A 143,510-nucleotide genomic window follows, 5' to 3' on the forward strand; every position below is an offset into this window, starting at 1 on the left:
TTGGTTTCATAGCAAGGCAGAGCACTATGATTTGTTGTGCCTTTTGTTTGCAGGGTATGAATAAATAAGCAGGCAATATTAGCAATAATAAAAACAAAATTAAAAATAACATTTCTTTTTGGAATTGATACATATGAAGTACAGTTTAAGGCAAGGGGTAGTGATGGATAAAGTTTTCTTTAAAAAACAGTCTTTCATTCTCACATTCCACCTTTAAACTATGAAATGAACTATGAACTAGTTCAGAATGTAAATGGTGAACTATGAACGTGAACTATTCATGTTTACTTGTATGAACTGAACTTTGAACTAGTTCATGAGGTGTGAACTTGCACAACACTGTGAGCAACACAGCAGCAGGTTTTCTGCACAGACTGGTTCACACCAGCATCAAATCCTCCTCATTAATCAGGTGAGAGGTGGAGCAGCAGAGAGAGACAGGAAGTGACGTCTTAACTCCGCTGCTCAAGCTGATGCTAGCTAACGTTAGCAGAGCTGATGCTAGCTAACGTTAGCAGAGCTGATGCTAGCTAACGTTAGCAGACCTGATGCTAGCTAACGTTAGCAGACCTGATGCTAGCTAGCGTTAGCATGTTAGCGGTTCCTCTAGGGACTGACCTGCTCTGTGCAGCCGGACTTCGGGCTGCATCACGGCATCGAGCAGCCTCCTCTGGCGGCAGATCTCCCGCTCGGACCGCTCCACTCGCTCCTCGGACTCTAACAAGGTTTCCTCAAGCCCAGCGAGGATCTGCTCCACCGCCGCCATTAGCCGCTCGGTGAGCATCGCTCTCAGCTCCGGGACTCGAGCCTTTCCTCCTCCTTCCTCCACCTGCAGCAGGAAGTCTTCAGCGGCAGCGAGGATCCGCTCATGTACCGACTCCCGCAGCAGCTGCACGGCGGACATGTTGCTCCTCTCTGAGTCTCTGAGGGGACAAAGACACACAGCGACAGGACCCACCATGCATGCTACACAGTCACAAATGCAGAGCTCTGGCTCCCCCCGGTGGTTGAGATCAGGCTACTGCAGCTGTGGGAGCACATCAGGGGAACACTGAAACAAAATTGGATTCCACTGAGAGGGTTTGGGCAAAGATGATATAAAAATATATAATTCGTAATAAATAATATAAATGTTTCTTCAAGTTTCTAAGTTTGATCGATATGTGTTATACAAATGCAATATATCACAATATGGTTCCACGTTTTGTATTAACCCATATTTAAGGTAATTGTTATTATATTGTGCGTTTTGGGATTTGTGGACGTGTATGACACAGAGACAGATTTTCAACTAAAATGGAATAAAATGGAAAACCAGAAAAACATAAAAATCTCAACGGGCATTATGAAAGACACAAAAGGAAGCTTGCTATTTTGCATTTAGTGGCAATTTCGGCCATATTCCACATTTTAACTTTGAGGCACTTGTACCAGGGCTTACATCAGATCAACTTCAAATTGAGATGAAACAAAAATAATTAAACATGTTATTTACAATTCCTACAATTTCTAGGACTGCAGAACAGAACTGAACGGACCCGAGCACATGTATTTTGAAGGGTTGCATAAGTTTTGCGCACTGCAGCAAGGATACACGCTTCACTTCCTGCGTCCGTAACGTGATGTTGATCCTTGCCTGTTAATTGCTCCTTAAGAATAAAAATGTTTGTTGTGAATCACTGCCCTATGATCTGTTGTTTTATATAGATGTGATCTACTGAGTTTGGTATCACACAGATTGACCGACGGAACCAAACCATCCCAGTACAAACACAAGCATATAAAAATAATCTTTAATTTAAAAGATTGGGGACATCACAGCTGTCTCTGAATTTAACAATACTGTTATTTGTCATTTACCATCATTCATGTCAACGAGGGCTCCTCCGTCATCGCTGCTTCAATGGGTGGGAAGGGTCAAGGGTTAACTGTGGTTCATAGAAGCCGTTCTGGCTCAGTTTAAGCACATTGTTGTTATCATCATACATCGTGTAGGACATCCTACTGCTATTTTCTACCTCTAAGAATTTTTGTATACACTGTATGTGTGAATTATTGCTGTATGTGAACGAAAAAACTAGATGTGTAAAAAAAAACAAAAAAAACACTAGCTGTTTCTTATGTATTTTCATAATAATAGTAGTGAGTGTGAAGATATGTACAGCTTCATAAACACTGAAACAACCCTCTAATAACAAAGCATCCTGGCAGGGTTGCATACAGACCACTGCTAGCAGCCTGAAGCTGTGTGCTTTTGATTCATACGTGAAATAATGCAGAGCTTTTCAATTTCAATTGGATGAATGGCAAATGTCATTGATTCATCTGCATTAGCAAAGATATTCTGATGATATTATAGGATTGTCAGTTAAGTAACTGCAAACCATAGCATTGGTGTATTTAAGATCTCAACAATGTTATTACCATGATTACCCAGGCAAATCTTTTTGTCGGATTAGTTTACATCAACGACTACTAATGAAGTCGATGTTTTTGAAATGCAGTCTCAATTTGAAGGGGAAGATTTTAACCATTAACCCTTGTAACTACGTTTCAAGGAGTAACTACGTTTCAAGGAGCAAGATAACCCTCAAAAACAAGGGGGAGGGTGTCGAGCCCGGTCCCTTCGTGACCAGACGGCGTGTTCGTTGATTCGAGGTTCAAGTGGGAAAGGAAAATAATTTAGACAAGATCAGTTGTCAGAAGTTTCACAGTAATACGTTTATTGTATAAGAACAATACTTACAGAGAGTCTCTGGAGTTCTGCTGGACACGTCACCAGGTCACTGGATCATGTCGAGAAGAAGCCCTCACTTTCCCCAGTCCACAGTATTTGTCAAAGACACACAGTCCAACACAGAGGCGGTTCTTTTCTTCAGGACACTCAGCAATTGGCCAGATGTCTACTGTCTCTCAAAGTGCAGTTGTTTGCAAACACATCATTGTGAGAGAAGGTCCAATCCACCAGGTGTCTCTCAATATTATGCCTTTATCAAGAAGGGAGTTTTTTACAGTGGAGAGACCCAGTAGATTGGAACTTAGGAGGATTTCATATGTTTTTCCCATAATAATTCATGAAGTAGGTCTTTGTTTTAGTCCGGGCACATCCTCTCTCCTTCCTGAGAATCCCCAAGTTGCACTTTGCAGTCAGATTAACACTCAAATGGTTGCACTCTGTGTTTGACCCTGTATTTGAGTCCAGATATTATATATCACTCCAGGATAAAAGAAACAGTTGTAATATTGTTAATTCTATAGTCTAAACAGTTAATATTGATTCACAGGATATAATGTAGGTAAAATATAGTAAAATATATTCATAAGATAGAGAACAAAACATAGATATCTCAACAAGGGGCAGGGAGATGCTCCAAGTTTCATATTCCCAGACGACTGTAGTTTGGGTGCAGTGACATCTGTGAGACGATGAGCTTTGTCCCCTTTGATCCTAGAACACATTCACTCTGCAGTGAACAAACAGTCTACTGGTTCTCTGCAGAATCAGAATCAGAATCAGATTTATCTCTTTTGCTGAGGAGAGAAATATGTGGAATTAAAATGGAAATCTCATGTACATGTGAACAGACTTCACAGAGAGAAGTCAGCTCAATCTTAGGCCACTTTCAGACATGCACTAAACTCCAGATAATCTCCTGATAGTCTCCAGAGGTGCTGTATGTGAGGATGCAAAAGTCAGAGTGAGAGCATCAGGAATTTCTCCGGAGTTTCTCTCTAAAACTCTAACTAAGAGTAAGAGCGAGCGATTGGGTATGTTGATGAAGCTTCAAACATGTTATAGTCTAAAAAATTTAAAAATTAAAAAAAGACAACAAATCTCTCTGCATAAAAAAGCGGTGCCTTACACGAAGAAGACACTGAAGACGACGCCAAGAGAGCTTTTGGTGATGAAAGCTGACGCCGGTGTCGATGTGATGTAAACAAAATAATTCGATCTCCGCAGCAGAATTGATATAGCACCCCCCACCTGAACGCTCCAGAGAGAGATTTTTGGTGATCTGAACGAGTCCTAGCAGAGAATCTCTTGCTGCGTAAAAGACAAACACCAGCTATAGTCTGGACCCAGTAAATCCATGCACAGACCCATATGTGGACGTCTGTATGCAGACCAAATGGTGTGTCTGCGTTGACTGTACACATTGACTGTGCAGGCTCCAGGTCCAATATATCTGCCAACTGGAGTGAAATGTGGGATCAGGTACGTATGCACTGAACGCCAGAACAACGCAGAGCCTCATTTAATAAATGGAACTGTGTGACCAGAACGAGTTCTCAACTCTCAGCCAACAAGGAATGCAGAAAGTTTGGTCGGCCGCTCCCTATTGAGGTCAAGACATGTCTTATGCTGATCCCAATGGTGCTTTTATACCGAACGTCGAGATTACATTTGAAGTCAATACAAAGACGCGTTGGGATGCAAAATTCACATCACTCGCCCTGGGTGTAGCATTTAACACCATGCCAAAAACTTTAGTTGAAATATTGGAAATCTGTTTGACAATTCATTAACTGGATAGCTATTTCGATAATTCGATTCAAAAAGGGAAACTCATATATTATATAGATTAATTACACAAATAATTAAATGTTTAAAGCGTTTATGTCTTTACATGTTGATGAATATGGCTTACAGCTGATGAAAACCCCAAATTCAGTATCTCAGAAAATTTGAATATTACATAAGACCAATAAAACATATGACAGGCAGTTTCTTTTTTTTTTGCAAACAAACGCAATATAACAATATAAAGTCCCAAGTCCACAAAATGTGAGGGGGGGGGGGGGGGGGGGTCCATGGCAGCCGGCTCGCAAGGCTTTGATCGTCACCACCTACGTCATCAACACAAGCCTCGACACACGCTGCGAAGCTTCCACACGAAAGGACGCATCACTAGCTGCAGTGAGTTCATCCCACCTGCAGGTGGGATATTAATCCCACCTGCAGGTATATTGTATAAATACAATATTTAATCAAGGTGTCGCTGTGTGCAGTGGAACCGGAAGTTCTCGGTGTCTCCGGGGTCAAAGGTGACGGCTCCCCGTTGTTGTGAAAATTGACACGCACTATGGCGACAGTAAAACTAAGTAAATCTATGTGATGCAAATTCCTCTTGTGATTTGAAATAAGGAAATTCTCAGACTGGAGTTGCCTTTGACACATTTTAATAGTAAGCTCTGCAGAAGTTACACAACAAGCACAGGTGCTCAAAGTGGAACTGGCCCCAAGTTCACAAAAGCCAGAACTTGTAGAAAGAGGCGTTTCACAAAACATAACATGAGAAAAAGAGATGAAATCATCATCTGTGTCTATCTGCTGTGTCCGTCCGCTGAATCAGTTGGAAGAAAACATCACCGAATAAGGGCAGGAAGAGGAAGGAGGGCTCCTCCAGGAAACACATACATGATCATTTTAATATTAATGATTCATTAAATGGACTTAAAAGCCTGCCCGTTGCAAATATGATGATCAATACTGCTGTGGAAAATTGATTTGTCCACTATAGACCTAATGTCACAGTTCACCAGGAAGGAAAAGGCCCATTAAAAGTTATAATTAGCTGGTCATGTTTGGAGATATGAGGAATTTGGTAACACATAGCGACCTCTGCTGGTCACTATTTCAATACATATATTTAATCAAGCTACTTATGTGTGCTGCTCAAGATATTTTATGTCAAAAAGAACATAAGTCATTCATTTATGTTGCAAATACATAGATTTATTGATGCATTAATTAATTTACAAGTTTTTGTATATCTACTTTATCTTAACAAACTATTTTCTATAAAAGAAGGATTGCATGAAACCAAAAGCAGTCAATTTTTTGTAATTTTGCATTTTATTCTGACCACAAAAACCGAAAGACGGTTATTTTTCTAACGATAATATAATATCACTCCCAGCATCATTACATTAGGAAACATCCAGCTGAATCAGTTGTGAAGACAAATACTCACACACACAAGTTGTGTGGTGAGAGCTAAGAGCTGAAATCTCATTCACAAGGAGAATGAGTGAAGGAGTCAAAACCAGACAGAGTCTAAATGATCCAAAGTGTCAGTTTGTGTTGAAGAACCATCACAGAGCAGATTAATGAAGTAATAACATACAAGTACATCACAAGACATTTCTAGTTTCTTTCACTGTAAAGAAACAATAGACAGAATCATCCAAATATTCATGAATGCATTAATTTATAAGAATCACTATTGACACAATTACTGTTTTTCTAATGCCAGGATGTGTTCTCTCTCTTTCACTCCAGGTAGAGGAAGGAGGACTCTTCCAGGAAACACACACACACACATTAATGATCACATTTCCACACACTTAATATAGGTTAAAAAAAAATCATTCCAGTAAGGGCGCATGCATTACATTTCTTTATGCTGGATATATGGTGCTGTCTGGTAAAAGTGTACAGTTGCAACCAGGAATCTGTTTTGTAAAAGCTTGACCTGTGCTGTGGGTCTTTGTGATTCCCTTAGTATAAGACATACTCAGCTGTAATGTTATAAACCTGCCTAGCAACAATTACATTTTCCTTCCGATGGAGACTCTCCCTGTGTCTGGTGTTAGTTAGACATTCTTGCCGGGCTGCAAACAGTTCCTGATGCTCTTTATACACAGACGCACAGTTTAAGCATATAATCAAACAAAGGCTAGTTTTTCTACATCATTCATAGTTATGGTTTAACTGCGTACAGTGATAGAGGTGTGTACACGTGCAGAAATGAAACTTTAGCGCATGCAATAAAAGTGAAAGTCAAATTTTTAAAGCTCAGTTTTTGTTTTCTTGTGGGAACCTTTCTCCTCCTTGTGGAAAACGTTCCCATCAGCCTGTTTTTTCCACCTCAAGGTGACGCCACTCAGTCCGTTCTCCTTCAATCTGTCCTGGAGCTGAAAAACAGAAATGGCAGCTATTTTAAATACTTTTAACAGATTCCTTTGCTCTCTAATACAAAGATTTATGTGTTTTTAGTCAATTCAATTCTATTTATATAGCGTGTAAATCATAATAGACATCATCTCCAGGAACTTTACATAGAAAGTCAAGACTTTAAAATGTATAGAGAAACCCAACCGTTCCCACAATGAGCAGCACTTTGGAGACTGTGGAGAAAAAACTCATAAACTGGAAGAAACCTCTAGAGCCAGACTCAAGGTGGGCAAGAAGGAGAGGGGGGGTGTAAAAGAGGAAGAGAAGAGAGAGAGATAGTGGGAGGAGAGGAGGCTGGAAAAGAGGGGATGGAAGAGGAAGACAGGGGGCGAGAGAATAGAGAGCGACAAACAAGAGAGATCATTATTAATGGAATGATGTTATTAATAACAGCACTAATAATTCATCATATAAAAATAATAATAATGATAATAATAATTAAAAGGAGAAGATTTAGTATAATAATTGTTGTTTGTCTGAATCCTGCAGCTCCGGACAGCATCAGGTCCCAAAGTAACATTTTCTTTTGAGGTATTTTTGGTCTTTATCAGAAAGATAATATTTACATGGACACTGCTCTTTCGTGGCAGGAGCTGTAACTGCTCAGCTACCAAGATATTTGTCTGCTGGAATGTTTGTATTTTGTGATCGTCACATAGCAATCATGCCAAAATCAGGATTCATCTTTCCTGGTCTCAAATACAAAACTGCAGATCTACATGAGCATTTCCTGGAAGAATAATCTGTCAACAGGATTATAACTCTTCTTTCTTCTGGCTGCTTTGCATTGTAGAACATCTGTGACTGGAGTTTTATTGACATTCACTCCTTCATGGTTATTTGATGATGTCAAACTCTGTAATACATTTGTCCAGGGTCTATGAAGGAGTTATTGTTTCAGGGTGGATTTTGGAGACTTGCCTGTTTCAGAATCTGTTCTTTCTGGTCATTCAGATCCACAGAGGAGCCTTGTATCTTCACCCTCACCAACGTCTTCACTGCTGCTTAGACAAAGAAGGAGAAGAGAAACAGAACACGTTTAATGTGGTCTGTGGTTTTGTGAAACCTACAGTTATTCCTGTGGAGATAGAACTACTCAGATCTTTGATTTAAAACACAGAGTGAGGAACCTCTGCTCTCTGCAGGGTTCCTACAGGTTTTAACAAGATAAATGTCAGACTTTTTAAGACCTTTTTAAGACCACTTTGAATAGAATTTAAGACCTATTTCACGACCATACTGGCAAAAAGTATGAAGGAAAATTACTATGAAAGAAGAAATGTCACAGAATTACTTGCAAAGTAAATTTATACCCGTTCAACATAAGAACAATAACAATACACAAGTCAAACAAGCTTTAAACATGCATTAAACATGCTGAAATAAATTGAAATAAAAGGATGTTCCATAAAACATGTCCAGAGAAGGAAATTAAACATCCCATCGAACACTACAAAACCTTTTACTTCTCAGCTCTGCTGCCTTGGCCACAATCTCCTTATCAATTGTCTCGAGCTCAGCAAGCTTGTCCTTGCAGCCCATCCTCAGGATATTTGACTTGGCGATGAGCTCGGCCATCTTGCTCCCAGCCTTGCCCTCAGCTTCTTCTGAAAACCTGTCTGCATCTCTGGCCAGACCGTTAGACACCTCTAGGGTGGTTTTCCTTCTCTCTTTCAGTTCCTCCAGGTAGTTCAACATAAGAACAATAACAATACACAAGTCAAACAAGCTTTAGACATGCATTAAACATCCCATCGAACACTACAAAACGTTAGCCAATCGGCTGTTTGTAATGTCAATAGATCACAATTATTATTTATGACCTCATCTGAGTCACGTCAGGTTTTCATCTGCATGAACAGCCTTCAGAAGCTAGAGTAGATGTGTATGCAAAAAAGGAGTATCGTGGCTCCGGACCACTCCGTGGAGAAGGAGGAGGAGACGTTTCTTTCCGTCTTAACGGCGACACTTTATTTTCTCGCTGTACAGCAGCAGCATCACTCCCATCACGCTGTCAGTGGTCATTCACTTTATGTTGTTCACACATTTTAACTCCTTTTCCCAAGAGTCTCACTGTGTGTCTCTCTGAGCGAATGAGTGGGGGCGGAGCCCCGGGGCCTGTGTGTGTGTGTGTGTGTGTGTGTGTGTGTGTGTGTGTGTGCTGTCTGGGGGAACACGCACACACACACGCATTCGCCCGCACAACACTGAACAGGTAGCCGCTGCAGAGCCGCGGGTTGCGACCACAGACAGTATTGCGACCCCTGGCTACGGCGAAAGAACGATTTGTTTACGGTTCCACCGTTAAAGAGATGCCAACATCAAAACATAAGTTCCGCTTCACATTTCCACCTCCCAGACACAGTTTGAGAATCCATACATTTTTAAGACCTGGCCGAATCAAATTTAAGACCTTTTAAGACTTTTTAAGACCCCGCGGGAACCCTGTCTCTGGGCTGCACGTTGCCTACAAGACAGTCTGATCAGGCCTGTCAAAAAACTCACAAATAAGCAAATAAGCAGCAATAAAAATACAAAAAAGATTCTCACTTGTGACGCTGTAGCAGACAAATGCTCTTCTTGCTTCACAGGAAATTAATCTCCATTTTCCTCCATTACTCAAATCTGCAACACCACATACGACTTCCATCGAGCCAAGTAGGTTGACACCCTGGGACCAGGAGCTGAAAGAGAAGTGACTCCCGTCGGACCAGTAAATCTGAGGATCTCTGTACAAACCGATCCATGCCCCACGGCCAGGGGGTATCAAGCTCTGTATCTGGTCGTTGTCAGCGTCGTTCGTCACAGTGGCCAGATCTGTGAAGTGTTCTCTGCAGTGCTTCTGAGCCTCAGACCAATTCTTTCCTGTATTCACTGGCACAGTGAAGTAATATCCTCCTGCAGCTGAGTCTGAGAACAAAAGAGGGATTGTTGAGATTACACAATGGATTTCTAAATCATATCTTAAACATGATGTTGTATCGTAAAGATCAATATAAAGCACAACATTACCATTGTAGCAGACAAATGGACAAGGGTTATCGCAGAAATAATCATGCCATTTTCCCGCTGGATTCATTAGCCCACAGAGCGTATTGGCATCATAATAGTTTGGTTGGTCATGATCCCAGTTCCTATATTCAGCTCCACTCTGGTTGAACCCATCTGACCACTTCCAGTCCATATGACTGTACAGGCCGATCCAAACCTGAGACCTGTGACCAGCAGCAGAACCTGTGTCTTTCAGTTTCTTCATTTCTTCAGGGTTTCCCACAGTGGCCAGGTCGGTGTACTTCTCTCTGCAGTAGCTCTGAGCTTCAGTCCAAGTCTTTGCTTCAGACACAAAGTGGTACTGGTGGAGGAGGCAGGTGGAGAAAGTGAGGCACCCTGAGGAGGAAACCAGTTATTGTTGTTATGTATGAGGACTAATCTCTATATTCATATTTCCTGTTAGACATCATACAAACAGTTAAATTCACTGACCTGAGAGACACAAGACACCAAAGAGGATCCGGTCCATCCTGATGCTGCTCGGTGGACTGTCTGTCCCAGTGTCCTCCACCAACACCTAACTGATCCAGTTCTAGTGCAGCTTTAGGGAAATGTAACTCCAGCTCCTCCTCTGCTACAGACAATAGTCAGTGTTCTTTATGCAAAAAGGCAAAGATGCAAACAATTCATGGCGTGTAATCAAACATTGACGCCACGCCACGGTCACACTGTGTGACGAAAAAAAAATCCGTCAGTCAGTTTTTATCTCCATCTTGTTGTGATGACACTCGTCTCAATCTGAAGTTGATCCGATGAAAGCCCTGGTACAAGTACATCAAAGAAAAAATGTGGAATATTGCCAAAATAGCCACTAAATGCAAAACAGCAGGCTTCCTGTTGTGTTTTTCCAATTGCACCTAATACTTTTTTGTTTGTCTGGTCATTATACACATGTGTATCGATTTTTGTGAAGACTGGTCAATGTGAACACGTTCCAGGGGTCTCGGGGGGGGCACCGTTGAGCCATTCTGCGACGCCCATTGAAAATTCCTTCAGAATACGTAAATTATCACCACTTTCTAACTTTCTGCAAATTTTGGTATGAATTTGAGCATGTTAACGCCTCAAAAAGCCAATTCATTTGCCTGAATAATAATAATAATCCTTACAATTTCAATAGGGCCTCACCTGACACCTTTGATGTCAGTGCTCGGGCCCTAAACAACATATTATTGTTTTAATAGAAGTTAGATGTATTAAAAAAAGATTGATCTGTTTTTATAATTTCAAACATTTAGATTAATTTAATAAATGTAATGATTCAAAGAAATTTAAAACAATAATACTGACATGTAACATTTATATGTGAATGATTCATTTGATCTTTGCTGAGGCAGAAAGACACAAAATAAACAAGTTTAAAATCTTTAATGAAACTGTTTTGATTTCTTCACAGATGTTGGCGTGGGTGTTGGTGGATCAGCTGATCCAGATGTGGATCTGGATCAGCAGATCCTAGTGGACCTGGATCAGGATCAGGATCAGCTGATCCTCTGGGGCCGGTTTTTCAAAAGTTTTAATCTGGATCAAACTGATCCAGATTTGGAAATCTCTTTTTCTGCTATCCAGGATCACGTAATCCATTTTATTTTTATGCTGGTTTTTCAAAGCAATGTGGGATTGGATTACTCTGATCCGGATTCAAACTTTTCAGGATTACCAAATCTGGATTACCTGTGGTCTAAATGGGACTATCACAATGTAGCTATGTAAAGAACAACAGGTAGAATAGTGTGGGGTCACTCCAATATGCTTCATTTGAACAGAAAAAAGGACTGAACGGAACAGCAAACAAACAATATAAACATCCCCCTCCATTGTCCATTTCTTGGAAACAGGCAGTCCACTCATCTGAGACCTACAACAAATGAATCGAACAGGTTTCAAACAAAGATTTATTGAATTGAACTGGATAAAAAAAAGGCTTAAATGTCCAATACTTAACAAAATAAATTACTTCTTAGTTCTTGTTATGAGTAGTTCTTCTTATGAGTTCTCCTTCTTCTTCATCATCATCATCATCTGCTTCGTCTGCTGTGGAGAGACCAGCGTGTCCAAGCTTGGCCTTTAGGAGGCGGATCTCAAGTCTGGCCTTGATTTATTATTTGAGTTCAATATTGACAGCTGTTTGGGGGATTATTTTATGGGGCCGAAATATTTATAATTTATAATTTGCTGTACTGAAAGGTTGCTAGCCTATATAGCCTACCTACTTTATGTACTTCCTGTTGAACAATTCAAGTGAAATTGATGAATAAATATAAATACTGTAAAATGCATGATATAAATGTTGTATTATTTAACTAACCAATTTTAGTTACCTAGCTTTATTACTGATATCCACCATGAATCCACCCTCCTGCTGGGATCAGTTTAATCCAGATTTTTAGGATCACAATGATCCCAATCCTACCACAAAGTTTTGAAAAACCCAAACTCAAGGTTCGATCCGGATCAACAACAAGATTAGATTACGTGATCCAATCCAATTTCTGAATCCTTTTTTTCTTTTGAAATACCCATTTTCAAGATTTGATCCAATCCGATAGCCGTAATCCGATCAGATTACTTTTGAAAACCGGCCCCAGGGTATATGCAGCAATCCTGAGATTAAATTCAATACTTTTCAAGACCTTTTTCAAGACCCTTCTAATATTTTTCAAGACCCCAGCGCCACTAGGAGCTTTAACCGGTTATTATCAGCGACACAATTGAGTTTGAGATTGCAAAATGAAATGAAGTTTGCAAGAACTTCTATGTAGCACTGTATCAACACAACAGAATTCAGATAGGCCGGGAGGGAATAAAGCTCAAAAGAACAAATTGAGGTACTAAGCCAAAAAGGCACAATTATTTATAGAACTCAGAAACGTATGTGTGTAAACATTGAACACGGACGAAACTAACTAATCCTTACAAATAGGATTCATGGCATGTGCCTCAATTCAGTTGCTTTGTTTTCCAACAACTTTTCAGTTTTAACCAGCTCAGTGCGTTTTTCCTTGTGCCTTCTCCTGAGGGTGTTTGACTTTGTTATCAGCTGAGCCAGTAGCGATCCAGACTTTCCCTCTGCCTGCTCTGCCAGCTGATCCGCATCTTTTTGCAGGAATTCGCAAACCTCTGTTAGGACTTTCTTTTTATTTTTCAGCTCTTCCAGCTCATCCACGACTGCTTTCCACTTGAGTCAGTCTCTCTTTTCTTCCGTTCTTGTTCCAGGTGATTCCTATATTTGGACCTTGTGGAGGCTGCAAAAGGAGTTCCTTTGTGATGGGTACCTGCAGAACCCACCCACAGACACTGACCTTGTCACAGATCAAGCGCAGAGCTTCCATCAACTCTTCTTGGATGTTGCAGGTTTCAACATGCTTGTTTATCGAGAATCCTCTCTCTACCATGGCTTGTCCATGGGACAGAAGTAGCAGGCTCTGAGAGAAAATGAAAAGCTCAGGGTAGGACTTAAGTACTGAGTGCAAGGACACATCAACTCGCTGCTTCAGTGGCTGAAAGGAGAGGAATCTCTCATCTCTACCCTCAACAGAAAGAAAGCTCTCGAACTGTTGGACGATCACATCACCTACAGAATTGACAGGGAAAAGAGAGAAGTAAAAGAAGTTATTATTCATAGGTCATTAAATTTCATTCTAGTAAACTGCTTCATCATTTATTTGACAAATATATTTCTCACAGCATCTGTGCACATAAAAAGGTAAATAGTGGATTGTAGATATCTTCAGAAAGTTATTTCAGTTTCACAATGTTTACGCAAGAATACACGCAAATTAAAAGGTCATGCACATTGAGACTATTGAAATACAGCCTTGGTAAATTGGAATATCATATTTACTTAAATAATGGCTGGGGACGTGGTCGACAGAAACAAATAAAGGCTGGCCCTAAGTACAGGCCAAGTGGGGGCAAAAAACAACAGTGAAACTGATAACTCTTGATGCCTGTTAGCCTTGTGTGGTACTAAAATATTAGCAAATCTACTTATCAAACACAGGGAATTATAAATAAAGGCATGTCTCTTTGACACTGCTTTGAATAAAGGACTGGTACCCTCAGTCGTTTAGGTAAATAAAAGCCTGGGACAATATTACAGGAAATACAGTTACGTATCAACTTCTACTGTCCCTAGACCATATTTTTCGTACCAGCTGAAATGCCTCCAGCCAACTGCTTGTCCTGCAGGAATGTTTGGACTATATTCTTCATCTTTCTGATGCACCACTCTGGATCTGTGTTCATCTTTGTGGGATCCAAGCAGGCGATGTTCCTGACCACTGGGAATTTCAGAGGGCTTTTCTCCTGCACTTTCTTAACCATGTTAGCCAGGCCCTGCATACATTCTCTCCTGAAGGTGAGCACAGAAAGCTCACTGACCTTGCTTCCTGGCTTGCTCTGAAGTGCCTGATTTATTTAAGGAACAGAGTGTAAATGATGCAGACGGTTATCTTTTTATACTGTATATACACTCATTGAACTTAAAGACTTTAAGTAGATATTTATTTGAAACTACCCTGGGGGGGAGAGAGTGGCATACATGCAACCCTGAAAATGAATATATCAAAATTACCTTGATGGCGCATTCTGCACCCAGGCCTATGTCAGCATTCTAAGTGGAGACCCAGTTTGCCTTATCAGCTGCATCGACTTTGGTCAGCTTCAGGGGCGAGAAATCCTGTAGGAGTTCCCCCTTCACAAACCGCCTCAGTAGACTCTAAAAAGAAATTGCATGTAATCAATGTATCATTACAAAATCAGTAGTATATCCAAAATCTGTGAAGGGTTTTGCAGTCATTCATTACGTATGCCAGTTATTGAGAGTTGATTTTAGGTTGTTGACCAGTGATCTAATTTGTGCATGTACGACATCACTGTTACAAAACATAATTCAAATAAACTCTCAATGACTGTGAAACTAAAAGATTGTCTGCAAAACAGTTTACACTATTTGGATATAGAAATGTTTTTAATATAGATTAATCCAATTCAGTTAAATTACTGTATTAGTACCTTCAACAGCTCAGCCAAGTCTTTGGCCAAGAAGGGCAGCACTGGCTCATCGGTTTGGTATTTTGTCAGGAAGGGGTTGAAGGTCCTGGAAATCGCCAGGAAGAAATGTAGCTTGGGAATGATGAATAGATCCCCTTGTGCTGCCTCAATGGTGTCATACAAGGCAGTGGCAGGGTTTGGGACCTTCTTCTTCTTGACAGCATCCACATACATCTGTAGCATTGGCCAAACCTCAACTGCTGTCTCTGCCACAGGGACATTTTCAACCCATCTGTGGCCACAGAATGGTAGTGGGAAGCTGGAGGACAGAGTCAGGCTAGTGAAGTCCTCTCTCCTTGCAGGAACATTGTGGAAGAGGAAGTGCATTGCTCTCAGGAGCTTTTCCAGATGCCACATGGTGAAGCCTGCCTTTACTGCGTTGTGGAGGGTGTGAAGACCACAGCTTCCAACCAGGACCAGCTGAGCACCTCCATAGAGCTCTGCATGTTCTTTCTGGAGACATTCCACCAACTTAAAGTTGACATTGGGGCCATCCATGCTGATGGACATAAGGTGCATCATATTCAGTTTTGCAACACATTCCTGTGGATGACAAGGCAGTAAGTTTATTAATGACAATAATCCTTGAATGTTTATTCTTGAAATACACTGGCATTCAGACAGTAAGGTACAACTATTGCCCAGATTTCTAACTTATTATTACATTCAAATTAGTTATTTTAAATAAAATTGTTGTAGCAACCATTATTTTGTGTTGCTCTAATTGCCTGAAAAGAAAATACAATATAAACCTAGATTTTGCTGAAACAAATAACAAGGGTACTGAACAATTATTGTGAAATGTGTGCAATTATCTTGTTTGTTTGTACACTAGACCTATTGACCAAATGTGATGTGAATATTTTACATCCAGGTCATGTTACTCTGGCTACTTCCAAGCCATTCAAGTCAATGTTAATTGCATAATTAGACAACTGCACTCCCAAAGAGTGGAAAAAATTGCTGACATGCTAAATTGTAACTTGAAAGCAATTCTAAATCGAAGAAAATTGGTCAAATCTGTACCCCAGCAACCAACCACACCCACACAACATTTAATTATCGATACAAAAAATGCTCGGAGATACACTTACTTTGATGTGATGCAACAAGTTATGGGCTCTGCCATGTCCCAAAAATTGAGATCCAAGGTACCTAGATTGGACTCTGTCATCCTCCCAGTATCGAACGTGGACATCGAGCTGTTCATTTTTTGTGGAATGATTGAGGCTCTCATCAAACATCAGCACAAACTGCCCAGCTTTATTGACACCATCAACAAGCTGTTGCTTGAAGTATGGTGCTAGTCCGAATTTTGTTATGTAACCAGATTTGTCCTTGCCGCAGGTGAACGTCTTGGCGATGTCTGAATCGGGAAACATTTCTTTGAACATTTCTGAAATGTCGTCATTGGATGTGAGAGAGTGGTGTTTTACTGTGGTCTGGAGACACCACAACACTTCCGCGCGCAGCGTAGGTGTGGCTCCCAGCGTCACTCTGAGGTCTGTACAACTTGAAGCGGCGACAACTGATGGAACGTTTGCAACGCTAGAAGCGTTACTAGCTTAAGTTGTCTTACTCGTTGTGGATGGTGTAACAACATTAGCCGAGGAAGGTGTTGCCCAATGCTCGATGGATACCTGCTGTCTGCGTTCCGCAGCGGATTTGTGGCTAGCTCATTGCATGTGCGACCGGAGCGCATTAATCCCCATTGAAGCGATGCTCATCTTCTTCTTGCAGACAGAACAGTACGCCTCCCGGTCATTCCCAGCAACGGGCTTCAGCCAGAGTTTAAACTGCTCGTGTTGCAGCCACGACCCCGCAAATTTACACTTCCCCATTGCAGGAATATAAACAATTTAAAGCACACTATTCGCAGGTGGCCGTCCTCTACATGGCAGATTAAACGACTCGCGCTCTGAGCCCGCTCGAGCCCCGTGTCATTTATCAGCTGAGTTCTGACAATTTAAGAGGAAAAAAAAATTCAGCTAAACAGAGTCATGAATTTGAAAAAGATTCAAGACTTTTTAATACTTTTCAAGGGTCTTGATTTTCCCTAAATTTATATATCAACTTTTAATTCTTTTCAAGACCCCACGGATACCATGTTCACTGTCTGTGTGTGTGAGTGTAATGCTGCGTTCCAGACGACTCGTATGTCAGATATTCTGACCTGAAATTGCTCAGATCCAACTTCACGTCAAACGTAAACAAACTGTGAGAAGCTGATTCATTTGTGTCGTGATGAGACAATTCAACTGTAGCCAGTGCAGCCTCCATTCGTACAGAAACAAAGAGGAGGAGGGCGACGACGCCATTATCTTTTTATTAGACTTTCATTCTTGGAAACACATTCAATACATAAAGGAGAACACACACTGTCATTGAATCTCACGAATCAAGAAACCATTGTTTTAAACAAACATATTTAATCATATGAACTAGTTAGAAACAAACAATCATACTGTGCAAGGAACACACTTTAACCTTAAAATGACATGAGATAATGAAAGATAGAGAAATTATGTAGAAATCAGTAGAAACAAGATAAATAAACACAAATCATTTGTGTTATTCAATGAGTTATATTTTCTAGTGATAAAAAACTGTTATGCCTATTTAAAACAGTGAACTATGAATAATTTATAATATGAATATCTGCTCAAAAATCCTAAGAAATCCTATGTTGCAAAGGTTGCAACTGAATCACTTCTCTCCTTTACGAATTCTCACATGTCTCGTACAATAGGACAGAATCTTTAATCTTTTACCACACTCAGATCAACTAAACGTTTTCTCTCCTGCAACTGTAGACAATAAGACAATAAGAAAAGGAGGGATGGGGTCAGAGGAAGAGGAAGAGGAGGAGGAGGAGGAGAGTCAATCAATCAATCAATCAAGTTTTATTTGTATAGCCCACATTCACAAATAACAATTCGTCTCATAGGGCTTTAACATTGTGTGACATCCTCTGTCCTTAACCCTCAACAAGAGTAAGGAAAAACTACTAAAAACCCTTTTCACAGGTAAAAATATGTAGAAACCTCAGAGAGAGCCACATGTGAGGGATCCCTCTCCCAGGACGGACAGAAGTGCAATAGATGTCAAGTGTAAGAAAACATCATCAGGATTTTTAACAGCATCGATGAGGGTAAACATTTTTCAATAATATGTGTCAGGCAGTCCCGCTGCAATCACAGTCTCTGGCCAGCAGCCAGCAAGAACACGATCCAGCATCAGGATGGGATCCACTACAGTCCACAGTCATTGTCCACCGCCGCCAGTTAGAATCCATTATCAGCTGCCGCCTCGGTCGTGGTCCCTCATCATCCGATGCCAACGCGACAAAGGATCCTCCACTACAACGACGATCAGCTGGCACGATACAGAATCCACCGAACTGGATCCACGATTGCGACCTCTGACGCGCGATCCACAATCATATCCATGGTGCGGCCACAGCTGTGGCCCTGCATCCGCTGGCGCTAAGGCACCGAAACTCCGGGAAAGGGGTCAGGTTAGTAACATGTACTGATCAGATAAGAATTACCTTGATGTGATAAATATGGAGAATAGGAAGGAGAAGCAGGAAAGAGAAGCTCCGTGTGTCTTGTGTCATAAATTCCCTGTGCGTCTTAGCATCATCAGGGGTTTTTGCCATTTAATCAATTTTGGAACATCGCACTAATTAGCTCTAACTATAAGCTTTATCAAAAAGGAAGGTTTTGAGTCTACTTTTAAACGAACAGAGCGTGTCTGCTTCCCTAACTGAAAGTGAGAGATTATTCCACAGGAGTGGGGCTTGATGGCTAAAAGCTCTGGCTCCTACTCTACTTTTAGAGACTTTAGGGACAACAAGTAAACCTGAGTTCTGGGATCGGAGTGCTCTAGTAGGTTGATATGGAACTAACATCTCTTTAAGGTAAAGAGGTGCCATATCATTAAGGGCCTTGAAGGTGAGGAGGAGAATTTTAAATTCTATTCTAGATTTAACAGGAAGCCAGTGTAGTGATGCTAATACTGGAGAAATGTGCTCTCTTTTCTTAGTTCTCGTCAGGACACGTGCTGCGGCATTTTGGACCAGCTGCAGAGTCTTTAACGACTTGCTGCTGGAGCCTGATAATAGTGAATTACAGTAGTCCAGTCTCGATGTAACAAAGGCGTGGACTAGTTTTTCTGCATCTTTTTGCGAAAGGACATGTCTGATTTTTGAGATATTACGCAAGTGGAAAAACGCGGTCCTAGAAATTACTTTTAAGTGACTATTAAAGGACAAATCAGGATCGAAGATCACTCCCAAGGTCCTGACTGTGACATTGGAAGCAAGGGCAATGTCATCTAGCGCAGCTATATCATTAGATAATGTATCTCTAAGGTGTTTAGGGCAGAGTATTATAACCTCTGTTTTATCTGAGTTTAATAAGAGAAAATTGCGGGTCATCCAGGTTTTTATGTCCTTGTGACATGCTCGAAGTTTAGTTAATTGATTACTTTGATCAGGTTTTATTGACAAATATAACTGGGTGTCATCCGCATAGCAGTGAAAATTTACCGAGTGTGTCCTGATAATGTTTCCTAGTGGAAGCATATATAATGAGAATAAAATTGGGCCGAGCACAGACCCCTGTGGGACACCATGGTTAACTTTGGTGCATACAGATGACTCATCATTAATTTGTACGAATTGGGAGCGATCAGAAAAATATGATTTAAACCAGTTTAGGGCCGTTCCTTTAATGTTAATTAACTGTTTTAGTCTCTCTAATAAAATTTGATGGTCAATTGTGTCGAATGCTGCACTGAGATCTAACAGAACAAGGACAGACACAAGTCCCTGATCTGAAGCTATTAGAAGGTCATTAGTGACTTTTGCCAGGGCTGTCTCTGTGCTGTGATTGGTTCTAAACCCAGACTGAAAGTCTTCATATATATTATTTTCCTGGAGAAACTCACACAGCTGATTGGTTACAACTTTTTCTAAGATTTTAGATAGGAAGGGGAGATTAGATATTGGCCTGTAATTTGCTAAAACCTCTGGGTCTAGGGTGGGTTTTTTGAGTAGGGGTTTGATTACAGCTATTTTAAAAGACTGTGGTACATAACCTGATGATAATGACAGATTGATTGTGTTAAGTAACGAATTATCTATTAGGGGCAGAATTTCTTTAAGTAATTTAGTTGGAATCGGATCTAAAATACAGGTTGTTGGTTTAGAACCTGAGACTATTTTGGTAAACTGATCACGGGTGATCAGTTTACCAAAATCCAGAAATAAATAATCATTTAGTGAAGGGTAAATGCATATTGTTAAAGTAAATGTGGCAGAAGCACTACAGTAAAATGTTGCATCCACCTGTGATATCTTACATATATCAAAAAAAGTATATTTCAAAAAGGTTTAATTGCTAGTATCTGCAAATTAGAAACAGCTCATGAACTCATAATTAAAATACTCTTTGCATTAGCACATGTTGGTCTATGATTACAGTTGGATTGAGAGTGGAACCAGAGGAGGATGGTCTCATGCAGAAAAATAGGAGGACCCACAATGTATGCTGCACAGTCACAAATGCAGAGCTCTAACGCCCCCTGGGGGTTTCGATCAGGCTACTGCAGCTGTGGGAGCACATCAGGAATCACTTAAACAAAATTGGATTCCTCTTAGAGGGTTTGGGCAAAGATGATATCAAAATACAATAATTCGTGATAAATACTATTAATATACTAAATGTCACATTATTGTTTATTCAAGTTTCTAAGTTTGATCGGTGTGTTATACAAATGCAATAAATCACAATATGGTTCCACATTTTGTATTAACACATATTTAAGGTTATTGCTATTATGTTGTGCATTTAGGAATTTGTGGATGTGTATGAGACAGAGACAAATTTTCTACTATAATGGAATAAAATGGAAAACCAGAAAAACAAGAAAATCTCAAGGGGCATTATGAAAAACACAACAGGAAGCCCGCCATTTTGTCTCTGAATTTAACAATCCTGCTGTTTGACATTTACCATCATTCATGTCAACGAGGGCTCCTCCGTCTTCGCTGCTCCACTGTTCGTGTGTGTGAGTGTAATGCTGCGTTCCAGACGACTCGTATGTCAGATATTCTGACCTGAAATTGCCCAGATTCGACTTTGCGTCAAACGTAAACAAACTTGTCTGACTGTGAGAAGCTTATTCATTTTTGTCGTGATGAGACAATTCAACTGTAGCCAGTGCAGCCTCCATTCGTACAGAAACAAAGAGGAGGAGGGCAACGACACCATTATCTTTTTATTAGACTTTTATTCTTGAAAACACATTCAATACATGAAGGAGAACACACACTGTCATTGAATCTCACCAACCAAGAAACCATTGATTTAAACAAACATATTTAATCATATGAACTAGTTAAAAACACACATTCATACTGTGCAACGAACACACACTTTAACCTTAAAATGAATTATTGGCCATTATGAAAAATAGACAAATTATGTAGAAATCAGTAGAAACAAGATATATAAACACAAATCTTTCGTGTTATTCAATGAGTTGTATTTTCTAGGGACATAAAAACTGTTAAGTCTATTTAAAACAGTGAACTATGAATATGTATAATATGAATATCTGCTGATAAACCCTTATAACTCTTTTGTTGCAAAGGTTGCAACGTAGTCACTTCTCTCCTTTATGAATCTTCACGTCTCGTACAATAGGACTGAATCTTTAATCTTTTACCACACTCAGATCAACTTAACAGTTTCTCTCCTGTATGAATCCTCATATGTGTATTTAGACTGCCCCTATGGATAAATCTTTTACCACACTCAGAGCAGCTGAACAGTTTCTCACCTGTATGAATCCTCACATGTTTATTTAGATTGCCCCTTTTGGTAAATCTTTTACCACACTCAAGGCAACAAAACGGTTTCTCACCTGTATGAATCCTCATATGTTTTTTTAGATCTCCCCTATGGATAAATCTTTTACCACACTCAGAGCAGCTGAACGGTTTCTCTCCTGTATGAATCCTCACATGTTTATTTAGATCTCCCCTATGGATAAATCTTTTACCACACTCAGAGCAGCTGAACGGTTTCTCTCCTGTATGAATCATCATATGTGTATTTAGATGGTTCCTTTGGGTAAAACTTTCACCACACTCAGAGCAGCTGAACGGTTTCTCACCTGTATGAGTCCTCATATGTGTATTTAGATTGCCCCTACGGTTAAATCTTTTACCACACTCAGAGCAGCTAAACGGCTTCTCTCCTGTATGAATCCTCATATGTCTATTTAGATCTCCCCTATGGATACATCTTTTACCACACTCAGAGCAGCTAAACAATTTTTTTTCTGTCTTACATCCCATATCACTTAGAGGCTGTTTGTTATTTCTTGTATTTAAACCAGTCTGAGGTTCCCTGGTCTCCATCCAATCATCCTCACTCTCTTCAGTCTCAGAAGAGTCTTCAGTCTTCTCCTCAGGACCTGGTTGTAAACGTCCATCAGGACCTGAGTTCCTGGCTGGTTCTGGTCCTCCACAGTCCACTCTGTTCTCCTTCATCTCACTCGGATGAAGCTTTGACGATTTAAGTTTCTCTTCATCTTCTTCACTCTTCACAGCGACAGGAGTCAATGTGAACTTGATATCAGCCTCCTCCAGTCCTTGAAGCTGCTGTCCATCCTGATTGGTCCACGGTTCCTCCTGTTCCTCTTTAATGTGAGAAGGCTTTTGGTCGTTCTTCTCCACAAGGGGGCTCCACTGCTGCTCCTTAGTGGGAACCTCTTCTTTAATCACCATCAGTTGCTGGATGTCTGCAGGACACACTGAAACAGAAATACACACATTTATCATTTCAGAGTTTCCTGAAGAGTTTTGAAAAACTTGTGTTGTGTCATTTAATGTCGACTGTTGTGATTTTTGAAGGATCACATTCAGGAAGTAGAGATGTTGATGTTGTTTATAGTTGGTCTTACAACGCAGCTCGTAAAGGAAGCAGCATAAACAAAGCGTTTCTGGTAAATACGTTTTTCATTTTGAGACCAATAAACCAAGTAGGTCACTAACAGAGGAGAACAGGGCGAGGGGAAGTTAGTTAGTTGGTTAAGCTGCTTTCAGACAAGACCTGTGGGTAAAACTCAGAGAAATGTGTCCCGACTTTCTGTTTCAGACATGAGCAACCAGTGTTGTGCATAAATGAGTTCAAAAGAACGCCTCCATTGAACATGTACATTTTTATGAGAACGATGAACCGAACGCAACTTAATGACAAATAATGAATTTGAACGGTGAACCCGCTCATATTATCTGAGGTCTAGCTAAAACGTTACATAATGTTTTCCTTCTCCTGAGGAGAGACGCTGTCTAAATGGAATGCTTGCACCATGTCGTTGCTCAGTGCCCGTATCATTTCCGCGATGTAGCCCAGTGATTCTCAAACTGTGTGGTGCAGCCCACCGGTGCGGCGCGGAGGCATAACAGGAGGGGCGCGCCACCGGGAGAGGGAAATGAGAGGCGGAACTAACATTGTAGCCAAACTAATGTTTTGACGTCCGCATCTCTTTGACGGCGGAGCAGTAAACAAATCGCTCTTTTGCCGTAGCCAGGGGTCGGCAACCCGCGGCTCTGGAAACACATGCAGCTCTTCAGCCCCTCTGCAGTGGCTCCCTGTGCAGGGTTGTGGATGTCGCGTATATTTTTCGCGAATAGTGAACATTACGAATCAGTTTTCATATGTTGAACGTTAACGTGAGTGAACGTCACGTTAATTTGTGAAATCATCATTGTATCAGGCCAGCATGAAATACCAGCAGCGGGCAACTGTGTGTGCGCGCTCCCACACAACACACACACACATTTATTTTATGAATTTAAATGATAGAATTGAAGGTCTAACCTAATAATTGGTTTCATAGCAAGGCATAGCACTATGATTTGTTGTGCCTTTTGTTTGCAGGGTATGAATAAATAAGCAGGCAATATTAGTAATAATAAAAACAAAATTAAAAATAACATTTCTTTTTGGAATTGATACATATGAAGTACAGTTTAAGGCAAGGGGTAGTGATGGATAAAGTTTTCTTTAAAAAACAGTCTTTCATGCTCACATTCCACCTTTAAACTATGAAATGAACTGAACTATGAACTAGTTCAGAATGTAAATGGTGAACTATGAACGTGAACTATTCATGTTTACTTGTATGAACTGAACTTTGAACTAGTTCATGAGGTGTGAACTTGCACAACACTGTGAGCAACACAGCAGCAGGTTGTCTGCACAGACTCGTTCACAACAGCATCAAATCCTCCTCATTAATCAGGTGAGAGGTGGAGCAGCAGAGAGAGACAGGAAGTGACGTCTTAACTCCGCTGCTCGAGCTGATGCTAGCTAGCGTTAGCAGATCTGATGCTAGCTAACGTTAGCATGGTAGCGGTTCCTCTAGGGACTGACCTGCTCTGTGCAGCCGGACTTCGGGCTGCATCACGGCATCGAGCAGCCTCCTCTGGCGGCAGATCTCCCGCTCGGACCGCTCCACTCGCTCCTCGGACTCTAACAAGGTTTCCTCAAGCCCAGCGAGGATCTGCTCCCCCGCCGCCAATAGCCGCTCGGTGAGCATCGCTCTCAGCTCCGGGACTCGAGCCTTTCCTCCTCCTTCCTCCACCTGCAGCAGGAAGTCTTCAGCGGCAGCGAGGATCCGCTCATGTACCGACTCCCGCAGCAGCTGCACGGCGGACATGTTGCTCCTCTCTGAGTCTCTGAGGGGACAAAGACACACAGCGACAGGACCCACCATGCATGCTACAGTCACAAATGCAGAGCTCTAGCTCCCCCCTGGTGGTTGAGATCAGGCTACTGCAGCTGTGGCAGCACATCAGGGGAACACTGAAACAAAATTGGATTCCACTGAGAGGGTTTGGGCAAAGATGATATAAAAATATAATAATTCGTAATAAATAATATAAATGTCACATTATTGTTTCTTCAAGTTTCTAAGTTTGATCGATATGTGTTATACAAATGCAATATATCACAATATGGTTCCACGTTTTGTATTAACCCATATTTAAGGTAATTGTTATTATATTGTGCGTTTTGGGATTTGTGGACGTGTATGAGACAGAGACAAATTTTCAACTATAATGGAATAAAATGGAAAACCAGAAAAACAAAAAATCTCAACGGGCATTATGAAAGACACAAAAGGAAGCTTGCCATTTTGCATTTAGGGGCAATTTCGGCCATATTCCACATTTTAACTTTGAGGCACTTGTACCAGGGCTTACATCAGATCAACTTCAAATTGAGATGAAACAAAAATAATTAAACATGTTAATTACAATTCCTACAATTTCTAGGACTGCAAAGCAGAACTGAACGGACACGAGCACATGTATTTTGAAGGGTTGCATAAGTTTTGCGCACTGCAGCAAGGATACACGCTTCACTTCCTGCGTCCGTAACGTGATGTTGATCCTTGCCTGTTAATTGCTCCTTAAGAATAAAAATGTTTGTTGTGAATCACTGCCCTATGATCTGTTGTTTTATATAGATGTGATCTACTGAGTTTGGTATCACACAGATTGACCGACGGAACCAAACCATCCCAGTACAAACACAAGCATATAAAAATAATCTTTAATTTAAAAGATTGGGGACATCACAGCTGTCTCTGAATTTAACAATCCTGTTATTTGTCATTTACCTTCATTCATGTCAACGAGGGCTCCTCCGTCATCGCTGCTTCAGTAGATTCAAACAAGTTTTGACCGTGACTCATCGTTACATTTATGTGAAACGTGCGTGAAATGTGAGTGACATTAACGTGAAGATGACGTGAAAGTGATGGTTGATATCAGTGACAAGAGCAGAAGTGACGTTGTGACCAGTCTGGAGTTAAGGCATGCCAATATTCGATAATGGATTGTTTAAACTCTGTGTCTGAACTGTGCTGGGAAGGAAAATAAAATACCTCACTTCAAGTGTAACCCGCCTCCTGGATTTGTGTAACAGTGGGTTATCACTACGGGACGGGTTCTGTTGTTTGGACACGAGTCAGTTGTAAAGAAATACTCCTCAGACACAATCAAGTGGCCGTCATATTGAAACTGAGTGAAACGGCCACTACAATAAGTCAAAACTTGTTTAATGGTCAATTTACAAAATAAAAAAACAGCCATGAAAAGAGGCAACTCAGTGTTTTAATATAAGATCAGGTACAACACCAGCAGTCCCAGACACCTCTTCGCACACAGACTGGTATGTCCCTGTTCCTTTGGCAAGTTATTTTTTCTTCCCCATGTTAGAATATATTGTTAGCTCATAGATGTGACTTTGTTACTGAATTGAGATTATAGCAGGTTTTGGATTAATAAAAATAATCGTCATTTTTTAACTAGTAAAAAAGAGTTCTCTGTGGTGTGAATTGTTTGTAAAAATCATCAGATGTTAGAAAAATAGAAAAGTTTATTACACAGTAGATTTGTGTAATAAGATTAAATGACAACATAACCTATAAACGAAAATAATACATCAAACATACTGAAACTATGCATTCCATCCTGCTCATTTAGTGTGAGCATCAAAAATCATTGTACCACATTAGGTTATGACATGATTTGGGATCCTAGACAGGAATTGTAGCCAGGCCCTAGTACCTGTGTACCCTTGTGGATACCTGAAAGAAAGTATTCTGATGTTAATTGGAACTTTTGGAGGACGCTTGGTGTAGCAGCAGGATTTGGCTGTAACCTATGCAGCTAGGGGAATTAAGGAAGGAATCACAAACACAGTGAAAGCTATCTTTAATCCCATTTGGGATTTCGTAGTGGGAATAGTATGGAAGTTTGCGACAGTCGTAGTAGCTCTTATAAGTTTACCAGTAGCAGTAACAATTATAATCTGGTTGCTGCCTAAGCTACTGAAGTGGGCATTCACGTCCTGCAAAAAGAAAAAGGCTGAGAAAAATAAAACTTCTGAAAATAACAAGGAAACTAACATCTCAGATGCTTTTCGTATCTTACGAGACTTAAAGAACTCACAATCAGAACCGCACAGGGGAACTGACTTTATTTTTTAATAAGGACTGAAGCGATAGAACTCTACTTAAGAGTTTGTTCGCACAGAAGAAGCTGTATATTTTGCTTTTCTAAATAATTGTGTAACAGTCACAAAACGTTCAAGCCAGTTGCCTCCTTGGGAGCCACGCTTGTCTGTCCACGGGTAGGTGGTCACCTTAACGATGTTTTATGAGGTATGGGAAGGACTCACTAGGAGTCCTTGCAATTTAGCACAAATACATGAAAAATGTTAAAAGAAGATCAAATAAACATGATAAAATAGACCAGGGGTCAGTCACAGGCGTGTTAGAGACGTGAAGACGGTGGAAGGAGACCGACAACAGACAGATAGCGATAGATTTAGAAAACAAAGGGAGAGATACCTGAGAGTGAGACGGAGGAGTGATGGAGAAAGTGAGTTTTTGAATCGTACTGAATTAATTTGATTTGACGGTCAGGTATTGAATACATGCAGTTGCTGACACAACTACTAGGCTACTTAAATATATATATCACACTAAATAGTTAGAAATTATGATCTTCCGGACCTTTGCATCAAGAAATTGTCTCTAACTGGACCCCTGAAATAGACAATAGACGTGAGAATACTTGAGAAGGCGCACAATGCAACTTGGAACCATTGTTTTTTGCATGAAATTAAATCAAAAACACAATAACTCAAAGAAACAAACTGAAAATAAAATAAAAAACTGAAAACATGTGACATGTCACTATGTTGCTGCCTCCTGACGACGTTTCAAACCTTCGGGTCTTCTTCTTCAGGTCCTATTAGGCACATAAAAAGGCAAAATATTTCTATCTGAGTTGTGAGGTCATTCCACTACAATGTTCAAAGCAAGAGTGAGTGAGGAGACTGAGGGCTCCTCTATTTAATATATTGTTTCTGTATTAAATCATGTTATTACTACTTCATGACGTCTACAAATTGTCTTTTCATTATAACTGAACTGTGACTTGTGATTTTAAGCGAATTTCGTAAAGATAAGAACTGTTATTGTTTAACTTACATATCAAATTACATAATATTTATTTCCTTAGTGTTTATTTAAGATTTCTACATCCATTTTTTTTTTGGTGATCCATCATGTTGTTATTACTACTTCGTAACATCCAAGAATTATCTTTTTTTCAATAGTCTTTGTGATTTGTGAGTTTCTTTCTTGTTCTTGTGAGTAAATCAATATATAAATGTGTGTATTTATTCTTTTTAATTAGTGTAATTTGGAGAATATGTTGTACAGAATATCTGGACTTAGATAAACACTTTTGTTCTCAAGTAAGAAGGTTTAGGCAAAGGTCCATAGTGGTTAGGTTTAGGAAGTGAGAGTGTGTGAGTTAGGTTAAGGTTTAGGCTTGGGTAGAAAAGGATTAGGGCCCTAGTCCACGGCCAGGATTCTAAACCCACTGTACACTCTATGAATTGGGTCTCCTGGGTGCTGAATATTATCTTCATTCTAATTAAATACCTCATTTGATTTATATTGCTGTCTCAACGTGATGCTGACATGGACACATTCACTCGTGAAGGGTTTTTGTATGATTTTGATTTCAACGTGACCTTCAGTAGATTACCGCACATATCGCCAGTTGATATGATCGCCAGTTAAACTGGAACACCAGGAACAGAAACATCTTTGACAATATTAATCTTAGTGGTGAGAATTTCCCCAAACCAACACCAAAGTTAATAATCTTTATTTATTAATCTTTTATTAATCATTTAACCAGGACACAGGAACTGGAGACAGGTTTTAGGTCTTTACTCATAAAGATGAAAAGTTCATTCACTCTTTCTCCAAAACTGTGAGAATTATGGAGCAGCTGCAGCAGGAGAAGAAGAAGATGCTCATTCAACAACCTGTCAGTGCCACTGTGACACCTAGTGGAAGTTCCCTGCTACTGTACTGTGAAAAAATGTTGCATTGACATCAATTTTACTGTAAATTAGAAGCAATTAATTTGCAAAAAAATTCACATAATCTTAAAAATAATGAAATAAAGATCAAATTTATTTAATGTAATCATTTTCTTTTTATAGATACTGAGTCATACTAATAACTGGACTGAGGGCAGATTGGAAACCATGAGAGCAGAGCATCTTCAGTGTTGTTGCAGACTAGTCTTGTTGTGAGTCTGTTCTCCTCTGTGTTGCTTGTGTTGTTTTCCTTTCTGGTAATTACCACAGCTCTCCACTGGGTGCTGCTGTTACTCAGGACCGCTGCTGTTACTGGAACTTTCCTGTGTGATCATGAATCAGAGGTGGAGTCTCAGGAGAGAGAACAGTTCTCTGAATATGCAACTGATCCAGATTGTTCTCTTGTGAAAGGAGCACGTTCACCAATACATTTTAAATCAAAAATCACAAAGCACTGATCAATATTCTTGGTCTGACCTTATAACCATGTTTACTGGATTCTACTGAGCAGAAGGTAAGATTAGGAAAGGAGAAACATCTTCTAAATAAAACTGGATTGACCCAGATTTGTACTACATACCATGTGGAATCATAGCACTTTGCCTGATCTGGGCCACAACCACGTCATAGCCAGACCACATATCAACCAAAGGTGGCCTGAATTAGTTTAGTTCCATCTGAGCCAGATTCACATCCAGATGACAACGATCACATCTGTTTGGGTCACATTTGCTATTTGACGATTGGCCCACATCTCTATTTTGAGAAGATAAGAGACAAAGTCCAATTAAATTACAATATAAAGAATATTTGTTCTCATATTTTAACAGTCATATCTTTATTTCCTGGAGGAGGTTTGCTCAAGAGTTCAGTGTCAGGAGAATAAGGACTCATTTCCCTTGAGAAAGGCAACATGAGTCTTACTCCTCTCGGGGGATGATAGCAGACACATTCGCTGTGTCTGCTATCATCCCCCTTCCTATCATGTGTAGAAGGGGCCTCTTCATCCTCCTCCTCTTCCTCCTAATCCTCCTCCTCCTTCTCCTCTTTTATGAATGAACGCTGGAGTCCTCGTGACCCAGCCAGCCAATGAGCAGCTCGCACCTGCAGCCGTGCGCAGCCCTGCAGCAACAAGAGGTCAGTGCGTAAACGTGGAGCAGCAGCAGCAGCAGCTCCTGTCGGATCCTCCAGGCCTGCATGCATGCTCAACCACACACAGACACACACACAGACACACACAGACACACACACAGCAGCAGCAGCAGCAGCAGCGGGAATCTGATGCCGCTGCAGGACGGAGACAGCGTGGCTCTGGAGAGACGCATGGACCTGGCGTCTCTCTTCTGCCTGATCGGCCGCCACGGACCCGCTGTGGTTCTGGTCCTGATCGCGATGGTGTCGGTGCTGGCGGCGGTCATCCTCTACCGGACCGTGCGGGGGAAGACGAGGAGGAAGGCCGGGGACAGGGACGGGGACCGGGACGGGGAGCAGGAGCTGAACCCCGGGGATCCACGCCGCTCCTCCGTGGAGGCAACAGGTAAAAAGATCCAGGAATAACGGACAGGTGTCATAATGATTTATTAATCTATATTCATGAAAAATATCACAGACATATGATCGTTCTGCAACAGATATAACACCATAAATACACAATATCACAGCGGGTAATGCGAATAATATTTAATATCCAGCCTGGTTACAGTAGTACTATAAAGGCTAAATATAGATATACTACAGAGATTACATCATTCTAATGTAAACTGGTATTTTTAAAAGGAACCTATCCAGTCTAATGAGAATACTTTTGTCGGATAAATGCAGAGATTGTTTTTTTATTTGAATTATGATTTAATTTTGTAAAACCTTCCTTTTAATGATTCCATATTCTTCATTTAAGGATTTGTATTTGACCTTAAGTGAACTTATTTGGAAGTGTACTGTTGTTTTTGTATCTTAGATTTTATGAGCTAAACATATGATGAGCCCATAAAATAGGTTGCATTGCCATAAATAAATAACCCACTATAAATAAATAAAGTACGCAGCGGTATTTAATGATCATAGTTCAAACTGGCTTTAAGTCTATCCCAGTAAGTGCTCACATATTACAACAACACTTCTAATAATCAAGTTATAGATATAACACCCACAGGGGACATTTTATCAGGTTATGAGACAGACAGAAATCTATTTGTACGTGGACTTAGATACAAACAAAGTCTAAAGACTTATCTGACCAAGTCAAATAAGGCCTGAAATGGAGAAGACACACAAACAGCGAATCACTGGTTATTGGATTGATTGGATTTCCCTGTGATTAAAATGTGCTGATTTGTTATTTCACAAAAAGGTACAAAGGTTGAAAAGATAGTTTCAAAAGCTTTATCTTGTTTGTCTTAGTACTAGTTGATAGAATGTAATGTAAAGGATAAGAAGTTTAACTCTTATCAGGTTTGTACTTGTGTGTGAATCAGTTGGATAAACAGGCTAGATGAAAGTTTAAACATTTTCTTCTCTTACAGATGTGAGCGATGAAGTTTCGTCAGAGATGAAGGACGATGCTGATCCGTTTCAACGTGATCTGAAACTCAGGCATCGCCGAGCTCCTGCTGCTGAAAACAAACCTTCTACTTATTCTCCTGCTGAGACGTACACAGAGGCCACTCACAACCTGAAATGTGATGCGACCACGGTGGCTGAAACGAAGGTGAAGAGTGCAACAGATGACGGAGTAAGAGAAGAAGAAGTCCTCGAGGAGGTCCATGTTAACGGAGGCTGCTGGAAGGAGCCTGTGTTGATCCGTTACGAGCGACATGAGGAGGTTGAGAAGGTATTTTACACGAGCTGCAGAGAAATGAACGTCACAGTGGGTCAGATGGATGAAGGTGTATTATATAAAATAATATTTACATGGGCAAATGCAGTGAGCCCCACTATAATACTTTTATATGAACAATAAATCAAATAAAACTGGGTAATCTTTGCACCAGAAGCAAACATTCTGCATTTGACCACAAAACAATTATACTTGATCTTCTGATCAAATTATTTGTCTATTTCAGAATTTGACTGAATGATTTTCTTTATCCACGTCTCTTGAATCTCATTGACACTTTTTGAATGTGTCCTTTCAGGAGTTTGAAGCCGAGGATCAGGACGATGGGAGTGTGACCACAGACGATATTGAAGATGATTCTTGCTGTTGTATCTGTTACGGCAAAGACGAGTTGGAAGAAGAGAATCACCTTCGAGATAGCATCGACGACAGCAATCATTCCAGTTATCCCCTCTCTCCAGAGGAAGAACAGGAAAACGAGGGTGAGGAGGCTGAAGAAGAGTTTGTAGAGCAACAGCTCGTTCCTCAACGAGAAGAAATCTGTCCCTCGACGTGTGAACAGGAACCGTCTTCGCAGCAGGATTGTCAACAACCACAGAGTGAAGAGAAACAAGATGAAATCTCCAAACCTCTGGATAAAGACACAGGTTTGACTGATCCTGGCTCTGACGCACCTTCACTCCAGGAGGAACTTCACCACAAAATCAATCAAAGATCTGCAGATGACACGTTTACTGTAAAAGGTGAGGAAATGTCTTGTCCTCACTTCTCATTCGTCTGCCAACACCAAACAAGTGACCACAAGGAAGTGAATGAGACTTTGGTCGAGGCAGAAATTCCTGCGACTGATGCAGCTGTTTGTGATAATGATACGAGTATCTCATCTGGGATGTCTGAAGAAATATCTCCCCCTGACACGTTGGCTTTAACCCAAGACCAAGAAAGTGACCAAATGCAAAATAATGGCATGAGTCCGGACCTTGACCCTCTCATGTGGCAACCTCCCTTACCGTCTTTGAAGCGAAGTGAGCTGAGGGATCAGGACGAGGGCAGCATGTGTTCTGCTGCTGTTGAAGCAGAGAGCGGGATATCCAGCATGGCCGTCAGTCCTGATTTACAGGATGCTGGTCATGACTTTGCAGAGACCGTAGAAAATATGGTAGTTCCACAACTGGACTGGGATTCACCGTCAGAAGAAGGGAAAGAGGCTAAAAACAACCTCTACGCCGATGATGCTGATGTTTCTGTCATTAAGGACGAAACAGCAGGTCTGGTGTTTGGGCCTTACCCATCACGTGTCTCCCAGCAACCCCACAGCGAGCACACGGGCGAGGACAAGTTCGCCTCGTTTGCAGACAACGAGGACACGTTTGGCCACGAGATCGAGGACAGTTACCACACAGCACACGAGCAGCTTATGTTGCAGATCTCAGCAAATGTAATCAGCACAACTGATGAGCTGAGGAATGAACACATGAATATAGATGAGAAGGTGTTTGTGGAGGTTGTAGAGAAGAAGGAGAAGAAGGAGGACGTGAGAAGTGCAAAGAAAATGGAAACAGAGGCAGAGACGGAGAAAGAAGACGACTACGAAAAGACTGAAATCAGTATCATGGAGGCGACTATGGACAATAACGAATGGATCACGGACAGTAACCAAGTCCTTCCCTGGATGAACATTACTGTCCCGTCTTTTTGCCGAGACCACAAAACCACCGACCAGCCTCCTGCTGACGATCGCCGGCCCGGCTCTTCTCTCACCGATGTTTCACGTGTTGATACAGAGCCCCCCCCGTCCACTGAAGACAAACAAACCAGCGCTCTCTCCGCTGTGGACGATAATACTGAAATCAACAAAAAGGTCGTGGCCGTCCATCCGATGCCCCAGAATGTTGATGTGACGTTCAGCCTCCACTATCTCACCCGCTCGCCGTACCAGACGGTGGGCGTCACTGGGAACCAGCAGGAGCTGGGGAACTGGAAGGAATTCGTCCCGCTGGAGAGAGCCAAGGACGGGCACTGGGCCACGCTGGTCAGCCTCCCTGCAGAGAGCCATGTGGAGTGGAAGTTCGTGCTGGTGGAGAAGGGTGAAGTGTGTCGCTGGGAGGAGTGTGGCAACCGGCTTCTTGATACAGGATCTGGAGACGAGCTGACTGTGCACAAGTGGTGGGGATTATTATAGGATGAGTCTCAGAGGAGAGAGGGACTTTGACACGAAACCAACTGGAAACTGGACCAGATGAAGTTTAAATTGATCTATAAATCCCATCACAAGAGCTCAAATGGTGATTTGTTGCATTAAAATACTCCTTTGAATCAAATATGGATTGATATCTAAACCTAAAAAAGATGTTACAGGTCTTTGTTAAAGCTAAATTTGGTTTTTACAACAAAATATTAAGAACAATTTTGATAATAATACAAAAATGTGTTGTTTTCAACCCCTAAAATGTGAATTTATTTGACTTTCTTTCTGATTTAATATGATTGATTGAGCAAAACAACTAATCCAAGGAGGAAACCTTGTTGAAAATACAACAATAAATTTTCCAAAAATAGTCAAAACCTATTGCAAACCTACCTAACATGTGTGTGTCTGATTAACAAATAGTGTTAGAGATAAAAATCGAATTTTAACCACATTTTACCCAGTTTTTAATCTGCCCTCTCATATATTTTTCAGAAAACTGTCCTTAAAAAACGCCTTCTTCATTTCTGTGGCGATATCTTTGGATGAAGCATCTTTTTAATAGTCTGTGATTAAATGCAAGTGTCAATTTTCTATAAATAATATATATATATATATATATAATATATAAATTATACCGTCCATATGCTGCTTGAATACCCTCCAACAATCTACGAGAGGATATGCACATTATTCACTTTTACTATAGCAATAATCAAAGCAATAATTGTTCTGTATGCTGTTTGTCTGGCGTTATTATCAGGTATTCATGAGTTAACCACTAAACTGTGATATGGTTTCAATGCTGCTTTTATCTTGTGTGCATGCAAGATTCTCATAGTTCTATTAATGTGCCTTTTAAACAGGATTGGTTTCTCTTTCTGTGTCGCAACAACTTTGATTGAATTAATTACTTTCACGTATATTATTTCTCAAATGTATGCAGTCAGGTTTTTTTCAATGTTACTAATCAATGTAGACTCTGTATCTCAGATCATGTCAGAAGTATCTTAATATGCAATATTCTGAAGATAATAATATTCTTGAATGTTAGTACGATGGAGTTTGTTACCAAATAAATAAATAAAGAGTCTGTCGTTACTCTGATATGTTTCCTCCGCATGTTAATTCACTCTTAAATCAATTTAATACAAGATTACATTGTGAGGAAATACAATGTCACCTTCATTTTCTTCTAATTTAGTTTTTACATCAATACTTTTGACATTCAATTTATTATTTTGCATCAGAAACTCTCTGAACGTGCAGTGTAAGGGCAGAACAGATTTCTGTATCTGACTCTATATCAAACCGTCTAATAGAGCAAAAGATATGTTTTCAAAACCTGAATACGATAAAACCTGTTTCTATTTTTTAAAAGGGCTGTTTCTGTGTAGATCTTTTTAGCTCCACTCAGCGCTGAAGGTGACTCCGCTGGTTCTGGAGAGGAGTCGAGCTTTTCGTCTGAATCGTGATGAACACTCATACATGCACAGATGCAATTTCTGGCCGTGCTGTAAATTATTTAACTGTGCCGCGAGGAGCGGGAAGTGTTCTGTGAGGTCAGACCACGCGAAAGCAATGCAGGGAAGATGCATCATGGGACATGAAGTGGTTTCTTTTGCTCTCAGTACATTAAATGTTCCAGGAAATGGAGAAGTTCATTAAGTACATACACATTAATTAAAGAAACAGATCAATGTGAATAAACAGACTTTAGGAAATAAAGAAACAGCAGCTCAATGGACGACAGATTCAAATATATATATATAACTTTCCCGTGTTGAGCTGCCACCATGTTCCATGTAAATGTTTGTGACGTGATCCGTTCTCCACATTCGGACGACCCCCTCCTACAGGAGCCTCCTCTTGAATATCGAGGCCCGAAGCGTCGCAGGTTCAACCCCCGTGCACCTGAAAGACAAACACTCGTTTGACCCACTTCAATATCGGGTCAATAGAACTCTGTCCCAGCTCGTGGTCACGTGATTTATTTTCCAGGGAGTCCAGGGAACTTTTGCCCGTTGGCCCCAGAGCAGCGAGCCAGATACAACAAAGCACCACGTTGCACGAAGGTTGTGTTTACAGAGAGCACACTGACAATCTGAAATGATCTGCTGGGTCGAGTGTGTTGGTTTTGTGCATGTTGTGTAAATGTGGCTCGCTGAGAGTGTGTGTGTGTGTGCTCTTTCTAAGGTTGAAGGTAATCCTTTATTTAGACACACAGCTCACAACTGACACCACTCAGTCTGCTCATGCATCCCACACACATTCACACACACACACACACACACACAGAGACACACACACACAGAGACACACACACAATGTGTTAAACGTCTAAACAGTTGAGCCACAGTTGGAAAAGTTTGATCTCCGTTAAAGCAGAAGTCTTAACGCTGAGTCAGACGTCTAATGTGGAAACAGCTCGGCCTTACCCTCTAATTATTATTATTACATCAGGTGCTGACGGGTAATAAACAGTCTGCAGATCCTCAGTCCGAACATTTATTTACTGTGGATATTGATTCTTGTAGGCGAGGCAGATCACTGTGTTCCTTTCTGTTGCAATGTGCAGGCCCTGCAGCTTGGTAGTAGAAAGATAAAGTGTAGAATAAAACAAGAGTCTTCTGAGAAACAAAATAAGATTTACAGGTGATAAGCGAAGAAACGTAAAGATAAATCCTGAAATGATAACACTTTAGCAACAGTGAAGACGATAACGAGGGCAGGAGACAGGAAAGATAAAACCAGAAACCGTTATGGAGCGAAATATCAAAGTAAGACAAGAAATGTAGAAATCAACAATCAGCAGGCGGTTGGACCAAAACAAACAAAAACAGGACGACCACATCTGAACCTTGTCCTCATCGCGAGCACCTGAGAGGAAAAGGAGGAGGAGTCCATGGACTAAACTGAAACTATGACCCTTAGATTTCAAGACACTCTCTGATACTGAAAATTATGTCTCTATTAAAACACATTAAATTCAATCTGGAGTTCAGTGATTTCTAAAGTAAATTATCTCTGTTTCCTTTGGTGAACTTGTCTCCAGACTTTTCTCGGCCTGTTGCCTCAGACACAGAAACACTCAGCGATCCTCAGACCGAGCTGGAGCAGCGAGTGTGAAATTCTCTTTCTCTGCAGGTTCAGTTTCCTCTTACAGAAGCAAACCTGTCAGAGCGACTTGCTTCACACTTTAACTTTGACCCAGCAGGATTTTATGATGATATCAGGTATATGTGAACGTTCATAGCTGTTTGTACTTTATTGTGTTTTTACTTTTTTCCAATATTTGCATGTCTGTGTCATATGAGCAGGGCACCGTGTATTTTAAACCAAATAAAAGTGATTATTGTGATGTTTTTGTCTCCTGCTTCATTATTGCTCCTTTTTGTAAATATTTATATTTACAATGATGTGTTGCAGGATAGTAAAATGTGTTCAACACAACCGTATTATCTCTGTCATGCTTGTGTTTAGGGAGTGTCCCACAGGCTATTTATACAATACTGCTCGGTGGGATCAACAGTGACCTTCACTCACCCGTCTGCTGACTGTGCAGCATGGACCTGAGGGGCGGAGCCACCAGGGTTAAACTGCAGGAGGGGGAGGAGGCTCTATTAGCGTGTATTGTTTTGAATGATCCGTGTTTAACCTTTAGAATGAAGCTGTTTGGTATTGATGTTGCATTTTGATGCTGAAAACCTAAAAATACACTTTCACAAGGGATTCAATCCTTCCATTCATCTCCTCTTTCAGGGGCTTTTCTGCAAACATAAGCTTTTAGGAATATTTGGTGAATATTATATGTCTAACTCTGTACATTCACTGTAATGTGAACCTGTTTCCTGTGGATCAGAGAGGAAACTGAAAGCGTCTCTGGATCCACGCCACACAGGGACAGCCCACCTCCGGTGATGTCATCGCTGTCCCAGAGGACACTGCGGCTGTGGGCACAATGCAGCGCGTGTGTGTGTGCGTGTGTGTGTGTCTGCACTGATGCACAGTACAGTTGACTGTGTGGGAAGTGTGAGAGGAGAGAAAGAGAGGGAGCCAGAGAGTGATGGAGCAAACTGCTGCACACATAATGCACACTGATCTGGAGGAGCTTCCCTAAACGAGGTCAGATCATTAAATATTTACAACAATCACAGGTATTTCTGTCCCTCGCAAGGAATCTGACAAACTGCACGATTCAACGTGTGCAGGTTTAAATAAAGTCTAAACAAATCAAACTAGCACATACAGGTACATTTCATTACTTTTTATATGTTCCTCCATTTTCTTGCTTCCTGTTTTGATTGATCCCCACTTTTTCTAATAATTAAAATGAAAAATTCTGCATTTGTTCTCTAGTTGATGTCTTTATGATCATGGTCTCCTTATCCATATACAACTGGGTATACAAATGTTTAGGTTACACTTGAAAATCTTGTATTTTGATTTTGTTGTGGTTCATTTTTATCTTTAAAAAATTCGAAGGTCATATGTGCCAGGAGTGAAAATAAAGAGCATTTATATATTATATGTATCTGCTTGTCAATGATCTGCCCCCAGTTAAACCCATGACTCTTCCTTTATATCACTGTCTCTGTAAAGTTGAAACTACGATAGAAAGACAACACTGACCCCTGGCTGCACTTTGAAAACACTGTGGTACCTGAAGTTTTACCTCCATGAAAGTGTGAATATTAAAAAACAGATCGTAAACAAGAAGCATGACAATAATAAAACAATGTTTAATGTAAATAATCATGTAAACAACAGTGTGGAAAATAGGTTCATCACAGTCTTCAACAGAAATCACCGTGTTTCACTTTCTCAAAATGACACCCTGAGTTTTGACAATTCACTGGAGGAAAATTTGAAATAATTAAAAGGCACAAAATGCAACGTCATGTTTCCGGCTTCTGACTTAATCATTAAAAAGATAAAGAATTTGGTTTGTATGACACAATATTCATCAGTTTTCCGAGTGTCCCAAAGCTTAATATGAGCTTCTTACTGTCTCAGTTCCGCTGTTAAATCATGCCTGAGACAAGAGATCATCACAGAGAACATCATAACACATTTTAACTTGATTTACATCGAATGTAGTAATGCAGAGTACATTGTGAGACAGTTTTATTTCCTGTGTGAGAGCTGCAAACATCTTTTAACAATGATACAAATATTCACCCAATAGAAAAAAAACGGAGAAGCTTCGGAGCGTGTGAACCTAAAGCCTCAAAACGAAATATACACGGGGTCAAAAGAAAGTTTCTACCAAATTCATTTGTATTTTTATAGAAGTAATTTTACAGCTTTCTGTTTGTCTTTGTGATGTCGCACAGCACCAGACACGATTTACTGCTTTCACCATTAAACTGATGGAATAAAGTCACTGACGCCACCATGACCAGTTAGAGGCTGCAACATTAGCCAGATTCCCATTTGCCCTCCAAGTAAGAACTCAAAGGGACATTATTACTTTTCAAAATTATCACATCTATATTTAAAAGTTTAAAATAAGTAATTTTCTTGTATTTAACTATTTTAGCTAATTACTACATTTCATTGAGGACTAGCTCCTGATCGCCCTCTAGTGGAATTGCAGCCAATTTTGCAGCATTAACAGGAAGTGGGACAGAATTTTTTTATAAAAAGTTTGACCTGGTAAGAATCCAGGTGGTGAACTTTAAACCTGTGCAACCTCTCACAAGTGAGCTCAGCTTCAAAATAAAAGACTTTGTACATCATTGGGTCGTTCCCCTGCGGATGTTCAGTCCCCGCTCACCTCCTCTCTAGCGGCTCTGCGCCTCCTCCGGCTCCTCGGTGATGGTGCGGTAGTGCTGAGGCTGGTTCTGGGCCAGCGGGGAGTCAGTGGTGGCGTACAGCACCGGTCGACTCTTCAGGGGCCTCTTCAGCAGGAACCTCCGGGACGTCACCAGCTCCCCGAAGCCCTGCGAGTGGGAGAAGGCGTAGCCGGATTTCCGGGTGCTAATTCTCCTGGCCGGTATGCGGCTCGGTGCCGGGGCCGGTAACGCCTCCTTCCGCACCTTGTGTCTCACCTGGAGGGGGGAGACAATCAAAAATATTCATAACATTGTTATATTAAACATTAATTTCCGATTTTCTGATTTATTATATAAATAGGCCCATTTGTAACCTGACAGTTAATGTGGGTATCAAACACATGATGTTGGTATCTCCTGCGTCACCTTGTCATTGATGGTGGGCCGGATCTGGAGGTTGATGAAGCGGATCGCCACCACCGGCAGAATGCAGAGGAGGGTGGACAGGAAGATGGTCAGCCACACGTTGGGCTGGTTCAGAGAGTTCCTCGCCGTACCTGGAAAGAAAACATCCGTCCGTCAGTGTTCCCACAGAATCACACGTAGTGCAGGGAGGAGCAGGCACAGGAGTTCACTTCACTCACCCATGAAGGGGAAGGAGGAGGTGAAGATGAGGAACATGCCGTTGCTGTACATGGTGAATGTGATGGCAAAGTAGGCGGCGAGGCTGCCCCACACAAAGAACTGGTTCACGGCCGTCCAGTAGTAGGTGTCTAGACACAGCTGGAACATAGGGAGAGATATTTTGATTTAATAAAAACCTTTAAAAAAAAGCCTAATTTGCTGCTTCTGGCACCAGGGGCATGTTTCCCTCACCTGTGTGTTCACCACCACCAGCAGAGACGTCTGGGCCAGCAGAGCGAAGGACTGGTAGTCGGCGATGTCTTTGCCGTCGTCCCGGACTGTGTCTTGCATGGCCGCCCACGGGATGAAGAAGAGGATGAGGGAGCTGTAGGCGCTGTGCAACATGCAGCGCACGAAGGCTTTCTTACTGAAGTAGAGGTTGAGCTGACCGGGAGTGTAGAGCTGAGGATACTGGAAACTCCAGCGGTCGTTCACGTCCTGCAGAGACACAGGAGGAGAGAGAGAGAGAGGAGAGAAGAGAGAGAAAGATGAGCCACAGTGTGAATTCAGTTTAAAGTACAAGACATTCAACTATAAGAATATTGGATATTACTCTTACCTGGTCAAAGAGGCTCAAAGCGAGGATGGGGAGAGCTGTGTACATCAGGTTGTACAGAGTGATGAACCACTCGTCGTACACAGTCTATGAACAAGTGGATTTTAGGGTATAAAATATAAAGGAGTTAAAGAAGGAACATTAACATAATTGATTTGTAAATTGGAATGTTTATAGGGTTTATAAAATGCAGGAAAGTCACAGACAAACGATTCCACCACGTGTGCCTCACCTGCGCGGAGAAGCCACAGAAGAAGGCGTACCAGAAATGCACGAAGGTGAAGATGAAGTTTTTGTAAAAGAAATACTGCAGGAACTTGCACATGCGTAGGTACGACCAGCGGCCGTGCACCAGCAGGAGGCGCTGGAGGTAACGGAACTGGGCGAAGGAGAAGTCGCTGGAGAGGACGGCCTGCATGCCCTCCTGCCCACTGATGCCCACTCCGATATGAGCAGCTGGGGCACAGACAGCAGAGTGAGAAACAACATTTGCACTGTGAGATACATAAAAATATGAATGCGGCTCTGCTTACCCTTGATCATGCTGACGTCGTTGGCTCCGTCCCCGATGGCCAGAGTGATGACCTGCTTGTATTTCTTCACCAGCTGCACCACCTGGGCCTTCTGCAGAGGAGTGACCCTGCAGCAGATCACCGTCTGACACATGCACGCTGTCCTCAGCAGCTCCAGCTGCAGGTCCTTCTCCAGAGCGTAGGCCTGAGGGCCACAAGGAAGGAGGAGGAATTACTGGGATGTGACGAGACGTGAGATCATTACGTCTCGTCCTCAACAAAATGCTAAAAGTCAGCAAGTCTCAAAATTCCTCTTCACACGTCATTCATTGTTGTTGTTCTGACTTTGCAGCTACACTGATTCAAATTGTGAGACATTGTTGATTCAGCAGCTTCTGGAAACGGTCTCGTGCCTGAAGATAAAATGAAAACTTCTTACCAGACTGTGTCCGTTTATAATGAGGCCGTAGTCTCCCTCCACCTTCTCATCCTGCACCGTCTCAGTTTTGCGACTCCAGAAGAGGCCGGCACGATCCAGGACCACAGTCGGCTCGTCCGCTGCCTCGGGACACATTTCCCTTCTCGCATTCCTGGAAGAGGTTACTTATTTGTCATTTTTTATCCCAGTTACTTTAAGTATAATCGTACAAAATAAAAGCTAAAACAGTCGTTTGTGTCCGTCTGACTTACTGAAGCTCCTCTTTGACTCCTTCAGGTGTGTTAGCTGCCACGATGAAAATCTTCTTCATGTCCTCCCTCAGCATGTTGCAGGAGTAGCCGATGTTCTCGGCCGTCTCTGTTTTCCAAAGCATCATCACTTTAAAGCCACTTATCTTGTCAGTTCATTCCCAAAACGGTTTATTTTCTCATGCATTTACCTTGTTTATCTCCGGTCAACACCCAAATCTTGATGTCAGCTTTAGCCAGTTGCTCAATGGTCTGTGGAACCCCGTCCTGAAGCTTGTCCTCCACAGCGGTCGCTCCCAGCAGCTGAAACCCACAGAGTCAGAGTCAAGGTTAAACGGGATGAATACGTTTTCCTCCAAACTACCGAACGAGAAGTTAACTCGCTAAAACTGTCTGTCAGTTCTCCACAGGTGGACTAACCATGAGGTCTTTCTCCATCTCTTCGTAAAGCTCATCGAGCATCTCCTCCCGTCCATCCATGGCGCAGCTGGCCTCATGGTGGCGCTGTTGCCAGTCCTCCATGTAGTTCTTATCTATGTCCTTGTAGGCCAGAGCCAGCGTGCGGAGGCCGTCGCCGGCATATTCCTGGAAAGTTCAGATAAGTTACCAACACGACTCCTGACATCTGGTTTATATCATTGGACCTCTTCACTCACATTCAAGTGTTGGGTGGTGACCTTCACCAGACTGTCGCAGGACGAGTGGAGTCTTTCAAAGATGATGGTGTCGGCCCCTTTGCAGAACAGAGTCAACTTCCCCTCAGGGCTTCGCACTGGGAGTCAGAGAGAGAGAGCGAGTTCTTAAATAGCGGCGTGAACATATGAAAGTCTTCGGCAAATCATCGGTAACATCTCGTCACCACTTCCTCTCACCTATGACTGACATCCTCTTGCGCACGTTGTTGAAGTCGAGGACGGCCAGAAGTTCGTAGACCACTTTTTCGCCCATCTCGAAGACGGTGATGGTCTCTGGCGTTCGTGAGCGGAACACGAAGCCGAAGTTTCTCGCGGCCGTCACCAGAGCGCCCTCGTCGGGGGACTGAGCCTGGTAGTGCAGCTCTCCTGCCGACAGAGAAACACAGGAACAGATTTTAGATTTTCGAATAAAAGATAGATTGAAAATAAAGATGCACTATGGCTGTTTTGGAGCCTTTGCAACTATTTGCCGTGCAGTGATAAAGATGTCCATCGGAGGACGCTCACCCTCTTTCTTCTCCTCGGGCATGACGGTGTGGCACAGAGCCAGCAGGCGGAAGAAGGCCTGAGCCTCCAGGTTTCCCTCCTTCACCGTCTCCACCAGGCTGTGGTCGTGGAAGGAGAACTTCGGATCCGCCAGCTTGTTCCATTCGAAGTTAACTTTCTCTGTCTTCTGCGATTTGAGAAAAAGGAACAGACAGGAACAAGTTTGAGAAACACACGAGTTGCACGTTGTTCCTGCAAAGATCTCCACTGTTCTCCGCTCACCTCTGTGATTTCCACCCTTTGTCTTGCAAAGTCAAACAGCTCGCCTGAAAAACACAGACACACAACCTGAACTCAGTGACTCGTTCTCATTGTGTCCGCTCCACCCTGCAGGTCTCATGACCGCAGAGCCGCTCACCATAACTCTTCCCGTTGATGGAGCACTTGTTGAAGGTCATGATGTTCTGCGTCAGGGTTCCCGTCTTGTCGCTGAAGATGTATTTGATCTGGCCGAGCTCCTCGTTGAGCGTGGTGGTCCGAGCCTGGGCGGGGGTGTCGCTCTTGGGGTAGTACATCTTCCTGTCCCAGTCGATGTAGAAGCTGTTCCCCAGACGGATGATCTCCACGCTGAAGGAGAGAGACGTCAACGTGTGACACGAGGAAGACGAGCAGACTGGATTCTCTCACCTTTCTCATTTCCATACCTGACGTAGAGAGAGATGGGCACCACCGTGTTGAGGACGATGACGTAGGACCAGAAGGAGAGGAAGGAGGAGAGGGCGGCGTTGATGCCCGGTTCCCGGGGGAGGAAGGGCGTGAACACGAAGCCCTCCTGAACCTCCCAGATCGCATTGCCGATGGCCATGACGGTGCACATGGCCGCCAGGAAACCGAAGATCTGATCGGATTAAGACACCATAAATCAATCAGCAGAAAAATGTATCTGCATTTAAAAAGAGAAATCAATGCTTCGAGTGCATCAAGTGAATAAATGATCTCCACATTTCAAATTGTACTTTTCTCTGTCTACATATATATATATATGTGTGTTTAAAACAATGACTTTGTATCAAGATGGATGACACGTGTCCACTTCCTGCTACTTTACAAAAATGAAGGACGCTGCCATCCTGCGCTGGTGACGTCATTTTGGGTTTAATATCATTTGACTTTGACTTTTTAGTTTCGGTACATGTCCCATCTGCTAACATGGAGGGGGGGGGGGGGTGTTGCATCATCCATATTTTATAGTTCATAATAATAGTTTAGTACAACAGCATATTTAACACATGAAGTTGTACATTAACAATGTCCACGCCAGCCTTTGTGAATTTGTGTTTGTGTGTGTGTGTGTGTGTTTGTGTGTGTGTGTGTGTGTGTGTGTGTGTGTGTTAAACTCACAGACAACACCAGAACATTCATCAGGTGGTCGATGCTCGTCCGTTTGAGCGTCGTCTTTCCACTGTTCTGCATCAGCTTGGTGTCGGGACCTGGAAACATTCAGTTCAGTTCAGAACCCGTCTGTCCATTTTGAATTAAGATCATTATGCTTCAGAATTGTTTGTCATTGTTTCCTTCATGCATCAGTAGGTTTTTTTATGGGTTAAAGTCCACGTTAGTGAATAAAAGCAAATAAAAAGGCGGCCTGGTGATTTGCCAAAGTGGTAAAACTTTTAAACAAATATTCATACTATAATAAAACTTCTGTGTAATCTCATTTGTTTGTTTCATCTGTTACGGCTGCATTTTACCATATTTATTCATAATAATTTTATAACTTCTGTTCTGCAGCTGCATTATATGGAAACTCATTTGCACCGAAGAGGAAATAAAGAAGTTTGTTTAAAATAATGCTTCTGATGAGGCCTGATCTAACTGAAAGTACGAATGTTTGTCTCATTCAACTCATTATATGAAACATCTCTCACCTCCGAAGATGACCAGGCCGAAGCACCACTCCGTGTTCCTCAGGGTGCACCCCCGCAGCAGCACCTTGTCGTTGTCCAGGGAGTAGCCCTGTCCGCTCAGGGTCATGGTGCCTTTGAACTTGTCCAGACGGTTGTTGGGAGGCTCGCAGCAAACTTCACCTGAGGGTCAGAGGTCAGAGGTCAGAGGTCAAGGAAACAGAGTTAAGGTCCAGTTCAAGGTGAATATGTAACTGTACTAGAACGTCAAGTTAAAACGGCAGATTATATCTTTATATCTTATATCTACAGTCTTATTATCAAGATAACAACAGAAAGAAGTTTCCATTTCTATCTTTAAAAAGTCTGGGTCACATGTCTCTTTGTATTATTGTTGGTGTGTTTCTTTTTCTCCACGAGTCTTGAACTTCAAATAAAAAGTCCAGGATAAGAAAACAAGATGTATTAAATGTTCTGTCAGCCTCTCACCGTTGAAACCAGCCAGTGCGTCCACGCTGTCCCCCAGGTCTCCAGTTACAGTCAGGGCCTGTTTCACCTTCAGATTGGTTTCACTGTGTGGGGGGGGGGGGGGGGGGGGCACCAAGAGGACATGAGGACGATGCAACTCTGGGGCAAAGTGACAAAGTCAGAGAGACACTCACCCGTCTAATTCTGCTGTTTCCACATACACCAGATTGAGCGGCTCACTGCTGGACAGCAGCAGGAGGTCGGCCTGAGGAAAAGCAGCAAATAAACGTGTTTATAAATATGATATCTTTAAATAAACCTGTGACCTTCACTCTGAACTCTCTCTACTCACTGTAACAAACTGATTATTCTCCAGTTTGATGATGTCTCCGACCTGAACGTTCATCCACCGCTCACTTCTCAGTCTGCAGCAAAGAGACAAACCATGAACTCACCGATCAGCTCTGAGCTGCCTCATCATTCACAAACACAGAAACTGGACAGAATGTTAAAAAACAAAGTGGAATCTGCGTCTTCACTCACTCTCCATCGATGAGGACGTCCACGCGCCGGTTGTTCACCTGTTTGTCGCTCTTGTGTCTGTTCTACTCAGACGACACAAGAGAAAACAAGTTATTCTTACACCTGTGGCTTTAGTTTCATATTTCTCAGTTTTGCCCCAAAAAGCTTGAGGTAATTTCAGCTTACTATGTCATCGCTGGCGTCCTTGACGGCTGTGATAGACAGCACGAGCATCAGAGGCACGGCCGTGGTGAACCAGGAGAGAGAGGAGATTTGTGGGATGAGCTGTGACGAGACACACACACAAACACACACAAACACACATTTAAATGACCTTTAAATTATATTTGTGAATAACGTGCAACTATATCTGCTTATATCTTCGAGCATAAAGAACCACGACCCTCGACAGGTGGAATCAATACATTTTCATGAAACTCTTTTAAAGGACAATGTACAGATTCACTTCTCGTTCGCTTGTGAGCAGACGTTTGTTGTCAGATCGATTAGAAACCCTGCGATCCGGCTGCGCGTGTGAAGCCTCAGGACGCCACAGAGTGCACGCATTGGTAACCTCAGAAAAGAGGAAAAACAAAATGTCTACCTGCAGTAATAAGAGGAAGAGGAAGTAGGTGTTGGCGAGTCTCCCGAACTGCTCGAAGAGGTTGAGCGGCAGGAAGGTGAAGATGTTGTACTTGGAGGTTGTGATGGCATTGTTCTGGAACGAGACAGACTCCGGTCAGTCAACATGCACACATTACCCACCCCCCTACTCATTATAAAGCTGAGCAGAGGTCGAAGAGGGTCTCTCACTTCCTGTCCCCAGAGGAAGTGGAGTTTCTGCACTCACGGTATAGTTGTACGAGAGGTTGAAGGGTCTGTCGTTGGCTCGCAGGTGTCGCTCCACCTCTGAACAAGACAAGATTCACAGCAGGACTCGGGTGAAGGTTTGATTCTCCAACTTCACTTCAGTACAAGTTGATGTAAAGAGTCAGATCTCACCTTGTTCGGCCGGTTTCCCACACCGCTGGAAAACATTCGACACTACGGATCCCATGATCAGCTCAGATTGTCCATCCCACACCTGAGGACGTATAAAGAGTCGAATCTTATACGAGCACAGACCAACATATAAGTTAAAGGGGGGAAACTCTGGCAAATATAAGGCGGAAGTAATTTATATATATAAAAGGGGATTTATCCGATATTTGTCTTCATGACAATATTACACTTGTACATCAATGTATATGCAGTCATGTTCCAGAATGTGTTTGACCTACAGATTTAGATTTAGATGTATTCTTAAGCTTAAAAAATGCAAAAGAGCTTTAGATATTCAACGAAAATACTGAAATAAACATAGAGTTTTCTATATATGGTGTCTATCAGATAAACTTAACATGTATGTCGTGATATTCTGAAAGAAACTACTGAACGACAGTCAAGGACTTTCTACGGCAACATGTGAGCTACAACTCCAAGAGCTGTAAAGACACTCCCTTCACAACCCTTTGTACCCGAGTAAAGATTACAGCAGACAATCCATAACGGCAAAGATCAAGATGATATGATGCGAACATTGAGATTGAGATCATAAGACTGTTAAGAAATTAACAGATATAAAAGCAGGAAATGAGGTGTCTTGTTTTAGATTTGTCGTTTTCCTGTATCGTGGTTTTCGCAGTTGGACGTCAGAGTGAAACAGGAAGAACAGAAAATGAAAGAATCAGCGGAACTCAGTTCCCTGAATGAGCAGCAAACACATAAAAGAGCCAATTCCTCGGTTTTCTGTCTACAAATAACTAAATTAATAATATATTTAAGTCAAATTGACCAATACCCTGATTCATTCTGGTGCACAGATCAGGAAACAGGCAGCTCCACGTTGCTCTCACTGTTATTGTTCGACCCTCACACTCACAATCGATCGGAGACCGAGCCACCAGGCCTCAATATTGATTAGTTATGTTGTTCAACTATTTTTTAAAGGTTTTGAAGGCGAGAGACTCTCTGATCTTCGTCCCCAAAAGTACCAGACGTCCAACATTTCCCCAAAAGTCTGAAAACAAAAAGAAAATCAGGCACATACCTGAAAGAAAAATGTGATTTCTCGTGTCCCCCTCACACATAAAGGCCCAGTGAATGAAAGAGAAAACGCCTCAAAATTCAGTCTTGGCTTTGCTTCCGCGGCAGAGGAGGAGACTCCCGGCCCTGGTGAGAGCTCGGCCTGGACGCCCGGGCACCGGCCTCGGCCCCAGGCACAGGAAGGGGGTCAGACTGGGGGCCTCCGGCTGAATGAGAGACTCCCAGGATGGACGACTCTGGCTCCGTGGTGCAGTGGTGAAAGAGGCGCCTATACAGCAGAGGTTTCAGGTTCAAGCAGGAAGAGCTAGGATCCCCCCCCCCCCCGGCAGCCAACAGCTCCGAGCTTGAACAAACAGTGCAGCGATCTTTGGACCTGGAGACTGGGGCAGGAGTGGAGGGGCAGTAAAACACAGGTAACAGGTAAATGGCTGCAGCCAATCACAAAGCTTGTGATCCGGGCAGTGATGTATGCTACACACCCATTCTTCATTATCAGCCATTTTCATCTAAGCGTCATTTCACAGGAGCAAAACAAAGCAGAGGTTTGTTGCATTTCAAAGGATGACAATTATGACTTTAAATCGGATGTTTCCATCCCGGCTCTGTCAGAAATGTAATTTAATACCTGGAGATAGAAACAGGAGACCTCAACATGAACCACTGGCTAAATTTGTTATTGTGTTCCTTGTTTTTATTGGATTTTATTGAATTAAGGCTCTTATTTGTTTGTAAATAACATTTAAAGATGATTTGGTGAAGGTCAGATGATGAATCTCCTAATTACCCACAGTGCAAGTTCTAATCTAAACATGAAGATACTTTGGTTTGTACTTTAACAAAAGTTAAAATCTATTAAATCCATGTCACCTTGTACCAGGGGGTAAAAAAAAAACACACAGGTAAGCAGATTTATAGATATCTCCAATACTTTATACAAAATTCATTAAATCAAGTGTTTACATGATGACGACAACATTTCAAAGTAGTGACGATACAAAGAAAACACCACAAAAAAAATGCAGTTACCGTGTTGGACTGAACCTGTTTTTGAATATTGCAGTGATTTAGTGAATGGGTCAAGAAACTTTTAGAAAATACAGAAAAATCTTTAAAAAAAACAACATAAATAAAAGAAGTGAACATTTGCAACTTGGCACGAGGAGTTGTGTATTTTACAGAATGGCTGTGACAGAAGTGTAACAAAGGAGGGTGATGTGTGATTGGTTCAAGCGTGTGCACGCACTGAGGTTCTCGTATTAACACAACATCCTTCATTAAGTGGAACATTTTTAATATTTCTCCATCATTTGGGAACAAATTCACTGGCACACGTCGCACTGCATAATATCTCCGTCCATAAAAACACATATCTTACAACAAGAGGATGATAAGGGGGAATATTTACAAAAAAAACAACTCACACAAAATATAAAGAGACTACAAAGAAAACCCAACCTGTGTATAAGTACAGTGTTTGTCATCAAAGATAGAAAAAATTAAATACTACGTGATAAGGAGCATCGCTTGGAAAAAACATGTTTGACATCATCGTGGGCAAAACGAGTGGCCGAACCTCAGAGGAAATACATAAAAAAAAAAAAACTATTGAGTTTGTAAAGTAAGGCCACTGATAGGAAGAGAGGAAACAGAGCAGGAAGATAATATGTAAATTATCCTTCAATCCTCATCAGATATTGTAAAAACCTGAAAGTTCAACCTCAAGGTTTCGTTTTCGCCCTGTGGGTTTGTTTGTGAACAGGATGACACAAAAAGTACTCGACAGATTTCAATAAAACTTGGTGGGATGATGGGACACGGTGAAAGAAAGAACCCATAATAGTTTGGCATTGATCTGGACTAAGGAGCCGATCCAGTATTATTTCTTCCACTTTCTTTAACATTGGGAAATAGGGCATATTTCAGTGATTTTGATGAAAAAACAAACAATTTAATCCTGAAAGAAAGTTCTCTCTTTCATTTAGTTTCACAACCAACAGCAGGTCATGACTTTAAAATGCGAGCGACAGCGTTCATCTCGTCTTGTGAATAAAAGAAAATTAAATATCATGTGTTAACGCTGCAGAAGCCACTCGTTCACATTGTGCAAATTCTCAACACACACACACACACACACACGTCGGTAAACAACATTTTTTTAAATCGCAGGCTTTTGAAAAAAAAACGCACAGACGTCAATAAATACATATAAAAAAATAAATAAAATGGCTGCACCATCGCGGCCGGACTTCAGGCCACGTGAGCCACGAGTTGTTAGATGAGCTCATAAATAAATATGAACAAAAAAACGAGGACTCTGCTTCAACACAAACTTTCATTTCAACTGATTTAAACCATGTTGTTGTTGTTGATTTTTGTTACGGCGTAAATCGTGATCAACGGATGATTTGTCAGTATTTGTTTCTCCTTAAAGGTTAAAAAAAAGGAGTGGAGACTTAACATGGCAAGGCACACATCAATACTTTGAACGAAGGGGAAACTTTAAGGGTTATTTCTCTTTAGTACCTTCTCTCCATTTTCAGCTTCACATGATTAACCAGTCAAATATTTCTGCGTCCAGTTCAGTAGTTTCACATTTTACCCCGACCATCACAGTGAAGCTACGGACTTCACACATTCACAGTTTTCAGTGTAAGGCATCAAACACATGGCCACGCTTGGGCGGGGGGGGTTATTGCACAACAACACTCGGAAGGGGGGGGGACTTGTTCGGCCCTCCAGCAGGGGGCCCGGCCGGCCTCCTTTGTTCCCTTGAGGCTGTGGCGTGTGCACTGAGCCACTGCGGCCCTGGAGAAGGGGTGGGGGGGGTTAAAAAGAAGTGAGTGGATGGGTGGTCACTTCCTGTTGGATCAGCTGGTCAGTGTGAAGGTCACTAATGTTCGAGAGTGTTTGTCCACGTGGTCGGACGCAGGAAAACGATTCCCTGGATGCGTCTCTTATTCTGAAATTCTGAGTCCCTCCTTCCTTCCTCTCTCTGTCTCTCTCTCTCTCTCTCTGTCCGTCTCCAGCCCTCCTCCTCTCATCTGCCCTCCTCGGCCGATCGCGTTTCCGACTTCAGCCTCACGAACTCCTTGGCCACGTCGTCGTTGGAGCGCTGCGACAGGATGCGCATGGCGGTGAGGCCCGTGTCGTCCATGGTGATGCGTTGGCCCAGCGGACACCAGCAGGCGCAGTTGCCCTTCTCCATGATGTCCCTCAGCTGCAGCACGGCCACGCCCACCACCCGGTCGGCGCGGCCGAAGCAGTAGTCTTTGACGCAGACCTGCAGCTCGTAGCACTCGAAGCCCTCCTGGTTACCCAGAGCACTGCAGGGGGGGGGGGAAGAGTCGTCAACACAGAAGCAGGTTACTCAGCTTAACCCCTTATTGCCTGAATTCATTTCCAATTATATAAAAAAAATATTATTTGTGTTTTTGGCTGTGATACAGATGCTAAATTAAGTGGAGATTGTTGATTTCAATATAGCAAATTAGCCACATTAGGCATAATGGGGCATAACCGTAATTTAACAGATTTTCCAGTCTCTGGTATGTAGATTATTATACTGATGCTGCTTTTGCTTGAAATTGAATAACAACATATGTTTCTGTACAATCATTGCTGTTCCATCATCACAGTATTTCAAATACAGCTTAATACCTCCAAATAACTTTGCTGCACAGTACCAAGGGGCTAGGATGTATTCTCCACTCCGACCACTAGATGGCGGCAGAGTACTTCCAATACCTTCATGGTATGTGTAGTATTTGCACCATCAGGCATTAGTGGGATAAAAAGACCGGAATGGGGTTTGAGGCGAATTCGTGACTTTTCGTCTACAAGGGGTTAAAACCACAACGTTCGCCAAGAGAAGCTTTTACAAAATCAGTGGTGATTGATTAAGTGATTCTTTAAATAGTTGCATCGTATATAGATAGATATCAAGTCAGTGTTCATTGCAGTGTTAAAGCTCTTAATCTGGAAACCTGTCACTTACTGGAAAGTGTGTTTGAGACAAGAGACAATTAACTTGCTGTACAATGTGACAATTCCAATATCCACAGATTTGCAATTTTATAAATTGGAAAAATCATGTTTTTATTTATCTTTTCTCAACACATTATGCCTGCAATTGAAATGTGATGCATACTACGCTGCTCTTGAGTGACTTTATCATGAAATGTATGTTCAGCAAAAAAATTATAAAAAATAAATAAATAGTTGCATCGTAATTTAAAAGCAGGTTCTTACAAGTTGAAGGTCTCGTTGAACTTGGGGGACCAGCTGTTGTTCTTGGACTTGGTCTGGAACTTGCGTTTCTTGTCGCTGAGCTGAGGCCCGATCATGCTGGTCTCCACGAAGGGCCGGAACATGCCGGACGTCTGCCATTTTAAATCGCCCGCCCCCATGACTGCAGCAGACACACACACCGGAGGAGGAAGAAGAAAACGTGATCAGCCGAGTTGTTTAAAACAGGGGTTTTCAACAGGGGGGTCCGCGGCCCCCTGGTGGTCCGCGACGGCATTGCAGGGGGTCTGGGAAATTCGCTTTGATATTTCAACACATTTCCAGATTACTCTTGAATAGCGTGAAAAATATTTAAAATAAGAAAAATATGTCTAAAATAATATAAAGTTGCTGGTGATCATGAGGTTAAACTTAAGTAGGCCTCAATTGTTTGTGCGATATTGTATGATTATCATTTGTGACATATTCTGCATTACTTTGTCATCTTCCCTCTTCAGTTGTAGCCCCAGTTTATGTTGATTGTTATTGATCACCGTTACTTTAACGTTCTCTCAACATGTAAGCTACATGTCTGTACATTTATGAACGTTATATATTGATGTACATATGGTTCTGAGATGCAGTACAACTACAAACTGCATTTTAATTTTGTTTTCAATTCTTAAGCACTGAAAATCAACTGTTTTTGTTGTTTTTTACACAGATTTTACTAGATTTGTTTGAGGTTTTTAAATAAAACCAACATGGAAAACCAAATATTAAAACTTCCTTCGATCCACATGCACGCACACACACACACACACACACGCACGCACACACACACACACACACACACACACACACACACACACACACACACACACACACACACACACACACACACACACACACACACACACACAGGTAGGCACATCAGTGGGCCGTGGATTACTTTCTAGTCAGAATCGTGGTCCCTGGGAAAAAAACAGTTGAAAACCCCTGGTTTAAAATGTCACATTATTTCAGGAGGATTATCATGAAACCCTCAATCTGACCTTTGACGGTGACCTTTCGCTCGCCGCTCCCGGGATGCGTGTACAGCTCGATCTGGACGCACACCTCGCCGATGGGCTTGTCCACGCCGGAGCCTAACACACCCAGAGACATGCACCAGTGAGCTTTCATTTAACCACCATTACCAGTAAAAAATAAAAGTTTGATTCACGACACACTATGAGAGGGGAAGGGGGGGGCACAGGCGGGGGGGAGAAAAGAAACACTGGCAGATGATTTCAGTGACACCTACCCCTGCTGGGCTGAATTTTTTCATTGGGTGTTAACCTAATACCCTTCCCATTGTGCACTGGCACAGAGGCAGCACAGGAGATAAGAGAAGACAGCGGCAACACGTCAACACAATTCAGCGTCACAAACAAAAACACACAAAATACACAAGTTCAGATTTCAAAGAGGGGGAAATGATTGTCTTATGGAAACACTATTGTTCAGCTGGCGCCCTCTCCTGGTGTATTAGGGGATAAGATGGATCTTAAAGCTGTGGCGCTCTCTACCTTGTGCGTGCTGGGAGGTGACGAAGGTCTTGATGAGTGTGTCTGTTGTCTGTGTGTAGAGCGACAGCGCGTGGCGCAGCGAGGACAGCTCGGGACTCTTCTCCAGGAACGCCTTCTTCAGCCCGTTGCCGCCCGCATGGAAGTATTGCTGCAGAGGAAACAAGAGGGAGACTCTCAACAGAGAAATCCTGTTTCTTTACCCTTTAAATTTCTTTACAGACCAACCTCCCCTGGTCAAACCGTCCAGTTACATAAACTTTCAGGGTTCTTGATAAACGGATGAATAGTTGATGAAGCTAACCCGACCCCGGCAAACCAATGGAACCCGACCCCGTCGTATAAACTGACCTTGATCGTGTCCAGTGCCACGTCCATGACAGCACACTGCCTGGGAGACAGGCTCTTAGCCTCGCCCGCCATGTGATCCTGCACAGGATGAGCAGAGAGACCAGTTAGCGACGATTGATTCTGGTAACACACAGATTAAAAATATATCCGAAAAGCTTCTTGATACCTTGAGTTTGGAGAGCTGACCGAGCTCTTTGGCCGCCGAGAGGATCTGCGCTCCCTGAGAGAAGAGAACAAAAGGAACTGAGAAACGACTTTCTGGTGCATTTAACTTTGCAATTTCCAACCAAACAAAGCAAAACATGTGACTCACAAAGGTGTCGCTGCCCTGCGGAAGGACAATGGTCTTCTCCAGGCTGCTCATCACGATCCTCCAAAGCTCCTTCAGCACACGCTTCAGGACGGTCTTCTCACAAACTGTGGCGAAAAGGGTCAGCCTGCAAAAACACGATTAGATCAGCAAGAGGCCAAGAAGAGAAACCTGCAAACTTCTGGAAAGAGGAAAATGCTAAATGAGAAAATTAGAGGGGTTTAAAATCGGAATCATCCACTCACCTCCCGTCCAGGAAGTCCATGAGTGGCCTGAGCATGTTGTCAGAGTCGCCCTCCACCTGGTTCTTGTTGCTGGCGTTGAGCGGCCCCTTGATCTGGTAGAGCAGCGCCGCCATCTGTCGCATGCACTCGGTGATACGGCTCTGGAAGCTGATTGGATGATGAGCAATCAGCTAAATGCATGCAAGGGTTTCTGTATCACCTGTATGAGTGAGAAGTTTATGTACCTGTTCCCAAATGTGCTGCTGAGCTCGTCCAGCACGTTGTTCAGCTTCACCTGAAGGTCGTTCAGGAGGTCGCTGGCCTCAGGGTCCAACTGCAGACACACAAGCAGAGAGGAGCTTTTAAAACAGACTGAGGGTCTTTATTTTATTAACTGTAAAATAGAGAAAGAAAAAACAACATCCCAAAAGTTGTCCACAAACTTTAAAATTGCAGAGGAAAATCATTTTTCCAGCTCTCGTTTAAATGGATGACCTCAAACATTTTAATGAACTTTCATATTTGCATTTTACACAAAATCCCCGAAATAACCTTCAATCTTCTTTCAGTAATTTTGCTTCAAATGCAAGAAACCAGAAGATTTTAAGATTTAACCAAAAAGCTTAAATAACCAGTAGCTGCGTTATGTTATTATGAGTTGTCAAGCTTCAACACTGTGGGATGGCCATGGAGTTAGTAGCAAAAAATCATAATTCTGGTTTCTTTCAGTTTTTTATTCAATGCTTTCGAGGCACGGAAACACGCAACATGATTGTGTTTTTTTTTAAAACGACAAACAGGAATCAACATTCGCACAAACCCACCTTTTTCCCAGCAGCCTCCAACTTTCAATGGGAGCACATTGGAAAAATAAAACAGTTTAACATTGCAAGAGAGATGCGAGTCTTTCAGGTCTCACGAGCAAAGGGGGGGGTGTAAGCAGCGCCTGCAGGGGGGGCTGAGAAATATGGATGAAGCCGGACTGCGGCTCATTAAGCTAATGATCCAATGGCCTTTTGATTCATGGCCTGTCGGGGGGGTTATGTGGCGCCGTCAGTGAGGCAAACAGGCCCGAGGCTGCAGGGAAATGCAGCTAGAAACGGATTGTGTCCTGTTTGTAATGTGCCTGTGTGTGTGTGTTTTTGTGTTAATAAACATGAGTGTGTGCACCTACACTCACCTTCTTCTCTTCACACGCGATTTCAGTCTGTGGCAGCACAGAGAAGTGGAGGGTAACACAGGAAAACCTCGATTTAGAGTCATTTCTCGTTTTGGAATTTGATTTTCATGTATTTATCGGGGAACAGCTGAAGATCAGTTGCTATAACAGAAAGTTCTGTGGCAGCGGATTCACCCTTGGGTGCATGTAACCTACCTTCTCTACCGGTGGGGGCGTCTTTGTGGGGTATAGGAATGTTTATTAAGATTATTTAAAAGAGAAATAAAGCAAGACAAATTAACAAAACCCCAAAAAACACAAATCAAAGAAAACAGGACAATTAGAAATAACTGTATTTTAAGGGGAAACGAGTTTTTGAGGAACGACCAGAGGAAAGAAAAAGTGAAAATTCAACCACAGATGAAGATAAAAACTAAAGATGATACACGTCACCATGACAACCACAGGGACGCCATGTGTCAGTGGGAAAGGGAAAAGACTTGGAATGATGTTCCAGGTTAAAACCACACTGTAACAAACCTCGACCTCAATTTCCTCCCCTTCCTCCCCTACTGCTTCCTCCTCCTCCTCCTCCTCCTCCTCCTCCTCCTCCTCACTCTCCTCAAACTACGAGTGGCAGTGAAGAGACAATAAGAAATGTTAAAAGTTTGACTCTCATCCACGTGACCTTCAGGTGGTGAGGTCAGGGGGAGTATATGCAGTCATGTTTCACATGTCTGTATATACAGGGAACTTGCCTGCCACGCTAGCATTCTACTGTTGGGCTAGAAAAGAAAAAGGAAAAACACGACTGTGACTTCACTCTCACTCACTAGAATCACCACCTCATGGTTGTACCCCTTCTGAGGTCACAGCGACCTTCACCTTTGACCCCAAAACGTCAAATCAGTTCATCCTCAAGTGCAAATGAAAGTTTGGGCCTAATTTGAAAGATTTCTCTCAAGGTTTTGTCAATAATGGGATGACAGCTCGTCAGCCATCGGCCCAACTGTGTTTATAATAAACTCAAAATTGTGTCACCAAATAGAAAATGTCAACATTTTACAATTTTGATTAAAAAAAAAAAAAAAAAAAAAACTTTTAAAACTGCTTTCACTTTGGGGAAAAAATAAATAAATAGCATCAACAAACCAGAGGTAAAAAAAAATAAACACACACACACACACACACACACACACACACACACACACACACACACACCAAGAACTGATCCTTCCCATGATGCAAAGCTTCAAGTTAAAAGATCAAATCAACAAAGTTCAAGACGATCACCAGACAAAGAAAATAACATCCAACTCATTCACTCGCTCTTTGCCACTGAAGGAAAATCTCACCACTGCTGCTCAGAGCGTTTCTAGTGCCACCTTGTGTTTGACTTGAGTACTGGCACAGTTGTGATCTAAAGGAGTGAGACTTTTTCCCATGCAACAAAAAATACTTCCAGGGGACTGTTTCTAATCAGCTGCTAAATCTGATTGTTATGTTGAGATCAGGAAAACTGACACAGAAGAAGCCCCCTCATACTATTTTTTACATTTATAGATGCAGAGTTGATTATCCAATGGGAGACGACTAAGTAAAACAGGGGTAACTAGTCAAGCTACATCAGCAGTAGAGTATTTACTAGAACAGTGAAGCTACAGGGCTACGCTACAAGATTTACTGGTTTAGAATTCAGTGAATATCACACAATATGAATTATGGACTAACTAATAAAACAACACAGTCACCAGGCTACATTCTATCAGAAGTGAGCTACAGTCTAACACTCTGCTCTGCTGACAGCAGCAGTACGCACCAGAGCCTTTGCTTCCTCCTCCTCATCGGTAATAACCTGTTTCTGAGGAAGAGGAAAATCATTTCTTTGCATAAACGCCCCATTAAAAATCCACGACTCTGCTTCATCAGCTCCACTGGCTCAGATGTGAACCTACCTCTTCATCTACTGCCTCCTCCTCCTCCTTCTTCTCCTCTTCTTCTTCCATAGCTTCATTTAGCTTTAATTGTAAAGTGAACACACTGATTGAAACTGCACAACTAAAACAACTACTACACTAGCTCCACAGTAAATATGATGTAGGGATCTGAAGCAGAGGGAGGTCACAGCCGACAGAGGTTATTGATTGCTGTAACTGCCGCTACACTTAGGACACTGTCTCCATGTCCTCTAGTCTATTAGTCAGCACAGGGACAGATCTCCGAGTATCGATCTGCTTTCATTGACAGCGTCAGGTCGTCACACACCAGGGACGACGTGTGGACATTTCTACACAACCGCAACATCTGCTACCGCCTTGTTAAGAGTCAGGATCTACATCACTACTGCACATACCTGCGCTTCCTCTTTTGCATACTGATAAACAACCAAAACACACACACACAATGCTGATGTGGAGGCAACCACAGATAAAGTCCTACTTTCAGGGTTAGAGTTAGGGTTACTGCACACTGGATATTCTCAGTGACCCAGTGCGATGCTCATACAGATTAACACTTGTTTCCCAGACGTACCTGTTTGGCTCCCATCGACTCAAACATCTTCTCCAGCTGGATCCTCAACTGCTGCACATTATTCAGCAGGACGCAGGGCTACAGGGGGGGGGGGGGGCAGGAGAGACACAGTGGACAGTGAGATTACACTGATGTGACAGGGAATTATTCAAGTTTAAAAACAACATTCAAGTTTAAATTAATAGGTTTATTGTCGATGCCGGGATGGTGCATCCCCAAATCACAAATTTGATGGAAGTTACATTGTATGACTGTATTAACCTAATAATTAACCTTTATTAGTGAAATAATAAGGACAAACATTTAAATGGCTTATTACAGAAAAACATAAACAAACAAACTTACAATCTTCTCCTTGTCGATGTAAGAAGGGAAGTTCTTGGTCAGAATGGCGCTGTACAGCAGGAGAACTTTGGAAATTGTCTGTAAAAAAAAAAATAAAGAGCAACAAAGACATTAAAAATTAGAGTAAGTTTCTTTTCGAGTAATAGTTTCTTGGGAGTTAATTTATTATTGATTATTAATCACATCTAGAGCATGTTTTTAGTTCTTGAGAAAGTCTACGTGAGAGTGTGATGTGTTACCTTGGAGAAGCGGCGGCTGTACTGAGCCATGACGCTCGGGTCGGGACATTCCAGCTTCTTGATGATCTCAAAACTCTGGTTGAGCTGCGTGAAGATGTCCACGACGGAGCAGGAGAACAGAGCGTGCTCAGACGTCTGCTGGAACTGAGACGGCAGCCGAGAGAGTAAGAAGGTTTAAATAGTTTCTTTGCACGTTTTAATAAAAACATCAGAGTAATTTTAAATGTTTCTTACTCCGTCTTTCTTGTCTCTCTCCAGGGCTCCGTGCATGAACTCAACAGACACGTCCTCGTTTTCAGCCAACCACTGCAGCACGAACTGTACGAACCATCTACATGGGAAAACACAGGCATCGTATCCAAATCCAAATATCTCAATTAAAAATCATACAATCAAACATAGCGTTTCCCCTCCGAGCCTCTGAGAGAACACGAGTCTTGCACTTACGACGGGTAGTCGGGGACGACGCCCTTGACGCTCGGCAGCTCCTTGACATATTCGTTGTAGAGCCACTTGACCTTGAAGTGCAGGTTCATGTAGTCGGTGCTCTTACACAGCCGGTGCTTCTCGTGCTCTGCAGATACAGGAACACACAAGGAGCCTGTGAGATGTCTCATGAGCTGGAGAGAATCTCAAGATCACTCAAATCTAGCCCTTGATTCCCGTCTCTACGCTGAGATAAGATGATCAGCCTCTGGTTTTAGCTACACTCTGCGTTTGCACAGTCCAAATACTAAAGGACGTTTCAAGGAGTAAATGAATTCTGATATACTCGTTATATTATCAACAAACAATGTAGGTGGATTTATAGTTTTAAAGTTTTATATTAGATGTGTTATTGAATTAACTGTGGTTGTGTGTATATATAAATTCAATGTACAATGAAACACATGCAACCATAAAGGTGAGCTCAAATTTACCCAGGAGTAATTTTAGTGACCTACTAAAAAACTACTACTATAAAAGTTAAATTATATAAGTACAAAATCTCTGAACACATTTTTCCATCTCTTTTAATATTAAAGCAGATTGAAAATGGAGGGCTGACACACATCTGTGCAGAAGTGTGTGACACAGATAGAGGGTTTCATCTTGAGGACAAGGGGCTGGGATAAGAGCTTATGAGCGGAGGGGGGTGGGGGGGAGTGGGGGTTGCTGCTGTACAGTAACGTACAGTGCAGCGGACACACAAAGTGCAGAGAAGCTCCTGGGAGACATAAGAAGCTTTCAGACCCTCCACAGTCATTTCTAACTTTAAACATCTTCTGTGCCACTGAATCACTCCTCCTACAGAATTCCTCTCTCTCTCCAACATCTCCAGTTTCTCCAGGATTCTCCTCCTCACGTTTTCAAGCACGTAATACGAAGGGGCTGGGGACTTACCTTCCATTGCATACTTCATGTCCTGAGCAAACAACGTCCACATGACCTCTGCTGACACCTTCCCGACACTCAGCTCTTGAGGGAACCTGGGAGAAAGGTGACGGAGAGGCAAGGACGTAAATAAGACAATACAGAATAACACAGCATTAATCTGACTGAGTTCTGAGACTAAAAGACAAAATATCCTCGAGTATCACGACTGAAGTTTCAGTTTATAGTGTTCTGAACATCTGGAACAAAGACTTCAACTCCTTTTATTCTCCTTTAAGCAAGAAATCAATGGGTAAAGATTAATGGTCCTGCTATTTGAATAGAATAAAAGGTTGGTTAGAAAAACAACAACTAACTGGTTGAGCACGGATGTGTAGGAGTTCCTGTCCTCTTCAATGATGGAGACGATGAGCATGATGAGTTTGGGCCAGAAGTCCAGGTTCTTGACACTGGGACCCTGCTCCTCCAGAGGGACGTCCTCCTTGTTCTAGAGAAGCAAAGACACACAGTCAGTCTCTAAAAGAAGGGACAGTTCAATACAAGGGACAGTAAACACTCAGAAGAAGACATGTATAGTAGTAATTTACCCCTTGTTGAGATCTGAAACGTCTCTGCAGCTGATGAATAATGGACATGTGACTCACCGTGTCTGCAGGTTGATACTGTCTGTTGTACAGCTCGTGGCAGTTGTTGAAGATGTAGTCGAAGGTGGAGTTGAGACAGGCCTTGACACAGTCCCTCACCACCTGGCTGGCTCTGGGCGGAGACTGCAGCTCCTGGACCTGAGCACAAGATGGAAGGAGGGACACTGACGCTTTATCGACTTGGACAGAACCAGATAAGTCTCCCACCCAAAAAGAAAAATAGAGCGGATGAAGCACAAACCTTCATCCTGAAGAAGGTGATGCTGGTTAGAAGGTCCACGGTGGATTTTAAGTCCTGCAGGCGATCCTTATTGCTGGCAGGGAAGTGGTTCTACAGAGGAAAAAGTTGGTTTTGATATAATCCACCATTACAGACATAAAGTGCATATCAATGAGGACACAGAGAGAAATTCACACTCACGGTACAGACTGGAAATTGTCCGTGCGAGTTCATACTTCAACATTTTAAGTATGTGGCAGAAGAGGTAGTATGTTAATGTAGTGTTTCTTTTGTCTTTGTCTTAAACTCACGACAACAAATAATGAGGGAACATTCTGATATACAATCTTTGAGAAATCAGTTATCTATTTAGTAGAATAAAGTCTTACCCTGTATGTGGAGAGGTCAATGCGCAGTGAGTTGTGCAACTGGTCCAAGAGCTTGACAAAGCGTTCTTTCTGTGTGGGGAAGGAAAGAAAAGAATCGTAAAGAGAGATAGAAACACAACACAAGGAGAAAGATTGAAGCTGTGTGTCTGTGTGTCTGTGTGTGTCTGTGTGTGTTTAAGTTATACAAACCCCAAAATTGGAGGCAGCGAAGCGGTCGGAGGCGGACACATTGGTGGAGGCGGTGGTGTGGGCGTAGAAAGCATTGATATTGGCCAGCAGGGTGCTCATCACGGCAGGAACCCCGGGACACATGTACTTGGATGACAGACAGGCAAAGTGACTGTAAAGAGAAGCACAGACAAAGCCTGGTTAAGACCCGGGAGCTCGATTCCCTCCAGTTACACCAGCTCACACTTCTCGGTGTCATGAAGAGGAGGTTCTGTCAAAGCCTCTATCTGGTCAGACTCAGTTTTCTCGAGGGACTTGTTTTAACCAGATGATCCCTGTTAGAAAAGGTCATTTCTGAGGGACAGCCCATTGGAGAGCGCTCTCTGTGAGCGATGGGCCCAGCTAACAGGCATCTGTACGGAGCACGACATTTCATGGAGACAAATCCATCCTCGGACCGTTCATAATTGACTTTCCTTCATTTGGAGGCCAACAGGGAACGACAGCAGCGCCGAGGAAGACAAAGGTGCAGAGGTACGGCGAGGGCCGAGGGGAGATGAAGAGGTGACACAGACATGGACAGACAGAGAGAGAGAGAGAGAGATGGAGACAGTCTGTTTCTCGCTGTGATGTGTCACACTCACGTCATGGCTTGGTAGATGGACTCGATCCCGTAGCGCATGGCGAACTCGTCCACTACCTCCTGGGCCACGTCGTCAAAGTAGATTTTCCAGGAGTCGTCTCCACGAGGGTCGGGGATTTTCACCACACCTTGGCCGAGCAAGTCGTTGGAATGGTGGAACAGGTTCTGCAGGGGAGAGACAAGTGGTGTGAGTGTCATTTGAATGAGCTGGAGCAGGAAAGACAAGGTTTTTTAAAGAGTTATTCCTCTTTTACACCAAAATTAACGAGTATACGTGGTTAAAACCTTCTGTTATTTTTGATTCCTGTTCAGAAACCACAGGAAAATCTCTTGCAAGTGTTGCATCTTGCATGATACCCGGAAAAGTTCCCAAAATTAAAAGAAACTACAAATAAAACTACAAAAGTTCAATGCGTGTCATATGACGCCGCACCAGAAAAAGTGCTACATCAGAATTTAAACCTCAAGAATAAAGAAGAAGAAGAAGAAATAAGCGTGTTCACTCAGGTGTCATGTTTCTATCATTGCCAATTGTAGCCAATAAAAAGTTAATTTGAACAGGGAGTGAATGCTGGTTTTATTCATTCCCATTGTAGACAGAGACAGGTTTTATATGATGTTAGTTGGTTTTGTGACCAGTTGAAGAAAAGCTTTAAAATAACTTTGGTCTGTTTAAAAAGAAACGTATTTCAGATTCCCAAATATTGGTGGCATTTTAAAAAACGATTTATAGTATTGTATCCTGTTACTTCACTGTCCTATCTACATATGCCAAACCTGCATTACATCCCCAGTGCATGTGTGTTACATTAAACCAAACACATTCAAAGGTTTCTGCAGAACCACACACTGTACCTCATGCAAACACGTGTACTGCACATGGTACGGAGCCACTTTCTCCTCTCCCTTAATCTCCACGTTGATCTGCAGGCGAATGGCGCCCGACACCGCCGACTTGTCCGTCCTCTTCTCTGTAATGACACACAAACACATTCAGCCGCACGCACTCACACTCGCGTATCTTCTTCGAGTCACACGGAACCAGGTCTGTTAACACAACACTAATTACAGACCATTAAGATAGCAGTTCTATTGTAGGGGGGATCTGTTTCTGCACGCTGATGGCAGCGCAGCGACGGCAGCGCTAATAGAAGTGCTGATCGGGGGGGAGACAATGGCAGGGGGGGGGGACGTATGGATTCGAGCCTGATGATCCAGGACACTTGAGCTCTTGCTCGTCTGGAGGTGGAGTGCTCGGCGGCTCACCCCTGCTATTTGCCCCTGACAGGCACATCATTAGGGGTAATTTGTACATGTCGGCAGAGCGGTCGATTTCCGACTGGAGTGCTGCTACTTGATAATCACACATCGGGAGGACAAAGCGGGGGGGGGAGAGGGGAGAGGGGAGGGAGGGAGGGTGCATCGGAGAAGACGGTGATAAGAGTCGAGAAAACGTTTGAAATGCACCGAGCGAATTACATGAATGGTAATAAATATTGCTTCAATTTCTAATTCCTAATGACTCCGACTTACATAAATATTCTGTTAAACGTGAGATCGAGGATAATTAAATCAAGCACTTTGTATTTTTTCCCCACGACAGCAGATTTATAGGCGCATTCATATTCTGTATAATGTTATTCTAGTGTAAGATTTATTACTGTCACAGTTAATTTCTGCACTTTAATCAAGCAGAAATAAAAGAGATGCTTTGTCATTAAGAAGTGAACGACTCGCTCCTGTACTTAACATGGATGTGGAAATAAAGAGTTTATTTAAATGACGTTTACTGATAAAGCAGCAACTTGTAAATGCATTTAGGCTCCATCTTCCTCCACGCGGGTGCAGTACCGGGGAAGTTTAAATATTTCGGAGATGTTTTCCCAGAGAACAACTTTCATCAATTGTAAAGACGCTGATTTAGAATTTCATAGAATGGGATTAAATGGGAAAGCCAGTATTTTCATGCAGACCAACATGGGCCTGGAGGCTGCTCTTCTAAAACGTACAAGAATGAAAAATGATTTGTTGCTGCAGGCAAAGGAAACGTGGGTAATGAGGTGCAAACAAACCACTGACTGGACTTAAAAGTGACCTGCACACAGAAATACTCAAGAAGTAGATCAATCCTCGATTAGGACAAAGTTTCCTTAGTGGAACCGGCACATGTTTAGGATTTTAACTTGGTCATTTTTATACAGAGCAGGAGAGAGCACTGACCCAGGTTGTACCAGACGTCCATTTCTCCGCTCAGCGTTCGAACTTCAATAATACTCTGGCCGAGGAAATCATCGGATTCCCTCTTGAGACGCTGCTTCACCCTGGACTTGATGTCGTCGTCCTCGTCCCACACGCGCACTTTGATTCGGTCTGACGAGTTGTGGCACTCACTAAAGTAGAGGAATATACAATAGAAACATTAAATAAACAAACATTAATACACTATACACATGTTTTATTTACAATAAAATTCAGTGACTTACAAGTGGTACTTCTCCTCCCAGACAGGATTGAGGTTTCCATAAATGGTCTTGGTTCTTTTCTTGGTCTTTCCCACCTGAACTGTGACGTACGGATCGCTGGATCCCGTCTTGTCCTTCGCCTGAAGCCCTTGTGCACAAACAACTACACAAAGACACACACACACAGCAAACATGAGCAGAAGAATTCAAAGTTTCATGCTCAGGTGCCGACCGTCTTTGTTGAGCTGATTCACTTTCGTGTAACTTTGAATCTGTGGCCCTAACCTGTGATGGTGATCTTGGCCGACCACTTGGAGGTCCCGTCCAGAACGCTCTGCTTGATGGTCTTCATCTGCTGTGCGTGGATGGCTTTACTGATGATAAACACTTCCCTGATGAGTTCGAAGATCTCCGGCTTGTTCCTCTCCCGGATCTTCATCCTGTCCTTCATGGCCATGATGATATTCTGAGTCTTGTCCTCCGCTCCGTGCTTCGAGCTCTTCTCCGCGGCACCTGCACATCAGAGAAAAAAAAATCCTTTGTTGGACTTCTGTGAACTTCACGGATGAGCATTTTCCCCGTGTGTTGGGCTTCACTCACGCTGCAGACAGTCGGCATTCAGCAGCTCTTGGCACTTCTCGTGGCACTTGACACCGCACTCGGAGCAACGCATGCCTTGGCGGGCGATCCCCCACAGCAACCCCTCACACTCGTAGCAGTATGTCGGGGTGGTGGCCGTCCACACTTCAAAGTTATGTGGGGTCGTGCAGGATATGGGGTAGATGAGCGCCTGCAGCGTCTTCTTGTACACATGGGTTTTCTATAGAACGGAGAAACGTGTATTTTAACGCACGGGACACACGACAACACTACAAAAATGATCTTGTGGCGATATTATCAATATTTCGGTTGTTAAACTCACCAGCTCCTCCTCTTTGATCGAGGAGCGTGCAGCCATAGAAGACGCGATTCCCGCCTTCCTGGCTTGGACGAGCGACTGAGCCACAGGCGACAAATGAAAGTTTACTTAATATTAGAACATAAACACACAACCCACAACACCCCCAAAATAATATCACTGAAAACCGAAGGGGTGAGTATGGTTAAAAAAGTGAGTCGGGAGGTTGTAAGGGTGGTGAGTAGGGTTACTACACAAACAGAAACAGGTATTATATAATATAAATATATACATACATGTGTATATGTATATATCAATAATTATGCACATTTTCCCTGTTGGTGAATTATTACCGGATGATCAGAAAATACATGAGTAATATTCCCAACTAGTAGCAATAATAGCAGTCAGAAGTAATAAATTATATAAATGTTTATATTCTGAAGCAAAAGCAGCATCTGTCACAAATTGGGTGGTTAGTAATGTTTTCAACCCATCTATGATTTCCATGGCACAGCAAGTAAGAGAAGAAACAAACCAAAACAGTGGGGGGGGGGAGAGGATTAGGTGATTGGGTGTTTTACTGATAATATCAAGTAGGGAGAAAAGGCTACCCATGACCAAGAGGATGCATGCACACGTTTTAATTTGTGTTAAACGAGAAGTCTGAGATCAATACATGCTGCAAGACATTCAGGTTTGAGGCAGCAGCTGTTTTTATTAGTCCTACTTGATATTTTGTGTTTTAGTAAAAATAAAAGGGAGTGGCAGCTGGGTTTCTATTAACTTACCATAGCCTGACCAAGGAGAGTGAATGCATTCAAGAGAGTTGTGGGGAATAGTTTTGGGTTTAAGAGAGGAGGGAGAGAGAAATTAACAGTCTGGTTTCATATCTGTCTGGATAACAATCTCATCCCACATGAAGCTCAGAGGTCAGATAGTAACTGCTGAGTTCTGCAGGTGGTCTCACGAGCAGAAAGACACAAACTCACACAGAAAGTACAGAACAAACAGGGTGATATATGACGTATGAGTGCAAGAGACAGATGTGTACTGACCACATCGCTGACCAAGGGGATGGGCTTCTTTTTACGCAGGTCTGGCATGCTGTCGATTCCATACAGGCCAGGACCCCCACTGTGCACAAGATAAAATGTGTGAATAGATAAATAACGGCGTCAGTGCACAAAATGGTCACAGCAAGAAAATAAAATTAAAAAGGGTAACTATAAATAACTTACCCCGGTTTGACCCAGGCCTGTCTCGGATTGGATTCTTCATCTCGAACCTGGAAGATATTGAATATTTGAATTGAGGCTGGGAGCTTACATGGACTCAGACACAGGAGTGTTGTAATGAGAAGAAAACAACAGGTAATGGAAAGTTCAATTTGGTTTAGTTTCATCTCTCTGATGTCACAGAACATGCAATGTAAAAGAAAAACAAGTGGTAATACTTTTAAAACACGGGCACAAATAAACATTGATGAAATTTATTTGTGTGCAGAAACAAAACGACAGATAAAGTTGTGGTTCACAGGTCGAGAAGTTAAATTAGAAGTAGATAAAAGCAAATTTCACAAAACTAACCCTAACCCCTATTTCAATGCATGTTACATATCTCTCCTAACATAACCTGTAGTATTTACATGCTGTACATTAGGATTTGACCATGCGCTCAAGCGTTTTGAATATTTCTAAATGATTTTCAGTTACACAGAGACGAGCAAAACAAATAATAGGGTAAACAATAACCACAAATATCAGACAGCGATTGAAATCAACAGAAATAAAGAACAGTGGCTTAAATGTGGAGCCAATGTTGGATGAGTGACCTGATTGTCTTCTCTCCAACACTCTGCCAAGTGAAAAAACAAACAAATCACAGAAGTGTTAGGATTTTGTGTGGAGCAGCTGCAGGTTAGAAAATTTGCAAGACAGTAATTTCAATTGAGAGAAACTAAATCAACTTAATTCTGTTTAACATATATTAATTTTGATGATAACATTATTCAAAGATGGACAGAGAAGTGGCAAATTAAAGGAGAACCAGGAGACAGTATCTTAGTAAGGTGCTTCTTCCATTAATTAGTCACCATTCTGTACTTTTAATTCTTGTATTACTGGACATGCAAGTGATTTAAAGCTGCAGAAAATATCCTTAGAAATATACCTGGGATGAACTCATCTTGCGATTGGGATCCCTGAGAACCTTGAGACCCTTGAGAGCCATGGGAACAATGGGAACCGTGGGAACCATGGGAGCAATGGGAGCCATGGGACCCTTGGGACCCCTGAGCAGATTTGGACAGTCTATGACGGGTTTGCCTCTTTTCTCTCAGAATGCGCTGGAACTTTGCGATACGCTCTCTGTGACCGGCATCAGTCGGTTTTACGTCATTGACTTCGTCAGGAACAAGGTTTTCCTTGATTGGACTTAACCGCACCTCGTCTGTTATGGGCACTGGATCCAGTGGATTCTCCTCTTGCCTCGGTGGAGAAGGATCTGGTGTCAGTTCGAGGTTGGACTGTTCCCCATCCTTTGGACATTCTCCTTCTCCCTTTGACTTTTCTACTGAGTGGGACGGAGTGGTGGTGCAGGGAGAGTGGCTCACTGGTTTCGGGGATGCTTGAAGATTTAATGACAGGTTCTCAGGTGTCTCCCCACAATCTACATAGACTGAAGCCTCACTCTCCTCCTTTGGAGTGACAAATTGTTCCTGATTCTCTGATAGACTAATGTCTCCTTCTGTATTGTTTGCATCATTTTGAGTCTTCTCGGGTTCACTGATTTTCCGGTTAGGGGACAGGGATGCTTCCAACCCACTACCGTCTTTCCCTTCTTCAGAGTTGGATCCTTCCAACTTTTTTAAAGCCCCTTTCAAAGCTGTCCTAAAAGTGAGCACAGCCTTGCTGAAAGTTGTTACTTCCAAACCTGCATTGGGAGTCTTGGCTAAACTCTCAGAATCTATCACAGAAGACGCCTGGGACGATGATTCTCCTCCATCACCCCTGGAGATGCTGGGATCTGTCCACTCCCTGTCCAAACTATCAGCAGACCCTAGATTAAGAGTGTGACCAGAAGACGGACAATCATCACACGGTGAATGTGACTCTGGATAACCATCATCACAGTCTGTCAACAGAGCAGTGGAGCAGCTCAGGCTCCTGGAGGGTCCACTGTCCAGATCATTTGCACAGGCGTCCACGGTATGGTAACCGGAACTATACGAGTAGGGAAAGTTTGTCGCATAGTTACAGTTCAGTTTTTCTTCCTCAGTTTGTAACCTTGGTGGTCTCCAGTCCACGGTACTCGAAGAGCTGGACGGAGAGTTGCAATGGAGTCCGAACAGCCAGGAGAGATGCTCAGAACTGTTGTGTGAAGAATGACCTGGTGTGGAGCTCCGTGTTTCATCTGTGGCACACCTGTCCCACACATGAGGACAATTATCCACCTCTTCTCCACTGTTGGCAGAGGAGCAGATGTCCTCCTCACTCCAGCCTCCTTCTGCACTTCTACTGTGCTGGATATCAGCAGAAGTCCATCTAGCATACTCTGTTTTTAGAAAATCTGCTTCTGGACAGCTGGAACTGTGACAAGATGACAAAGAGCTGGTGCTTCGGTATTCACGGCCACCATGAAGCTCCAGGTAGCAGAGGTCAAGGTTTGTAGTCTCTAGCATGTTTAATTTCAAACTTTGCTCCTTCAGTTGGTCCGTTTGCTGGTCTGGCTGACGGAGAGCGTTTCCATCAACGTGCCATCGTTTAAATGTTCTGTGAGAAGGTAAACATGTTAAATCTTTGTGGTCCAACACTGGACTAGTGTCTCTACAGTAAAGAGACGTGATGGCATTCTGTCTACCCAGGCTTCCGCGCCTGATACGGGGTGTTTCAGAAACATGACTTGGATGAGCTGCAGCTGAAGCCCCAGAGTACATCTCACCTATCTCACTGAGCACCGCATCCACACAACATGATACTTCATCCACTGAGCCTCGCACCGATGTGAGATACAGCCTCAGATCAGAAATCTCCTCCTGGATTTTGTTGATGCCTTTTAGCTCTTTCATGATATGTTCCACTATGTTTTCAGAGCCTTGTTCGGATTTCTCCTCCTCCTCTTCCTCCACATTCTCTTCTTTACTCTTGGTCCTATCAGTGAGCCTGGATATAGCATTGTCCAAAATCCCAATGCCATCCTGGCAATCAGAGATGGTGTTGTCAGCTTTGCAGCACGTAGTGTCCACCAATGACTGGACATGCTGGGACCTGTTCTCTGCCCCCTGCAGGCACTTCTGGGTAGTTATGTGAAGGCTTTGCCCAATTCTGGGGCTCTGTGATCCCTTCCTCTGCAGATCTCGCCTCTTTGGCGAGGCTGGAGGTAGCTCCGATGCGTAGAGTTCATCATGACCACTGAGGTGTCCTCTGGGGAACATCCCTGAGGAGTGGCACTCGTGATTAGTTGTTCCCACACATGGACAAACCAGTGCCTCAGTGACTCCGTGGTGTGAGAACGAGTTAGGATCTTAAACTGAGTCCTGACACGATGACTGACTTAAAGGAGTAAAGAATGAAACTTCTGACACTGTTATTGCACGGTAGTTGTCAGCTGTCAACCAACTATGACCATGCAAAGTTAGGTTAATACACTTTAACACACATGAAATCCTACATGTATATTTTAGGTTAGCGTGTGAGAGCGGGAGACAGTACTTGTCTGTAAAGTTAGGACACGTGATGGACAGTATTGTCTTTACTGACCTCCACTGAGTGGCAACTGGGAAAACGAGCACCATGCAGCTGCTTAGAGCTCTGTAATTAGGACGCTTTGGAAAGACAGCACGGTAATTACATGACAGGTCAATTCTCTCCTCTGAGGCTCTGTCACTCGTTCAGACCCTGCCAGCTGCACAGCTTGATAGCTCTGACCCCTTGCCTACAGCCTGTGTACTTATATGTTCTGTCTTGAGTATTTATATGTTCTGTCTACTTATATGTTTACACCAGGGATCTGAGAGAAAACTGCATTTCAATCTACGTCCTGTACACACGGCAGAATTGACAATAAAGTTGACTTTGACTTTGACAGGATTTACTGAGTGACCAGAACGGAACATAAATCTGTCTCTTATGCTCAGTCCATTCAATCAGAGTAAATACCAGACGGAGATCAGTGTTGTCATATTCGTCAATAGAGAATAACCAAGTGAGGTGATAGACAAATGTCTTTTGAACTTGAATTCAAGAAAAGCCTCAAACAAACCCACTAATCCTTGCAGCACAGTTTCTAGCTTTTAAAGTGTCCGGCCCAAGAGGGATGTTTATCTCAGGTGACTTTTTATCCCTGAACTTCTTTGATAAGGAAATTCATAAGCTATCATACTAACATTACATGAAATGAGCCTTCATTCTAGTTTTGGGAAGAGAATTTCCCTTTTCCATTTGGTAAGTTATTATAAAGAGTGAATAGTTGAGAACAACATTACACTCCCACTGCACTGAAAGTATTCAATATGCATTTTAGCCCTGAAGGTGTGTACCAGCCTGATAAGAGTTAAGAAGGAAGAAAAGCCTTCGAGAATATATTGTTTTGAATCACTACTCTGAATTAAGCATTTATATATAGTCTAAGTTTTCTGTCATTTGTGATGAATTATTAAATCCTCTGGCTTAAATGCATTTGCTGTACAACACGTTAAATACTAAATAATGTTCAGCTCATATACACTTCTGAGGGCCATGATCCTCTGTATAATAGTCAGTGATTTATTAGGGAACTGTCTATGATAAGATAAAAGGTTGATGGGGCTTCTTAGGGGTCAAACCCATTTCCAGGTCACTCATAGCAACAGAATGCAGCGATCTCTTTTCTCTCTTTACTAAATGGTTTGTGGTCTGTAGGAAAAATACTTTTGAAGTTATAACTTGCTTTCTCAAAAACGAAAGACATTTTCTACCATTATCTTAAATTCAGATCTACTGCAACAAGCTGAAGTCAAAGATCTTTTCTTAATACATTGAGCAAATGCAGTTTTCATGTAAAATGTGTATTAACATGCATTATTTAATCAGTCCACACAAACTTGAACTAAATGCATATATATATGTATTAAAATGAAAACCTCACCTTACCTTATATGGTTACAATCCTGATAATTATAGGAAAGAACAACCTGTAGATTTCGTCTTTCAAAAATCTGTAAAATCCACACCAACCATCCATAAAGGGGACTTCACTTTTTTTTCAAAAATGTATCCCAGCTGTATCATAGAACGTTTTTCTCTGCCTCAATCAATCCTGCAGAACTTGCAGAACACAGGAAACAGCAGAATCCTTAATTTCTACCAGCAGAACGTCAGGCGCGACAGTGGCAAACAACAACCTCGCAGCGGTTCCCAATCAGTTAAGTAGCCATCTGTACATCCCCTCCCACCCTCACGCTTTCTCCTCTCGCTCTCCCTCCGTCCTCTGGCGATGTATTCCAGCACGAGGGTAATCTGAGGCTGTGGGACTGCCAGCACTCAATCTCACTCACTCTTCTTTGTCCACATCTGCCTGCTTCCGCGATTAGTAATATTTCTCCTTCAATTAACAAAAGTCTGTTTGTAATGGTGATAAAATACACCAGCAACACTCAGTGATTTCTATTCAAAGTTTGAAGCTCAGTGATATGATTTGCCGATCAGTGACACTGCCAAAAATTCTCGAGGAAATTGTAAACATGTCCCATGTCTCCTTCAGATTTGAACAAGCCTGTTAAAGATGTTTTAGTGTCACGTCGGGCGTTGTTAATATTATTCTGGTTTCTGTGACACTGCTTGACAGCTTAACCACCAATTCTAATTCATTACAGTGTTCTCAGCATTTTGCTTTGTGTCTTAAGTGTTTCCCTAAGTCCTGTAATAAATGGCAGTTAGACAGCTTTCATCTCACTCTCCATTTACACTCGTGTGTCTTCAGTCAGGCGTCACTTACATCACATGTTTGTCTCGACTAGTCCATGGAAAGCAATCATTGTAATGGAGCCAAGCGATCAGGCTACAAGAGGCTACTCATTTACTGCCACACCATAAAAAGATTAATGCAGGGGACGGACCAGTTAGCTGAGAGACTCTGATGTTTTCATTATGAACGCTCTCCAGGGAGTTAAGATGGATGCAGGATACACAGGATAGATGCACATTCTCCAGAAATGGTTATACATTGGTCTGGTAGGACATTACAGGGCATTTGATCCTAAAATAGGCTTTGCCATGTGAATTTGAGAACATCGGATAAACTGACGTTAACAATCATAATTCCGTCTTATTCAGAAAGATAAGTGGTTCTTTGTCACCTAATAAATAAAATAAATAATAACTTAATCAGAAAATTATACAGAGTAGAAGAATGTGAAATAAATAAATGATAAACATCTTTGAAATTGCCAGGTCTCCTCAACCCTTAAATTGTTTTCTCTCACTAGTTGTACAAATGTCACTTGCCAATTATTTTAGAAGCTAAAAAAGAGGCTAATGTGAAGATAAGATTGAGAATATTAAATGTACTGCAAAGGTGATATATAAAAAAATGCACATCATCGCACATTACCATTTAATCAGCAAATGTTTGCTGGACCATTGTAACCAGTTATGACCAGTTAGCTATGCATTTAAACTACCAGATTGCTGGGAAACATCCGGTGAAATTAATTCTAATTATCTCACTCTCAATTACAAAAATTACAAAAATATTTCTGGGGTGAGGATGAATGGATGAAGCACTGAATCCATAGAAGTTTCCCTATTACAGCTCAGAGGTCACCAAAAATAAAAAATTCAAATGACAGAGACATTGCAGTTGAATATGATTCAAATACATTTCAGTGCATATTCCTACACGACCAGAGAGATTCAACTAAACCAAATTAAAAGAATTGTGAGTGTTTGTCAGACATGTGTATGTGTGGTGGGGTAAGGAAAAAGAAGAGGGTAAGAACATATGTTGTTTCAGACATTGGGATCAAACACAGGAAACAGTTCCTACCTCCCGGAGCTGAACCCTGACTTTATTGATGGCCTTCAACCAATGAACTCTAGATGGTGAAAACGGTAACGGTGGTCCATCATCATGGAACCTAGACAACATGAATATAACAGTCAAGTGGCCGCACCTTCATTATAGTAAATACAAGGCCAAGTTAAGTTCTGAAAGAGGAAAGTACCTCTGGAGTTTAGAAGATACTCTCTCCACCGGGGTGCCATTTTTCAGGCTTCGTCCTGATTCCGGAGTCAGCCGGTGAATCTCCTGCTCGCCAGCCGGAGAGTGTCCATTGGTGGGAGCGTGTCCGTTAGTGCGTGGCTGTCCATTGGAGGAGGGGTGGAAGCCGGTGCTGTGGAAGGAATGGAAGGTCTCCTCCAGTTCGGACCCTCCGGTGCTCTCCTGGCCACTGAGCTGGGAGCTGGTCTGGCTCAGGTTTCCTGATGACCCAAAACGACTACTTTCCACTGGACTACATTGGTGAGAGAGGAGTGAGGAAAATATTCAATATTGAGATAATTCTAGTACTAAATATATATACTTATATTTTTCCCTTTAGCCAAAGCTAGATAAGAGGGGGCTGTTACATCAAAGTAATTTTAAAAACAGAAAGTTTTAATGTTTTAAATGGCTGAAAAGGTCAATATACAATCAAAGATTTTTGGGACGTAACAAACCCAACTTATCTGATAAAAAGATTTACAAACAAACAAATCAAATGTCTACTTTCATCAATATCCTCTCTAAGGATTCATTGGCATCGTATACGATAATACAAATTATTATTCCCAATTTAAAATGATAGACGACACAAATAAGAATTCCATGGTCAAACAAAATGTACAGTACTTGTAATGTCATGATGATCATTCTTTTATTTAATATATAAACTAAAAATGAAAACTTGACACGCTGGTGATATGTTTGAATTTGTCAAAATACTCAAACAAATCAGTCTTTGTCAGCGTAGTAGTAAATCAAATCATGCCTCCAATGCAGTTATTAATTACATTACATTCATTTTTTAATTGTCCATGTACAAATATGCACATTTTGTTTGGAATTCTGTTTCAAAATCACAAATGAAATTACGGGAGATACTAGACATGAAATTACACATACCAAAGAATAGACACGGACACACACAGATATGTATGATCAAGCTAAGACTGAAAGGAAACTGGTGAGGATGGATTGCAGAGCTGGACAGGGAATACACTTTTTCCAAAATGTCAATGCATCACAAATGGTGAGGGACAAAACCATTTATCATGCTTTTACTAGCCTTTTTGCATTCAACAGATCCTTCTTGAACTGGTTGTCCAGCTGCATTCCAGAGGTAGGACCTGCAGAGGGGGTTGTTTCTACAAGTCTGTCCTTCTCCTTGGGGGTCAGGGATGCTGAAGGATCTACTTCAGGAGTGGAGATGCAGATCTGGGGGTTTGCTACTTCATCGTTGGAACCTACCAATTTAGGTTTTTGGGCATCAGAGGTTGCAACCTTTTGTACAGTGGGCGTTTGACCACTTGTTGCTGTGTTGATAGTTTTGGGTTGAGATGTTACAACTGCAACAGCTTGTGGCTTGGGTGGCTCTGCCTGCCAGGGAAAACTTATTTTGGTCCCAAATAATGAAGTGCTGGGTGGCTCTTGTTTACCAGCAACAGGCTTTTCCTCTTGGAACAAACTGCCGGAAAGGTTTTTAAATCCTGAAAACAGACCACTCCCTGCTTCGGTTGGAGCCCCTGATGGAGCACCTGTTGACATTGCAGGTGAAAATAAGGATCCAAGTGATTTTCCCGCATCACTTTGAGCTGACATAAACCCAAACACAGACTTGGCCTGGGGTGGCTCTGTTTTATTGGGCAACTGAGTAGGTTGAGGTGCTATATCTCCTTGTTGGGTATTTGGTGGGGCTGATTTTTCATTTTCGTTCCTCTCAGGGTCCCCTTTAATGATCATGGGCTTCTCATGTATCACCTCTCCATCAACAGGTTCCATTTCTTTAGTGGTGTTATCCATCTGACTGGTGAGGTCACATGAACTGCCTATTAAAGCACTTGAAACAGCAGTGGTTTCTGGACAAGCTGCCTCAGATACCACACCACTACTATTTGTTAGGCTGCCAGATTTAACTTGATCGTTGTCTGGTAAAGTTGAGTCCACCACTTTATTAGTACCAGTGTCAGTAGCAGATGGAACTTTTTGTAAAACACTTTCATTCTTAATTTGTGGTTGTGGAGTAGTGCTAGATGTTGACTTGGGCTCAGATGGCATCGGTTCAGATGGCTTGGGTGGTTGTGCCATTCCACCAAATAAAGATCCCCCTATGCCCCCAAGAATTGAGGCTCCAGTCTGTGCTCCTGCAGTTTGAGCGGCGACTCCTCCAAACATTCCTCCAAGTATAGAACCGCCTGGCTGTGCTGTTGCTGCTGATCCGCCAAACATGCCACCTAATAAAGATCCACCAGTCTGGGGGCCTGCAGACTTGGCAGAGGATCCTACTCCAAACATTCCACCCAATACTGAGCCTCCTGTAGTAGGGGGGGTTGTTTGTGGACCAGACTGAGGAGCAGACCCTTTGAATAGACCTCCCAGTAATGATCCCCCTGTCTGTGGAGCTGCTGTCTGGGTGTTTGAACCTCCGAAAATACCCCCTAATATTGATGGTCCAGTCTGACCAGTACCAGCTTGGGGTGTTGTTCCTCCTAGTCCAAAAAAGGAGCTCATGTTATGTTGCTGATTACTTTCAGGAGTTGCAGTTGCTGGTTTGAACAGAGAGGACATAAAATCTGTAACTTTATCCGCTGATGAATCACCAACAGATTTCTCTGGCTCTGGAAGCGTCTGTTGTCCCTGAACTACAGAACTTGCTGATTGAGTGGCTGGTGTTTCCTCTTTTATTTTAGGTGGAATTGAATCTTGAGCTGATGGACCACTCACATCCTCTAGTCTCTCAAGTTGTTGTGCTGGTGCACATATTTCAGATTCTTTACGTTGAGTAGTTTCAGCGAGAGTAGTTAGCTTAATAGCATCTTGGCACTGACCTTCTTCTGTGAGTTCGGTTTTGGAAAAGCTTACCTCGAGACACTGGGCTGTACCATCAGGTTGCTGTTGTGTTTCTACCTGTTCTCTGCTTTTGTTAGTAGTATCAATTGCAGACGTTTCTGTAGTAGCTGAAGCAGTGTCATCAGTGGGCTTTTGTAGAGCAGTTACACTTGATGTTGTATCAGCAAGAGCTGTGGTTAATACTTTCTTGTCATCACTAGATGTTGGTGTAGCTGTTGCAGTCCGTGTTGCAGGTGGAGCCGATCCTCCAATGGCTGAGGGCAAACTTTTACCAGGTATCTCATTCGGAACAGAAGCTCCGGGTAAAACACCACCCAGAGGAGACGTACCAGTCTGCACAGTGGTGGTTTGAGAAGATGAACCCCCCAAAATACCTCCCAATATAGAGCTGCTATTTGGGGTTGTTGCACTTTGGGTGGTGGCCCTTCCAAAGAGTCCACTGAAGGACCCACTATTCTGAGATGTTGCAGTTGAAGCTGCAGATCCTCCAAAAATCCCTCCCAACACAGATGCTGCTGTCTGAGATCCAACAGCTTGGGGAGCTGATCCGCCAAATAAGCCACCAAGTAAGGATGCTCCTGCCTGAGGTGCAGAGCCTCCAGTCTTACTGGGGTCAATCTGAGGTGCAGATCCGCCAAAAAATCCACCTAGTAAGGACGTTCCTGCCTGAGGAGCAGAGCCTCCAGTCTTACTGGGGTCAATCTGAGGTGCAGATCCGCCAAAGAATCCACCAAGTAAAGATGTTCCTGCCTGAGGAGCAGAGCCTCCAGTCTTACTGGGGTCAACCTGAGGTGCAGATCCTCCAAATAAACCACTGAGTAACGATCCTCCAGTTTGAGAAGCGGGTGTTTGGGGTGCAGAGCCTCCAAACATTGCTCCAAGTAAAGAACTTCCAGTCTGTGGAGAGGGCTGAGGCGCTGAACCTCCAACTGAAGATAACAAACCTCTGGCTGGTGTGTCCTTGGGTACAGAACCTGGTGCAGTAGTTGTAGGACCCGTCTCTCGAGGACCAGGCTCAGTGCTGGGCCCAGAAAATACTGAAAGTATACTTTTTCCTGGACCATCGGAAAGTAATCCAGTTTGTAAGGATGGAGCTTGTGGGCCAGATCCATTCGATGTAGACACCAGACCAGAGGCTGGGGGATCTTTAGGGGGGGCAGGATCCTGGGTTGCACTTTCTGTGCTTGTTTCCTTTTGCACAGTGACACTTTCTGAAGTTGGTTGAACAGATGCAATATCAGTGTCTTTGATTGTAGTATCCACTGTGGAATCTGCAGTGCTATCTGTGGATAGTGTAGCACTAGCATTGCTCTTTTCACTTGATATTTGACTGATAGTTTTTGACACTGGCACATGGCTACTGGAACCAGATGACATTTGGGTAGAACGTTGTAGATTAACAGTGTTTGGGTCATTAGTACCAGTGACAATAGCAGATGATGATTTTGAATTTTGTACTGTAGTTGCTGCAGTTCCTGGTGTAGAAGACATGTTTGCACTTCCACCAGCTCCTGGTGTTTGCGGAGTACTGGGGCTGCCAAACATGGAGAACAAAGATTTACTTGGACTCTCATTAGAACTAGACAATCCACTCAACATTCCACCGAGAACAGAAGTGGCTGACTGCCCTTGTGCTTGAGGTGGCACTTGTGGTCTGGATTGTGTCTGAGGTGCACCATGTTGAGTTTGTGATTGAGGTACTCTTTGCTGAGATGACATTGTTGTTGGCTGATTCTGTGAAGGACTGGGTTCGTTAAATAATGAGAACAATCCCTTCATTGGGCTTTCAGTTGAACTTGATGAACCGGACAAGATTCCCCCGAGAATAGATCCTGGCTGAGCTGTAGACTGTTGTGTGTTGGAACCACTGAACATGGAAAAGAATCCTGCAGATGGGGGCTCTTTGGGAGGAGCAGTTCCCTGTTGAGGTGTCTCAGGGGTAGGCTTGGCTTGAGGAGGTGTCTGCAGAGGACTTGATCCTCCAAACATTGTAAATAAACTTTGACCAAGTGATTCCTGTTGGGGAGGTTGTGGAGCTGCACTTGGAGGATGGGGTTGAGGCACAGACCCAGTTTTAGATGCAGCCTGTGGAGGATTTGGTCCACTAAACATTGATAATATACTTTTACCAAGTGATTCTTCCTGTGGTGCGGTAGCTGATGCAGTCGTTTGAGGTGTGGGTCCAGCTGCTGTTGCTCCTGTCAGCATTTCTCCAATTGAAAACCCAAATAACCCACTGGATGGTTTAGTTGCTGCTTCTTCTTTTGTCTTTTCTGAAGGAGGTATTGTAAACGACTGGCTTGTAGCAGGGCCTGCAGAAGAATTGGGAGGAAATCCTTGGGAAATACTCTTGTTTGGAGGGTGAGTCTGTGGGCGAGGGGTTCCACTTTGGTCCATAGTTCTTTGTCTCTGTATACCCTTAGGTTTAGCTGCTGATGCCAGTGAACTCTCAGTAACACTGGGTTTCATTTGCTGCTTTTGTGGTGTAGATGGTTCAGGACTAAACAAGCTGCTTATTGATCCAAATAGATTTGAAACTCCTGTAGCCTCTGGTAATGAAGCCGTGCTGCCAGTTTTGTTTTGCTGGTTGAGAGATGTCTGAGAAGATTTCTGGGGATCTGGCTTGGCTTCGTCTATGCCTACTGCTGATTTCAGAAAGTTCATGAAGCCGGCCTGTGGCTGCTCAGATGGCTGCTCTAATGGGATGTCCACCGGTGTATCAGTTGCGAGTGATCCTAAAGGCATTGTGGCAGTGGCCGGTGATGGCGGCGGGGCTGCTTGTTGAGCCATGGTAGTCTGACGTGACAGTCTAGGTTTCTGTGTAGTTGTATGAGATTGTGTTGATGGAGGAGTCACTTGAGCAGTAGTCGGTACTGTGGGTAAGATTCTTCCCTTTGTGGTACCTGGCCTCTGAATTTCTTGTTTAACAGTTTCTGGCTGAGTCACAACAGCGGGAGATTCTTCCTTGATTATCTTCGACTTCAGACTTTGAAATCCTGATGATAGAATGTTCTTAGACTGTTTTTCAGTAGCTTGTTCACACGGGGGTGTGCTGGTTTTGTTCGGTTCCACCTGTGATGGTTTGCCTACAAAAGAGGATATGAGGGAAGAAATCTTCCTGACTTGACGGTTAGGTTGCTCTTCTCCTGGAGACACTCTTTTTCTCCATTCTTCCTCTGATACATCATCTGCATGCTTTACACTAACCCCAGTGGATGAACGGCGCCGTTGGCTAGGTTGGTAACAGTTGTAAAGACGCTGCTGATTGGAATCCATCATAGGAGAAGAGTTCAAGGAAACAGCTACCTTCTGAGCTAGGAACGTCTTGGTTTCCTGGTTGTTCCAACAAGGACCAGCATAGTTGTTATTGCGACAAGAAAGATCAATAATGTCTTGGTACTGGTCTTCATAGACATTACTGGGCCGTCTCGGATCCATCCTGACTTTGTTTAAAATGTAAGATGTGAAATCTACTTCCTGTTGTCCTTTTGACAAAAATGAATTTTCGAACATCTGAGAGAACTGCTCGAGATTTAGATTCATTATCTGATTTCCTTTTCGATAGGCAGCAGACAAATCTAAGGGGGCATTGAGGAGTTGAGAATCACAGTGATCCTGACCAGGTAGCCAAAGAAGCTCATCCTCATTGTAAAGCGGGATTTTAAAGCCACAGACTGAAACCATTTCATTGTGCAGCCACGCACTGGGAAAGCTTTCCTGTGTCTGTGTAGAGTCGCCTTCAGGACCACATGCATAGACATATTCACCTGCTGTATCTGTAAGTAAGGCATAAATGTACTCATGGTCTGTGTAAACAAAGTAGCCACAGTCCCCATCATCTGCTGGCCACCACATCCCTTGCTCCAAAAGTGCGAGCCACTGCTGATACCATTCAGTGTCTTCAAGATAAAGGGAGTCTTCCACTTCTGTATTGGCATTCGGGACACGCTCTGAATCTACTGTTCTCTCCAAATTCAAAGGATTCTGATGGATCCTGCCGTCAGAATGAAAGTTTGGTAAGAGTGCGTTATCCATTCCATATTGCCAGTTTGCTGAATACGATAAACTTGGTGCAGTCTCCTCATAATAGCCTTCATGATATGAAACCCCATTTAAGCTGTAAGTGCTACCACCATTAAACTGACATCTCCCAAACTTCCCAGTGCTTTGTTGTTTCGTGGTAAGGTTCAATGCACCCTCCTCATTAGGTGGATATTCTGCACTCTGCAAGTCACCATAACTGTTCCACAATTTCCTCTTGGGATACAGATCAGCATTCCTGTGTTCCTCGAACTCATATGGTCCAAGTTGCCCTTGGGGACAAACAAACCCTTGCCACTGGGAAGGGGAGTTAATTGGCTGATTGGTGTTTGGAGAGCTGCAGTGAAGAGGAGGGGCCTGTAGTGGCACACCTTCACAGTTCTGGTTATATCCTGGATCTTGTCCCTGAAGCTGATAATTCATTGACTCGTTCTGAAACTGCTGCCACAGAGCACTTTCACGGATCCATTGGTTTTCATCATAAGAAGAACTTACTGCATAGGGGGACAACTGGTCTTGGTAAAAACTTTGACTTGTAGTTCCATATAAAGAGGGGGTGCTTCCACCCATATATGGCTGCATGTTATTGATTGAAGAACCCGCATTGCTTTGTAAAGGGGAATAAATATGTCCTGAACTAAAAGCCATTGGGTGACCTAACTGCTGTGAACCATAATAATTTAACTGTGATAAATTACCTGTGCTGACTGATGAGTAGGATGCCCTACTCTGAAGAGATCTTGCATAAGTAGCTGATGTTCTCAAGTCTAAACTTTCAGAATCAACTGAGACAGGTGCACTTATCATAGCATGTCTGCTCTGCCCTGGATTCAGAGGCCGTGGAGCATCTCTTTGGCGGCAGTCTCTTACAAAATCACTGGTAGTATTTTCTAATAATCCTGAATGTACCTCAGGTTGTTGTTCTGTCATCTGACCTGTTATTTCAACTTGTTTATGAGTTAAGGAGTCCTCAGTTACATTATTGCTGAATAATCTAGTTAAAAGCCTTTGCTGGCCAGTCTGTGAAATCCTCTGCTCTTTCACGGCATGCTCTTGTGAAGATTGATGGGTAAAATCAGCAGGTGCCTGTGTTGGTGGTGGGGTCGCCATTGTTACTGTATGATTATCGGCTTTTGGATGATACGATTGTGTATTTGATGCCTGGAAGGTTGTGTCGGTATTTTCAGTAGATTTTGTCAACTTATTAAACAACCCTGAGAGCACCCCAGACTGACTTTCTCCAGACTCCGGCTGAGTCTGAGCAGGTTGTTGAGCCATATTTTCTGAGGAGGATTTGAACAATCCAGACAGTAGACCACTTGCTTGAGTTGGTTTTTGTGTTGTGGTGTTTTGTGGTTGAGTTTGACTGTAATTGGGGACATTCGTTGCCTTTGTTTGCTCATGGCTTGATATTCTTGGGGCGATTCCATGCTGCTGAGCTGTTGGTTGCTGTTTTGTATTTATGCTGTCTGCTGAAGCAAATTTAAAAAGACCAGATAAAAGACCACCTTGTTGGGATTGTGACTGTTGGAGTGGAACAGTTTGTTGTCGCGTAAAACCTGGTTTACAAGTGTCCTGTTGGAACTCTTGCTGACTTGGCGTTCTCCTCCTGAGCTGAGGCCCTGGGTCTGAGCCTGTGATATGCTGTTGTTTGAATCCCTGTTGATTCTGTTCAAAGCTGTTGTATTGGTTCTGGCCTGTTTGGCTGCCTGAGACATTCTCAGATGATGCAAATTTCAGAAAGCCAGACAGTAGCCCTTTTTGCTGAGGTTGTGTTTGTTGAAATTCCTCCTGAGTCTGCTGCTGACCAGAGTAATCACTGTGGGTGTTCCTCTGTTTCTCAGCTTCAGATTGCTGAATGTTGTGTGGTATATTTTCTGTTGAGGAAAACTTCAAGAGCCCTGAGAGAAGCCCCCCCTTTGGAGGAGCTGAAGAAGATTGTTGTGGGGGAGGGTGATGAGGAAACTGGGGGGGATTATTGCTCCGGGGGGGTTGATTGTTATGGGGAGCCTGCTGTGGCGAACTGCCGGACAGGTCATCGGTAGACCCGAATTTAAGAAGTCCAGATAACAGTCCTCCCTGTTTTGGTTGATTAGAGCCAACATGAGAGACATCCTCAGCCGAGCTTCCTTTTATAAGACCTGTCAAAAAACTCCGGGATTCAGGCTGATTGGGAGGTTGACGCTGAATTCCAGGACTAGCTGCTGTTGGTTTCTGATGTGCTGCATCCTGAGATGTGACTCTGCTGTCCTGAGATTGTGGATTACCAGCCAAATTCTGGTCCACATTAGAGGAGGCTGGGGTGGCGCCAAATATACTGGAAAACCATCCCTTCTCAGTGCTTTCCTGCGGAGCAACAGGATTCTGGGTAAAGGTGTTGGAGGTTTTTAATGTTGGATCGTGATGCGATTGCACAGGATTCTGTGTGTTCACGGAGGCACTAACATTCTCACTGGATGCAAACTTTAAGAACCCTGAGAGCACGCCTCCTTCTGCTTTGGGACGTTGCTGCGTGGAGACATTTTCAGAGGACGGGAAAGGCAGTGTAGGCTTGCTACTCGATGATGGGTCCTCTACTGGTTTTTGTTGACAGGGATTCTCTGTAGATCTAAATACTGGATACACTGCCACAGGTGGAGCCCCCTGAGGTGGAAAGTGGCCAGCAGGTGCGATCAATGAACTTAAAGACTTTCTCAAAGGGCTAAAGAATCCATTGTTGGCTGATTGTGTTTGGCTAGTCGACCTCGCCGGCCCAGGAGCCGGCACGTTTTCTTGTTTGGATATCACTGGATTTTGTCTCTCGTATATATTTTCATCTTGATTGTGTCCCAAATATGATTGTGATGAACTTCTTAATGTTCTACCTCCATCTACTGCCATAGCCTGCTTCCCTTGATGCACACCTTGATGAACACCTTGATGAACACCTTGAGAATATTTAGTTTTTGGTTCGTGGTTGTTTTCAGCTGAATTTTCTTTTACTCCTGCTGAAAATAGTTTTAAAGGATTCAATTTCCCCAGAACAGAGTTTTCTGGAGCACTTTGAGGTTTGGTTGCAAACTCTGCTACGTGTTCTTTTGAATTTCTTTCAGTCTGACTTCTTGTGGGAGCTTTTGTTTCTGTATCATGACCTTGTGTCTTGGCATCATGTGGTACCTGAGAAGACAGAGATCTGAATGATTTCTCAGGAGAAGTTTCTACCGGAGATACAACAGCTACAGGAGCGGAAGCATTTGATTTGGGAATAAAAGACAATAGTTTGGTGAATCCAAATTGTGAGGATTGTCCTGATGACGCTTGTGGACTCGGGACAGGCTGCTTGGGGGCTCCTCCTACTCGGTCAGTGAGAGAACTGAATAATGAGCTCATGGCATTTTTCACCCCTGAGACGCCCTGATCGGAGGAATCCTGAGACTGGGGGGTTTCTGCTCTTGGATCCTTTGCTGAACTCACTGGTTCATCTCCAAAAGAATCTGTTCTGTTGCTACCCAGAGATGAGAGCCTGGATTTGTTTGATTTAGGGAGGGAGCCGTACTTGCTAATTTCCTCCTCTTTCTCAGCAAGGTATTCAGAAACGGTCTCAACGAGACACTGGAGCTCGTCCATAGGGTCCACATATTCATCACTTGGTTCCTCGACGGGCGAGAGCATTGCCTCTGGGGTCCATCCTCCAATTCTAGCTCTTCCAGGCTTCTTTTCCCGAAGACTTTGAGAATTTTCAGAGTGGCCTTCATAGGAGAGAGAATACCTGTCTGTGTAATGTCTGGCCATTTCAGGGTGAAAGTCTTCTTCTCCGAAGGCAATGTCGTCTATATCGTCCTCTGCTTCCATGGAGTAGTGCAGATCTTCAGAACCATCGAGATCAAAATGGAACCGCGACCTCCTTCTGGCATCTTGCTCTTTTTTGTATGCCACATAATTCTCTAGAGTGTGGTCCAGCTCATTTTTAGCCCACATCCTTGTCTTGTAGAGAAGCCCATTCTTGTATGGCCTGAGGCACGAAGTCACTCGCTCCTCCTCTTCCTGCATCTCTTCCACCTGCCTCATGAACAGCTCCCCTCTCTTCTCACGAAGCCGTGCGAGGTCAGAGGGAAAAGCCTCTTCTCTCATTTTGTCGGCCTCTGTACCGAGCAAACCTCCCGGGTTCCTTATCGTTCTCTTTCGCCGTCGATCAATGGTGTCATAGCCCTCCGGGTAGGGGGGCGGCAGATAGCCACTGCGTTGAGTGTTTTGACGGATAGGAGTGTGCGATGGCTCAGGGTAAGCTGGTCCCATTCGAAGGATGACGTTGTCCTCCTCGTCATCTAAAAAGTCGCTCAGCTGAGGTTTTCCATGCCCTTTATATCTGTTTTCCCACTCATCGACCCCCATGCCAGAATCTACAGGTATGATTCTCACTCTTCCTTTCTGATTCAGCGATCTAGTTTATATTTACAATGGATTGGACAGGATGGGAAAGAAGGAAACAAGGAAAGAAAGAGGCAGAAAAAACAAGAAGAAACATGCAAAAGAAAAAACACAAGTTAAGCAGAAGGATAAATGGAGAAATTAAAAGCAGAACACATTCATGCAAACGCGAAGACAAAATCATGCTTATCAGCTTAGCAGTCACATTTTTTAATAATATTGCGCACTTTATTGTGTGTGTGTGTGTGTGTGTGCCTATGTTCGCATGCGACTCTCTGAAATTAGATCTTTGTAAATCCCCACAGCAACAGTCATGCTTATCAGCGCTTCAACACGCAGCCTGCGACAGCCTTCATGATAAATGCATGTTAGATCACCAGCATATGGAACGCAATCACCAAAAACATGCGCGTGCATCTCACTGACCCACTTCCTCAATGTGTGACAGACGGATTTCCTCTGGGATATTTCTAAACCAAGTTCAGACCCTTTGAAACCACCAGAACTTTACCCGACACTAACACACCCTCGAAAAGAAAAAAGAAAATGGCAAACACTGAGCTTTCCCTGGATGCAATCCCATTGTTTCTGATCTACAGTTATCCGGATCAAGCCTCTATCAGTCCACACAGGCAGATTTGCAGAAGTCTCGCCGGTAAACATGTATTCCATGAAAATCCACGAGTGCACAAAAGATGGTTCCATGCACCAAGAGCATTTGTCTAACGGACGAAATCTAACCATGAAACTGCTGTGTGGTATAAATACAAATATTTATAACAGTAGCATAGAGGATCCTGTTTTTCCCCCCTTTTTAAATATAAATTATAGTAACAATAACCTCACGTAATTTTTCAACTACATTCGGACCTGATGTGAAAGTCAATGGACAAAAACCCTAATATGAATTCCAAATTTTGTTTGAAGGTGTTTATGGGTGACTGTAAACTTGGTCTACCTGCTTCCTCTCTGTTCCCGGTAGTCCAGGTCAAAGCTGTGCACAGAGTCGGTGCAGGAGTCTGGGTGGTGCGGCAGCCGAGGCCCCATGGGGTACTGGTGCATGGAGGAGTTGGGCTGAGCCGTTGTGTGGTAGCGCGGAGGCAGACTGTTGCTCGTCTCACTGCGGTAGTCGCTGTCGCGGTCATCTACGGCGCTGTCCTGGTCGTCTAGAGCTGCCGCGGGAGGATACACGTACGTTAAGTTTGCCCGGGACATCCGTAAGTATGTTCTAAAAACCCTTGCTTGTTAAAAACCCCATCAGAAAGTGGGTAATGCATCCTAGGTAATATTTTGCCTAAAGCTGTTGAGTTGAAGAAATAGAAATAAACAAACTTGGGTGATGCCAGGTCAGGAGGGAGCAAAGGTCATGCACTCTTAAAAAAAGACGAGCCCTTATTCATGCAAGCTCTTGAGTTAAATGTTCGATGCTGGGTCTTGTGTTAATCTGCCTTGTCCTGTAGATTGATATGCAAATGTATGATTAGGTATTTTTAGTTTTCTACAAGACAAACCTTTCAAAAAAGTAATTCTGAAATAATGGTTACTCATCATAGGTGCAGGGAAATTTAACCTTTGACCTTTCCAACCCCGAGAATGACCTCAGAAAACATCTTTGGAGAGGTTGGGGTCTGCTGGAGGGAATCTGGGGTTTTATCTTGTCAGACGATAAAGTGAGAGAGATAAAGATAAACTGATATCTGTTTATAAGGTGATAAATAAATATAGTGGAGCAAAGACTGCCACCTACCAGTTTAGAATGCAACTGCAACTTATAGTCTAGGATTTGAAAATTGCTTTTTTGTATGTATAGATAATACTAGTTTTATCATCCATAACATGAAAAAAAAAAACTTCTGTCTCTGTTTTCTATAGATACATCAATAAAGTAAAAATGGGTTGTAGAAAAAAATCTTATGACAACAGCACAGAGAATAAATATTAGGAAAAAAGCAAGAGAAGGAAATCATGTTTAAAAAAGTCAAGGGGGGGGGATTGAGGGAAACGGTGAGATCAAAATAATGAGAATTGAATGCAAGGAGACGTGATAGATCAGATGTTATCGGGGGGGATGTGGGGCATTAGGACATGCAGAGGGGGGGGGGCGTTGAGGATTAACCAGGGAGGAGAACTTCATCAAAGTGTGATTTTACATACTCAGTGGGTCAGCCCATCCGAAATAGTTGCCTGGTGAAAGTGCAGATGTGAGAAGTGAGAGGTTCAGTCAAGAGGAGGTCGGGGGTGCGAAAACCAAAAGATAAAGAAAAGTGTCTCTGTGTTGTAACAGTGGTGGTGGTTGGTGGGTGGGGTGGGGTTTGATAAGGGAGCTGTTCTCAGAGTGGAAAACAAACTTGTCATAACATTGAGCAAAAGATGTCACACACATTAACTCTTTGTTGAGTGTGTGCAAATGTTTTACAGACTTAATCTGAAGAGTGCAGCGTTAATTTTCAACTCTGATTAAAATTAGTCAGTGCAGCAGGGATCATGGACGTGGACAGAAATAACAGCAGCAGCCCTGAGAGCTGGAAAGGGCGGGTGACTGTCACCATCTAGTGGCCGGGAGGGGGAAGTGCGGACACACTCACAGCACTGGGAGGCGGCGAACGGCAGTGGGCGACTCTGGACGTCATCCTGAAGAGGGTACTACAGAGGAGAGAGGGATGAAAACAGGCATCACATCCTCAAATTGTTATTATTAGTGCTGTAATCTACGAGCACCACTTCATCCACTAAAAATAAAATACAGCAGCACGTCACAAAGCTGTCGACCTGATTAAGAACAATTACACTTTAAAAGCACGGACGCACTTTGTACAAATACGAGTTGTAAATTTACCTCATCGTGGATTCGGAGGGTGTTGATGTTGTCAAGCTTGCCCGTCCAGTACTGAGCCTCGTCATCTGGGATGTCTGGAACAGAAAACATGCATAAAAAATACATGTTTAACCCGTGTTCCACGTTAACAACCTGCTTCCTCTGACGTCCAACATTCATGCCTGTTTAATTTATCATGAGCCTCTCAGGAGGGGGGAGGGAGGGGGGCGGGTGAATAAAAATAGTTAGTTAGCAAACTGTTCAAGGAGGAGGCTGACAAACATCAGGAGGATTTTTCCTCACTACAAGGATACGATGCTCAAAGATGCTGCAGATGAGTCTTGACAATAACGTACGAAATTAAACACAGGACAAAAGAAGCACCTGCAGACTTAAAGCAGCCGGGAAAGCAAAGGTCAGGACAGGAGTGTTTTGTCCTGGTTTGTTCCCTCTCGTCTGAGAACAGGTACCTTCGCCCATCCCACTTTTCCAGGGGATTTGCGCTGCAGCAGCAGACGGACGCACATTAAAAGGCCACACACGCAAAAGGCCAGGGCTTCAAAGACGCACCGTCCCAGAGCTTTACATAAATGGCACAAAGAGTCACAGCGGCTTGCTCCCGGGAACTTGAAAGGTTTGCGTGAGCGGACAGTCACTCTGTTTTAACTTTGATGTGTTTTGATCACAGGGTTTTGAGCAGAGGAGGGGATCCTGTTTTTCTGTGGATCTGTGGTCAAGGACACAGACGGCAGCAGGACGGTTTTATTCTCCAAACCTGAAGAGCATTGAATTAATTGAGGTTCACAGCATAAATTATCAGCAGGACTTTTATTATGTAATCCTTTTCATCATTTTAATCATCTTTGAGCTCATTGTTGTGAGTCACCGTGTTGGTTCAGTCTCACTTCTGTCGTTAGCCGAGTGTCCAGCGGCAGCAGCAGCTGTTTACAGCATAAAAACTAAAAAAACAATATTGTATACTACCTATAAAACCTAAATTGAAACTAAATGGTGAAGAAAGTGAAAAATATAATAGATAAAGAGCCAACAATATACATGAGGGGTTGATGAAGACTCACACAGTATTAGGGCCATGTTTATGAAAAAAACTAAATTCTTAAATTTAGCATAATAAAGTTATAATATTACGTGAATAAAGTTATACATTTTGACGTTAACATTAAAACTTATTCTCATTCAATTGGCCTACAACTTTATTCTTGTAATATTATGACTTAATTCTTGAAATGCCAAAAAAAGATTTCCTATATGTGGTTAAATATAGTTCAACAGACCCGTCACAAAAACAATACCCTATACTTAATGTTTCCACGATGTAATTGTACTTGGAACAAAGGATTTATTGTAGATATCGTCAGTAGCTCGTGGCAGTTTTAGAAACACCTTCCAGAGGGAAGGATGGAACAAATCACCTGTTTTCTTTTTGGTATTCAGCATAAATCTGTCGCTTTGCTGCATCTGTGGTTTCCCTATGATTGTGTCACCAAGCAACACTGTCAAAAGACAAGATAAATATATTTTATATGGATATTTACTGTGTATATAACAGCATTGTAAAAGGTTTCATATTTTCTGAACCAAACTTAATAAAAGGAAACAGATACGGGACATTAGACACTGATAAAAGAATGGTTGCATGAAACCACAGAGCAGCAGGTTGCACTGCATCGTTACCACCGAGCCTCGGGGCTCGATGCTTCTTCCCGAGGAGCCTCAGAAACTGACTGCTGACATTTCAGCAGGAAGCACGTGTGGCCTTTTGTGTAACTGAGCGGATCAACCTGAGTCACCTGTGCCCTCTCGACACCAGAGCAGATACTTGAGAGGACGACATTGCAAAATGTCTCAGATAAGAACCTTGAACGTTTCATGTTTTATTTGAAGTTCAAATCGAGCGATGGGACGGGACTTCTCTCACCAAAGGGCAGCTCGAAACGAGTGTCCAGCAGGACTCGATGAGGAGTCGGGTTCTTGGTGCCGTAGATCTCGTCCGCCTTCATCAGAACCTCTGCGTCCATGCAGATCCATTCTCCTGAGCCCTCCTGAAGATACACAGGTTTATTCATATTTACCGAGGTAGAATGAAAACATTTTTTGTGTCCATTCTTAAGTGCTTGAATCGTATCCAAACCTCCTCTGAATGCCGGACGCTCTTCAGAGGAATCCAGGAGGTCCCCACCATGGTGTCCCAGATGAGGCCTTTGTTCCACACCTCCACGATGAGGCCGAGATCCAGACGGTTGATCTCACTGTGGAAATTAAAAGAAAGTGTCAGGCATGAAAGCTCCTTCCTGATAAAACATTATGGAGAACATCAGTGGGTAAAAGAGAGAAACAACAGCTTTATCATTTGTCGCCTTGTAATCAGAACTTTCCAGCGTTTTTTGAATTCAGATTCACTGAACCAGACATTTCTACTTAATTGCTGCCAGGCCCCCCCGCTGCCAGATGCCGTGTATTAGCCGTCGTTAGCCTTGTTTTTATCATTTAGCGATTCTGAGAAACAGCGTGATGACAGCAATCAATTTTGAAAAGAAGCTGCGTGACGACAGCGGCATTTGCATATTCTCGTGTGCGGCAGTTCACAGCGATCAACAGGCCGAACAAGAGATGAGAGAAAAGATAATCAAAGAGAACAGCTAATTGAGAGAAGAGCAGGGGGGGGGGGGCTGCTGTGTATCCACGGTGACCAGGTGCAGACATAAAGGATTTTTTTTGTAAATCCTCGGCTTTCTCAGAATAAATAAACCAGATGATAAAATCAAACTGTTGCTAAACGTAGCTGAGTTGGTTTAGGACGTCTTTTAGATTGAGTTGTAGATGATTATTATATTATTTTATTGTTTGTCCTCCTTGTCAATTAATGAGCAAATAAAACAAGGAGGCTGTCTCCACCTTGTTCTCAAACTGACTGGAACTTTACAAGACTCTTCCTTGTTCCTTGTGATTGGATGGATGGACAGAGAGATACCGATAGAGAGATACAGAAAGAGAGAGAGATAGATAGATAGATCATCGCCATCATCTCTTCTCGTCACATTCGGTGGCGACAGGTGGCGCCGAGCATTCGCTGGAGACAACAATGAGCGATTGTGTTTTACGTTTGAATTAAAGCTCGCCGACACATCATTAATGGAGAGTGGAGGGATGAAGGTCTGGAAAAACAAACACTGTTGCAAAGAGGGAGTTTACAAAAGACAAACAATGACACCCATGCAACGACGTGCCGGCTCCCTCGTCACCATAGATACCTTTCACCGGGAAATAAGATGAGGAAATTAAACAAATGAATTACGGGGAGGAAATGAAGAGCAGCTGCCTGACGAGACGCTTTCCTACGAGGAGTCGCACAACTTGAATAACAGACACTTCTCTCCCTGTGGATACAAGCACTGAGTGGGTTTTAAATTGGAATGACAAAAGGACACGTGACTCTTCCATACAGATTAAGATCTTTTTAGATAAACAACACAGAAGAGCGTGACAAGGCCAGGACGTCACGAGCTGTGTGTCACTTCACATTAAAATGGGTGTTGTCAAGGCAGAGAGATGTCCACTGTCTTTGTTTAAAGACAACACAGGACATGACAAACCAAGTTAAACATCCTGAAAATCAATAATGTGCAAAGCTTCCAGTGAATTTTATGTTGTTTTTATTATATGTTATGTGAGTTTCTTGCTCCACTTTGAATGTGTAACTATGAGGTAGGTTGAAAGCAGCCTATAATGACTGTCTTAGATATACTCCGGAGTTCTAGAGCCAGTGAGTTGTTTTGTAATATTGGTCTAACCACCTTCATGGCCTTGCTGAGGAACCTAACTTTTAAGTTTATGAGTCGGCCGGACCGCTCTACAAACTATATAATTGATCTTATGACAGACCCTGGCCGCAGGTCTGTCAAATACACATCCAGGATCTGGGAACACTGGCCTTTTTTAGCCCTTCTTTCCCTGTATATTTTTATGTAATGTATTGATTGTATGTATTGTTGTTTTTTTTTCTATGTGGGCCTTGAGCCTGTATTAAAGTTTATATATGAATAAAGTTTAATTAGGTCAATAAATCTCTGAGCATGACCCAGTGTGTCCGTGTTTAATAAACTTACAACATAAAGTCCTGTTCCCAGCAGGGCTGGTCCCCCCGCACAGTGATGGTGGTGCTTTTGACATTCTGCACCTTCAGCGTCACGTAGGCGTTGAACTTGTCTGAAACAAAAGGGAGAAGAGATGTTTCATTAAATTAAAGCAAAGTGGTTGCAAAACTAATAAACAAATGCAGTGTTTTACATCATGACAAAGGTAAAACTGCATAACCACTAGGTTAATTTTTGATATCTGTAATATAAAATTGTATGATCATTATTTTTTTAATGTATTTTAACTTTTGATATTTGTAATTTAACGTATGTTTTAAATGTTTGATATTGGTATTGTAATGTATGTTTTAAATGTTTGATATCTGTATGTATGTCTTAAATGTGGACCCCACTAAAAGTAGCTCTGTCTTAGGGTAGAGCTAATGAGGATCCTTCTAAATAAACAAATAAATAAACAAATAAACAAATGTAGATTAGATGTTCAAGCTATTACAGGTTTTGCTTTGGCTTTGTGTGTGGGAGACAAAAACTAAAAACATCAGGAGCTCCAGCAGTGAATGAAAGCAGAACAGGCTCCTCCTACTCCCTCTATATTGAGCCGAGCCAGGCCAGGCCAAACCAGGCCAGGCCAGGGCAGCACACTGACCTTGTTAATCTCCAATGAGCGGCAACGCTACACAGCAGATTCGACTTTGTGGCTCGACTCTCCTGCACTGTAACTTACTGACCTCGCTCTTTATTATTGAACTGAACAAATAGCATGTGATCGGTGGGGGGGGGAGCAGGTCTGAAGAGGAAGTCCTGACCTGCAGGAAAGGTCTCTGTCAGACCTCATAGCGTCAAGAACAAAACTGGAATCATCAGTCGGGTCAGAGGTGAAATGTAATCTTCCTGTTTGCTGCATCTACTGCGAACACGTGTGATCTTTGAATAAATCCTGAATCCGACAGCTGGACATTTGTGGAGTGAATGACGACTGCGGAGAAACAACGATTCTGTCTGTTAGCTCATGCAGACGACTTTCACACCCAGTGATCTCCCATCAGCCTCCTCTCAGCCGCGTGCACCAGACCGCCGAGTCACAACACGACCAACCACCCAACCAGCTGTCAGCGCGAGGCGGGGCGTGGGGGGGGGGGCTGGTGAAGGGGATTAAACCACATGGAAGACAACAACCACTTTTCATTTCCTGCAGCAGGGCAAGGCAGCGTCAAACCCCTGCCTGCTGGTTCGCTTAATTTCGCTCTGGTAGTTGCTGGCTCTGCACCGCTGGTGGTCCTCCATGCAACCCCCCCCCCACCCTCCCACCCACCCCCGCCCGGGCACATGAGCAGCTACAGGAGCAGCTCAGAGGTTTAGAGATCTTGAAAATAGGTTTCATGGCTGGAAAAATAGAAGAAATCCTCTGATCAACGATTATGATTATTGCAGTTTATAAAACTTCTCTTCTCATCAGATTCAAGTGAAAAGTTGGAACTTTAACATTAACTGGTGTCTGTTAAAGGGACTCTTACCTTTGTTGCATTTGAGAATTACAGCACATTCAAATCATCCCGCCTTCCTCCAATGCCCCACCCCCTCGTTCCCATCCGCGGTGTTTTTTTGAAGAAACTTTATTTACAAGCAGACTTACGACCTACTGCCTCCGCGCACGCACGTGAGTTTTTGTTTACCAAAGCAATGGATTCGGTAAGTTATATACATTTACATTCACATGCCTTGATGACGCGGGCCCGAATGCGCCACAAGAAGCAGACGGAAAACCTGCATGTCCATGCAGCAAACAGACAGGTCTGTCGGCCAATAAGGTCCTTCGGTCCGAAGAATTTTATTGGTTGAAGTTTTCACTAAATATTATGAGAGTGAAATAATTGTTTGTTTTTACTCCTGGTGGGTCTGTCTTGCATTTTAGAGTGTCATTACCTTATTAATACCAATTTAACCTTATCCAAAAAAGGTAAGAGTCCCTTTAATGTTAAAGTTGATCCACAACTTTCAGAAACTACTTTCACGTGTGTAAACAACATATGTAAAACTACTCTCAAAATGCCTGCGTACATTAGAAGTACGCAAATTATGTCCAGATACAGAGGGCACAGTCATACCCCACATTTCCAAGGCAAATCACACATGCAAAAACAAACACACACATTACACACACAAACACACACGCACATACACACAGTCCACCTCCTAGTCTGTGGGAAGTAAAAGCAAGGCATCAGCTGTTCCTTTTGTGGACTGATCACCTGACCACGCTAAACAAAGATTTCCCTGGTAACCGCGGCAACATATTGAAACATTTACTCAGCACATAGCCGTTAACGCGGCAGCCAGATAAGTGAGCACGACTCTTGACACAACCAGACAGTGATCAGTTGACACAGGTGGATTCTCACAGCATTCCACAGACACACACAGAGTGTAAACAAACATATCAAAGATGAAACTAGACCCCAAAACAAAAAGCTCCCGTCCGTCCAGCGAGCAGCGTGAGTGACATGACACAAACCTAATTAGTGTCTGGTAGGACGCCAGCGACAAAATGCAGTACGAGAAAAGGAGCCTGGGGGATGCTCCAGCCTTTCCCTAATTAGATAGGCCATGCTTTGTGCCACACTTGGGCCGCCTCCCATGAATAGAGGAGATGAGATAAGGGAAGAGGATGTTGGATTAGATAAGAGCCACTTAGTGGCCGTGCCTCCTTTACAGCAGGTGCTGTCCACTATACGGCCGATACAATCTGAGGAGGAAGCAGCAGCGACTGCCTGGAAAAACACTAAGTTTGAGCCTCCACGCTGGAGCCGGACCGGGAATGGATTCATAGAAAATCGAAATAGATGAGACATAACAATATTTCCGTTTTAAAAAAAAGCAAAAGATACACATGTGACTAACACGACAGTATCTTAACTTAAAAAGAAATAGATCTTTGTTTTAATCTGAGTTATCAATATGTTTAGATAATAGGTTCTTGCTTTTATATTTGAAAACTTGTTCTGTTTATTAACTAATCAAGGCCAAAGGATATGGATATGGACTTTTTGCAGGTTGATACCAACACATATCGGGGAGTAAAACATTTCTGAAGCTGATTAATCTGCCAATATAAAGTATATGTTGTAAAAAGATGTTATTATAAAACCCTGTGACAAAGAAATGTAATTGAGGCTTGATTTTCTACAGTTTAACCATCATTTTCTTTTCACTAGAAATTGAAACATAATTGCTCATCTTTTCTGCATTTGTTTATTCTGTGAACAAATAAAATAAATAGCTTTCATATTGTCCCACATCTGCCGTCAATACTGATAAGTCTGTGAAAGCTTTCCACTTTCCTCTTCATAATATCATCCTAACTACACTTTGGTCACACAAGCGTAGTTAGTGCTGCTAAAAACTTTAATCCCGATGATGTTTTCCTACACTTGACATCTATTGTACTTCTGTCCGTCCTGGGAGAGGGATCCCTCACATGTGGCTCTCTCTGAGGTTTCTACATATTTTTACCTGTTAAAAAGGTTTTTAGTAGTTTTTCCTGACTCTTGTTGAGGGTTAAGGACAGAGGATGTCACACCATGTTAAAGCCCTAAGAGACGAATTGTGATTTGTGAATATGGGCTATACAAATAAAACTTGATTGATTGATTGACAAGCACACAAGACAGAATATGTAAATCCATATAAATTACGCTCGGACCGAACCTAATCTGCAGTGACACGGTGAAATCACACCCAGTGCACCTGGAATCAGATGAGGTGAATTATGGGATGCCACAGCCTTCAGTGCGTTTCCTGTCACTGTTGTTAGAGCGGCCGTGCAGCCCCTGACTGCGGACCACCCACACACGCTTGAGCCCTCACTGTCTTCATGCATTATTGATTCATGATGCGTTTTTCAATGAATTAGTCACGGAAACGTAGGAAGTTGGAAGGCTGACATTTCAGAATCAGACCTCTCATCAATGTTGCATGCGACGGCGGCCGCTGACAAATCTATCGGTGGACATTCGATGTTTCATGACAAGTCCACTGTAAAGTGAGCTTGTCATTTTGCAGTGAATTTTTTAACACCCTATTTAGTGGACTCATTGTTTCCCACAATGCATCTGGAAAAGCACTGTACAAGTGTAAGCAGAGCAGATCATCACCGCAAAATCTTCAGCAAACAAGTTTATCTCTATATTTAAATACGATCGTTCAACTTGCTTTTTACCAAAAGGTATTAGCATGAAGTGTAAAAAAAAACCATTTCACTATTATTGAAGGATTTTCAACCAGCAGACGTTGTATTTCATAATCCTGCAACAATGATGTAATCGCTGCTGCAGAGAAAAACACACCGAGTCGTGTCCAGAGTTGTTTCTTTCTGTGATTTGTACAGACGGAGTAGGATCTGACTTTGGTGGGTGTCCTGGGTCTCGCAGCGTGAAAAGAATACAAAAATTTGCGTGCAGACGTGCAGACTGAACACAAACGCACATAAATCCAGGAACACGCCGCCCTTATCTAGCCCCAGTTTCCCGTGGCAATCAGTGGAAAGCAAGACAGCTGGCCACCGGTCCGGCCAAGGTCACCTCCAGCGCTGCAGCTCAGGAAACAACTTAACACTGGGCCCTCCAAAGTAAAAGCCAAGAATCTTCCCATCTGAAGGTGTGGTTATGGAAACAGAAAATGAAAACATCCCAGACCAGCCTTGTGTAAACGTTGAGGGTTCTTCCCGAAACGTCCCACTCTGCAATCTTTATTTGCAGAGCGGGTTAGTTTTATCACCAGGACTATTACATAACTATGCTATGTCAAAAAATATCTTCCTCCAACCTGAATAAACAGACTGGGACTGGGAAATCCTGCTCTCTACACTCAAGAAAGAAGAAACAGGAGTTGGTTGTGATTTTAATTCCGCCCTTTATTTCCATACCTTTCCTTTTTGCACAGAGTTATGTTAGTTAAGCTCAGGGGATTTTTGCTCAATGACATTTCCTGATGGAGCAGGTTGCTGCTACTGAGGGAAAAATATCAATCTCATCTTAACTATTGATTCCAGAAACCTCGATCTGTCCGTGTGTCGCTCGCATATCTCAAGAATCTTTCCTCTTATCACCTTCACACTTGGTATCTTTATTGTTCGGGCTCCAGGAAGTAAAGTGTCAAGTTTGGTGTGATTTGGACATTTAGTACAATTGATATTAATAAACTTTGAACACACAGGCGACCAGTGCATCAACAATCGTTCAACAACAGCAACAATAACTGATTCTCCAGTTTGCGGTTCGACGTGCTGAGACGAGCTTCTTCTAACTTTCTATAAACACATGTTGGTCTTTACTTGCTGCTTCAGAGAGAAAGTTGTACCAGTATCACCACAGGCCAAACAAACAGCACCATTCCAAACAGGCAGGTTTAGAACCAGCACTGCACAAAGAATATTAATAAGATGATTGTTAGTTTGTGACCCACCCGGCCATCAGGACCAAAACCTCCCGCCACAAGACCAGCTTTTTCCCGGCTGCAGTGGGCCTTAGCAACATCCCGGGACCCCCACCTGACTTGGACTCTTATCCCGCACCCACGCCTCAATTCCGTGTTACATTAACACACATAGCAGTTTATTGCATATTGCACATCCACATTTCTCTCGTGTTTTGCATTTTACATTTTATTTAACTTTTTATATCTTGTATATATTTTTGTTTTGTTTTATATACAGTTATTTCTTTCTTATGTGAAGTACTTATTGTGTTTTTATGCTTTATGTTAAATGTATGCACCTATTTACCAAAGAAAATTCCAGGTAGGTGTAAACCTACTTGGCAATAAATCCTGTCTGATTCTGATTCTGATTAAGATTGTATTTAGCTACAGTATTAAGTTCTGAATCTCTTGCAGGACGACATCTGACACTTCCTTCTTCACCCTGTGGCACAGAGCGACTAGTGTTTGAATTTGGCCGACGTGGTGACGACAGACTCAAGCCAGTTCTCCCTGATGTTTGCTCAGGGGCAGGTGTGACGTGTGTTGTGGCCCGGGAGGGGGGGAGGGGGGGTGACGATGTGCAAAAACCAACATCATAGTGAAGCGGAGCAGCTTGTGGCACAAAGCAGTCGCCTCACTAGATCATTTCCCTAAAGTTGAACAAGGGAGAGACTGAGAAAAGTACACACCAGACACATGTAATGAGCCGCTGGATAATTAGCTTCACGCGGGTCAGTCGGGGACCTGAGAGTGAAAGTGAAATGTCACGAAAAGCCGCAGTGACTTCCCATCAGCGCTGATGCCTCCTGACAGACACGTCACAGGGCTTAGTGGAAAGGTGTAAGGCCCAACACTACCGGGATTTGCTCGGGTGGAGACTGTCGGGATTTGGACTTAACAGCCACTGATCTAAGCTCACCTGTGCACGTCTCTGCAGGGAAGGACATCGGATTTTTATAATGCAAAAATCAAACCAAGCTTTCAGGGACTTGCAAGAATTTGAGTGATTAACCCGACAAAAGGAAATTAGAGCACGTGGCGCTTTTCCAACAACAAATCAATGAAGGAAATTAACAATAATATGAAGGCTTTCTAATGATTTACTGCAAATTGGGAAGATTGAGGCTACACATCCATACGGATTCGCTGTAGTTTCAGAACTAAGACAATCTACATCCGTCCACAATAACACTAACGACCAAATGACCATTCACGTACACTGGGCCTGCACAAGCCAGCATGCCCGTCCATACAACACAGCCTGGAGTCTCATACTAAAACTGAGGCGGAGGTGTTTCGAATATATTTCCTCATTTTAGGCGTTAGAATGATGCCTTTTTACATGTGATCGTGTTGTGTGTTATATTAAACATCTGGACGATGTGGGAAAACATGACCAGGCTGAACAAATACAGTAAAAGCTTTGTGAATATAAAGCACTCACCTGGAGGCCCTTGGAGCTTGGCTTTCTTTACTGTAAAACAAAAAGAAAGACAGTGATTTAGCTTTTCTTTATCAGGACGAGTTGAGATGAGTTGTTTTTAATTCAGCGAGGATCCTGCATGAGAGAAAAACAAGTGAGAATTGTAAAGTTGTTTTTTGAGCAATGGAAAAAGCATTGATATTCATGGATGTGAGCAGTGACTCGCAGCCTCGTGACACCTGAACAACAGACTCGTGACGCTGGCGCCGGCACTTCACATGGAACTTGATTAAAATAGAAGAGGTGTTTGTTTTAGTGGACAGCTGTGGGTCAAAATGCTGCAGACAAAAGACAGTTTTTTTTGTTGAATTTGTGCGTCACACTTCCTGACTGGGCGGCTCATTATCATGACTGTTGATTTATTAATTTTATCCATTAAAACCAATATCTATTTACTGTCCTGTTACATATTCTATTTTTAAGTGAATACAATCCATCATGACAACCTTCCAACACAACAATTGTAAAATTAGTTTACGAGCTAAATGCTTAAAAGTATTCGACAATTTTTGTATGATTTGTCATTTGATGTTATAAATAAATATAAAAGGTAGGTCCTTAGAAATAGCTTCGAAAGACCAAAAAATTCAATCTGCGTACTTGATTATTTATAATCAGGTTATATATATTTATATAAACCTTAAATTGAGAAAAAACATTTTAATTTACACAAGAGTACAGAAATTCTTGAAATTAAGCAATGTATAGTCTATAAATTATATAAGTAAAGTATATAAGAACAGCTCAGTAAGGGATGACGCAGACTTTCTATCCATGGGAGCTGAATAGTTAAAAGTATACGACAATTTGTATTCATATATAAGTATGATTTGTCATTTGTTGTTATAAATAAATCTTATAAAAGTATTTCCTTAGAAAAAGCTTCGAAATAACAAAAAATTCAATCTGCGTACTGGAATATTTATAATCAGGTTATATCCATATAAACCTTAAATTGAGAAAAAACATTTTAATTTACACAAGAGTACAGAAATTCTTGAAATTAAGCAATGTATAGTCTTTAAATCATATAAGTAAAGTATATAAGAACAGCTCAGTAAGGGATGACGCAGACTTTCTATCCGAGCCGACAAATACCTTTTATAATTGCAGAACTTAACTATATATTAAGAAGCATAAGCCTAGAAAGCTGTATCACAAACACACAAACGCAGCAGCTGGCTGTGAAACACACACCCACACCCACCCACACACAAACACAAACACACAAAAACACAATGACACAAGTGGACAGGGGCAGGTGGATAAAGATAACAAAAGAAATTCAAAATGTCTGGCGGCAAACAGCCATTTCCTGAAGCCTCGGCGAAACGCAGGAGCTCGTGTTGTGGTTTATTTTTAGATGCACGGTCTTTAGCCCCCCCCCCCCCCCCGATGCATCAATACAATAACGTTTGTAGGATTGCGAGGCGCTTTGCAGGGGATTAATTGTGATTGCTGGGGCAGAATTATGTGTTCAGGCATGTAACCTACTAAACCTCTGCAGCCTCTGACGGCAGATGGGCAGGGCGGGATGATGGAGCCACAAATGACACTTTCATATTTCACATCCCTCCATCTTATCTCGGTGAACAACTCTGTGGGAGTTTTGATTTGTTGTGTGTTAGAACAGCAAAAAAACTAAAGTTCCTGCTGAATGGTTTTGTGTTTTTCTTGTTTTTGCTGTGTTGTGTTTGTATATTTGACATAGCTAATAGTAAAGGAGTTAAAGTTTAAGAATGCATATTAACGTGAGTAAATGCAGTTCTGGATGATACAGAATTTAAGAAATTAGTGGAGTTTTTCCCAGTGTCCCCTTTTCAACTGACATCGAGGGACTTTATTATCACAGAGGGGAAGGAAATAAAAGAACTCGTCACCTTTTCTGAAGCACTTCCTGTCGTGTACATACGTCAGTGTGAAGCGGAAAGGGAGCACTGGAAACGCTGGGAAAATCCAGCATTGTGACGTTTTTATTTGTTTATTTATTTTTCTGCTTTCCACAAAGGCTGTTCAGCTACCGTCCGCAAATGATCTGGCACAGTGACCTTATGCATTCATTTGCATCATGTTATTTAGGGCTGTGACACAAAGCTAAGGGCAATAAACCAGGGGCCATTATGGTGGAAACTGATGCTTATCATTTTATGTCCAGGGGCTTTCCGGTGGCTTTAGAGGCCATTTAGCTCGGACAGGCCTGGTGATCAGAATTACCAGAATAATTATGAGCCTTTTTTCTTCCTAGTGCACAAACTCTCCTGTGAACATACCTGCAACTTGTTTCACGGCTTGTTTGGCCACTAACTGGAACATTACAACAGAGCCATTGTCAATCATTCTTATTCTACTATGAAAAGTCTTAAAATTCTTGTTTTATCTTGGTTGCAGCCTACACTTTTATTAGAATTGTATTATCCTCATTATGTAATAAAAAACCTTTTCCAGGAAAATCAGCAAATCTGCTAATTCAAGAAGCTGAAACCAGAGAGCTTAACATTTACCAAAAAGATGAATCTACTCATCATTATTGTAGATCTACTTTCGTCCACTTTAACTTGAATTGTTGATATTTCAACAGACTTCAATAATAAATAAGTAGCATGTTGCTATAATAGTTGCAACAAAGATATACGTATATATAAATCAGGATTATTTAGCCAATATTTAGCCCTGCACAACATCTACTCATGCAGATCCTACTGAAAGCTTTGGAAATAAACGATAGAGGCCTTTAACAAAAAGTGTTGATGTTCCATATGAAAGGAAATTCATCATCGGGAGGTCAGGCAGAAAAGGAAGGAACAGGAAGTGACACCAGCGTCCACTACTGCTGCGGGCAGTGGTGTACTTCCTCTTTGTGCGGGCGGCTGGATCTGATCAGGTGGAGCCGGAGAGAGAGAGAGAGAGGGGGAGAGAGAGAGAGCAACAGATGGCCAGCGGATTACTCCCACAATCTCTAAGCGCTCTCTCCGCCTCGCTCTGCCTCTTTCCCTGATAATTCCACGACTCGGCAGCTCGACTACACTTAACCACACCGCTCTGCCTGCAGTTCGGTCTTTTTTATATTAATGCTGCACGGCCTCGGCTTCTCATCCTAAAAATCACTTTACTCATCCGGCTGCAGAGAACTAATGCAATGTTTGTTTGTTTCTATCTTTCTTTCACGACCTGCTCCATCATCGTTCTCATTTGAGATGTAGATATAATTGAAGCATAAAACACTCCACAACCACCAGAAGATTTCCAATGATAATTTGTCGATAGACAGAAAGTTAATTCAGGAAAAAACAGGAAGAAAATAACAAAAAAGTTATTGTTTCCTCCCCCTGAAGCATTTCCTGCATCAGTTAACTCTACAAACAGATTCTACATATGGATATACAGAATCTGAAAATGGGCAACAAGACTTCAGGGCTGGAATCGATCTGGTTTCTGTTTCTGGTTTGACCAAATCACATTTTGTCACTTTACACAGACTAAAAACACTTATTATAGACACTCCTGTGACCCTAAATTTTACTTTATTCCTCCTGCACAGTTTAGTTAGTCTAGTCTCTTCATATTCCAACAACAGCTTCCAGGACACAGGTCAATCCTCTGTCCGCCCACCTCCATCAAACCTCAGCACATCAACGCTGACCCACAACCACTCTCCTCATAAACCCTGTGGAGACCCTATGTCAAACCAGTTAAGACCACTACCCATGTGCGATGGGTAATGACACTGATCCTGTGTCTGGGACCGGCCTCTTTAAACCTCCTGCGCTGCAGCATCCTGGTTTCCACGTGAGTCATGTGTCCACTCAGCCGCGTCCTCTTCCACCGCGGGAGTCTCGCCCCCAAATGTCCACTTGTAAGGGCGACCACTTAGCTGCTGTTTGAAGACATCGCCATGGAGACGGAGAAGCTTCGCAACCAGCAATCAATAAGCAACATTGCCCGGGCGTTGCAACCGGGGGATGAGTCACAACATCCGCTAATCACACAACCCCCGGCCCAAGCAGCCATTTCTCTTCGTGGGCCTGGTAACTCCTTCATTAGGAGTCTCGCTAATCAATAAAAGGACAGTTTGCAAAGGCCCCATTTCTTACAATAACTCTAATTACTGAACCTTCTGAGGTAAGAGGGACAAACCTGACGTGACTCTTTGTGACCTTTTCCCCGTCTGGAGCTTTTTCTCTTTCCCGGCCTGGTGTATTGATCTCCAGATTCAGTCTGAGACATGTTGTTCAACAGAGAAGTACTTTTTGATTTGTTATTTTTAGTCTAGAAGGAGCAGACTGTAGGTTATTGATTGGATGTTGTTTCTCCTGCTGCCTGGTTTCTTTTTGAGATTTGTAATATAACAACAAGTTGTGATGATTTGAAATTGGACGTCCTTATGAGAATATCAGCAATGACTTTTTGAGCCACATGTACGATCAGTCTTCATACACTTCCACACATTTAATACCGTTTAAAATAAAAAGAGCCTCCTCTACTGTATACAATACTTGGTGTATAACAATTATTATACAACCAGGATGTACCATGACTCTAGGATTAACTCATGGGACGAGGTTTGCCTCTGCCTCTGCAGAAAGTCAAGTGGTTACCCCAGAGTCGTTCCTCAGCAGGGACATGGACGATATGTGGAAAGGTATTAAAGAGACTCAAGATCATGGCAAAGGGACTTTGGTTGATTGTGTAATCGGGTACGAGCGGACGAAGGGATTGGAAGGTTCCCTTTAACTGAATTAAATGCGTCCGTGATGACACTGTCACACGATGACGGAGAATCTGACTGTGTTTCCCACTTCAAAAGATTCTAACAGAAAACAGCTGGAGGGAGAAATAACCTCCACTTCCTGTTTCCAGACGACAAGAAGTCCACTTTAACTTCAGTCCCAGTTTCATAGAGTCCACTACGATCCCAGCTCTTCTGACCCGAATGCTCGATGGTATTTCACGCATCATTTCTGTTAAGGACGCCATCAATTTGACACAGGAGGCACCAAGGAGACAGATGGGGATCGAACTGCCACTGGAAAGACAACTCACGATCATAGAGCCCAATTATTATATTAAAGAACTGGACTTTCTTTAATAAATGAGAACTTAATAATTTGAAAATGTATGTTTTGGTTCATTTTAAGTGCTTTTTAAACATGAAATATGAGGTTAATAGAGAAGATGCTACATTATTTTGCCTGAAGCTTCGAGCAGGTTATCTTTACTTGCTTTGCTGTTGTAAATTATGCTACAGGAAACACTCACCCTTTGAATTTAACAGTGTTTTGGACTGGGATCATATTAAGGGGATTTTGAATTATGTCCATATCTAGAAACATCTACTGCTCCATCTGTTACTGCCTTAAGTGACTTTACAGACTTTTAAAGAATTTGAATTCAGACTATATTTAATGTGATTCTCCTATCATTGCTGTGAAGCAAAGTTTATTATTAATATTACTATCCTTTGCTCCTATTTAGTCATTTCAATGTTAACTTTGAAAACTCAAAGTACATTACAAACAAATATTTTATCATCATCATCATGATTTCATTTTTACGCCAGAATTTTAAACTTTTAATAATTCTATTCTTGCTTTACTGTCCAATCACTGTGCTTATCCTCATGTGAAGCACTTTGCATATTTGTTGAGAAAGGTGCTTTACAAATAAACCCTTTTATTATTATTCTTACCATCATCTCCATACTGTTTATTTTCATTCTTATAATCTAAATGTAAACCGTATTTAATCATATTCTTGTTTTATTTCTGTTTTTGGCCTCATGATAAGTACTTTGCACCTTTATTAAGCAAAGTGAAGCACAAACAAAACCTCAATATTATTATTATTATTTTAGTGTTTGTTCCTTTTCCTGTAAAATATCCAAATCTGAATAAAGCCCAGAGCTACGTGTCTCTGTGGGAATAAAGCAGCTGCTGTGATTGTTTCTGCTTTGCTCCAAATAAAATCACAGATATCAGATATTCATCCTCTTGTTTCTTTATGAAGATGGTGTGTTTTTAAAAATCAGGACAAATTCTACTTTTTTAGAAACTATCACTGTTACCTGAGGAGGAGGAAGAGGAGGAGGCGGAGGAAGAGGAGGAGGAGGAGGAAGAGGAGGATGTCCACAGGGACAAAACTCACATTATCAGATCTAATCCAACAAACCGAGTCAAACCAAGTGATTAACATTGTTTTTAACCTTTTAAACAAAATAAATAAAAGTGGGTGAAACTTACCTCGGACGCACAGCAGCGACATGGCGACGCTCCTCCACTTTCTCACACTTTGTTCTCAGCAGGAGATTTGCTCCGTTTTTTTTTACATCCGTTCGAATCCCACTTTAACTCCGGGTCGGGGGGTAGAACGGGTCCCAGCGGGGGGTCGTTTGCTCACTGGAGGTCTCAGAGATCCGCCACCAGCGCCGCGCCATCGTGGAAAGTCTCTTCCCCCAGTGAGGCTCCAGATTCACGGACAACCTGCGGACTGGGAGCACTGGAAGGGGGGGGGGGAGAGAGGGAGACACCTGTTACTGACGGGTGGTTCTGACCAATGGGAAGGGTGGGGCGGGGCTGAAGGGCGGGGCTCCATGAGGAGGGATCTGAGGGATCTGACCAATCACTGAGAGGCGCAGGTTGGAAGGGGAGGGAGAGGTGACGCAGAGACACCACCTGTAACTTTTTTTATTTATGATTAAGAATTTGGTTTTTATTTTACTTTTAACCTCCCTCAAATTAAAACGTATCATGATAAAGAAGGGTATTTCATTTGATTTATTTTATCACATACATTATGTAACTTTCAATCATCTCCATAGAATTACAACTTTTAGAACATTTTATATTTATGATTAAGAATATGTATTTTATTTTACTTTTAACCTCCCTCAAATTAAAACGTATCATGATAAAGAAGGGTATTTCATTTGATTGATTTTATCACATACATTATGTAACTTTCAATCATCTCCATAGAATTACAACTTTTAGAACATTTTATATTTATGATTAAGAATATGTATTTTATTTTACTTTTAACCTCCCTCAAATTAAAACGTATCATATAAAAGAAGAGTATTTCATTTAATTTATTTTATCACATACATTATGTAACGTTCAATCATCTCCCTAGATTAACAACTTTTAGAACATTTTATATTTATGTTTATTTGACATTATATATTACTTCCCTCCTGTTAAAGCTTTTTTATTAAACCTAAGAATTTTATATATTTATAAATATATATTAATTTAAAGTGAAAAGGCAGGTCAGGTTATTTACTATCAAAACCAGCTCACGTATCAATAACCAATAATGACCAATAGATAAATAGAAACTATATATTGATCCCGAGGGAAATTCACAATTATAATAAATATGTAGTTAGTGTTTGATTGTCTGAGGAGTTACAGCAGCACCAGAGTTAACACAAAACTAGCAGCGCCACCTTGTGTATTCAGTGAGTCATTACATGTACGTGTCAGATAAACCACAGCACAGTTTTGTGTGACACATTTATTCTGATCCCTTCTTTCACATCCTGTTCATTTCAGAACAACAAAAAACAATACAGTTATAGAAATGCTTGATTTAATTCTTCATATTTAGATTTGCATTTCGATCCTGATTTATATAATATAACTATACAAATAACTATTAAGTTAATAATTGTTATTTGTATTGTGAAGGCACGTTATATTGAATCCACAACATGACTTGTACACTAGTATCTGAGTTATTCATCTAAATGTTGTTGATATTTTTTTATCAAATGATTAACTTAATTTCCTATTTTAAATAAATTACATTTCCATAATCTCTCGCTTTATTAATCCAGTCTTTTGGTTCCTCTTCCTCGCCCCGGCGGACTCCTTTCAGCGGCGCACCACTGATGTAACGCTGACTTCCTGCTCGTCGAGGGTCACTCACATGAGTTGACGGTTCGGATCCTGATCGCTTCGAGGAACCGGGTCTTGTTCTTCACGTCGCTTCGCGGGAATCGAACCATGTTGCGGTCGCTGTGTCGAGCCGGAGGAGCCATTTTACACGTGAGTGCTTAATGTGTCCGGGTCGTTTCCGGTTCTTTAGTTTGCGAGCTGGTGTCATTCAGAGAGCATCCGAGTGTGAGTGATGTGAATCCACTGGAGTTCCGCCTGGTGCTGGGAACACTGGAGTTAATGGGGACGTGATCAACTAAACCAGTGAGGGACAGGTTTCTACCACCAGGCGGAGCAACTCACAGTGACTCACAACATCTACACAACTGGTTTCCCTTGTTTTGACTAGTGGGAAACTACTGCTACACACAAAAACATGTGAAACAACTGCTACACACACATGTGAAGCAACTGCTACACACAAAAACATGTGAAACTACTGCTACACACAAACATGTGCAACAACTGCTACACACATACACACAGGTGAAACAACTGTTACACGTGAAACAACTGATAACCACACAAGTGAAACAACTGATGCACACACATTTGAAACAACTGCTACACACACAAGTGAAACAGCTGATACACATTAACATGTGAAACAACTGCTACACACACATGTTAAACAACTGATACACACACATGTTAAACAACTGATACACACATGTGAAACTACTGATACACACACGTGAAACAACTGCTACACACACATGTGAAACAACTGCTACACACACATAGGAAACAACTGCTACACACACATGGGAAACAACTGCTACCCACACAAGTGAAACAACTGATACACACAATGTTAAACAACTGATACACACAAACAGAAGTGGAACAACTGATACACACACATGTGAAACAACTGATACAAACACACATGTGAAACTACTGATACACACACATGTGAAACTACTGATACACACACATGTGAAACTACTGATACACACACATGTTAAACTACTGATACACACATGTGAAACAACTGATACACGCGTGCAATAACTGCACATATGCAATAACTACAAATACACACACGTGCAATAACCTCACATGTCCAATAACTATTCCCACACATGTGCAACCACTATACACACACATTCAACAACTGATACACACACACTCCATGTTGTTTAATTAGCAGAGCAGCCAGATGTCGGCTGTCTCCAGATTTTGTTGAAAGTTTGTTGCTTTCCTCGTAAATGTAATGTCATACTTTGCTCTTGTAAATCACTTTTTGCACATAAACAGTGTGTTTTTCCTTGTGCTGAATTTCCCCGTGCAGCAAACCCAGAGGAGCGCCCCGAGGTTGTGTGTCACACCAGCGCAGCAGCGATGGGCGTCCAGTCTGCCCATGAACACCGTGGTGCTGTTCGTGCCCCAGCAGGAAGCCTGGGTGGTGGAGAGGATGGGTCGCTTCCACCGCATCCTGGAGCCGGTACCTTCCACTGCTCTGAATGGATTTTCTTTAAATCCTTTTATGAAATGCATTAACACACTTATGGAAAACGTGTGAGTGGTCTCTCACCTCTGTCCCCTTCACTTCCTCCAGGGTTTGAATTTCCTCATACCTGTACTCGACCGAATCCGCTACGTCCAAAGTCTCAAGGAGATTGTGATCGATGTCCCGGAGCAGTCTGCGGTTTCTCTCGGTGAGAAACACAACGCTGCTATTTTCACTACTTGTGGGAGGATGATTTTCTTTTGGGGGATCATCCATCATTTTGTTTAAAGATTAAACGGTTCAGCTGGAGTGACGTCAAATTAAAGTGTGACCTTCCTTGTCTTTACAGATAATGTAACACTACAGATTGATGGAGTTCTTTACCTGAGGATCCTAGACCCTTTTAAGGTACTCTTCAAAAATATGTATCTATCTAATACCTGGGAAGGATTGTCCCCACTATAGTGATGTCACACTCAGATATTAGTACATAGATGTTTTTACAAATCTCTCATTCACTTGTTTTGGTTTCCAGGCGAGTTACGGTGTCGAGGATCCAGAATATGCCGTCACACAATTGGCTCAGACCACCATGCGTTCAGAACTGGGCAAACTCACACTGGACAAAGTTTTCAGGGTAATGACCGACTACTGCTGCTGCACCTTAGTCTGGAAAGTGAGAAATACAAATGTCTGATAGGAGTTTAAACTTGTATTTTATTTTGAAGGAAAGGGAGTGCCTCAATTCCAACATCGTCCACTCCATCAACACAGCTGCAGAGGACTGGGGCATCCGCTGCCTCCGTTACGAAATCAAAGACATACACGTCCCACCTCGCGTCAAAGAATCCATGCAGATGCAGGTGAGGTTTCATATGTGAACCTGAAGAAGTTCTTAAGAAGTCAGAAAGTTTTTTAACAATCATTTAATTTCCTCCTGTGCAGGTGGAGGCTGAGCGTAAGAAGAGAGCCACGGTGCTGGAGTCTGAGGGGACGAGGGAGGCGGCCATTAATGTCGCCGAGGGTTGTAAACAATCTCAGATCCTGGCGTCAGAGGGAGAGAAGGCAGAGAAGATCAACAATGCGTTAGGTAGGAGATCTGAAGGGGGGGGTGGGGTGGGGGGGGTCTTGTTTTACTCAATTCACATGTCACTAATATGTCTCGGTTGCTTCCAGGTGAGGCTCAGGCTGTGGTAGCAAAAGCTGAAGCGAAGGCTAAAGCCATCCGAATGCTGTCAGAGGCTCTGGCCGAGCAGGTGAAGTTATTTTTTAAAATGGGACAAACATGATCTGTGTTTTAATTTGTAAAAGAGGTTTATGTAGTTAATGTTTTTTTTTGTTCATGGCACAGAATGGAAATGCAGCAGCTTCATTAAATGTGGCCGAGCAGTACGTGTCTGCTTTCTCCAAGCTCGCCAAAGAGTCCAACACCATCCTCCTGCCGTCTAACACCGGGGACATCAGCAGCATGGTCACACAGGTAGTGACACTCGCTTTGTTAATAACAGCATCTGCTTTTTGCCGTCGTCAGCCATGACATTAATAGTTCTTGTTTCGTCTTCCCGCTCCTCAGGCCATGACCATCTACACCTCGCTGGCGAAGCAGAGCCCAATCAGAGCAGAGGCGGCGGAGAAGAGGGAGGAGCTGCAGAGCCAATCGACTCAGTAGCAGAGGAATCTAAATGAACTCAAAGTAGTGACGCGGGGGAAACTGTTGTATGGTTAAGTTATCGGGATTTCCAAAGGCATCGCTGTGAAGTTCACACACCTTCTACCGGCTGATTGAGAAGAACGGCAAATTTAAATAACTCCGTCAATGTCCAGCTTTGAGAAATCACATCTTACACGAGAGGATCTGTAATTTTCACCAACTGTTGATTATGGTCATTGGGGAAATAAACGCCAGGACCCGAGTAAGGTTATAATTATGGTTTAACTTTCAGACTTGGTTCATGTTTTCTCTTTCGCGTCCTCCATTCTGTGTGTTCACTGGTGTTAATGCAGTAATCACAGTTACTGCCTTGTTTGTTTACGGAGATCAGGTCGGTTCTTCAGCAGCTCTGGGACCAGCGACTAAGATAATTAGCTCCATGTGACGTCTATGAAATCCCTGAAAGAGTCAGTTATTCTCAATTTTGCCCATGTGATTTAAAAAGGTATCTCCCCCCGGCAAGCTGAATCCGTATTTGCTTAATAAACTGCGTAGAGACTCTGTAAAACCATTCATAAATAATTCCTTCCCAATAATTAGTGCACAAAGTCGGGCCTAGAATCAGGTTCCTGTACTCATCAGTTATATTATATATATACCAGTTATATTCATGTCTTATGGGATACACAGAATTTCACGCTTCTCTGCGAAATTTGAGTGTCAGTGATGACATCGTCACAGATGATGATGATGATGCGGTGGAAAGGAATGTTGTTAAGCACTTGTTTGGAAGATTGTTGTCAAACGACGAGGGGAAAACTCCCAGCAAAATAAAAATACATAAAAACGTTTACACTGGTCCTGTGTTGTGTTTCAATGACTCGTTTTGATAACTAGGATTTTAATTCAGTGGTGGAACTATACAAATTTCTGGGTTCATGTAATAGGAAATGATGCACAACTGACAAAACTACACCAAATATAGATTAAAACTATCGTAAGGTGTATTAATGCAGAATATGAGGAATATAAAGATATTTGCTCTACATTTTTAGGGCCCGAGCACTGACAGACGTGAGGCCCTATTGAAATTGTAAGGATTATTCTGAGCCTCCGGGCTCAGACTGGCCCCCTGCCACTGTCACTGCTCTGCTCATGGCCCAAGTCCTGGTTTGACAGAAGATACAGTGGAAACTGGATGACACAAAACGCACACACGCATAAACACACACATTTCATATTGTACACACACAAGCATTACCAGGGTTAAATTGAATGCCCACCTCAGACCTGAGCTCTTTGGTTTGTCAGAGAATCAGAGATTGTTTTTCTTCTCTTCACACACTCTGTTTTTATTGTTCTCCAGGTTCTTTTTCATTTCACATAAATGTTTGTCAGTTATATTAACTTTCCTACTTTTCCTATCTTCCTCGTATCAGCCTTCATTTTCTTCATTTCTTCAAACTATTTAAAGTAAAAATGAATGTGTAATAAAATGTAATAAACTGTCATTTAAGTTCTCTGCAATTAACTTTCTCCTCTTGGATTAGCAGGATAAGTTTTAATGAAGCTCGCGTAAGTTCAATAGGGAAGACTTAACCTGCATTCAGATCAGCTGACTGCGGGCGGTCCTAAATTTCGGGAACGCCTCAGAGGGTTTAACCCGCGTCTGTCAGCTGATCGCGGGCGTTTCCCAATCTTCCAATCAGGCCCGCGCGGGATCTTTCAGCCAGTCACAGCAGCAGCTGTCAGAATTTAAAAGTTCCCTCTCTTCTCTTCCTCAGCAGTGTCACCTCAGCGACGAGCACTAACCCTCCTCCACCCCAATCTCCTCCAGTCCAAGAAGATCATTCTCACCCCTTCCGGTTCCAGATAACATGGATCACGGGCCAAGGCGGCAGCTACAGCCGGACATCACACCATTACTCCTGGCATCCATTGCACTTCTGTCCGTCCTGGAAGAGGGATCCCTCGCATGCGGCTCTTCCTGAGGTTTCTACGTTTTCCCTTCAAGAAGGGTTTTTCGTAGTTTTTCCTTACTCTTGTGAGGGTTAAGGACAGAGGATGCCAAACACTAAACATTTTTACATTCTTGTAAATTGTAAAAATAAATTTGTTAAAGAAATTATCAAGTCTCTCCTGATTGAATTACAATTCTGTGTCAGTTGTCTCATTTAGTTGGTGCCATTTTATCTTAAAGGAATAGCTGGACTTTTTTGTAAAAGGCATTTAGTCCGAGCAGTGCACCAAAAGAGTGAACTACTCACGTCTGTGTCGTAAATGTAAAGCTGCGCCAGCAGATCTCCTTCTACTCTGGTTAGAGCCTGTTGTGCTGTTCTCTGAAGGGAAGGGAGTAGTTCACACCGTTGTAGGACATTTTCAGTTTCCTCTCAATTTCTCGCATGAAATAGCCATAATTTCTAAGAACAAGAATAGACTGGCGAGTTTCACATGAAAGTTCTCTTTTTCTGGACATTTTGAGAGTATAATCAAACCCACAAATGTGATGCTCCAGATACTCAACTAGCTCAAAGGAAGTTCAGTTTTATAGCTTCTCTCCCACTTTACCAGCACCAAAGCAGCCCCAGAGCATCACATGACCTCCACCATGCTTGACAGATGGCGTCAGGCCTCTTCCAGCATCTTTCTCAAAGATGCTGCCAGTTGAGGACCTGTGAGGCGTCTATTGCTCAAACTAGAGACTCTAATATACTTGTCTTTTTGCTGAGTTGTGCACACCCCCCCCCCCCACACTTCTCCTTCTACTCTGGTTAGAGCCTGTTGTGCTGTTCTCTGAAGGGAAGGGAGTAGTTCACACCGTTGTAGGACATTTTCAGTTTCTTCGCAATTTCTCGCATGAAATAGTCATCATTTCTAAGAAGAAGAATAGACTGGTGAGTTTCACATGAAAGTTCTCTTTTTCTGGACATTTTGAGAGTATAATCAAACCCACAAATGTGATGCTCCAGATACTCAACTAGCTCAAAGGAAGTTCAGTTTTATTTATATTTAGGGCCCGAGCACTGATCAAAGGTCAGGGAGGTCCCTATTGTTATTGTAAGGATTATTTAGGGCCCGAGCACAGACATCAAAGGTGTCTGGTTATTTTGTATTATTTGTTATGGGCCGAGACAGTTTTCTTTCCTCCCCCATTCTTAACACAAAAGCTTTGCAGAATTCAATCCCTGTGATAGTGAGGGGGAAAACACTCGTTTGTCTATCATCTATCTTTGTGAGGACCCTCATTGACATAATGTATTCTTTAGCCCCTTATCCTAACATTAATCTATCACAACCACATGCCGAAACCCCAACCCCAATCTAAACCATATTCTAATTGTAACCTTACAACCAAGTGTCCTCACATTATCAAAATGTTCTCACTCCAATGATTAAAAACTCACATTGGTCCTCACAACATACAGCAAAGTATTCACATAACACACACATGGTAACATAAACAACACGCGGCTGACTGTTTTCATTGAGGCCTTCTGCTGTCATTCTTATCAGGACCAATTAAACGTTTAAAAGGGACGTCGCCACAAATTGCTGTTTCATTAATTAGTGCCGCACGAGGCCCACATTACAAGTAATCTTTCAACAACAAAGGGCTATGGGGGACAGCATAATAATGAGGACTGGAAATTAGTTTTCATAGGCAGAGGGAAATTAAATGATAATCTCATGCAGGGGATAATGGATGATTTCTGCAAGGCTAGAAGCGCTGTGAGCTGGAGATGACAGCGTCAGTGGGTCGGTCAGTGGAGTTCTGTGCAGACTGGAAAACCTCGTGGACTGACTGGATGGACTGTGATGAAATCTGTGACACGTGCTCATCACTTCCATCAGAGTGAAGTATAACTGACTCTTCCTATAGATTATTTTATTCTGCTTTGTGATGATTAAATCTTCACAAAACATATGACATCGCCATCAGTCTCATCTATAAAAGAAGTTTAAAATTATTGGAAGAAGACCTGCCTACTCCATGTTAATGGATGGGACATGGACCAAAATAAAAAGTACATGTCAGACAAATTTCAAAAAATCACACTTATCACACTGGTGCTCAATCATAACTTAGGTTTTAATTAGTTGCAGTAAAACATGATTCACAGCTGACGCTTACTCATGATCGGTCAAGTGTAGGCTGCAAATGCGCTTCGGTATAACAGTGTCAACTGGACTAAAAATGTTGTTTGATCTGCTTGAGTTTTTTATACTGCTACCGTCTGTATTCGAGGAAATCATCTTGGGTAGGGTTTGGACACAAAATACCCTCTCCGGTTCGCGTCAGGCTCTGTTAGCTTTCTCCCTCGCTCAGTCCGGTTCGGACAGAAGATGGGGGTCTACAAATACCAATACACTGGCTTTGTGAACACATGTCTGAACCAATCTTTAGTTTTTTCGAGGCAGAAACGACCGAAGGGGGTTAAATGCTCAAAGAGCCAAAGTGCTAATCTCTTTATGCTAGCTGTGTTTCCAGAACTGCTGAGTTTACAAACCTGTGGGTCAGTTTACAGTGGGGACGGCTGCAGGATTGGAGAAGGAGTTTGTGCTTTGTGTGGTTTGCAGAGATTTTTCTTTCCCCAGCATTTAGTGGATTTAATCATTTGGCCAGCAGGTTGGAATATAATCCCACAGGCTGAACACAAGTAGAGTATCACAGTTTGAGGTTTTCCCCTAAGGACGTTAATGCTGCACAAGATGACAAAAACCTATTACATAACTGAAGCGTTGATAAGGAGCCGCTGTGTGTTTCTAGAGGGTCTGTTTTTGAACAAAGTTCTGATTGACTGCGCGTGTATTTGTGTGTGTGTTTGTGTTTGTGTGTGTGTGTGTGTTTGTGTGTTTATGTGTGTGTGTATATGTGTGTGTATATGTGTGTGTTGTGTGTATTCAGGCAGATAAGTACTGAATGCATCTCTGTGAAGTTGGCGGGGCTGATATGCTGCCTTTGAGCAGCCCCCTCCAGGCACCGATACGATGCACATTTTCTGGATTTACTGTAAATCATTACTCACTCATACGCTAACACACGTGTAAGCATGTGCAGGCTGGCAGGCAGTGTGCCATAACTCCTGTGAGCTTGAAGTCAGTAAACAGTGATATGCAGCATACATCAGCCATCACTCAGTGCTCAGTGAAAGCTGCAGATATCACTCATAGGATCCCGACCAAGAACACGCCAGTGGAAAAATAGGATAGGAATCATGTTCAGGAAAAAAATCTCTAGTTTTATCTCCTAGTAGATGTAAACATGCAGTTCAAGGACAATGTTTCCATCTATTTTTATTTAAGTATGCAGTCTGTCTTAGTTTACTTAGGAATTGTCATTTCAAAATGATTGCTGGTACCATAACAGCTATGATAATAATATGTAATAGAATTTGTTCTCTTATCTCTGCTGCCAACATGCAGTTCCACACATGGATCCCTCCATACATGAATAAATAAATAAATAACTCCTCTGTGAGGCAATACTGCCACCTGGCAGTGCTCTGCAAGTACAAATTAACACTCAAACAGGAAATATACAGTATATTGTAGGTTTATTATCTGTAAAGCAAACAAATATTGCAATAGAATTTATACATTCAGACATAAATATCTTTTTTTCTATAGACACTCATAATTAAATACATTTCACAGTCTTGTATGTGACTAAATATAACTGTCAACCAAAAAAAATCCATTCAATTCCACATTTTATGCATCACAGCAAAATAACAGTCTCACATGGTAAAGATACTTTGTATCAAGGAACATGGGAAACGTAGCAGAGTACTGCAGGAATCAGACCTGAAACCTGGAAATAAGTTACTCTGGTTCACTCATCCTGAAGAAGTTGAGTTTTTGGTTCAATCCTGGAAATAAAGTCTGTGATTAACCTCAGAGCATTTTCTTTTTTTTTATTCTATGACAAAACATGCATCAGCCACTGCCACATTTTTGAATTTGATTTGGTTTAGAGAAAAAGCTTTAAATTTTTAAATATGGATCCTTTAAAGAATGCAGCTGCTAACTAGTGAATAAATAAGAATAAGCTTGCTGGGTGTATACAACTTCATCAAGCTGGTTTTCCTCAGTCACAGTTTATTAATTACTTTTTACTTCTGGTGATTGTATTCTAAAAAATGTATCTTGAAACAGGGTAGCGTGCCTCCCACACTGGGAGTCATTTATATTTATTCTTTTTATTTCTGTTAACTACTAAAATCATGATGGTGTGACATCATGAGCAGCCACAATTATAGTTTCCATACATGAAAATTAAACGGTACTTCATTTTATCTATAAGTTTACATACCACATAGAGGGAAATATATTACATATATATGTCTTGTCTGACAGGAGTGATATTAGACCATAGTGTGGTTAGATTATTTCACTTATCGATTTAATGTCTTTATTCATTGAATTCTGGGAATTTCAGAAGTCATTCTTTCAAAATTGGGAAATTAGAAGGACATGAGACACAGAAAGTGAAGCAAATAAACTTCATCAGAAGACTTACGCATGATGCTTTTCTTAAATTCATCCTCCTCAAGGACAAGATTAAATCTATTGTACTATCTATAAAAACCTACCATAACATACAACAAGTTACCTACGACCAGAGGGTCCTAGTACACTGGTGAGGAACAGGAATAATTTCTTTAATCTTGAGGTGTCCCAACTGAGGACAAGAGGGAGATCATCATGTTTACAACACTGGGACCAGGTTGAGATGATTTATTCTGAAGATGATAAAATAGTCTGATCCTTCACCCCTCTTTTCTTTCCTCCCCCCTCAGGTACAGTGTCTGGTGTCAGAATGGGTGTGGACCAGGGATGATGTCATCCTCCACACCTTGCCGCTCCACCACTTGCATGGCATCGTTAACAAGCTGCTGTGGCCGCTCTGGGTGGGCGCCACCTACATCATGCTTCCTGAATTCCAGCCTCAGAAGGTCCAGACTGCACTTTATCTCTTTCTTTATCCTCTTCTTCCAACTCTTTCTCTTGTTATTATTATTATTATTCAGGCAAATGAATTGGCTTTTTGAGGGCTTTACCATGCTCAAATTCTTACCAAAATTTGCAGAAAGTTAGAAAGTGGTGAAAATTTACGTATACTGGAGAAATTTTCAATGGGAGTCGCAAAATGGCTCAACGGTGCCTCCCGAGATCCCCGGAACGTGTTCACACTGACCGATCTTCACAAAAATCAATACAAAGGTGTATCATGACAAGACAAACAAAAAAGTTGCAATTGGAAAAACGCCACAGGAAGCCTGCTATTTTGCATTTAGTGGCCATTTTGGCCATATTCCACATTTTTATTTTGATGTACTTGTACCAGGGCTTTCATTAGGGCCCGAGCACCGAATGATGAGAGGCCCTATTGAATCTGTAAGGATTATTCTGATTGCAACTGTACATACATCCTATTCTCACTGCTGTAAAAAAATAGCCGACTGCATACAAATGAACTTGGTATTAACATGAACATGGCTTCAGTGTAACAAGTAATCAACATGCTAGGTAATGACAAAGACATTCAACAACAACATAAAGTCATAGGTTTACTTTTCTGGCAAACAATGTTCCCAACTAGCTGCATCCAGGCTCCAGCTGAGCTTGGCTTGCCTTGTTTTCAACTTCCTTTAAGTTCCCTGTTATAGGCTAACTTTTGCAAAAAAAAGATTCAACATTTCCCAAATTCCTGGGCTTAACTTCCCGTGGAAAGTTTCCAGAAAGTTTCCGGAAATGTTCCACCCCTTTGCAACACTAATCAAGATCGATACAGATTCTAAAACATCACAGAACCTTACTTTTACTTTGATGTAGAAAACAACAGCAACATTAGCTCTTTCAAACACATTCATGTCAGTGTAATTATAGATTTCTGTCTTTACAAAGTGAGAACTAAATATGTGTGATAAAGGAAGGTCAGTGTTTGATTGACAGCTGATCTCTGTGCGGAGCAGAAACGTCACCACGACGAACTTTGATCAACAAACATGGAGACAAAAGAAGTTAAAGATTTACACACAGAATCTAAATCACTGCTTTTAATGACTTGAGTCTATTTGAGTTTACAGAACTCAGCTGTGGATCCATAATAATGACCCCCAGCTCCAGCATAGAGAGGCTGAGTGAATGTGGTCTGGACTCTATGGAGGAGAGTCATGGTGTCAGAGACTCTGTAGAAGGACAGAACACCTGCACTGTGATCCAGGTACACTCCGACTCTGGAGGACACAGGACCTGACACTGGAGTACTGATGCTGTTGTAATAAAAGTTATAGCTGTTTCCAAGACGAGATAATGACCAAGATTTATCATTGGATCCAAATAGACATTCATGTGAGTTTCCTGCTCTGCTGATATTCTTGTATGTGACTGCTACACGAACTTCTCCTACCCCCTCCCCCCCCACCTCCACCTCCCAGTAACAACGTCCAGTCAGACTCTTTCTACTCAGGACCTGACACCAAGCAGTGAATCTGTCTGGGTGATTAGAATAAGACTGTTCTCCTCTCATTAGTGTTACTTTTCTGTTTCCCTCAGATAATAACAGACGTTTGTGTGCTGTGTTTGGATCCAGTGTAATTTCCTGTGAATATTTTAAGAAGTCAGCTTTGGTCTCTGGCTCTGGTTGATGCGGTAAAACATCCACTTGAGACACAATCTGAAAAATCTCTGTCTCTGTCTCACTCAGAATGTCCTGTAGTCGACCTCTGACCTGTGACACAGCTGCTGTAACCTCCTCAAAGTCCCTCAGAGGACGGATCCTGATGCTGGATGAGTGTGTAGATTCACTGAGTGGTGACAGTGAGGGGTAGTTGTGTAGAAGCTGGTTGTGATCCTCTGTGTCTGAGAGCTGCTTCAGTTCATGGTCTTTCCTCTTCAGCTCAGTGATCTCCTGCTCCAGTCTCTCCTGAAGCTCTCTGACTCGACTCACTTCAGTTTCCTGCTGGGATCTGATCTGCTGCTTCACATCAGAGCTTCTTTTCTCCAGCAGACGGATCATCTCAGTGAAGATCTCCTCACTGTCCTCCACTGCTTTATCAGCAGAGCCATTGAGGGCCTCCTCCTCCTGTTGAAGCAGTTTCACGTCTTTCTCTGTGTCCTGGACTCTCTGCTGGATCGTTTGTCTCCTCAGCCCGAGCTCTCTCTGCCTCTCAGTCCTTTCTGCTGCAGCTGTAACTGTGTCGTGGCCTTTATGTTCCTCCACAGAGCAGATATAACAGATACACTGCTGATCAGTGCGGCAGAACATCTTCATCACTTCGTCGTGACGAGAGCAGATGTTCTCCTGGAGCTTCTCCGAGGGCTCCACCAGCTTGTGCTTCTTAAATGCAGCTGACTGATGATGAGGCTGGAGGTGTTTTTCACAATAAGAGGCTAAACAATCCAAACAGGACTTGAGAGCTTTCAGTTTTCTCCCAGTGCAGACATCACAGGCCACATCTTCAGGTCCAGCATAGCAGTGATCAGCAGGAGCAGCTTGGAGTCCAGTCTTCTTCAGCTCCTCCACTAAATCAGCTAACATGGTGTTTTTCAGCAGGACAGGCCTCGGTGTGAAGGTCTGTCTACACTGAGGACAGCTGTAGCTTCCTCTCTCCTCCTCTTTGTCCCAGTGGGTGTTAATACAGCTCTTACAGTAGCTGTGTCCACAGACAGTAGTCACCGGATCCTTCAGCGGATCCAGACAGATCGAACAGCAGAATCTTTCTCTGTCCAGTTGATTTTCTTGCTGCGCCATTTCAGCTGCTGCCAGTGACTGTAAAACAGTTTCACTTCCTCTGAACAGAAACAGATCTTTGCTCCCCCCTCTCTCGTTCACTCCCTGCAGTGACTCATCTACCACAGGTCACAGCTTGTTGTTCACTGGTTCTTACACTGACACACTTGTGAAGGGAGGAGACACAGTCATATCCTGACTGGGAGGAACTGGTTGTGAGTTCTTTATCTGTGGTATCACATTTCAAAGTGAATAGTTGCACTGGGAACTGTAACATTCAGGTCACAACAGCACAGGTTGTAAGATTCCAATTCTTCAAATAGGGAATGATGCACAACTGACAAAACTACACAGAATATAGATAAAAACTATTTTAAGGTAATGCAGAATATGAGGAATATAGATATTTGCTCTACATTTTTAGAGCCCGAGCACTGACAGACGAGAGGCCCTATTGAAATTGTAAGGATTATTCTGAGCCTCGCCACTGTCACTGCTCTGCTCATGGCCCAAGTCCTGGTTTGACAGAAGATACAGTGGATACTGGATGACACAAAACGCACACACGCATAAACACACACATTTCATATTGTACACACACAAGCATTACCAGGGTTAAATTGAATGCCCACCTCAGACCTGAGCTCTTTGGTTTTGTAACATCAGAGATTGTTTTTCTTCTCTTCACACACTCTGTCTTTATTGTTCTCCAGGTTCTTTTTTATTTCACATAAATGTTTGTCAGTTATATTAACTTTCCTACTTTTCCTATCTTCCTCGTATCAGCCTTCATTTTCTTCATTTCTTCAAACTATTTAAAGTAAAAATGAATGTGTAATACTGATGTGATTTAAGTTCTCTGCAATTAACTTTCTCCTCTTGGATTAGCAGGATAACTTTTATTACAATTCTGTGTCAGTTGTCTCATTTAGTTGGTGCCATTTTATCTTAAAGGAATAGCTGGACTTTTTTGTTAAATGCATTTAGTCCGAGCAGTGCACCAAAAGAGTGAACTACTCACGTCTGTGTCGTAGATGTAAAGCTGCGCCAGCAGAACAGTTTTAATGACTTTAGCTTCATGTTTGTCATGTTTCTTTTCTATCAAACTCTGAAAGAAGCAGAGAAAGTGAATTCATGAAATTGTCAAGCTATTCTTTTAATTTGTTGTATTCTGATCCACTGTACTGTCATTTCAGCCATAATATTCAAACAAATTCATGATTTCTCAACCAATTTATGTTCATGTCAAAGCTTTAATTAACATTTCTAAGAGGAACACGTCAGGAACATGTGAGGAACATGTCAGGAACACGTCAGGAACATGTAAGGAACATGTCAGGAATGTGTGTCCAGTGTAGCTCTGAAAACAATTAAATAATAAATAACTAATAACTGGGAATGCTTCAAATTAACTTGTTTTTTGAAGCTGTTTTTCTTTAAATGAATGAAACTAAGAGATGTTTACAGTATAAATAATAAATAGATAAATGTAAATGAGTAGAAACCGATTGTGACGGAACCAGCTGCTGCTGTGTTGTTTAAAGAGGCTGAAGCTCAGAGGACAAACAGGAGCTGCAGCCCCGTCTTCCTCCTCTTGCTGCAGCCTCCTTCTCCTCTCTTTCTTGTCTTGCCTCTCGACTGGAGGTAATTTGGGAATAAAGGTCTGGAGGCTCCACTGGCAGCAGAAAGTGAACTGATTCCTGTTTATTCTCAAACACAGTTTAAAGGAGAAGGTCCTGAATCTGCTGCTCAGGATCAGATGAGCTGAGTCAAGTCATTGGATGCATGGTCAGAATTGCAGTGGTGGAGGAAGAACTGAAGTTTAGTACTTAAGTAAAAGTACAAGTACCCAGGAAAATATATACTTAAGTAAAAGTAAAAGTACTACATCAACAATCCTACTTAAGTAAAAGTAAAAAGTACTTACTTTTAAATTTTCTTTAAGTATTAAAAGTAAAAGTACTCACGCAATGGGTTGTCTCTCAATGTCTAGGCTGTGCCATTTTGATAAAGAATGCAGATATAGCTACTGGTAATACTCATGCCGCTACAGATGTCACTACCAGTAATAATTATAAGCAACAACATTTGTTTATTGGAAAGGTTCTGGAGTCATCTGAAATGGGCGTGGCAAAATGGCTCAACAGCGCCCCCTGGAACCAACCCCTAGCTTTCCACATATACGATTTTCACCAAAATCGGGACATAAGTGTATCGTGACCAGTCATGAACAAAAGTCTCAAGGAGCATTATGAAAAACGCAACAGGAAGTCCGCCATTTTCTATTTAGTGGCCATTTTGGCCTTTTTGGCGATTTTTACTTTGACGTACTTGTCCCAGGGCTTTCATCAAATCAACTTCAAATTCAGATGAGTGTCATCACAACAAGATGGAGAAACAAACCAAACAAATCAACTTTTCGTCACACTGTGTGACCGTGGCCTGGCGTCAAAGTTTGATCACCGCCATCAAAACACGAGGTTCTGTATCTCGGACAAACACGGTCCAATCGGGTCCAAACTACACACATAAGTCAAGAGTCCCGGCCTGATGACATCTACACAGAAATCATGACTTAAAATCACAGCGCCCCCTGGTGGCAACAGGAAATGTCTTGTTTTTTGCATGTCTTACACTTGGATGTATTCCTCCTTATCCACTGACCTCAACCATGTCAAACTCTATCAAATGGGTCTCAAGACATTGATAATAAATATATAAGATTACTGTGACTTTTCGTCAAACGCCATATTAATGGCGTGGCATCAAAGTTCATCAACTCGCCGTGAAACACGAAATTGCTCTAACTTCTGTGTTCATGGTTCCATCTCACTCAAACTACATGTGTGTATCAACAGCCCCCCCCCCCGAAGATATTCATATGGTTTTAAGGAATGGGCGTGGCAAAATAATTGACTAGCGCCCCCTAAAGGGCAGCCCCGGCACCACGTTTGGCCGACATGTACAAAAATCAATGGAGACGTTTGTCTTTTCATTACAAACAAATAAGTCTCTTGGATAGATTTGCTAGACCAAACAGGAAGTCCGCCATTTTTAATTTAGTGGCCATTTCGACCATATTCACCATTTTTACTTTGATATACTTGTTCCAGGGCTTTCATCAGTTCAACTTTAAATTCAGATGAGTGTCATCACAACAAGATGGAGTTAAAAACTGATTGAGGGATTGATTTTTCGTCACACGGTGTGACCGTGGCGTGGTGTCAAAGCTTGATTACACACCATTAAAACACGATGTTCTGTAACGCAGACATACATGGACCATGAATCCTTCGATGCTGAGCCGCAAACAAACAACTCCACTCCTGCTGTTTCAGTCTTCCTAGATCAAAGAAAACTTTATGTCTTGCAAAGGTCACGTCTCTTTCTCTCTCAGAACTGGGACATTCCTCAAACCGTGTCAACGGCGAAGGTTCATCCTTCGCCAAAGGAGACGATGTTGTCATAACATATGCACTCTGCATTGTCCTATCACCACCAAACTTCTGTCTCATGATCAGAGTCAAAGCCTGAACAGCTCTTTGTGTCAAAATTTCCTCAGTCATTATTTATTTTTTTCAGGCAAAACGCATGCAACGCTTCAAAATGCATGTGCTCGGGCCCGCCCAGTGCTGCTTTGCATGTTATAGTTGGTACTTTCCAGTGTTGAGCAATTCTGGTTTTTCCTTGTTATTAATGATTGACTCAAACTGCTCCCCCCCCCCCCCCTCCCGCCTATATTTAATAAATGTATCTTGAAACAGGGTAGCGTGCCTCCCACACTGGGAGTCATTTATATTTAATTATTTTTATTTCTGTTAACTACTAAAATCATGATGGTGTGACATCATGAGCAGCCACAATTATAGTTTCCATACATGAAAATTAAGCGGTACTTCATTTTATCTATAAGTTTACATACCACATAGAGGGAAATATATTACATATATATGTCTTGTCTGACAGGAGTGATATTAGACCATAGTGTGGTTCGATTATTTCACTTATTTATTAAATGTCTTTATTCATTGAATTGAAAAGGACATGAGACACAGAAAGTTAAGCAAATAAACTTCATCAGAAGACTTACACATGATGCTTTTCTTAAATTCATCCTCCTCAAGGACAAGATTAAATCTATTGTACTATCTATAAAAACCTACCATAACATACAACAAGTTACCTACGACCAGAGGGTCCTAGTACACTGGTGAGGAACAGGAATCATTTCTTTAATCTTGAGGTGTCCCAACTGAGGACAACAGCAACATTAGTTCTTTCAAACACATTCATGTCAGTGTAATTATAGATTTCTGTCTTTACAAAGTGAGAACTAAATATGTGTGATAAAGGAAGGTCAGTGTTTGATTGACAGCTGAACTGTGTGCGGAGCAGAAACGTCACCACGACGAACTTTGATCAACAAACATGGAGACAAAAGAAGTTAAAGATTTACACACAGAATCTAAATCACTGCTTTTAATGACTTGAGTCTATTTGAGTTTACAGAACTCAGCTGTGGCTCCATAATGATAAACCCCAGCTCCAGCATAGAGAGGCTGAGTGAATGTGGTCTGGACTCTGTGGAGGAGAGTCATGGTGTCAGAGACGCTGTAGAAGGACAGAACACCTGCACTGTGATCCAGGTACACTCCTACTCTGGAGGGCAGAAGACTTGACACTGGAGTCTTGATGCTGTTGTAATAAAAGATATAACAGTTTCCAAAACGAGATAATGACCAAGATTTATCATTGAATCCAAATAGACATTCATGTGAGTTTTCTGCTCTGCTGATATTCTTGTATGTGACTGCTACATCAACTCCTACTCCCCCCCCCACCTCCACCTCCCAGTAACAACGTCGAGTCAGGCTCTCTCTACTCAGCACCTGAGCCCAATAAGTAAATCTGTCTGGGTGATTAGAATAAGACTGATCTTCTCTTATACGTGTTACTTTTCTGTTTCCCTCAGATAATAACAGATATTTGTTTACTGTGTTTGGATCCAGAGTGATTTCCTGTGAATATCTTAAGAAGTCAGATCTGGTCTCTGGCTCTAGGTGTGGCAGTAAAACATCCACTTGAGACACAATCTGTAAAATCTCTGTCTCTGTCTCACTCAGAATGTCCTGTAGTCGACCTCTGACCTGTGACACAGCTGCTGTCACGTCCTCAAAGTACCTCAGAGGACGGATCCTGATGCTGGATGAGTGTGTAGATCCACTGAGTGGTGACAGTGAGGGGTAGTTGTGTAGAAACTGGTTGTGATCCTCTGTGTCTGAGAGCTGCTTCAGTTCATGGTCTTTCCTCTTCAGCTCAGTGATCTCCTGCTCCAGTCTCTCCTGAAGCTCTCTGACTCGACTCACTTCAGTTTCCTGCTGGGATCTGATCTGCTGCTTCACATCAGAGCTTCTTTTCTCCAGCAGACGGATCATCTCAGTGAAGATCTCCTCACTGTCCTCCACTGCTTTATCAGCAGAGCCATTGACGGCCTCCTCCTCCTGTTGAAGCAGCTTAACATTTTTCTCTGTGTCCTGGACTCTCTGCTGGATTGTTTGTCTCCTCAGCCCGAGCTCTCTCTGCCTCTCAGTCCTTTCTGCTGCAGCTGTAACTGTGTCGTGGCCTTTATGTTCATCCACAGAGCAGATATAACAGATACACTGCTGATCAGTGCGGCAGAACATCTTCATCACCTCGTCGTGACGAGAGCAAATGTTCTCCTGGAGCTTCTCCGAGGGCTCCACCAGCTTGTGCTTCTTCAATGGAGGTGACTGAAGATGACGCTGGAGGTGGTTTTCACAATAAGAGGCCAAACAAACCAAACAGGACTTGAGAGCTTTAAGTTTTCTCCCAGTGCAGACATCACAGGCCACATCTTCAGGTCCAGCATAGCAGTGATCAGCAGGAGCAGCTTGGAGTCCAGTCTTCTTCAGCTCCTCCATTAAATCAGCTAACATGGTGCTTTTCCCCAGGACAGGCCTCGGTGTGAAGGTCTGTCTACACTGAGGACAGCTGTAGCTTCCTCTCTCCTCCTCTTTGTCCCAGTGGGTGTTAATACAGCTCTTACAGTAGCTGTGTCCACAGACAGTAGTCACCGGATCCTTCAGCGGATCCAGACAGATCCAACAGCAGTTGATTTTCTTGCTGCGCCAATTCAGCTGCTGCCAGTGACTGTAGAGCAGTTCCACTTCCTCTGAACAGAAAAAGATCTTTGCTCCTCCCTCTCCACAGGTCACACAAAAGTTGAATCAAGATCCAACCTCTGTTGTTCTCAGCTCCTGAACTTCACCACATGTACATCTGTACACAGTTCGTCCAGCCTACATTTAACCATAGAGGAACCTAAACTCCTGGATACTCTGACTTTTCCTTTATTAAATAGATGTATTGAATATCTTTACAACCCAAGAATACATCTGACTCCTTGATCTTGAAAGACACAAGCATCTTTCCCCTGCACATCAGCACAACTGTCTCACCAACCTGCCTTTTTCCCTGGAAGATGGTATCTTGTTGGACAGATGTATGTGGACAACACTGACAAGGACAAAACAAAGCTTCTCTCTATCTCTTCAGGTTCCTGCATATGTTTCTATTCACAGAGCAGACTCTCAGCAGCATGCATTCATATCCCTGTCACATCATTTTATTCTGGTTTGGCTGCTAGATCAGTGGAGTAGATCTGTTTCTGACCTGAACAGATCACAGTTCAGTCTGTGCGTAGTGATACTGACACGCTGCACGTGATGGATCCCCTCTTAGAAAAAACGCATTTGTGGATCAGACTCACGTCAGGACAGTCTCAAAAGTCTCACACACAAATGCAGCGAGGTTTACAAATTAAAAGCACTTTGTAAATGCAGGTCCAACAGTTTATATATGAATGTAACACGCTCCAATCATGTATTTGATGAAGATTGCAAATACTTTTACATGGATATATTTGTGAATTTTTTTTCTATTTGTGTGTGCATCGGAAATATGTTCATGAATCTTATGTTTTACATGTGAATTTTTTGTACTTATATATGGACTGAAACATATGTGTGTGCATTGAAATGTATTTGTGTTTTGAGTCACATATATATATAAATCCCCAATTAAATAGTGGATCTTTTTTGCGCATGTATTCATTTCTGTGTGCATTTATTACTTTTGAGACTGTTCTAGCTCCATAGTATTGCATATATTATTTAATACATTATGTATTATGTGCAATACTTTGCTTTGATTGTTTATAAGTAATGAAAACAGGATTTACCTGGGGTCAGGTTAACTCCTTAACACTTTTACATGGTAAAAATAAAAGTTTATTACCTCAAAGTTCATCAGATCATAATCATTTCAGCTCAGGGAATAGGTTGTGGACATCAGCCACAGGTTCTCTATGTGACTGTCTATTCTAGTAAAGTTACACTTCCTATTATTTATTTATAATTAAAAAAAAAATTCAGGGAAGTCTGCCTAAGATTAACGATGTAAAAACTGAAGGTAGCAGACACGTTTAGTTTTCACTGTAACACGTTACAACACCAATACTCTGAATAAAGAGCTTAAGGAGATGTAATTCTAATTTAAACAGCTGCTCTTACAATGCAGATGTGACTTTAAATACTCAGGTTACAGTTGATCACAGTAAATCTGTTTCTGCAGAATAAGAATCTGTGTAACACTGTCAAGTCAAATGAGTTGTCGAGTGAAAAAACTTGAAATAACATTAGATATTGTGATTGAAATTCCTCTTGAGATTTGAAATAATGAAATTCTCAGACTGGAGTTGCTTTTGAGTTTTTATAATAGCAAGCTCTGCAGAGTTTACACAACAAGCACGGGTGCTCAAAATGGAACAACTTCAGAACTTATACAAAGAGGCGTTACATAATATGAGAAAAAAGAAGACATGAAACACATGAGATCATCCTCCATCTTATCTGCTGTGTCCTTCCGTCCGCGAGAGACAGGAGAGAGCTTTACATAGAGATAGCCAGAGAGAGACAGCCTAAGAGGACGGTGCAGCCCAGGAAGAGGAGCAGGCTGCAGCGGCAGGAAGGGTCCGACTTCGACCATGTGGAGGAGAAGCGGAGAGAGGAAGAGAAGGTGAAGAGGAGGCTGAGACGCAACAAGCTGCTGCCGCTGTCCCGGAGGGTGAAGGCCCGGGTCCTGAGCACCTGAGCCTCTGCACCTCTGAATCCCCTGTGTAAGCTTACTTGTGTTTTTGTTTCTCCCAGTTAGTGTTGATGTTTTTTTTTGTGTCTGTTAAAGAACTTGTTTAATTAAAAATTAGCTTTTGTTTTAAACTCTGCGTCCTACTCCTCCCCTAAATCCTGACAGATACGTTATAATACAAGAGATCAAGTTGAAGTGATAAATACACATTAATACTTCTTCCTACATGTTCCTAGGAGGATCACCAAACACCTGCTGCTGCCGCTGGCCTGCTGCTGTGCATGCTGCTGCTGCTCCTTCTGTCCCTACTCTTGATGCGTGTCGTCCTTAGTGAGGCTGCTGTGCATGTCACTGCTGCTGATCCTTCTGCTCCTACTCTTGATGCGTGTCGTCCTCGATGAGGCTGCTGTTGCTGCTCCACCTTCTGCCCCTACTACTCATGCGTGTTGTCCTTGGTGAGGCTGCTGTGCATGCTGCTGTTGCTGCTCCACCTTCTGCCCCTACTACTCATGCGCGTCGTCCTCGGTGAGGCTGCTGTGCATGCTGCTCCTGCCGATCCTTCCTTCTGCCCCTACTCTTGATGCGCGTCGTCCTCGGTGAGGCTGCTGTGAATGTCGCTGCTGCTGCTGCTCCAACTCTTTCTGCCGCTACTCTTGATGCGTGTCGTCCTCGGTGAGGCTGCATTTCTTCTGGGTTGTGGCAGTTTTGCAGCTGAGTCATCTTCAGTCTGGTTGACGGATCTTTTTCTTTAGCAGGAGGTAGCGAGATGTTTCTCAGGTACACAGGAACTTTCTGATGCTCTTTTCTGATTGGTTGAGCGGTGGGTCTTTTATTAATTAAAAGATTGTCATCCAAGGACACAAGCAGATTTACCAACAAGCTGCTGGCGCTGTCCCGGAGGGTGAAGGCCCAGGTCCCCACCCGGGCCTTCACCCGGCCTCTACCTCTGTGAGAGGGAGAGAGAGAAAGATAGAGAAGAGAGAGAAAGATAGAGCAGAGAGCGTTAGAGAGAGACAGACAGAACCAGGGACCAGGAGGAGACAGCTGACAGAACAGGTCAGTGTTGATTTAAAACCACGAGTTCTAACGTTTCCTCGTCCGTTTCCAGGTCACCTGACGGACGACCACCTGGTAGAGTTCCTGGACAAAGCCAAGACGTACCTGGAAGAGGACAGCAAGAGAGTGGGGAACTACTTCAAGCGCCTGCTGCTGGTCCGCACGGTGGACGTGACGCAGGAGTTCTGGATCAAGTGGGTCATCGGTGAGTTTGCTCCTCGGGAAAAACCATATAAGGAAATGACGCTCACCGGATGATGTCATCATGTTGCCTGTGAGGAGGAGTGTTGGAGAGACAGATACAAAGACAGAGAGAGAGACAGACAGAACCTGGGACCAGGAGACTTCCTTGTGTTTTTGTTTCTCCCCGTTAGTGTTTATGTTTTGTTTTGTGTCTGTTAGAGAATGGGTTTAATTAAAAATTAGCTTTTGTTTTAAACTCTGCATCTGGGTCCTACTCCTCCCCTAAATCCTGACAGATGTATTATAATATAAGAGATCAAGTTGAAGTGATAAATACACACTGCCACTGGCCTGCTGCTGTGCACGTCGCTGCTGCTGCTCCTTCTCTTGATGCGCGTCTCTGCAATTTTTAGCAACTGCTCCCTGGTACATTTTCCTAGCACCTCCATACTAGGGCACTGCACAAAATCCTCCATGGTAGCCATTGTCTCAAAAGAACAAACCCAGATAACCATTTTTTTATTTAATTTATATACATTTCATCACCTTAGGGAGAGGCGGTGGACTAGTGGCAGAAAACTTGGACTACTGGCAGAGAAGGGGTCTCTGGTTCGATGCTGGTTCGACTCCACGGTTCGTCTCCTCGGAGTTTCGGCGGAAACTTGCCTGGATGGTGTAACGAACCTGGACCTGTCCAAAGTTCAAAAAGACTCTTCTCCCTACCCTGTCTAGTGCCCCTGAGCAAGGCACCTTACTCCCGCAACATCTGCTCCCCGGGCGCCGTACCTGGCAGCCCACTGCTCTGCTCTGCAGTGTGTCCTGCACCAGATGGGTGAAATGCAGAGGACTAATTTCCCCAATGCATGAGTGTGTCTTTGCATGTTTGTGCATGTGTGTGGGATTAATAAAAGTGTATCTTCTTCTTCTTCGGAATACCTCTCCCCTGACTATCTGCCTAACCAATGCTAACTACCTTCTCTGGACCCTAGTCTTCATGCATTTCATGACAGGTGTTTTAAACACAAAACCAATGACCAGGTAAAGCCCCAGCTATGCTGTTACTCACCAGACGGACATGGACGTGTACCCAAGACACAAAGTCAAATCATGTTTATGCACCAAAATAACAAACAAAAACAACAAACCAACAGACCCTCCGAGAGAGATACTGTTGCTTATTCCTACCAGGAAAGGTAACTCCAAAAGGTGAATCCCTCTAATTAGTGCCTGATAATGAAGGCAATTAGTACCACTGATGTAGGCTCCAAGTACTACATTCACTCTAAAGTTATCACATACCCTGGTCACACCCAGGCAACCAGTACAATATTCCAGGGGAACCTTAACCCACTAGAGGCCTTCTACTTTCTCAGTACAGAAAAGAGTGAGAAACAAACCTGGATCTGGATCCTGGACGAGCCCCCACTTGTTTCACCTTGGCTCCTGTTGTGCAACAAGAAACACAGACGGCCACAAAGTTCTGCAGTTACAGTATTTATTCTAGAAAGAATAAATACAAAGAAAACCTCCATATGTGCATGTGGAGGGAGACCCGGTGAATGAGAGACCAGCGCCCAGTCTGCAGGCCTCTTAAGTAGTGGTCCCCCAGGTGTGCCACATCCCTGCTGATCACTAGGGTCTGACTCCGCCCACAGGAGCCTGAAACACAAGCACAGCAGACAACTCCAGGGTTGTCACAGGATTAATAATGTGATTAATAAAGATACTGTAACCGTCTGGCACTTTAGTTTATATTTGTCAGGCTAATTTTAAAAGTGTTTTCTGTTTATTTTGTAAATCCCTGTTGTGTATGTTCAAGTTGTTTTCATGTGTCCACACTCTGTTTCTGTTTCCTGTTTTATTTTGTAGTCTATGTTCCTTGTGTGTTGTTTCTGTCTTCACTTCCTGTCTGTGATTATCTGCCCAAGTCCTCATGTGTTACACCTGTGTTCAATTGCCCATGCCTTCCTGGTGTGTGTGTATAAGACTCTGTGCTCCCCTTTGTCCTCTGTCGGATTGTTTGTTCTTCTTGTCGTTGATGGTCCATGGTCCCGCCCTCTTGCCCTCCTGCGCCCCTGTGTAAGCTTCCTTGTGTTTTAGTTTCTCCAGTTAGTGTTTATGTTTTGTTTTGTGTCTGTTTAAGAACTTTTTTAATTAAGAATTAGCTTTTGTTTTAAACTCTGCGTCTGGGTCCTACTCCTCCCCTAAATCTTGACCGATACATTATAATATATGAGATCAAGTTGAAGTTATTAATACACATTAATACTTCTTCCTACATGTTCCTAGGAGGATCACCAAGCTGCTGCTGCTTCTTCTTCCTCCATTACTCTTCATGCGTATCGTCCTCGGTGAGGCTGCATTTCTTCTGGGTCGTGGCAGTTTTGCAGCTGAGTCATCTTCAGTCTGGTTGACGGATCTTTTTCTTTAGCAGGAGGCAGCGAGATATTTCTTGGGCTCATTGGGACTTTCTGATACAGAGAACGAGAGCGAGAGGTGCTGTCCCGGAGGGTGAAGGCCCGGGTCCCCAACCGGAGGAGGACCCTCCATCAGAGGTAGTAGTCCTCCTCCTCGATGTCCCTGTGTGTCCTGGACGCCGAGTGCCTGGATGTCGTGGGATCCTGAGGCATGAGGAGTTGTCGTACCTGCTGAGAAAATGAGTCTTTTCAAATAAACACACGATTGTACAGGAAATAAAATATTTCATATTATTCTGAGTCTGTCTCTATGTCTCTGTGGCTGTGGTTGTCTGTCTTTTAAGGGACTGTTTGTACATTAACATTAACGTTCTAGTTTCATAGTTTATTCAGAAACAGTCAAACACATAAATTATTGTTATTTATTCAACTTTCAACCTTCAGCCATTTAATTTATCTTGCAAACAATCATGTTTCAATTTGTGAACCAATTTGGAATTTAACTTCTAGAAGTTCAATGATAGATTGTTAATGGATTTCTCACCACTCCATTTTCATTAACAAGGAAACCAAAATATTTTCCACCCGAGAAGCAAAGGTTCAACCTTTTATAAATCTGTAGCTGAAAGGCCGACTCATGCCTTTATTTCTATTGGTGGAGAGATGGATGGATATAAAGATGGATGGATATATAGATACATAAATGGATGGAGATAGATGGATGGATATATAGATAGATACATGGGTGGATGGATAGATGTGTGTTTCTCTCTCTTCCAGCTCTGCACTGACCCATTATCCTGGCGGCATCATTCTGACCTGATCCTCTGACCCTGGCCCTTTGCTCTGCCACTGAACATCGGAGAGAGAGAGAGAGACAGTGCACCAGCATTATGTAACAGAACAATACTGTGTATCATCAGCTGTGTCTATATGTGATCTAAACATGATCTGCATCAGATTACAGCACTGCAATCTCTGCAGTCATCCATGTGTCATCGTTTACAATCATATCCTCATCATACTACATGGCACACACACACTTAGTTTTACTGTTAATATTTGTTTAGCGTTTGTTTTTGGTTTGTCATCTGAAAAGATTTGCTGTCATGTACGAAAAGTTATGTATGAATAAAGTTGTATTGATTAATAGAACAGACACAGACACAATGTGCTTTTAAAGTTGCTGTTTGTTAAAAATTCCATTTAATCTAAGTTTAGTTTTCTTGTCATTTGTCAAACAGAAATATAATAACGTCACAATCCGAAGAGAATGACTCTGGATGTGCTGCCCCCTAGTGGTGCCTCTGTGTTTCTAACAACTTGAGCAGCACGTTTCACTGAAGTTTATTAAAATGTTTCATCACAGCTCGACTGGAAATGAGGATTCACAACATCCGAGTTTAACAAACACAGTTCCACACACAGACCTCACTGCACAGAGGTTTGTCTGTCATGTCGTCGAGGAGAGGGTCACTGTGTCTCCATCCTTCACATGACTCATCACAGACAATAGGATATGACTTCACTCAGATGAAAGTTAAATTCCTCTGAGATCAGACGGAAGGACATGAGGCCAGGTGGAGATTTGCGTCCTGCAGGACTTTTGTGGTTCATGTTGTTGTGCAGGACAGGATCAGGGGACGATAACCGACACACTCAGGGATTAAATTATCCTGCAGGTTATATTTAGCAGGTTAATAATCATACTGCACATCGTCCTCACATGTTCACTGAGCTCAGTGTTGCTGTCAGTGCAGTGTATGTTCAAGTTGTTTTCATGTGTCCACACTCTGTTTAAGTTTTATTTTGTAGTCTATGTTCCTTGTGTGTTGTTTCTGTCTTCACTTCCTGTCTGTGATTGTCTGCCCAAGTCCTCATGTGTTACACCTGTGTTCAATTGCCCATGCCTTCCTGGTGTGTGTGTATAAGTCTCTGTGCTCTCCTTTGTCCTCAGTCGGATTGTTTGTTCTTCTTGTCGTTGATGGTCCATGGTCCCGTCCTCCTGAGCCCCTGTGTAAGCTTCCTTCTGTTTTAGTTTCTCCAGTTAGTGTTTATGTTTTGTTTTGTGTCTGTTTAAGAACTTGTTTAATTAAGAATTAGCTTTTGTTTTAAACTCTGTGTCTGGGTCCTACTCCTCCCCTAAATCTTGACAGATACATTATAATATAAGAGATCAAGTTGAAGTGATTAATACACATTAATACTTCTTCCTACATGTTCCTAGGAGGATCACCAAGCTGCTGCTTCTTCCTCCGTTACTACTCATGCGTATCGTCCTCGGTGAGGCTGCGTCTCTTCTGGGTCGTGGCAGTGTTGCAGCTGAGTCATCTTCAGTCTGGTTGACGGATCTTTTTCTTTAGCAGGAGGCAGCGAGATATTTCTCAGGCTCATTGGGACTTTCTGATACAGAGACAGAGAGCGAGAGGTGCTGTCCCGGAGGGTGAAGGCCCGGGTCCCCAACCGGAGAAGGACCCTCCATCAGAGGTAGTAGTCCTCCTCCTCAATGTCCCTGTGTGTCCTGGACGCCGAGTGCCTGGATGTCGTGGGATCCTGAGGCATGAGGAGTTGTCGTACCTGCTGAGAAAATGAGTCTTTTCAAATAAACACACGATTGTACAGGAAATAAAATATATTTCATATTATTCCGAGTCTGTCTCTATGTCTCTGTCTGTGGCTGTCTGTCTTTTAAGGGACTGTTTGTACATTAACATTAACGTTCTAGTTCCATAGTTTATTCAGAAACAGTCAAACACATAAATTATTGTTATTTATTCAACTTTCAACCTTCAGCCATTTAATTTATCTTGCAAACAAGTTTCAATTTGTGAACCAATTTGGAATTTAACTTCTAGAAGTTCAATGATAGATTGTTAATGGATTTCTCACCACTCCATTTTCATTAACAAGGAAACCAAAACATTTTTCACCCGAGAAACAAAGGTTCAACCTTTTATAAATCTGTAGCTGAAAGGCCGACTCATGCCTTTATTTTTATTGGTGGAGAGATGGATATAGATACATAGCTGGATGGTTTTAAAGATGGATGGATGGATCGATGTGTGTTTCTCTCTTCCAGCTCTGCACTGACCCATTATCCTGGCGGCATCATTCTGACCTGGTCCTCTGACCCCGGCCCCTTGACACAAATCTCCCTCTGTCCTTCAAGAGTTGATATATTGTGCCCTTTATTTTGGCTTAAAGGCAAAAAATTGCCATGTGAGTGGTTTACTTTGCATTGTGCTCTAATGCTTATTTCATAATTTCCACAACTGTTTTAAGTTTTGTTCTGATTGGTTTTGAGAGGTTAATCTGTTTGCAATCTTTTTTTGTACGATATAAAATAAAGTATTACTAATAGAGGGATACGAGGGGCAGTGTTGGCCTGCAGCTATTTGAATTATTTATTTTCATTGAATGAATTGCTTTGTTAATGAATGTCTTGTGAAAGAGGAGCAGATGATATAGGATTATTCCTTGTTCTGCTCCTTTTTATTCACCATTTGAGATTTTGTGTTTGCATTTAAATGGTTTTGTTTGGTCGATGATTGAAATAAAAGGTATAAATAAATAAATAAATAATGTTCTCCAAAATGTTAAAGATATTAAAACAGTACAAATTAAATAAATAAGAATAAAAACGTCATGTTTTACTTTGTTTTTGTGCCTGCAAGTCTGCGCTCAGGGCAACAAAACTCCACTCTTCACCGTGGTGCTGTGAACAAACTCGTCCGCCGCTGTGTTTCCGCCGCGTCCCACGCCCACAAAGGTTCCTAGCTGTCACCGGTCATCTAATCTCGCTGTACCCGGCGTCCCCATGCAGGTGAGGGGGGAGGCGTCACGTCCCGCTCCGCTCCACCTGAGACTTCCGTGACCTCCACACACACAACACACACACACACACACACGGACAGACACACACACACACCCCCCGCGGCCGGAGATAGGACGAAACCCGCAGCGGCACAAGGTCAGTGACAGGAGCTGGAGCAGAGCTAGCTAGCGGCTAACAGCTAGCATCGTTAACCGGCCCGTCCTCTGAGCGGTACCCGCCTGACGAGCCCCCGGTCGCGGCTGAGCAGGCGGCGGGTTCCCGGTGCCCTGGTCAAGGTGACACTTTCCCCGTGGAGCCACGCGGGGGCCGGAGGAGCCTCCATGCCGCAGGAGCAGCTCCCACAGCCCGCTAGCGAGGAGTGAAGGAGTGCGTTGAGGATGAAGCGGCTCCCGGTGCTCGCCCTGCTGCTCGGCCTGTGCTCGGTCTACTTCGCGGGCATCTACCTGTTCGTGGGCGGCTTCCTGCTGGTGCGGCTGGAGGTGAACCGGACCAGCGGCTGCGGGGACGTGCTGCAGCCCGGCGGGGAGCCGAGGGACTTCTGCCGGGTCCGGCCGCGCTTCAGCCGGGCGGTGCTGCTCATCATCGACGCGCTGAAGATCGACTTCGCCCGGTTCGACCCGAGCATCGTGAGGCCCCGGGCCCATGAGAACAAGCTGCCGGTGCTGGAGGAGACGGCCGCGGCCCGGCCGGCTCACTGCCGCCTGTACCCGTTCCGAGCCGACCCGCCGACCACCACCATGCAGAGGATCAAGGGCTTCACCACCGGGTCCCTGCCCACCTTCGTGGATGTGGGGAACAACTTCGCGTCCACCGCCATCCTGGAGGACAACCTCATCCACCAGCTGGGGACAGTAGGTGAGTACTTGTACTTGGGAGGAGAGTACTTATACTAGGGAGGTGAATACTTATACAAGGGAGGAGAGTACTTATACTAGGTAGGTCAGTACTTATACTTTGGAGGTGAGTACTTAAACTAGGAAGGTGACTAATTATACTAGGAAAGTGTCTTATTATACTAGGTTGGTGAGTACTTATACTAGGTACGTGAGTACTTATACTAGGTAGGAGAGTACTTGTGTTAGGAAGGTGACTGCTTATAGTAGTGAGGTGAGTACTTATACTAGGTAGGTGAGTACTTATACTGGGGAGGAGAGTACTTGTACTAGGAAGGAGAGTACTTATACAAGGGAGGAGAGTACTTATACAAGGGAGGTGAGTACTTATACTAGGGAGGTGAGTACTTATACTAGGTAGGTCAGTACTTATACTTTGGAGGTGAGTACTTAAACTAGGAAGGTGACTAATTATACTAGGAAAGTGTCTTATTATACTAGGTTGGTGAGTACTTATACTAGGTACGTGAGTACTTATACTAGGTAGGAGAGTACTTGTGTTAGGAAGGTGACTGCTTATAGTAGTGAGGTGAGTACTTATACTAGGTAGGTGAGTACTTATACTGGGGAGGAGAGTACTTGTACTAGGAAGGAGAGTACTTATACAAGGGAGGAGAGTACTTATACAAGGGAGGTGAGTACTTATACTAGGGAGGTGAGTACTTATACTAGGGAGGAGAGTACCTATACCAGGGAGGAGAGTACTTATACAAGGGAGGAGAGTACTTATACAAGGGAGGAGAGTACTTATACTAGGGAGGTGAGTACTTATACTAGGGAGGAGATTACTTATACTAGGGAGGAGAGTACTTATACTAGGTAGGTACTTGTACTAGGGAGGAGAGTACTTGTACTAGGGAGGAGAGTACTTATACTAGGGAGGAGAGTACTTATACGAGGGAGGAGAGTACTTATACGAGGGAGGAGAGTACTTATACTAGGGAGGAGAGTACTTATACTAGGGAGGAGAGTACTTATACTGGGAAGGTGACTAATTATACTAGGTAGGTGAATACTTACACTAGGGAGGTGAGTACTTATACTAGGGAGGTGAGTGCTTATACTAGGGAGGTGAGTACTTATACTAGGTAAGTGAGTACTTATATCTTTGTGTCCCACGCAGGCAAGCGGGTGGTGTTCATGGGCGACGACACGTGGGAGAGTCTCTTTCCGAAGAAGTTCCACCGCTCGCTGCCCTTCCCTTCCTTCAATGTCAAGGACCTGCACACTGTGGACAATGGGATCCTCCAGCACCTCTACACCACCAGTATGTCTCCTTTATTACGCTCTTATGACAACATACATTTTACCCTATAAGTACCTGACACACTGTTCATGATATGCCAAGAAGAATTACTCAGATTAATGTCAGAATTCTTGCAGCCATCAAACAAACAATTTCAGGAGTATTTAAGCCCTGAAGACATGTTTTATACATGGACGACTGTGGACATGTCATGATGTCCCCCACCTGTCCCCCCCCTCTGTTGGTTTTGACAGTGATTGGCGGTGACTGGGACGTCCTGGTTGCTCATTTCCTCGGCGTGGATCACTGCGGACACCGGTTCGGACCCGACCACCCGGCGATGGCCGACAAGCTCACCCAGATGGACGGAGTCATCAGGTCAGACATCAGTCCAGCTGCTCTGTGCTTGTTTCACTTCGTCGTCCTGCCGCTGTCATCACCACCATGTGCTCTCTGTGGACTATAACAGATATTCATTGGATGTTTCATTTATTATTTATTTTATTTGCCTTGATTTAACCAGGTCGGTCCCGTTGAGATACAATTACCTCTTTTCCAAGGGAAGCCTGTTCAAGACAGCATCATACAAAAAATGTCAACAGTCACAAGACACACAGAAATCACATAACACAGATAAAATATATTTAAAAAAAAAAAAAAAATAGATAAGGCAACAGGACTAAAGCTCCGGATTTACACCAAAACAAGAACAAGTGCGGTATGAAGCCGCTCTAGTTTCTCTCACACGAGTCTTCAAAGTTTCAAGGTTTATGAGCTCCTTTAACTTTAGAGTTTTTTGCAGTGCATTCCAAGCAGCAGGTGCAGCGAACTTAAAACAGTTCTGACCAAATTCAGAGTGAACTTTGGGCATAATTAATAAATAAAACTCATTTGAACGTTCATGGATTTTAAATTTGAAAACAATGGTTCTATTCCCCCTTTTCCTGCAGGTCTGTGATTGACCGGCTGCAGAACGACACCCTGCTGGTGGTGATGGGCGATCACGGGATGACTGACTCTGGAGATCACGGTGGAGAAAGTCAGAAGGAGACTGATGCCGCTCTCTTCCTCTACAGTCCGGCCCCTCTGTTTCCCGGCCCCCCGTCACAGGTCGGTACACGAGCCAAATTTTTCAAAATAAAATGTTATAAATACACACAGTAGCTACAATTGAAGAAAACGTGAAATTGATCGTATGAATATGTAATAAAAAGGCAAAATAATATAAAATCCAAGTTCAGTCAACACATTTCTTCTGTCTCAGTTGAATGAAACGTTCCAATAACAAGTTTACTAAATGTTAATGCAGAGTGAGATAAATCCTGTTTGATGAGGTCACAGAACATTATATTCCATTCATGCTCAGTCACAACTGGCAGCGAGAAAGTAAGAACGCTAATGATTTGCCCTCGTCTGTGTGTTTATTTGTTTTCTTTTTTTTTATCAGCAAACACCAATTTGCATCGTGTTTACTTCTTCAAATCCCCAGAACGTTTTTTACCCGCGTGAACATTTATTTTTCCTTTTTCCCCTGTATCCGTTGAATTGATGCTGGCAGGTGGTCGCCACCTTTTTCAGGGATAAACGCGGATATCACACAAGAAACAAACTCCACTCGGCAGCGGATTTACATAATTGTCGTGTAATTGGAGCGTTACGCAACACGTTGTTCCAAATCGTGGGTTACGTGACTACACAGGGAATACCACCCCTGTAATGACGAGGGGGGGGGGGGGGGCTTTAGACTCGATGCTGTATCAGACGCAGAGACACTTCTTTTCTAGTTCTCGGTTATTATTTCACGAGGTGGGAATGAATCCAGCAATTTCACATATAAATGTCACTGCAGAGACATTTATTCATGATGTGCTTGGAGTTAAAGGATCAGACCAACTGTAGTGAAATGATCCTCAATTGATGCTACACCAAATATAAGCAGTTAAAATATGTGTGAACTTTGTCCTGCATGTTTTTATCTCATGAAAAATATTGAAACTCAAATCCTTGCGTTGTGAAATATCAGGATCACAGATAAATGAAGGAGTAAATAACACAACATGCTTTTATTTTCTCATGTTTGCAGAATGAACCGGATGTAGTTCCCCAGACTGACCTGGTTCCCACCCTGGCTCTGCTGCTGGGCATTCCCATCCCGTACAGCAGCGTGGGGCAGGTTCTCCTGCCCTTATTCCCTCCTCACGGACAGGGTGCAGTGGGAAGTCTCAGCCAGCTGGAGGCGCTGTGGATCAACGCAAAACAGGTAGCATGCCTAGCAACAGTCCAGGAGCAGCAGCAGTTTAATGTTTCTACCGTTTCCCCGACGAGTTTTTTAATATCGTCTCTGTTTCCGCAGGTAAACCGTTTCCTGGAGACGTACTCTGGAATGGCCAAAGACATCCCACCGGAGAGCCTCTCCCGGCTGAAGGAGGACTTCTCCCGCCTCTCCTCCGAGTACCTCGCCACTGTCCGAGAGGGTCGCCCCCCCTCCCCAGAGCTGGCAGCCTCCCTGCAGGCCTACCTCACCTCCGTCAGAGACACCTGCCGGGCTACCTGGGCCCGGTTCAACCCGTTAAAGATGGCGGCTGGGTTGGTCATCCTGGCGTTGGCCTGCTTGATGTGTTTCATCCTGTCTGAGCTGTCGAGCGTGCTGATCAGGGACAACGGTCGTGGACTGAAGGCCCCGGTTGTCGTGGCTCTAGCGGTGGGCTTCGGCGTGTCCGTGGCTCAGGTGTTCACGCAGGGCTACATCGAGGTGGCGTGGTGCCTGGCCGCCGCCGCCCTCAGCTCTGAGCTGGTCTTCTTCTGGACAGCGTATAGATCCCGAACGGCTGCTGTGTCAAAGAACGGATCCAAACCTCTAACGAGTGCGAGCTGGCTCACCCTGCGTAACCTCCTCATTCCCTCTCTCCTGGTTCCTCTCCTCCGCTGCGCCTCCCTGCTCTCCGATAGCTACGTGATCGCCGAAGGCCGGGTGGTGACATTTCTCCTCTTCTCTCTGGCTCTGTATATTCCCATCCACCTCAACTGGGATGGCCTACTCTTACCGCCCAGCCATGACCCCCTGAAGTCTGCTGGGCTGGTGCCGTCTCCGGCCTTGTCTCCGTCGGCTGTGAGGAAAGAGAGCAGCGTCCTCCTGGCCTGCTCAGGACTCCTCGTCGGCAGCCTCTACCTCTCCCTCTCGTTTCACGGCTGCCGGGAGGAGCAGGGCTCCTGCCAGCCTTCGCCGTTCCTCTCTCCTCTCGCCCGGCTGCAGGACAGCCAGCTGAAGAACCTCCACTACGTCTTGTCGGTCTTCTCCCTGGGCTTGTGGACGTATCTGCTGAGACGCTGCCTCCGCCACTACGGGAACCTCAACTCCTCAGGTGGGACGGTGTTCACGGCCCGCTGGATCCTACCGCTGCTGTCCGTGTGCATGGGGCTGCACTGGGCTGTCGGTGCCACGCCGGAGGACAGCTTCAGGAATCTGGGCGAGCTGATCAGCCTGGCCCAGCTGTCTCTCCCCAGGGCGGCCTTCTGCCTCTTGGGGCTGGGCCTGCTTCTGATCTGGCTGGATCCCCTCACCGTGTTTATCAAAACCAGGACCGCAGCCTCCGCCAGGAACTCCTCGCTGCCCCCACCCAGTTACCGAGCCAGCACTGGCATCAGCCCCCAAGCCGAGCTGCACCACCTCATCCCGCAGATCTACCAGCGGATGCGGCGTTCCCTGGACGACGGCGGCGGCGGCGAGCAGAGCGCGGGCAGCGAGGTGGACAACCGGCCTGCTGTGGAGGCCTACGGGCTGGGAACTGTGTACTCCGCTCCCCTGCTGCTGTTCTGCGGCCTGCTGGGAATCGGCCTGCTGCTGCTGCACCCGGAGGGCATGTCGCTGTCCTTCCTCCTGCTGCTGCTGGAGATGGGAGCGCTGCTGCACATCCACGCCTCCTCCACGACCCTCGGTGGCCTCCACGGAACCGACCCTGGTGCGATGAGGATCATTTTGTGCCTACTTTTCTTTTTGAATCAGTAATTTCTTAAAGTCGTGCTCCTTGTCCTTTTTAAAAACACTGTTCTCTTCTCTTCTCAGGTGGATTTAATGTTCCCTGGGCTCCGATAGTGATGTGGGCCCTGGCCGCCTCCCAGTTCTTCCACGCCACGGGTCACCTTCCGACCTTCCCCTCCATCCAGTGGGGCGCAGCCTTTGTGGGGTTCCCTGATGGACACACAGGCACCCTGCTGCCCGCCTCCCTGGTGACGCTCAACACCTTCGCCTCACACATCTTGTTCGCAGGTAATTATCCTTTATTAGGTAGAATATTGATTAAGCTGGGACTAAACACAAGTTACAATAAACCCAAGAACTGGATTGTATGATTTACAGTCTTGATTGTCTTCAGTGGGTTGTCCACTGCTGCTGTTCTGGCCCCTGGTGTGTGAGGTGCGTGGCAGCCGAGGAGGAGGAGGAGGAGGAGGAGGAGGAGGAAGAGGAAGAGCTTGTGGAGATGAAGACGAGGACGCGGTGATGGAGATGAGGCTGAGAGAAAACCCGCAGCAGTTCAGCGCCGCTCTCCTGCAACTCGCAACACGCTACCTCTTCATCCAAGGAGCACAGGTAACCCTCACCACAGAGCAGTTGATCATCAGTGAAAGATTTAGTTGTGATTATGAATCTATGAGATGAGATTTAGGCTTTAAGATATCTGGTTTTCACTAAACGGTTATTGTTGATCATGTATTGTATCGTCCCATGTCTATTTAAAGTTTGAAAAATAATTAGTCATTTAATCTTTAACACAGTTTTTGTGTTTCAGATATTGAAAGAGATTTGTATTGATTGTATCGTATGGAATATAACTAATACCTAACATGTTGCCACAGCATCATAATTCAAACAAATTTTTATTTTATTTTAGAGGCGCTAAATTGATTTTATATGTCATGATTTCGTCAATATCAGGATATCGTGACACCCCCTCGCTGGGACTAGGTCCTTTTTTCGTGGGATGTTGGATTTCTGTTCAATCTTTTGATCGTGCATCACATCAGAACCTCTAATCTCTCTCTCTCTCTCTCTCTCTCTTTCTCTCTCTCTCTCTCTCTCTCTCTCTCTCTCTCTCTCTCAGGTCTTTGCCTCAGTCTGTGCAGCTGCCATCCTCAGGAGACACCTAATGGTGTGGAAGGTTTTTGCACCCAAGTAAGTGCCTGAATGGATTTTCCAGCTCACTCAAACTTCACATGCAGTAAAGGCCTTTGAGGATATGGACACGGCACGAGTTCAGTTCAGTGAATGCACATCAGTAAACGCAGACATATTTACAACCAGAATTCTTGT

General features: G+C 42.8%; 8 protein-coding genes across 8 annotated transcripts in view; 3 read left to right on the forward strand and 5 right to left on the reverse strand.

The window, feature by feature from the left end:
* Window positions 1-21,525: 21,525 nt before the first annotated feature.
* LOC133023499 (gastrula zinc finger protein XlCGF49.1-like) lies at window positions 21,526-22,742 on the reverse strand. The gene has a single exon (XM_061090590.1). It carries the CDS (start codon window positions 22,626-22,628, stop codon window positions 21,810-21,812), a length of 819 nt encoding a protein of 272 aa, XP_060946573.1. The 5' UTR covers window positions 22,629-22,742; the 3' UTR covers window positions 21,526-21,809.
* Window positions 22,743-30,204: 7,462 nt separating this feature from the next.
* Window positions 30,205-35,189, forward strand: stbd1 (starch binding domain 1). The gene is made up of 3 exons (XM_061092665.1): window positions 30,205-30,595; window positions 31,581-31,888; window positions 32,193-35,189. Exons 1-3 carry the CDS (start codon window positions 30,256-30,258, stop codon window positions 34,074-34,076), a joined length of 2,532 nt encoding a protein of 843 aa, XP_060948648.1. The 5' UTR covers window positions 30,205-30,255; the 3' UTR covers window positions 34,077-35,189.
* A 3,615-nt stretch (window positions 35,190-38,804) lies between these two features.
* Window positions 38,805-48,768, reverse strand: atp8b5b (ATPase phospholipid transporting 8B5b). Its single transcript, XM_061088686.1, has 28 exons — window positions 48,463-48,768; window positions 47,376-47,457; window positions 47,224-47,282; window positions 46,978-47,091; window positions 46,560-46,658; window positions 46,395-46,456; window positions 46,204-46,276; window positions 46,046-46,116; window positions 45,873-45,955; window positions 45,408-45,566; window positions 44,881-44,969; window positions 44,184-44,377; window positions 43,898-44,106; window positions 43,762-43,805; window positions 43,501-43,666; window positions 43,171-43,359; window positions 42,955-43,070; window positions 42,719-42,883; window positions 42,490-42,601; window positions 42,302-42,407; window positions 42,051-42,201; window positions 41,633-41,816; window positions 41,332-41,555; window positions 41,103-41,186; window positions 40,736-40,981; window positions 40,504-40,642; window positions 40,286-40,416; window positions 38,805-40,135 (listed from the first exon to the last, which is right to left on the reverse strand). Exons 2-28 carry the CDS (start codon window positions 47,428-47,430, stop codon window positions 39,869-39,871), a joined length of 3,591 nt encoding a protein of 1,196 aa, XP_060944669.1. The 5' UTR covers window positions 47,431-47,457; window positions 48,463-48,768; the 3' UTR covers window positions 38,805-39,868.
* Window positions 48,769-49,383: 615 nt separating this feature from the next.
* On the reverse strand, window positions 49,384-105,890 carry LOC133011314 (protein unc-13 homolog B-like). The gene is made up of 40 exons (XM_061079020.1): window positions 105,869-105,890; window positions 99,594-99,623; window positions 92,684-92,783; window positions 90,709-90,826; window positions 90,496-90,619; window positions 88,578-88,651; window positions 88,327-88,384; window positions 86,700-86,913; window positions 74,412-74,699; window positions 74,234-74,324; window positions 67,450-67,496; window positions 67,267-67,345; window positions 67,000-67,005; window positions 66,233-66,307; window positions 65,911-66,130; window positions 65,596-65,823; window positions 65,332-65,473; window positions 65,069-65,238; window positions 63,704-63,819; window positions 62,850-63,013; window positions 62,227-62,377; window positions 62,038-62,106; window positions 61,670-61,759; window positions 61,429-61,566; window positions 61,141-61,271; window positions 60,794-60,879; window positions 59,858-59,984; window positions 59,645-59,741; window positions 59,411-59,554; window positions 59,172-59,249; window positions 58,827-58,904; window positions 55,381-55,469; window positions 55,157-55,303; window positions 54,915-55,038; window positions 54,768-54,821; window positions 54,602-54,679; window positions 54,254-54,401; window positions 53,738-53,830; window positions 52,707-52,866; window positions 49,384-51,781 (listed from the first exon to the last, which is right to left on the reverse strand). Exons 1-40 carry the CDS (start codon window positions 105,888-105,890, stop codon window positions 51,496-51,498), a joined length of 4,734 nt encoding a protein of 1,577 aa, XP_060935003.1. The 3' UTR covers window positions 49,384-51,495.
* A 1,628-nt stretch (window positions 105,891-107,518) lies between these two features.
* Window positions 107,519-111,521, forward strand: stoml2 (stomatin (EPB72)-like 2). Its single transcript, XM_061068225.1, has 10 exons — window positions 107,519-107,677; window positions 108,861-109,013; window positions 109,128-109,227; window positions 109,369-109,427; window positions 109,555-109,656; window positions 109,748-109,882; window positions 109,965-110,109; window positions 110,196-110,275; window positions 110,371-110,499; window positions 110,593-111,521. Exons 1-10 carry the CDS (start codon window positions 107,636-107,638, stop codon window positions 110,686-110,688), a joined length of 1,041 nt encoding a protein of 346 aa, XP_060924208.1. The 5' UTR covers window positions 107,519-107,635; the 3' UTR covers window positions 110,689-111,521.
* A 4,787-nt stretch (window positions 111,522-116,308) lies between these two features.
* LOC133003084 (tripartite motif-containing protein 16-like) lies at window positions 116,309-120,427 on the reverse strand. Its single transcript, XM_061072681.1, has one exon. It carries the CDS (start codon window positions 120,425-120,427, stop codon window positions 118,745-118,747), a length of 1,683 nt encoding a protein of 560 aa, XP_060928664.1. The 3' UTR covers window positions 116,309-118,744.
* A 4,182-nt stretch (window positions 120,428-124,609) lies between these two features.
* Window positions 124,610-126,522, reverse strand: LOC133013954 (tripartite motif-containing protein 16-like; the record flags this gene model as incomplete). The annotated part of the gene is made up of 1 exon (XM_061081042.1): window positions 124,610-126,522. A coding segment is annotated over one exon (1,623 nt), but the record flags the coding sequence as incomplete, so codon positions are not given.
* Window positions 126,523-136,190: 9,668 nt separating this feature from the next.
* The window catches only part of pigo (phosphatidylinositol glycan anchor biosynthesis, class O), a 9,149-nt gene continuing 1,829 nt past the window's right edge, over window positions 136,191-143,510 (forward strand). The window contains exons 1-9 of the mRNA XM_061072767.1: window positions 136,191-136,918; window positions 138,080-138,223; window positions 138,457-138,580; window positions 139,153-139,312; window positions 140,286-140,462; window positions 140,556-142,161; window positions 142,266-142,469; window positions 142,576-142,790; window positions 143,302-143,372. Coding sequence (XP_060928750.1) covers window positions 136,441-136,918; window positions 138,080-138,223; window positions 138,457-138,580; window positions 139,153-139,312; window positions 140,286-140,462; window positions 140,556-142,161; window positions 142,266-142,469; window positions 142,576-142,790; window positions 143,302-143,372 — 3,179 coding nt within the window. The 5' untranslated portion in view covers window positions 136,191-136,440. The remainder of the gene's footprint in view (window positions 136,919-138,079; window positions 138,224-138,456; window positions 138,581-139,152; window positions 139,313-140,285; window positions 140,463-140,555; window positions 142,162-142,265; window positions 142,470-142,575; window positions 142,791-143,301; window positions 143,373-143,510) is intronic.

The sequence above is a fragment of the Limanda limanda genome, chromosome 1 (genome assembly GCF_963576545.1).
Source record: "Limanda limanda chromosome 1, fLimLim1.1, whole genome shotgun sequence".
NCBI classification, from domain to species: Eukaryota; Metazoa; Chordata; class Actinopteri; order Pleuronectiformes; family Pleuronectidae; genus Limanda; species Limanda limanda.

What these genes read in the sequence shown, in the direction of transcription:
- LOC133023499 (XM_061090590.1), bottom strand. Translation starts at nt 22,628, where the DNA reads ATGAAGGAGAACAGAGTGGACTGTGGAGGACCAGAACCAGCCAGGAAC.
- stbd1 (XM_061092665.1), top strand. Translation starts at nt 30,256, where the DNA reads ATGCATGCTCAACCACACACAGACACACACACAGACACACACAGACAC. An exon ending in CTCCTCCGTGGAGGCAACAG is followed by an intron (nt 30,596 to 31,580) that starts GTAAAAAGATCC and finishes CTTCTCTTACAG; the next exon opens with ATGTGAGCGATGAAGTTTCG. An exon ending in GACATGAGGAGGTTGAGAAG is followed by an intron (nt 31,889 to 32,192) that starts GTATTTTACACG and finishes GTGTCCTTTCAG; the next exon opens with GAGTTTGAAGCCGAGGATCA.
- atp8b5b (XM_061088686.1), bottom strand. Translation starts at nt 47,430, where the DNA reads ATGGGATCCGTAGTGTCGAATGTTTTCCAGCGGTGTGGGAAACCGGCC. An exon ending in AGAATAATCAGTTTGTTACA is followed by an intron (nt 46,117 to 46,203) that starts GTGAGTAGAGAG and finishes GCTTTTCCTCAG; the next exon opens with GCCGACCTCCTGCTGCTGTC. An exon ending in CATCAACGGGAAGAGTTATG is followed by an intron (nt 43,806 to 43,897) that starts GTGAGCGGCTCT and finishes TGTGTTTTTCAG; the next exon opens with GCGAGCTGTTTGACTTTGCA.
- LOC133011314 (XM_061079020.1), bottom strand. Translation starts at nt 105,890, where the DNA reads ATGTCGCTGCTGTGCGTCCGAG. An exon ending in GTCGCTGCTGTGCGTCCGAG is followed by an intron (nt 99,624 to 105,868) that starts GTAAGTTTCACC and finishes TTTGTTTTACAG; the next exon opens with TAAAGAAAGCCAAGCTCCAA. An exon ending in TGGGAGGAGAAGTACCACTT is followed by an intron (nt 65,239 to 65,331) that starts GTAAGTCACTGA and finishes CCTCTACTTTAG; the next exon opens with TGAGTGCCACAACTCGTCAG.
- stoml2 (XM_061068225.1), top strand. Translation starts at nt 107,636, where the DNA reads ATGTTGCGGTCGCTGTGTCGAGCCGGAGGAGCCATTTTACAC. An exon ending in GCAGTCTGCGGTTTCTCTCG is followed by an intron (nt 109,228 to 109,368) that starts GTGAGAAACACA and finishes TTGTCTTTACAG; the next exon opens with ATAATGTAACACTACAGATT. An exon ending in AAGAATCCATGCAGATGCAG is followed by an intron (nt 109,883 to 109,964) that starts GTGAGGTTTCAT and finishes CCTCCTGTGCAG; the next exon opens with GTGGAGGCTGAGCGTAAGAA.
- LOC133003084 (XM_061072681.1), bottom strand. Translation starts at nt 120,427, where the DNA reads ATGGCGCAGCAAGAAAATCAACTGGACAGAGAAAGATTCTGCTGTTCG.